The 115,436-nt window shown below is 50.0% G+C and overlaps 3 protein-coding genes across 5 annotated transcripts; all 3 read right to left on the reverse strand.

Annotated features, from left to right (window-relative positions):
• Positions 1-21,989: 21,989 nt before the first annotated feature.
• On the reverse strand, positions 21,990-38,078 carry TBX21 (T-box transcription factor 21). 3 transcript variants are annotated; one of them, XM_032591084.1, is made up of 9 exons: positions 38,017-38,078; positions 35,938-36,028; positions 35,239-35,423; positions 32,560-35,098; positions 24,885-25,039; positions 24,412-24,533; positions 23,709-23,867; positions 23,510-23,571; positions 21,990-23,264 (listed from the first exon to the last, which is right to left on the reverse strand). In XM_032591084.1, exons 4-9 carry the CDS (start codon positions 33,048-33,050, stop codon positions 22,646-22,648), a joined length of 1,608 nt encoding a protein of 535 aa, XP_032446975.1. In that variant the 5' UTR covers positions 33,051-35,098; positions 35,239-35,423; positions 35,938-36,028; positions 38,017-38,078; the 3' UTR covers positions 21,990-22,645. The 3 variants fall into 3 exon arrangements, with proteins under 3 accessions (XP_032446975.1, XP_030151476.1, XP_030151474.1); XM_030295616.1 differs by lacking the exon at positions 35,239-35,423; XM_030295614.1 differs by lacking the exon at positions 35,239-35,423 and having other exon boundaries at positions 35,770-36,028.
• Positions 38,079-53,958: 15,880 nt separating this feature from the next.
• Positions 53,959-70,050, reverse strand: TBKBP1 (TBK1 binding protein 1). The gene is given in 16 exon segments (XM_030294602.1): positions 53,959-55,537; positions 56,473-56,484; positions 56,486-56,589; positions 56,592-56,741; positions 56,744-56,812; positions 56,815-57,005; positions 57,007-57,110; positions 57,112-57,173; positions 57,434-57,455; positions 57,457-57,550; positions 66,380-66,441; positions 66,606-66,781; positions 67,366-67,546; positions 68,556-68,660; positions 68,943-69,065; positions 69,422-70,050. Coding segments are annotated over 16 exon segments (1,896 nt in total). The 5' UTR covers positions 69,734-70,050; the 3' UTR covers positions 53,959-55,408.
• An 8,645-nt stretch (positions 70,051-78,695) lies between these two features.
• KPNB1 (karyopherin subunit beta 1) lies at positions 78,696-107,477 on the reverse strand. The gene is made up of 22 exons (XM_030295839.2): positions 107,091-107,477; positions 106,929-106,987; positions 104,580-104,762; positions 101,238-101,438; positions 100,143-100,295; positions 98,225-98,284; positions 97,296-97,385; positions 96,832-96,942; positions 95,928-96,029; positions 93,903-94,127; positions 92,572-92,763; positions 91,671-91,801; positions 89,520-89,667; positions 88,888-88,959; positions 87,541-87,685; positions 86,249-86,331; positions 85,645-85,752; positions 84,901-85,044; positions 84,684-84,789; positions 83,928-84,042; positions 82,766-82,927; positions 78,696-81,855 (listed from the first exon to the last, which is right to left on the reverse strand). Coding segments are annotated over exons 1-22 (2,631 nt in total). The 5' UTR covers positions 107,131-107,477; the 3' UTR covers positions 78,696-81,854.
• Between the last annotated feature and the right edge of the window lie 7,959 nt (positions 107,478-115,436).

A 115,436-nucleotide genomic window follows, 5' to 3' on the forward strand; every position in this document is an offset into this window, starting at 1 on the left:
TGCCGTCTCTGCAGGGGGGTGGGGGGTGCAGGCTGGGGGGCAGGGTCCCGGGTGCCCGTGCTGGGGAGGTGACCCGCCTTGGTGTGCGCAGATGACTCCGGCCCCCTCGGTCCCGCCCCGGAGCCCGGGCTCCCCGCGCCCTCGCGTCCCGCGTCCCGCGTCCCAGGCGGGCTCCCCCGCGGCGGGGCCACGGGATCTGGGGACGCGTCCCGAGCCCGGCAGCGCAGCTCGGGGCAGAGGCGACCGAGGACGCGGCGCGCTGGCTCCCACCCCGCGGCCGAGGCCCCGCGCACGCGCGTCTCCGGTCCTCGGGCTCCGCCCCGCGGCCACCGGGCCCGCTGCAGCCGATCGCCGGGCTGGGCCGTGCGACTCTGGTCCCCGGGCCCCAGAGGCCCGACGCTCCTTAACAAGAGAGGGGATCCGTCAGCTCACAGAAGGACGCTGGGTTCTGTCTCAGGGACTGATGGTAAGGGGACCACAGAGATGAGGGACCCGGTCTTTTGAGAGGGAACTTAGGTTTGCACTCTCGGCTCTGTTCCCGCCCCAACTACACTGTTAGGTCGTTTTAGGAACTCTTTCCATTCCCACCTATGGCTGGCAGGATCCCTGTTCTTCTCAACCTTCCAAGCGCGGTTCCATCTCCTGCAGGAACCAGTCTGCCACTGCGTTGCCCGCCCGAGCTGGGTGGCATCGTGATCCCCACCGTACAGATGAGGGAACAGGTCAGGGAGATGCCTATGCCAGGCATAGAACCCGGGTCTCTTCTAGAGCCCAGGGGTTTGTTCCCTCCGTGTGGGGGAATCCTGCCCGGCAGGGGGCGGGAGTGATTCTGCCCTCTCTGTGCGGGAGGGCTGCGTGCTCACATCGCTGCGGGAAAGGTGGCCTTGGGTCTGGATGGTGGGGAGGAAGGGAGAGGAGAGAGAGTTTGTGCGACTTCCCGTCCCTGTCCTCCGCCTTTCTTACCCGTTACTAGGGCGACCCAGGGGCAGTGATGTCTCTGCTCTACAGAAGCAGGCGCTGGGCATGTTCTTGTCTCCCCGCCCCAGCTGTCACCCTCTCAGCTGGCAGAGGGAAGTCTCTGGTCCCACTACCTCCCCAGCTCCCTTACAGTTCCCTCTGAAAAGCCATAGATGAGGATCAGAGCTAGACTCAAGCGACCAGCCTAAACTCTGGTCAGGCTGGGGTAGCTAGGGGAGCGGTTGGAGAGGGATCCACCATGGTGTGAGTGTTGGTACCATTTGAGGGCCCAGTGGGTGATGCTAGTGTGTGTTGGGGGGGGCAGGGGGTCTGGCTCCCAGGGGTGGAGATTGGGGTGAGCAGACGAGTGTATCTAGGCACAGAAGCACCTGACCCTCCTTTTCCTGAATATCCAGACAGTCCTCAGAATAGCAGATGCAGGGACAGCGCAAAAGGCTGGGGATATCTGGGTCTCTGAGGAGGAAGAGGTGGTGTTTACTGGGGCACACACAGCCTGAATTTGGAGATGTTTCCATATGAGTCATTCATCATTACTGGCCAGCACTGTCAGCCATTATTACCACATTTGTGGTCTGGGTCTGACTGACCTGTTTTGGTACAGATCCTCAAACCCATGCTAGGCTCTCCATCATGAAGTGGGTTCTTTTGCACCATTGGGTGCCCTCTTGTGGATACTTGAGAAATTTCACTGTGTCTTTTCCACACACCCGCCCCCTCCCCCAGCTGCTTCTGTGACCATTTCCACCACCGCTGCCTTCACTCCACCCACAGGGGTCTCTTTATGAAGGGGGAAAAAAAAGTGTTCTGGGATCCCAAAGTTGGATTGCATTGCATGAAATTCTACTATATTCTAAATACGCTTGGACACAGCACTTATCTACTTTACAAATATCAGCTCATTTATTCCTCACAGCTACCCTATATCATCTCTACTTTCCGGATGAGGAAGTTGTGGCCCAGAGAAGTTAAGTGACTTACCTAAGGTCACACAGCTGCTCTGGATTCTAGACCCTCGTCATGTTGCCCCTCACTGGTGTGGGAAGCCTCATGCAGCAACACAAAGGCACACTCAGAGGACGTGTGTGTGTACAACAGGGAGAATTTCCCCAGGCTTCTTCTCCAACTCCCCCAAAGCTCACCGCGCACTTCCTGGGGATGAGTCTGCCCCACCATGGGAATAGAGGGTTGGGAGATTTCCAAGAACCCCCCCCTTTTTTTTTAACCTTATTGGTTCTAACACTACTGGGAGATGGAACATGAGGGAGGAGACAGGGCTGCTCAAAACTCAGAATCTCGCAGAGCATCAGAGTTCTCTAAAACAATACAGCCCTATCACTAACTGAACCAGAAGCCAGTGTAGACGCAGGCCACACTGCCTTCCCACTCTCCACCCTCTTAGCGTGGAGTGGGTCCTGTGAATGGTCATAGGACTTGCCTCTCTTCCGAAACCTGAAACATGGGGGTGTGTGGGGTCAGAAGAACTCTCTTTCTAGCATTTACAGAGAAGGAAATGAAGCCTCGTCCTAAGACCTTCACTCACTCACCACATGTTAGCTGACAATCCACCGTGGGTAGGGGGAGACGGGGCTACAGAAGTGGGTGAATAGCAGCCCTCTGCCCTTAAGGAACTCTGTCTAGCAGGGGAAGGAGAGATGAGGAAATGATCATTACAGGCAGTGTGCTGGTGTATAAGGTGCTGACTGCTACAGCAAGTGAGGCTGGAATCTGCCTCGGTGGGCCAGGGAGGCTGGAAAGGAGGTGCCCCTTGAGGTTGGTCTTGGAGGGTGGATTGGGATTCACGGAGGGTAACGAGAGCAGTCCACGTTGGGGCTCATACATAGATGCAGCAGTCTGAAACGACAGGGCATGTGCAGACAGTGGTGAGCGAGCATTTCGCTGGCACAGAGCCTGCTGGGGAGGAGGGCAGGACGTTGGCTAGGAGTTGGGGTCAGCTTGCAAAGGTCTCACTTTCCAGGCTAAGGAGTTTCAACTTGACACCCTAAGTTCAGGCCAAGGGTGGTATGGCCCTCTCCAAAGAACATAGAGGAGGAGGCGTCTTGACATGCTCAGAGGGAGTGAAGGTCAGGGAGAGGGGCACTGGGGATGGCCCGCTTTGTTTATTGGGGTTTTCATTAAACCGCTACAGAGTTCTCCATTAGTCAGAACTAAGGTACTGTGAGAGCCTAAAGGAGTGAGGGAACAAGCACAGAAGCCAACAGAGCTGGAACTCGGGACTCAAGGCCACCAGAACTTCATCCCTGCCCTTGTCTTTTCTCCACTCATCTCTGCCTGGCTCTGTTCCGCAGAGACTCTCTTCATGTAGAGGGAAGGTGGCCACCCACAGCCCCGGGCCTGTTTCACCTCAACTAGCAATCCCAGCATGAAGGGGACCTCCTTCCCCTGTCTGTATATTAACCCCAAGGAAGGGTCTGATTGGCCCTGCTCAGGTCAATGCTACCTGTTGCCAGGGATGTGGGAGACTGTGATTGACTCTGCCCGGGCCACACATCCACCTCTAGTGAGGAGGCAGAAGCAGGATGGAGCAGCCCAGCTTATAGCTCCTCAGGAACATGTGGAGTAAAGGAGGGAGTTCCCCCAAAGGAAAAGGGGTACAGTTATGAGGAAGTATGTGGGAAACGAGCCAGACAGCATAAAATGGAAGATACCACTTCTGTGTGCCAAATGCTCTACTAAATGCTGGGGATTCAGAAACAAGATCTTGTCTTTGCAGTCAGATGACTCACAATCCAGACGAAGGTTTGGATAATTCGAAAGCATCACGATGATGATGGGATACAAGGACTCTCCAGATACTCTGGGAACCCAAGAAAGGGGCACCCCCCAGAGACTGAGGAAGAAAGAACCCAAAACGTGTCCCTCAACCTAGTTATGTAAGATGAATGGGAATTAGCCAAGGGAAGAAAGGAAAGAGGAAATTCAAGAAGAGGGAGGGACATATAGAGGCATAGACCACACAAAAGTGGCAGGTTTCTATCATGGGTGAAAGGGCAAAGTGTTGTGCAGTTCCTCGAAAGAGGGACACAGAAGGACGTTCCATGCAGTGAGAGGAAGTGGTGAGTTTAGATTGGCACGTGGGGGTGGGGGTGGCTGTGGGTCACTCATATCCGTAGATGATTAGATTGTTTTGGATCCAGAGGTTGAAGAAAAAGATTAAGCTATGGGGATAATTGGGATTCATCCCAACTGGTGGTAGCCAGAGCCACAGGAGGGCACCGTCACCCTGGGAGAATGAGAGGGAGACTACAGACACAAAGCTGGCAAACACCCACATCGGCTGAGTGGGTGAACACAGAGGGCACAGGAAGGAAGGCATCTGATAAAAGAACAGTGCAGGTTAGCAGCAAATGATTTGTCCTCTGCATATGTAATTCTCTCTCATTTGAAACCACCCAGGGGGAAAGAACAGACTCCCTTCAAAGGAATGAAAATCAGATTGTCATCAGATATCTCATCAGCAACCCCGTTGCAAAACCTGCAGACGGCGAAGGGAATGGCAAGACTACTCTTTGTCTCCAGCATCCGTTCCCCCAGAGGATGGGGAACAGGAGGGCACACAGCCACTGCAACATACATGTACCTCTTCCTCAGTAATAGAACCTTGGGATTTTAGCTGGGCACATAGCTAGCCAGAATCAATGTTGCATTTCCAGCATCCCTTGAAGCTAAGTGTGTCCGTGTGATTAACTTCTGGCTGTCGCTTCGTTCTTTGCACCTTCCTCCATCCATCCTGCTGCTGGAAAGCCAATATGAGCCCATCAGTTTGGACGTGAGGACAAGGACCATATCTTACATGTAGCAGAGTAGAAAACTGGGAGGAGCCTAGTTCCCAGAAGTCTTTTACATGAGGGAAAAAAAAACCACTTCAATTTGTTTGAGCCACTACTATTTTGGGTCTCTTATTTATAGTTAAACTTAATCCTAACTGATATTAGGGAGAAATCATACCCAGCTAAAATATCAATCAAGTATGAGAATAAAATAGAGTCATTTTTATGCATGTAACAATCCAAAGAAGTTGGGAAATAAACGTTTAAATATATTATTAAATTCCTAAAAGTAGGGGTACATGCACTCCGATGTTTATAACAGCATTATCAACACTAACCAAACTACGGAAAGAGCCCATCAGCCCATTGACTGATGAATGGATAAAGATGTGGTATATATATATATATATATATACACACACATACACACACACACACACACACACACACAATGGAATATTACCCAGCCATCAAAAAGAATGAAATCTTGCCATTTACAATGACAGGGATGGAGCTAGAGTGTATTATGCTAAGCCAAATAAGTCAGTCAGAGAAAGACAAATACCATATGATTTCACTCATATGTGGAATTTAAGCAACAAAACAGATAAACATATGGAAGAGGGAAGAAAGAGAGAGGGAAACAAACCACAAGAGACTCATAATGATGGAGAACAAACTAAGGGTTGATGGAGAGAGGTGGGTGGGGGATGGGCTAGATGGGTGATGGGTATTAGGAGGGCATTTGTTATGGTGAGCACGGGGTGTTATACATACATGATGAATCACTGAATTCTACTCCTGAAACCAATGTTGCACTGTATGTTAACTAACTAGAATTTAAATAAAAATTAAAAAGAAAAAAAAAGCCCTAGAGGTAAATGGTAGAAGAAGTAAATAAATATGTGACTGGCAAGGATTAGGGAAAGAAGGGAAACAGTGGAAGCAAGCTAAATTCATCACCTTTCATTGCAGTGAGTCAGGACATGCTGTTTACATTGGATGAATTAGGCACAGAGATATTAACATATGTTCTGGCATTATGGAAATACTATCAGAAGGTTAAAGAGAGAAGTGGTTGAAAATGATTCCTTCTGAGGAATGGGAGGGAGGGAGATAGAGGGAGACCTTAATTTTTCAATTTTACTCTCGTGTGCAGTTTAGGTGTATGTTTGTACTTGTATGTATGTAGGATAACCTCTGAAGGACACATACCTAACTCTTTAATGGATTAACCTTCTGAGAGTAGGAGTAGACCCAATGGGGGTGGGTCTGGGAAACAGACAAAGGTCTCACTTAATCTTTTGTTTATTTTATTTGGTGTTATAAAAGTGAGCACTTGATATTTTTGTAAGAAAAATTTTTAACATATTTTTTAAAGAGAATGAGGAAAGGAAAATAACAGAGGTCTACAGTCTAGAAAATACCACAGGCAGAAGGACAGGACCTGCAAGGACTCACTTCCTTGGCAGTGAAATAGGGTGTCTCTCAGCATGTCTGATTGCCCCTAATTTTGGCCGCTGCCTGGATATACCTCATCCGTTGTCCTTCATGGCCAGACCTGAGAGGAGTTTAAAGAGAATTCCCCTCTCGGGAGGTGTCCTGCTCAAGTGCCCCACTTCCTGCTGGCATAGTTAGAGTTGGAATTATCTCAGGGCTGAGCAATCAGAGGCCCCCATTTGCCAGGCTTGGGATTTCTCTAGTGATACAACTCCCTTAAATCCTAGTTGGCTGTCTGCCATTTCAATTCCTAGGGATGCCATGTGCACAAGTCACCAATGCCAGAAATCCTGCCCAGTCATGAAACTTGATTCTGAGCCTGTCTCTTGTGGTTTGTCTCTTAGCAACGGGCTCTGACCGTCCATCTAGGCCTTTTAAGATTCTTCCTTAGTGTGTGGACTTCTGGGGTTCACTATCCAGCATCCATTCTGGACTGAGACCTTGAATTTCGTTTGGGAAACATCTTCCTCCCCCAACCATTCTTTGCCAAGAGATTTAATCTTGGATTGCTTTCTACTCTCATAGCTAGGTGTGCCAATCGGTATGTTCTAATTTACCTAGTGGAAATGATTGCTCAGGGAGGGGCACATGATCTATAGCATCCCAATCAGAGTGACTCACAGGACTTTTGCTGAAAATCCTGGGACATTGTCTTGCTCTTTCTTGATGATATTGAACAAGGAAGGTTGTAGCACCAGGAGTGGCTATCAGCCAAGAGAGCTGTCGGGACTATGAGGGGAGTTACCCAACACTGAGGTAGCAGAAGAGAAAGATGGGAAAGATGGGGGGAAAAAACAATCAGATTACAGTTATAAAGTATTGTTTTCTCTGGTTCCTCCTAACTTTAGCATAGAAAATAAAATTCAGGGGCACCTGCGTGGCTCAGTCAGTTAATCATCAACCGACTCAGGTCATGATCTCACAGTTCATGAGTTTGAGCCCTGCACTGGGCTCTGTGCTGACAGCCTAGAGCATACTTCGGATTCTGTGTCTCCCTACCTCTCTGCCCCTCCCCTAATCATGCTCTGCCCCTCTCTCTCTCTCTCTCTCTCTTAAATATAAACATTAAAAACATTTTTTTTAAGAAAAGAAAATTCAGCTTTTGCAATTACATGTAGCACAGAACTCTCAGTGGTCTTAGGTCATTGGTCACAAAGACACTAGATCTTTCTTTTTTTTTTAAAAAAATTTTTTTAACATTTATTTATTTTTAAGACAGAGAGAGACAGATTATGAACAGGGGAGGGGCAGAGAGAGAGGGAGACACAGAATCTGAAACAGGCTCCAGGCTCTGAGCTGTCAGCACGGAGCCCGACGCGGGGCTCGAACTCACGGACCGTGAGATCATGACCTGAGCCGAAGTCGGACGCTCAACCGACCAAGCCACCCAGGCGCCCCTAGATCTTTCTTAACAAAGCTAATTATCCAACTTCCTCCGATGGGCCAGTTTAAAAGAAAGATTTTTCAAAGGATATAGGAGTGTTGTTTCAAAGGGGCACATGCACCCCAATGTTTATAGCAGCACTATCAACAATAGCCAAACTATGGAAAGACCCCAAATGTCCATTGACTGATGAATGGATAAAGAAGATGTAGTATATATATGTGCAATGGAATATTACTTGGCAATCAAGAAGAATGATCTTGGTATTTGCAACTACGTGGATGGAACTAGAGGGTATTATGCTAAGCGAAATAAGTCAGTCAGAGAAAGAAAAATATCATATGATTTCACTCATGTGGAATTTAAGATACAAAACAGATGGACATAAGAGAAGGGAAGCAAAAATAACATAAAAACAGAGGTAGACAAACTATAAGAGACTATTACATACAGAGAACAAACTGAGGGTTGCTGGAGGGGTATTGGGTGGAAGGATGGGCTAAATGGGCAAGGGGCATTAAGGAAGACACCTGCTGGGATGAGCACTGGGTGTTGTAAGTAAGTGGTAAATCAGTAAACCCTTATTACACCATATATTAACTAACTCAGATTTAAATTAAAAATAAATAAATAAATAAATAAATAAAATAAAAGAAATATTTTTATCTTGTAACACCATACTGAAGACCACCAGTAGTATATCACATTCAATATCTAATGTTTTTCTATCAAATCCCCAATGACTTCAATACCATTTGGCACATAGTCTGAGCCCTAAAGTACAACAGGAGATTAAACTAGCTGATCCAGGAGGATGTGTCTGGTTCAGTCAGTAGAGCATGTAACTCTTGATCTCAGGGCTGTGAGTTTGAGCCCCACATTGGGATTACTTAAAAATAAAAAATCTTAGGGGTGCCTGGGTGGCTCAATCGGTTAAGCATCCGACTTCAGCTCAGGTTATGATCTCGCGATTGGTGAGTTCAGCCCCACGTCAGGCTCTTTGTTAGCAGCTTGGAATCTCCTTGGAATTCTGTCTCTCCTTCTCTCTGCCCCTTCCCTTCTCTCTCTCTCTCTCAAAATAAATAAACTTTAAAAACAACAACAACAAAACCAAAGTAATTTAAAAAAGAGGGGGCTTATTGGCTCATGGGATAGGAATGACAAGGGTATATTGGAAACAAACACAAACACTGCTCTCTCTCTCCGTCTCTCTCTCTCTCTTTCACTCAATTGTCTTAGTTTCATACTCTGTTTCAGTTTCATTGTCTTCCAGATTAGAATAGCTTTTCTATGCAATTAGAGAACATCAGCTACTAGTGGCATCCACAATTGTATCTGATAACTCCATGATCAGAGAAGAAACAAACCTCTTCCCTGTCAACTAGAGCCAAAAACTCCCAGAAAGGGTCTTGATTGGCTATACAAGCCTTTCATCCAGGAACATGAGCATGTTGTGATTGACTTGTAGCAGATTACATATGCACTTTAGAAGTCACTCAAAGAAATGAGGTGGGGAGTTACCTGAAGAAATGTGGGAGAGGGGATGCTTGGTAGAAGAAAAAGACAATAGTCAATGAAAGAATTAAAGAAGAGTATAAATAAATACATAAATAAATAAAAGGAAAAAAGGAAAAGATGAGGGGCGCCTGGGTAGCTCAGTTGATTAAGCGTCCGACTTCAGCTCAGGTCATGATCTCACGGTCCGTGAGTTCGAGCCCCACGTCAGGCTCTGTGCTGACCGCTCAGAGCCTGGAGCCTGTTTCAGATTCTGTGTCTCCCTCTCTCTCTGACCCTCTCCCATTCATGCTCTGTCTCTCTCTGTCTCAAAAATAAATAAACGTCAAAAAAATTTAAAAATATACTTAAAAGAAAAGATGAGTACAGTGGCCAGATATAAGATAAATGTACAGAAACTGATGACTCTATAAACACTAACACTTAACAAAGTGCTAGTTAATATGCCATTTACAATTTTAAAAAACCTGTGTAACTATGTAAGAATAAATCTAACAAGAATTGTACAAGAAAACTATGAATTTTCAATGAGGGACATGAAGCATGAATAAAAGTAGAGATCTTGGTCTTAGTTGGAATGACTCAATATTCTAATGTATTACATACTTCCCTCCAATAATCTATAAATTAACATAATCCCAATCAAAATCCCAATGGGATTTAAAAAATTTTTTTTAAATTTTTTTTTCTTTTTTTTTTTTTAGAGAGAGAGAGAGAGAGACAGAGTGCAAGCAGGGTAGGGGCAGAGAGACAGGGAGACACAGAATCTGAAGCAAGCTCCAGGCTCTGATCTGTCAGCACAGAGCCTGATGAGGGGCTTGAACTCACAGACCATGAGATCATGACCTGAGCTGAAGTTGGACGCTTAACCCACTGAGCCACCCAGGCACCCCACGATGGGATTTTTAAGAGGGAATGTGAAGTGCTGAGTCTAAAGTTAATCTGGCAAATATGTGCATGAGTATAACCAAGATAATTTAAAAAGGAAAGGAAAGGAAAGGGAATGGAAGGGAGGGGAAGGGAAGGGAAGGAAAAAAGGGAGGAGTTGCTACCATATGTCAAAACATAATATAAAATACTGCAATTAAAAGTATGTTATTGGGGATGGTTCCATTTCCAGGTAGATGGAGACATACTTTTCTTTATTCCTCCCACTAAATACAGCAAAAAAACGCTGGATCTTATATATAAAACATACATTAAAAGGCTCTGAAAGATGGAAAGAAGAAGGCAGACTAGCATAGGGATATTGTGACCTGAAAAATGACACAGGGGTGAGGTCTCTGGGTTTTCTTTTTGTTCCATATATCCCAGACTAGGTGCTGGAGAAGCCAGCAACCTGAAATGGAAACACCAAGAGACACAAACAAACCCTGTGAAAGCCTGTTCTCTTCAATGAAACGCTATCAGGAAAAGGATAATTTAGCAATGCAGATAGTTGTGGGCAAATAGTCACTTTGCTAGAGCCAAACAGTACAGTAAAAAGTGTGGCCTAATTCCCACACATACCAGCAAAGACCAAATGGGAAGTCTAGACTTCTAACCTTGCCAGGCTGTAAAGAGGTGACTGACTCTCGCTTCCTCCAACCCATTGGATTGGTGTCAAGGCAAGGCTAGATATAGAGGCAGAAACTTCATCCCCACTGATGGCAGTCCCACCACCCACCCCAACACACAGTGTCAATGGAAATGACAACCTGGACTTTCACCTCCATCTGGAAATAAGGAAGGGATGCCACCTCTTTCCTTGCCTGAGCAGTGTTAGAAGAAACCAGATAGAACAAAAAGTTTAAATAAGATCCAGAGTATCACAACATGATGCCCAAATGTAGGAATTTCAGGGATGTCCGGGTGGCTCAGTCAACCGTCCTCTTGATTTTGGCTCAGGTCACAATTGCATGATTTATGAGTTTGAGTCCCATGGGGCTCTGCACTGAGAGTACAGAGCCTGCTTGGAATTCTGTCTCCCTCTCTCTCTGCTCCTCTCCTGCTTGTGCACCTGGTCTCTCTCTCTCTCTCTCTCTCTCTCTCTCTCAAGAATAAATAAATAAACATTAAAAAAAGAAATTACAATACAAAGTCACTTGTCATATCAAGAACCAGGAGGTTGTCAAATTTAATAGAAAAGGAAAATCAATAATGGCAACACAGATGACAGGCATGTTAACATCATCTGACAAAGATTTTAAAGTGGTCATAGCAAAAATGGTTCAACAAGTACACTTGAAATACATGAAAAAAATAGAAACCCTCATTAAAGAAATAGAAAGTTTTAGCAAGAAATAGAAGACATGAAAAAGAACCAAATGGAAATTTTAGAACTGAGAAATATAATAGAAATTCTAAAAACTCAATGGATGCATTCAATAGTAAAATGGAAGGAGTAGAGGAAAAATCAGTGAACTGGAAGATAGAAAAATAAAAATTATCCAACTGTACAACAGAGATAAAATAGACTGAAAACAAAAAAAACAAACAGAACCTCAGGGACCTGTGGGACTATAACAAAAGAGCTAATGCTCCTGTCATCACAGTCTCACAAAAAGAGGAAAAAAAGGACAGGGATGAAAAAGTACACAAAAAAATAACAGCAAAAATGTCCCAAATTTGTCAAAAGCCTTAAACCTACAAATTCAAGAAGCTGAGTGAACTTTGAATAGGAAAACTCAAATGCACAGCAAGACACATCACAGTCAATCTTCTGAAAACTAGACAAAGAAAATCTCGAAAGCAGTGCGAACGAAATGACATCTTTACTACAGGGGGAAAACAACGCAAATAGCAGTGGATTTCCCATCAGGAACCATAAAGTCCAGAAGGAGGCGGTATATTTTCTAAGTGCTGAAAGAAAAGAACTGTCAGCCTAGAAACTTATTAGCAAAAATATCCTTCAGGAATAAGGAAGAAATCAAAACATTCTCAGATAAAGAAAAACTAAGAGAATTTGTTACCAGCATATCTGCCCTAAAAAAAGAAAGAAAGAAAGTTCTTTAAACAGAAAGGAAACTAAAAAAGAAGGAATTTTGGAACATCAAGAGGGAAGGAAGAACACAATAAGCAAAAATATGAGTAATTCAGTAATCTTTCCTTCTCTGCATGAATTTTCTAAATTATGTTTGATGGCTGAAGCAAAAATTATAACACGATCTGATGTGGTTCTAAATATACATAGAGGAAATCTTTAAGACACTTATACTAAAAATGGGAAGAGTAAAGGGAAGTAAGTTTTCTAGATTTCATTCTTTTTTTTTAAATTTTTTAACGTTTATTTATTATTGAGAGACACACACACACACACACACACACACACACAGAGCATGAACGGGGAAGGGGCAGAGAGAGAGGGAGACACAGAATCTGAAGCAGGCTCCAGGCTCTGAGCTGTCAGCACAGAGCCCGATGCGGGGCTCAAACTCACAAACTATAAGATCATGACCTGAGCCAAAGTCGGTTGCTCAGCCAATCGAGCCACCCAGGCGCCTCTAGATTTCATTCTAACTGGTAAAATAACACCAGAAGACTGTTACAAGGCATACATAATATATAAGGTAATAATTAGAGCAACTACTAAAATCAAATTTATAAAGAGATATGATATAGACAGCATAGATCAATCAAAATGGAATTCTAAAAATATATTCAAGTAACTCAGGAAATTAGAAAAAAGAAAGCAGAGAAATGAAAAAAGAGAGAATAATCCTACAGCAAAAAATAAAATGGCAGATTTAATTCACAACATATCAGTAATTACATTAAGTATAAATGGTATAAATACACCAATTAAAGGGCAAAGATTGGCACGGTGGGTGAAAAAATATGACTCAACCATATACTCATATGAAACCTGCATTTTAATAACACTTTAGTAATGCCTAGGAATGACAGGATCAACCTTCTCATGGATCATAAAATAATTTTCACAGGGGCAAAATGAGGATGTGGTCTCTCTCCCCCCACCCTAACCCACTCCTACACCTTTTCACCTTTTTTCCTAATCATCTGATATTACTTTGGAGTGAGCTGGATACACATCCTCCTACTGTAGGAACTGAATGTGCCGCATTTCTTCATCCTCTTACTCACAATGACGTGATTTGCCTATTATAATTGGAAATGGATGTCTTAATCAAAGCTCTCTTAGTAGTCCCAGACTCCCACTCCAAACTAGATGGAAACTATCATTAACACATGGGTGTGGCTCAGAGGAGAAAGAGAGGAAGTTTAGTAGGAACTTAAGAGGAACTAGAACTAGGAAGTTCTTCCTCACTCTCACTTTGGCTCTTGCTATCACTCACTCCCTCTCTCATATTTTATTACTTTATCTCTTCACACATCTGCTCCTGTCCTCCCAAAACTGCATTCTCTGAATCTTCATATACTTGGCTGCCCCACTGCACCACAGTTTATACAACCCAAACTTAAGCAATATCCCAAACTTAAGAATCCCAAATGATTCTTCAACCCAATTCCTTCATATATCAACCTTCTTCCAATCAGCTATGATGAGGTATGAAGCAGAGCAGGGCCACATTGTATAAACATGGTCTTCAGGGATTGAGCCCTGGAAAGAAGAGGGTGTGGGTAGAGTTTTCATAAAGAAGAGTATGGTCTAAAGACACAATATCTATTATTCTACCCCCAAAGTATTATAGTTCAACTATTCATTTAACTGATTTATAGCTAATAATCCCAATTAGTAAATTGCTTCACACAATTACCTTGCCATTTCAAGATCCAAAAGAAAACTCCAGGGAACTTTTCAGCATCCTCAAAGAAATAAGAAATCTGTTAAGAGAGAATTGAGATACAATAATATAGGCCAAGATGAAGGGGAGATAGATGAGATAACATGAAATTGAAAAGAAAACTAAAATCCAATGGCAGAATTTAAACTCTCAAGGAAGGTTCTAAAGAGCACAATTGAATTGAAGGAAAACCAAGTTAGTGTTGTGAAAGATCAATCTGATTTGGTGTGTTAGGATATGATTCAGCCACATATCTATGCCACAATTTCTCCTTCATCACATAAAGATACTTATCATAGGGTGCACCTGGCTGGTTCAGTTGGAAGAGCATGCAACTCTTGATCTCAGGGTCATGAGTTTGAGCCCCATACTGGGTGTAGAGATTATTTAAATAAATAAAACTTTTTTTTTTTTTAAATAAAAGGGTACTTGTCATATAAGGATATAAGCATAGGCAGTTGTGTGTGTGTGTGTGTTTAGATATTTCCTGAAATAATTCCTGTGTTCCTCTTCCCTACTTGGAGAAACCATTGGTAATTTAAGTATGAGTAACACAAATAAGCTGGGTTTTGCTGAGTCTGAGAAAAGATTAAACTTGTGCTTAATCAAAATTCACATCTTAACCCCAACAGTTACTTTCAAACCCAGCTATTTGTAACTCTTGTCATTATTAGCTCTTATAAAACAACATATAAGACATAACTGTAGCCATAGACTCTCGCAAAGCATCCATGTAAATCATAAGTACAAGTATTTAAACTTCTGGATCACTGTCTCCTTAGAAATTAGTCTTCAATCATCCCCAAGTTAATATTCCATTACTAAGATAAATTTGAAAAATTTTCCCAGAGCACATAATATATGTTTTTAAAAGATAAAAATAGGAAGAGAACAAAGGATAGAGACAAAGCCAAAGAATTACACACATCCTAGAAAAATAAATACTAACTGAAGGTAATCAGAGATAAACTTAAATAAAAATTTTCCTAAAATGAGAAGAAAGGGTAGTGCCTGGGTGACTCGGTTAAATGTCTGACTCTTGATTTCAGCTCAGTCATGATTTCACGGTTCATGAGTTCAAGCCCTGCCTCCAGCTCTGTGCTGACAGTAAGGAGCCTGCTTGAGATTCTCTCTCCCCATCTCTCTCTGCCCCTCCCCTGCTTACTCTCTCTCTCTCTCAAAATAAATAAATAAACTTTAAAAAATAAAATAAAATGGGGAGGGAGGGAGGCCAGCTTATGATGACTAAAAGATTTACAAGTTTTCATTCAAAATCAATGAAGAGTATTTAGTTTAAATATGTATATTAGTTATTAACATGATAATATAGAGATTTTCTTGGGGCACCTGGGTGGTTCAGTCGGTTGAGCGGCCGACTTTGGCTCAGGTCATGATCTCACGGTTTGTGAGTTTGAGCCCCGCGACGGGCTCTGTGCTGACAGCTCGGAGTCTGGAGCCTGCTTCGGATTCTCTGTCTCCTTCTCTCTCTGCCCCTCCCCCACTTGTGCTCTGTCTCTCTATGTCTCTCAAAAAATAAATAAATGTAAAAAAATTAGAGGTTCTCTTAATCCATAGAACCACAGAAGCAAAGAGAATAGCAGAGGAAAAGGCAGACAACACATTTCAACAATTTTTTGGGATATAGGAAGCAGAAGGAGGAGGAGTATCTGATTAAGTAAGATGCAATGACAACCTAAAATGCAGCTGTACCCTGAAATGCCTACAAACAGGATTAGCAATAGGTGAGCTGATTTACCACCAAATAACCTAAAATAGACTCAGGTGTTAGGAGTATCAAACACAATGGCAGGTGGCATTGAGGCATGGTGTTGAAAATTGGTGGATTGGCTACAAATCTGAAATCATGGGTATTGAGCTTCCCCTGACTGCTTCCTACCCTGAGCAGTCACATATGTCCTGAAAGAACACTGTTGTGGGGTGCCTGGCTGGCTCATTCAGAAGAGTGTATGACTCTTGATCTCAGGGTCATGAGTTTGAGCCCCATGTGGGATGTAGAGATTACTTCAATGAATAATAAAAAAAAAAAAACTTAAAAAAAAAAAGAACAGTGTTATTCTCTGAAGAAAATGAGAATAGACATGGGACTTGGGTATGTCACAGACAGTGGCTAAGAAAGGTGAGGCAAAATTAAAGGCAGAGAGCGTGTAAAAGAAAAAATTGGACCCCCAATTTCTCTTTTCATATCCCATTCTTAGAATGCTGTCAGCCAGGGAGAAATTTGAAAGGAGAACTTAAGAGAACTGAATAATATCCTAGGAGAGAAGACCTCTCTAACTCCTCTCAGATTTCATTGTGAGTGCCCCAACTTAATAAACCAGCTTCCAGTGGTGTGGCAATGAAGGTTTAACAAATAGCAATCTGGGAAGAAGTGCGCCCTCACTTGTGGCACTTGCCGTATCCGTTGAAATGTCCCATGGACAATTTCAATCTACCAACATGATGGTGAAGGGAAAAAATCCTAGAATGATGGTTAGGCAGTACATGCCCTATCATCCAACTGAAAAATTATTCCCCCTCTCATTATATATGGGCTGGCCTTGACCAATAGAATGTAGTAGAGTGATGCTCTAAAGGGTAGGCCTGGAAGCTTCTGTCTCACTCTTTTGGAGCCCTGAGCCAAGAAATGTGACTACATTGCTAGAGGGAAAAGTCCAGCCATAATTTGGTGTTCCCCATCTGTTGAATCAGAGGCAACATCTGTGGAAGAAATTTTCCCCAAGTTAATCTTACAGGACATCCATGGGTTAAAAATCAAACATGACCTTACAAAGACACCCACGTGTGCAAGAAGGCAAATCCATTGCGAGTGATAATCAGAAGAATCAACATGTTTAGACAACACTACCACCACACCCCCCACAAACAACCTCCAGTATTATCTGGAATTGTCAAATACAAAACACAGAATGGTTGTGTGTAGAATGTTTACAGAAATAAAGAATGTAGTTATAAGGGAAAACATACAATAGGAAATTATCAGGATTGTACAATTTGGAAAAAAAAATAGAACTTATAGAAATGCAAAGCATGAGGTGCTTGGCTGACCCAGTCAGAAAAGCATGAGACTCTTGATCTCAGGATCATGAATTTCAACCCCACATTGAGTGTAGAGATTACTAAAAATAAAAATAAAAATAAAGAAATGCAAAGCATAATATTAAAAAAACTTAACAGAGATGCACAAAATAACTATGAAAAGTACTTTGTAAACTGTGAAAAAAAATTTTCAGTGAGTAGGCTAATCAGCATTTTAGATTCTGTTGAAAGTAGAATTAAACTAAAAGATATATCTCAAGAATTTATACAGAAAGCAGCAAAGTGAGACAAAGAGAAAAAACATAATAAAGAGTTGAGAGACGTGAATAATAATAGAATGAAAATCTCTGACATCTATCTGATTAGAGTCCCAAAGGGCGAAATTGGAAAGAATTAATGTTTAAAGAGATAATAATTAAGAAATTTCAGAATTGATGAAAACCATGGATACACAGTTTCAGGAAGTACAGTATATCCCAAATATGATCAAGAAAAATAAATTCATACCTTGTCACATCATAATAAATCTGCTACACACCAAATATAACTAGAAGATCTGGAAAGCAGAAAGAGAAAGACAGATGACCTACAAAAGAATGATAATTAGCTGGGGCACCTGGGTGGCTCAGTTGGTTGAGCCTCTGACTTTGGCTCAGGTCATGATCTCATGGTTCAAGCCCCACATAGGGCTCTCCACTGTCAGCGCAGAACCCCCTTCAGATCCTCTGTCCCCCTCTCTCTGCCCCTCCCCTGCTTGCTCTCTCTCAAAAATAAATAAACATTTTTTTTTAAAGAATGATAATTACACTAGTAGCAGATTTCACAACAATAGAAGCCAAAAGATGACGGAATAGCTTCTATAAAATAAGAAAAAATTACTATCCACTTAAAATTGTTTACTCGGCAAAAAAACCATCCAACAACAAGGAGAAAAATAATAATCTTTGTAAGAAACAAGCTTTTAAGGAATTTACAAAGATACCTGTTTAAAAGAAGTTGTAAAGGATTTAGTTGAAGAAAAAAAAAAAGAGGCAGAAAAGCAAAGAGGAAAAGTGAGCAAGAGAATGGTGACATAAAATTAAGCCCAAGCAAGTATTATCTCAACAAAGTAATACAGGAGTATCATCTGTGTGGATGAAAAAAGAACTGAAGGGGCACCTGGCTGGCTCAGTCAGTAGAGAATGGGACTGTTGATCTCAGGGTTGTGAGTTAGAGCCCCACACTGGGTGTAGAGTTTACTTAAAAATATATATGTGTGAAAAAACAAAACCAACCCCCCCCAAATAGATATGTGTGTATATGTATTTGGAAGTGTTCAAAATCAGTAAATTAGGAGAGAAAACAATAGTAAATCAAGAGGGGGGGAAATGAGAGCTAATCTAAAATTGTTTTATTGAACAGAACACAGGGTAAAATATCATTCAACATTAGGATTTTATTAGGTTAAAGGTACATTTTTTTCAATTTTTTTTAACGTTTATTTATTTTTGAGACAGAGAGAGACAGAGCATGAATGGGGGAGGGTCAGAGAGAGAGGGAGACACAGAATCTGAAACAGGCTCCAGGCTCTGAGCGGTCAGCACAGAGCCCAACGCGGGGCTCGAACTCACAGACCGCGAGATCATGACCTGAGCCGAAGTCGGCCGCTTAACCGACTGAGCCACCCAGGTGCCCCTAAAGGTACATATTAAGATGTATGAAGTAGCCACTAAAATAATAGAAATGTCAAACCAATATGAGGGAAAAAGTGGAATAAATAGGAGGGAACGAATCCCCCAAAAGGCAAGAAACTAGCACTTGAAGTTCTAGCAGGTGCAATAAGCTAAGAAAAAGAAATTCAAAGTATAATGATTAGAAAGGAAGAAATAAAACTGTCATTATTTGAAATAATCCAATTGGCCATAAAGAAAGTAATGAATTTATAGCAAATCACTAAAAAATAATGAGAGTTTAGTAAAATGGCTGGATCTTGGGGCGCCTGGGTGGCGCAGTCAGTTAAGCGTCCGACTTCAGCCAGGTCACCATCTCGCGGTCCGTGAGTTCGAGCTCCGCGTCGGGCTCTAGGCTGATGGCTCAGAGCCTGGAGCCTGTTTCGGATTCTGTGTCTCCCTCTCTCTCTGCCCCTCCCCCGTTCATGCTCTGTCTCTCTCTGTCCCAAAAATAAACGTTGAAAAAAAAAATTAAAAAAAAAAATGGCTGGATCTTACGATTGGCATACAAAAATCAATTATAATTAGCAATTAGAAAATACGTATTTTTATTTTTTTTAATGTTTATTTATTAGAGAGAGAGAGGGCATGAGCAGGGGACGGGCAGAGAGAGGGAGACAGGGGATCCTGAAGCGGCCTTTGCACTGACAGCAGAGAGCCTGATGCAGGGCTCGAACTCACGAGCCCTGAGATCATGACCTGAGCTGAAGTCGGATGCTTAACTGACTGAGCCACCCAGGCACCCTGAAAATATGTATTTTTTAAAAATGCCCTGTATAGAGAAAAAAAACCTTAATACTTAAGAATAAATATAAGATATACAAAGCTATACCTGTAAACTATAAAACTTTACTGAGGACCTTAAGAATGACCTAAAGAGGGGCACCGGGGTGGCTCAGTCAGTTAAGCGTCTGACTTCGGCTCAGGTCATGATATCACAGTTCGTGAGTTCAAGCCCCGCGTCGGGCTCTGTGCTGACAGCTCAGAGCCTGGAGCCTGCTTCGGATTCTCTGTCTCCCTCTCTCTCTGCCCCTGCCCTGCTTACGCTCTGTCTCTCCCTCTCTCTCAAAAATAAATAAACATTAAAAAAATTAAAAAAAAAAAGAATGACCTAAATAAATGAAGAAATATCCCGTGTTCATGCATAGAAAGATGTATTTTAGTATTTTCAGTATTTTTTCTTTTCAGTAAAAGGTACATTTAGTAGAGAAGGAATAGTAGTAATGAACCTTTATGAGTCAAATAAAAAAGCATCAAAACATACGCCCCCACACTTTTGGAAAAAGATAATAGAGGGTGTAAATATATCTAATGAAGTGAACAAAACCATTTAAAAACAGTGGGGGATGGGGCGCCTGGCTGGCTCAGTGGGAAGAGCATGCGACTCAGGGTGGTGAGTTGGAGCCCCGGGTTGGGTGTAGAGATTACTAAAAATAAATAAACTTAAATAAAAATAAAAACAGTGGGGGAGAAGAGTACTGTAATTACTGACAACAGTTCCCAGAAAAGGAAATAGGCCTAATTTTACACCAACACTTAATAACTCCAGGGAGTGATAGCCTAAGGGGTGGGAGGAATAATTTGCACTCAGCGCAGGATGACAGAACCGCTCAGGTCATTTACAAAATTATGAGCTTCCAAATCCAAGGAGGATGGATTTGTATCTTTTCCTTCTTCTAACTAGGAGGTGATGAAAATGGCCTCTGGATAGAGACCAGGAAAGGAGGGGATGTGAACTGTGACAGAAACGGAGATTTCCAAGCTCCAACAGAAGTGAGAGAACACCCAAGGGCCCATGGTGACACCCGCCTCCCCCATCGGAGTGGGGGATATCCTGGACTGGGACTAGGCAAATGGAGTAATTCTAACTTCTGGACATTTCCCATAAGCTCCTTTCTTTTTCTTTTTCTTTTTTCTTAAGTTTATTTATTTTCAGAAAGAGAGAGAGAGCGTGAGTGGGGACGGGGCAGAGAGAGGGAGACATAGAATCGGAAGCAGGCTCCAGGCTCTGAGCTGTCAGCACAGAGCCCGACGTGGGGCTCGAACTCACGGACCGTGAGGTCATGACCTGAACCGAAGTCGGACGCTCAACCGACTGAGCCACCCAGGCGCCCCAATTTTGTTTTTAAAAAAGCATTTTCAGTATGATTCCAACGTTATAAAAATATACTTCTGTCTATCTATCTAACCCAGTTAGCATTTAATGATAATTATTGATGGGTGGTAAGATTTGGGATAATTTAGTGCTTTTTACTTTTATGCATTGCTTACATTCTTTAAAAGAAGCGGGTGTTATTTTACAAATACAATTCAGTATGTGTATAAAGAGAGAGGGAAAGAGAGAAACAGAGCTAGAGAATTATAACAATAATTTACAGATTGAGTGCTGTTTATCAGATACTGTTCTAAACCCTTTACATGTGCTAGTTCAAATCGTATGAAATTGCCATATTTAGCTGTTCTTGACCTACAAAAACAGCAATTTCGTGTGGTTCAATTTATATTTACTCCTTTCACCTTTGAATAACCCTAAGAGGACGATGGAGAACCAAAGCTGCTAAAACTGCAGAGGTGCCCCTGGGTGGCTCAGTTGGTTGAGTGTTCAGGTTAAGCTCAGGTCATGATCTCGCAGTTTGTGAGTTCGAGCCCCACATCAGGCTCTGTGCTGACGGCTGGGAGCCTGGAGCCTGCTTCGAGGTTTTATGTCTAACCTGTCTCTCTCAAAACTAAATAAACATTAAAAAAATTTTTTTTTAGGGGACGCCTGGGTGGCTCAGTTGGTTAAGCCTCTGACTTCGGCTCAGGTCATGATCTCATCGTTCGTGAGTTCGAGCCTCTAGTCGGACTCTGTGCTGACAGCTCAGAGCCTGGAGCCTGCTTCAGATTCTATGTCTCCCTCTCTCTCTCTGCCTCTTCCTCGCTCGCACTCTATCAAAAATAAATAAACATTTAAAAAAATTTTTTTTAATTTTTAAAAAAATGCAAAGAGAAATCAAGGCTTCTCCCCACAGAGCTCCCAGCCCCCACCCAGCCCTGTCCTGGGGTCTCGCCCTCCCACCCCTCGTCCGCAGGTCAGGCAGAGGAACCATTCTCTGTCCCAAGGTGTCTTACAAGGTGGAATCAACCATCAACCTTCAGGACATGTGGTCTTGCTCTGTTGATCCCCTGAGTGAAGCCACTCTGGGTTTCTAGAAGAAGGCACAGGTCCTTGGGAACTGCAGCTGCTGTTGGAGAGCTTTGGTGCACCTGCAAATCCCAGCGGGGTGAGTCCCCATCCACGTCCCCCTCCAGGGACCTGAAGCAGGACACATTCTCCAGTTTCATGTTTATTTGCAGAAAGTGATGAAGACAAAAGAAATATATCCAGACACCACTCTCTGTACAATAAATAGCCTCCCCATTCCAAAAAGGAAAAAGAAAAAAGCGTGCGTGCCCCCATAATCACCACCCCCAAAGACTTCGCTTCTTGAGGTGTGCACCAACCCCCCCTTCCCCGCCCTTCCTTGGGACCCCACTGTCTCTGCGCAGGGGGGGTCCGGGCCAGCCGCCCAAAGTCATCGGCGCAAACGAAACTGCGCAAAGTTAGTTCTATAAAGGAAGACGGTCTCCAGTTCCCAGCCAGCCCCACCGGACCCCTACCCAGTCCCAGAGAAGAGCGGAAAGCTCCTTTGTGGCCAAGACCCTCTTGTTCTCCGTTCTCTGTTCTCCAGCTGGGAACCCACAGCCAGAAGCAGCACCAGGGAAATGATTGTAGTTAGGGCCGAGGAAGGGGCAGGGGACACTCCTCTCAGGTTTCATCGTGGGCCGGAAGCAGCAAGTGAACCCCAGAACCCCCTCTTCCTCAACCAACTACAAAAGGAGAAGAGACAGAGGGAGCTGGGTCCTCTCAGTCCTGAGTCTGTCGTCTGCATTAGTTGGTGTCCTCCAACCTGATAACACTGTTTCTGTGCCTTTCCCCATGTCATCCCCTCAGTTGGGAAAATAGCTATAAAACTGGCCTTCGGTTTCCTTATCAAAAGGAGAAGGGGCCCCAGCAGGAGAGGAGCTATCGCCGCTGGAAGGATAGGGGGACACACGCCTCCTCTTAGAGTCTCCTTCACCCAGTCCTGAGTCACTGGACTCCGGCCGCAGCGGGGTGATCTCAGTCCACACGGAGGGGGAGCCCTGGTCCTCCGGGCCCCGTCCCTCTGAAGCTCCGGGACCGGGTTCCATGGGCACAGTCCGCATGGGGCGGAACCAGCTGCCTGGGCCCATCTTGGGAGGGTACTGGGGGGCCACAGGCCAGCCAGCTCCAGGCGTCAGGACCTCTTGGCCTCGGTAGTAGGACACGGTGGGTCCAGGGGCGGAGGGCAGGAATGCAGGCTTCATGCTGACCGCTCGAAACTCGGCCTCATAGCTGTGGTCCCGGGGGGGCCCCAGCCAGTAAGGCTGGGAAACCACATCCTTGGCTTGCCCGGGAAGGTCGGAGTAGAAGCGACTGGGAACGGGATACTGGTTGGGTAGGAGAGGAGAGTAGTGGTCTCCCCCAAGCAACTGACAGTTGGGTCCAGGCGGGGAGGGGACGCTGCTGTCAACAGATGCATACATGCTAAAAAAAAAAAAAAAAAAAAAAAGGAGGCAAGAAAAGCGGTCACAAACAGAACCACTGACCTGTAAGCCTGCCTACTGCACGTCCCTCCCTGGACCCTCTTGCCCTGCCGGCCCTCCAGCATCCACCCCACCCCTGCCCACCCCCAGGGAAGGAGACGTGCTCAGCACCAGTCTGGAGTCGAGTCCCAGGAGGAACCAAGAGGAGGCCCTCTGCAAAGGTGAGCTGAACCCAGTGGCACTTACGACTCAAAGTTCTCCCGGAATCCTTTGGCAAAAGGGTTATTATCAATTTTCAGCTGAGTGATCTAGAGAGAGGGGAAATAGAGGCACCTGAGTCCTGAGTCTGGTGCCAGAGAACTTCCGAATTCCCCACCAAGGAAGCCTGTGGGCCTCCCTCTCCCCTCCTGTCCCTCGAGGCTCAGCCCCGCCCGGCAGCCCTCACCTCTGCATTCTGGTAGGCGGTCACGGCAATGAACTGGGTCTCTTGGAAGGTGAAGACATGTGTGTTGGAGGCGTTGCAGGCCGCCTCCGGCTCCCCATCGTTCACCTCGACGATGTGTAGCCGAGGCTGGTACTTATGGAGAGACTGGAGCACGATCATCTGAGAGAGAGCCAGATGCTTGTGGGGGTCTACGGGTCCTCTACCCCCACCCACGGCTGGTCCTGTGGCCAGGCTAGAAGGGACCCTGAGGTCATAGCGTCCATTCCCCTGCCCTGCTACCACGTAGCTTCCCCCAGGCCTTCTAACTCTGGTGCCCAGCCTCTCCAGGGCACCACTTCTGCCCTCTTGCCCTGTTTCCTACCCACAGATGTCCGTTGTGACCAAGGTATTAGCACAAGCAAGGCTTCTCAAGGCTCTGTTCAACTTAGACTCCGCGTCCATTTCCTGAGGCCGCGGGCACCAACCCTATGCCCAGCATGGCACACGAGTGATGGCGGCCTCAGGTTTGATGAAGAAAGCCCCAGGGCCAGCTTGGCCCATGTCATCCTGAATGCAACCCCGTGTCTGCCCCTGAGACTCAGCTTCCTCCCACCTCATCTTCCCCGCACGGTGCATGGAAAAGAACCAGAGTCAGAGAGGAAGAAAAGGGACTTTCACAGAACAGAATCAGCCAGGAGGGGTGGGGGGTGGCGAGGAATCCCACCTGGGTCACATTGTTAGAGGCCCCTTTGTTGTTCGTGAGCTTTAGTTTCCCGAACGAAACTTCCTGGCGCATCCAATGGGCTCCAGTATTGGGGGAATCTGGGTGGACGTACAGGCGGTTTCCTGTGGACAGTTAACCTCTTTGGCATGCAGCCCCCGGGGGACCAGAGCCCTGGTGAGATGGGGCTTCTTTGCCTGTTCGGAGGGGGATGTCGAAAAGGCTGCAGGGGCAGGACTAGATGGGTCAGGGCAAGGGGAGGTGGGCACAGAGGACTAAGCAGAAGACAGGCTAAGGCAGAAGAGAGAAGAGAGGACAAACAGAACGGGGGTGAGAAGTGGGAGGGGACAAGGGTGGGATGGGGAGTTAAGGCTTAGGTGTAGCGGGCAGTGGCTCGCGGGTTCCTCCTGGGTCCACCAGGGGGCGCTCAGTCTCGGCGAAAAAGAGCATCCAGGGTTCTCCAGGGGGCTTCCTACCTGGCATGTTGCCCTCAGCCTTGCCACACTGCACCCACTTGCCGCTCTGATACCGCCAGTGGTGCTGGTCCACCAAGACCACGTCCACGAACATCCGGTAATGGCTGGTGGGCTCCAGCCCCGCCACAGTAAATGACAAGAACGGGAACATCCGCCTAGGGAGAACAGAAAGACCCACCAACATCCGTCAGCCCCCCAACGTCGCAGACAGCCACCCCTGTGCCAAGGCTTTCAGCGATGTGCTGGAGTCAGCTTCCACCCCTCAAGAGAGCCAAGCGGGGGGCGCCTGGGTGGCGCAGTCGGTTAAGCGTCCGACTTCAGCCAGGTCACGATCTCGCGGTCCGTGAGTTCGAGCCCCGCGTCGGGCTCTGGGCTGACGGCTCAGAGCCTGGAGCCTGCTTCCGATTCTGTGTCTCCCTCTCTCTCTGCCCCTCCCCCGTTCATGCTCTGTCTCTCTCTGTCCCAAAAATAAATAAACGTTGAAAAAAAAAAAATTAAAAAAAAAAAAAGAGAGCCAAGCGGAAATGCCAGCCAGTCGCTAAACAATGCCATAACTAAAACTGAAATTATATCAACTTACAATTAAATACATTATCGGCCGAGGTGATAAATACGCAAAACTCGTCGCTTCTCAGTTCGTTTACTACATTTTCCTGTTATCTCTGCTCGTGAGGTTACTTTTTTTCTTTTTTCAATTTTTTAATGTTTATTTATTTTTGAGAGACAGAGAGCCAGCGGGGGAGGGGCAGAGAGAGCCGGCGACACAGAATCCCAACGCACACTCCCGGGTTCCGAGCGGTCCGCACAGAGCCCGACATGGGGCTCGAACTCACCAGCCGTGAGATCGTGACCTGAGCTGAAGCCAGACGCTTAGCTGACTGAACCACCCAGGCGCCCCATCTTGAGGTTACTTACATCTCTTGTTCCCACCTGGCGGAAAATACTAGATAACCGTGCTACGGCACGTCTCTTCCCAACTCTGCATCCAGGGATACCACAAGCGTAGCTTGAAATCAGCCACCATAGAGCACGGAAATCAGCAAACACTATGAATCAGGGCTTTTTCGCTGTTCTTCTTTCAGAGGGTCAGTTGATGGACTCGGTCTCGAATCTTAGTTTGCTTCCTAGCCGGGAGCAAAGCCACAAGCCGGGCCCCAGAGGCACTTCCCCATAGGCCCTCGTGCCTCAGTCTCCCAAGCCCTCGTCTGGTCTCAGTCCCCGCCCCATCCTCTCCACTGTGGTCCTCGCGGTGCCATGATGCTCCCAGCCCTGTGGCACCCAGGCTCCCCCTGCCCCCAGCCCCCCCGGGACCAGATGTCTGTGGATGGCCTGCCCCAGGCCTCAGCCATCAGAGAAGTAGCTAAAATCCTAGGTGGAACTTCCCAGCCACCTGGAAGAGGACTCTGTTGAGCACAGTCCCCACTCTCAAAGGCCTGGCTCGCAGGAAAAGTGGAGGGAGTCGAGGCTGGGATGCTGTATTATCCTCTATCGCGCCAGAGCAAGAGAGCCGGAGAAGGAAGCACTTTCATACCACACCCATCTCGCCACTTCCACCATCACCGATCCTGATGGCTTGGCTTTTCTTTTCCAACCCAAGCAGGAAGAGCAGATTTTGCAGGATGGCAGAATCTCACCCTCATCAGAATTACGTTTCATTCCCACACACCTCTCTCCTCCTCCTACAAGAAGTCATGCAGGGTGGGAAGAAAGACACCAGTCCCTGAGTCAGGAGACCTGGGGGAGGGAGAGTGCCAGAGACCTAGGAACACTTTTGGGGGGCATCCTAGTCCTTAGGCATTCCCAGAACGACACCCTTAAGAACCTTGGGAAGGTCTCCCGACATTCCTGTCTTCTCCGGACTCTCCTATGCTGAGAAAAAAAAAAAGAGGCTTACTGGCCCTATGACCTTAGATAAGTTAATTCCCAAACCAAACCTCAGTTTCTTCACCTGTAAGTGGGGACAGTAACTCCTGTTCATTTTTCCTCTGAGAGCTGTTAAGAAGTTTGAAAGATGCGAAACTCAGCTCATCCGGTCCCTCCTCCACCCCACCCTCTCCCAGGCCCCGAGCTATCAAAGCCCTCAGGCCCTCAGGGCTGAAGGACCCCAAGCAAGCGTCCAGAGTTCTGGAGCCCAGGGGCTCAGCAGGCCAGCTGACTTGAGAAATCAAAGGTGACAGATGAGGCCTTGAACAATTAAGGTTGGGGCAATATTTTAACTCGCCTCTACCACCGACTCCTTCTATGACGCAGTCGGGTCGCACACATTTTTTGTATCATAACCAGCTCCCCTTCAAACTTGTAGGAATAAAGGAAGAGAAGGAACGTATTCATTGTGTCTCTACTTAGCAGTAGCCAGTCCTTTGAAAGGTAATAAAAAAAAAAGTCTGTTTTTTATTAGTTATTTTTGAGAGAGGGAGAGCGTGAGCAGGGGAAGGGCAGAGAGAGAGGGACACAGAGGATCCGAAGCGAGCCCGACACAGACAGCCAAGAGCCCGCTGCAGGGCTCAAACTCACAAACCGTGAGATCACGACCTGAGCCAAAGTCGGATGCTTAATCCACTGGGCCACCCAGGAGCCCCTGAAATGTACAATGTTACTTCCAAGTTTATACTTGAAGCAGCCAAGGACTGGAGACCCGTGTTGACGGATCCTTGGTGGGAGAACAGTGTCGGGGGCTCCTGACTGCAGCATACATGCCCTGGGGGCCATCTCTCTACCCTGCTTAGCTCTGGTAGAGGGAAATGCAGGAGAAGCGGGAAGAGAATGGGGGAAAGGGGGAAGAGAAGGGAGGTCTCATTTCACCCTAAAAGTCTAGAATCACCACCAGCTGGAATCCCAAAATAGCCCCTGATTTACATGACACTTTGCTGGGAAGGAACAGGGTCTGATGCCAAAGGAAGCCCTTCAAAAAGACCACTTACCGGGTGCCTGGGGGGGTCTCAGTCGGTTAAGCATCCGACTTCGGCTCAGGTCAAGATCTCACGGTTCGTGGGTTCGAGCCCCACGTCAGGCTCTGTGCTGACAACTCAGAGCCTGGGGCCTGCTTCGCATTCTGTGTCTCCCTCTCTCTCTGCCCCTGCCCCGCTCGCGCTCTGTCTCTCTCTCAAAAATAAAGTAAACGTTAAAAAAAATAAAAAAAATAAAAAACCAAAAAGACCACTTACCATCGTGCCCTCAGAGGACAGGGCCCGAGACTCTAAATTCCTGAGCTAGGGACTTCAGGACTATCCCATCTTGAAACGATTCGCAGGGTCACCACACCCTCCACCCCATCCTGAACGCCTCTGATAAGTTCCAATTCACCGTCATTACGTACAGATTAAAAGGAGGTGATTTTTCGTCAGTCATGTTGGCAAAGTGGTTCACAACTGATATCCAACGCTGCTGAGTCTGTGGGGAAAGGGGTCCTCTCACACACTACTGGTGCGGGTGTAGATTAGTATCACCTTTTAGGAGGATATCCCAGCACTACCTTGTACCTATCGAAATGCAAAATGTGCTCAGGCATCAAAGGATCTCCCCTACCCCCCCCCATCAACCTCAGATCCAACTTCATGGAAATTAGATAGTCACTAGCAAACAGCCGATGGAAAACAAAGCTGTTTTCACCTGCCCCAAGAGAAATTAAGCCAGTGAGTCCAAATTAAAGAGGCTTAGAACTAAAAAAAAAAAAAAAAAAAAAAAATTGTCTTAGGGGCACCTGAGTGGCTCAGTTGGTTAAGCATTGGACTCTTGGTTTCAGCTCAGGTCATGATCTCACGGTTCGTGAGTTCGAACCCCGCGTCTGGCTCTATGCCGACAGCTCAGAGCCTGGAGCCTGCTTCGGATTCTGGGTCTCCCTCTCGCTCTGCCCCTCCCCTGCTCACGCTCTCTCTCTCTCTCTCTCTCTCTCAAAAATAAATAAAACATTAAAAAAAATTTTTTTTAGTTGTTTTAAAGATCTAAGAAGTTCTCCGAGTCGGGAACGTGGAGAAGGGAAAACCACCATGGCTAGGAGGCCAGTGATCCAGGATCGGTTAGCACTGAAATTGTTTTATCAACCCCTAAATTCACACATACATACACAAATGCGAACTGAGCTCCTTAACAACAGAACTACCCAAAGTTATCTTAATTATAATAATCAACTAATCACACCCAGAAAAGTGGGGATTGCCAGCAATGAATGCACACCCACACACCCACACACGCAGACACCCGCCTCTCTCTTCCTCTACTGAGAATGTCTACCATCAACTATTCTCTGCACACCAACACATTCACAGCACACACACGCGCTGCCACACAGAAACACAGCGCAAGTCTGGTGTAGGCACCCCGAAACTTCACAAACACACAAACTTCAACTCCAACGTCTCCACTTGGTCGGTCCAACATTTTATCTCACTTTCCCCTCCCAGTCCCACCCGAGAGGCCTGGGTCAGTCTCTGGCGCTGGGAACTGCCATCCCCACCCCCACTGCCGCTCCCCACCTTGCTGCTACTGCCCATGGAGGAGAGAGTGACTGTCGCTTGTCCATAGTGAGGGATGGGTCTAGGGTGGGTGGGAGAGGAAGGATCTGGGAGGGAGTGAGTCAGCCCAAGGCAAAAGGCTGTGGGGTTGTGGGTGGGCCTGGGCTGGAAGGATTTTTCAAAAAGGAAGAAGGCCGTGGGTGATGCGGTGGTGACTGGCAGGTCACTGGAACCCACGGGGGGACAGGCCAGCTCTCCAAAGCAGGGTAGGAAGGGTGCCGTTCTCTGAGCCCAAGGCTTACTTTTCAGACGTCAGTAGCACAAGGAAATGGCCGCCGACTTCCCAGATCTCTGGAGCCCAAGTTCAGGTACGGGGCTGAGTTGGGGCCAGTGGGACTGAACTGGAGATGGTATGTTCTCTGTCCCTTCCACCCCATCATGGGACCCCTGAGGCCTGCTCCAAGGGAGGCATCAAAGGAGATGGTGAGGTCCCCTTCTAACAGGAACCTCAGAGTGTCCGAAGCTGTCCCTCAGGATGGATCGAAAGCGTGAGGATTGTGACACAGTCACACACAATTACAAAATGATCTGGGAAATTTGATGCTATTTATGAATTTCTTCTCAGGTTTGCTAATAGTATCGTGCTCGCTTTTATTTTATTTTTTATTTTTTTTTTAACATTTATTTATTTTTGAAAGAGAGAGACACACAGAGCATGAGTGGGGGAGGGACAGAGAAAGAGAGAGACAGAGAATCCGAAACAGGCTCCAGGCTCTGAGCTGTCAGCACAGAGCCCGATGCAGGGCTTGAACTCACAAACGGTGAGATCATGACCCGAGCCGAAGTCTGACGCTCAGCCGACTGAGCCACCCGGGCGCCCCGTGTTTACTTTTCAAAAGCCATTTTTAGACGCGCATCGAGAAATTTGAAGGATGAAAACTCTTTCATAGTGTCTAGGATTTACTTACTAAATCCTTAACATCATCACCGATAAAGCTGCAGACTGGGGAGTGGAAGTGAGTGAGTGAGAATAAAGAAGAAACAAGATTGGACCAGGGGTGACTACTGCCGAAGCTGGTGATGGGTAGGTGGAGGCCTGTAAGGTTTTTCTCTTTGCTTTTGTATATTTTGGAACTTTTCGTAATAAAAGAAAGTAGGTGTATGGATCTCAAAGGGAGACAACAAAACTCATCAAGAGAGAATTATTCAGCAAGAACACGAAGGAAAGAAGGAGGCCACAGGGTAGCGATGGTGACCCGCAGAGACACATCCCTGTGAGACACCTCCCTCGCCAGGCCACGGGCAGCCCGCCGCCAGTCCGGCGCCCATTGGGTCCCTGACGTTCTGGCCAATGCTCCGTCTACCCCACCCCTCAAGGCTGGAAGGGCCAATTGTAGGGAGGCCAGGGCCTTCCCCCAGGGTGGGAAGGGCTTCCTGACCATCTGAGGAGAGCGGAGGCCTGAGTTCAGGTCTGCTGGGTGACAGAGTGCGAGCCACTCGGTCCCTAGGCTTCAGCACCCCTACCTATAAATGGGGAGACGGCTTGACCTACGTAGCATACTGTAAAATAATGGAAGTGAAAGCACTCTGAATGCATCAATGCCTTTGGACAGTATAGGCTGCTGTTTTTACTCCTGGCCGTGAGGGGCTGGAGAAAGAAAGCCAGGCGGGTACCGTCTGGATTCTGGTGCCAGTTCTGCCAGTGACGGCTATGCTGTGCAACCTCAGAAGAGTCTCTTAGTGTCTCTGAGCCCGCTTCCCTGTCTGTGCAGGGAGGGGACTGGACAGGATCTTCTGGGTCCCCTCCAATTCAAACTTGATGGGACTAGAAGCCTGGGCTGTGCCTGGGAGCACTCCCAGCGGGCCGGGGTTGGGGGGGCACAGAGAGGAACCATCAGAAGGTTTAGGGGATGAAGGCCAATGCCATAATAAAAGACAATGCCAACTTCCCTGGGTTCATCCCAGAGAAAGAGAAACAACTCAGCAACTTGAAGCTGTTTGTGATTGGTGGACAGGTCCCTCAATCCCAGGCCACCCCACAGAAATCACTGGGAGGGAAGACTATCCCAGCAATGTCTACATTGAATGCCAACCCCCCAACCCTGGCCCAGCGTGGTGGCCTCTCCCTTCTCCCTCCCCAGCCCCCACACCGGGTATCTGCCCTTCAACACCTCCCGGGCGCACTGATGACACAGCCCCTCCACACAGAGGTCCTCCTTGGTCCCCTGCCCACACAGGCCCCCACTGGGAAGGGTGGGTGCATACTCTCACATGCCAGACACAGGCCGGGCCCACTCGGTGTTGCTTACTAAACAAATAACGCACTAACAGCAAGTTTCTCTTTCTTTCCTCATGCAGGAGGTTCTCTCCGGAAGCAGCACCCTCAGCCCCAAACCCTACCCCGCATGCTCTGGGCTCATAGGACACTAAGCCGTGGAGCCAGGGGTTCCCCAGGCTGGATGGTAGACTGGAAAGTATCTGGACAGGGATGAGGCAGACTTTCAGGGGACAGACCTCACGGGGAGCAGAGTGGGACTGGTGGCCAACTGGGACCTGGGGGCTCAGCGTCACCTGCTCAGGCCCATGGGTATGTGTGCTTTCCGTCAGGGCCTGCGCCTGGAAGGGATCTGTGCCCCCCACACACTTTACCACATCCCCCCCCCAAACACACTCACACCAGACATATGATCTCAAAGTACTACCGGAAGGGAAACTTGGCGACTGCTTCCCCGTGTCACCAAATCCCAGTCTTACCCACCTCCCAAAACTGACCTGTGCACAACACTGGCAAAAGGGCTGGGAGTGGGTAGGGAGCAGGGGGGGATAGGAGGGGTTGGGTACAGGAAGACCCTGCCCTCTCTTCCATTTCCCCACACATAGGCGCTAAGAGGGGTCCTGCCCTGTCAAACCCAACACACATGTCCCCCTCTGCCCACCGTGACCCCCACTGAGGCAGAGAGTGATCCCAAGGGCGCACCTCAATTCTGGGTGAAACCATAGGTACCCTCCCCCCTAACCCAGGACAACTTCTCATTGCACCCACTCTCCATCTCCCTTCTGAGTTCTATGTCTTAGGAGAAAACAACACTCAGACCTTTCCTGTCCCCACTACAACTCCCTCCCTGCTACCCCCAAAGTCTAAGCCGAACTGTGAAGGGCTCCGACACGAGAAGGATAAAACAAAACAAAACAGAACACTTGTTCCGGGCGCGCGTCTCACTCACCGTCCCTGCTTGGTGATGATCATCTCCGTCTGGTGCTGATTAAACTTGGACCACAACAGGTGGTTGTTGAGCGCGACTCTCAGCTTCCCGGACACCTCCAGCCCCGCCGGCAGTGCGTAGTCCTCGCGCGGCCCCGGGTAGAGAACCGAGCGCGGGTCCGGGGCCCCATAGCCGTCCCCAGGCTGGTAGCCCTCGGCACTCGCCGTCGGCGGGAAGGGCTCGCCCACCCCGGGGAAGCCGGCGGCCTGGGGCCGGGGCGGGTAGGCGTAGGCTCCGAGGAAGCGGCCCGGCGGAGCGGGCACCAGGGCGCCCCCGGGGTACGGCGCCCCCAGGCTGGCGCCCCCGCGACGGTCGGCCGCGTCCTGCGCGCCGGGCTCCGGGTAGAAGTAGCGGTTCTGCGGGTCGGCGCCGGGCGCCCGGCCCTCGTCGCTCGCCGGCATCGGCTCGGTGCCCGTCAGCATGTCTCCGCAGCCCGGCTCCACGATGCCCATCCGGGGCGGGCTGGCACCTTCCCGCAGCCGTCGGGGACCGGCCGCTCTCCGCGCGGGGGCAGGCGTGGGGGTCTTGAGAGTAGGGGCGGGGCCCCGGGGGCGGGGGCGGGGGCGGGGGGGGGCCCCACCGGAGCCCGGGCTCGGACGCCTGGGTCCTGCGCCCGCGTTTGGCGGGCGCGCAGCTGCTCCCGGGCTCCCTCTCCAGCGGGCCGCTGTCACTAGCGTCGCGGCGCCTTTGCTGTGGCTTTATGAAGCTCTCTGGGCTCCCCCCCACCCCCCCCCACCTCGGCCCCGCCCCGCCTCACCCCGCCCCCTCGTGGCTAATACTCGGCAAATTCGAAGCAGCCGCCGAGGACCGGAGGCCCCCACGGCGTGGCGGGTCCCCGCGCGCCGCCAAGTTCGCGCGTAAAGACTGCCTTCTGGAAAAGTCCACCGGTCCACCCGAAACGCCAGCCTGTTTCTCTCCTCTGGAGCCTCGTGGAAATTCCACCCATCCTTCCAGGCTCAGCTCAAAGGTCCCCTCCTACAGGAAGCCTTCGGTGATGGCCCAGATGAGACTCACAGGGCCTTGCGGCCGCACTCGCCGCTCGGCGCAGCAGCGGGGTCTGCACCCAGTACGAACTGCTTAGACCGCGAACATTCAGCAGATCACTGATGCCCACTGTGTGCCCAGGCTCTGTGCTAGGTGGCTGTGCCTGAAGTGTTTGCGCTCTTCCTGGGGGGGGGGGGCGGGCAGAGACCCAGCTGGGCTGTGTCCCATGCATCTCGTTCCAACAGCCCCAAGGCGGAGCTGGAAGCTGGGGGCAGCGGGAAGAGCTCCTTGAAAGGGATTGCACCCGCTGCAGCTTCAGGTTTGCAGGGCCGGCGGGGGCGGCCAGGGCACTGGAAGCAGCCCTGGGCTGCCCGTGCTCAGAGTCTCCTCCCTGGCTCTGCCTGTCACTCAGGTATGTGTGACCTGGGCAAGTCACTTCCCTTGCCTGAAAGGCAGCCTCCCAACCACACAATGGGGGAAATAAGCTGATTTCCTTTTCAGAGGGGCTGCGAGCCTTACCCTAGAGGGTGGACCTGTGCAGCACTTTCCAGTCTATTCTTCCCTCCGCTCGGAAGGCTGCTGGGAACAGGTTCAGAGCCCGCTGACGGGGCAGGACGCCCCCCACCCCACAACTTGTTCCGCAGGACTGCCTGCGAGATAGGACCACTACTAGGGCTTTTCTTTCTCTAGTTTGTTTTTCTGTTGAGTAACAGAGTCGTCTTAGGATGAAAACAATCCTTTCCCCCCAGTTGAAAACAGCATCATTGGGAGTTTTCTTGCACATACGGATAAAGCACACTCCTAGAAAATGTAAGCAGTAAAAATGGGACTGTTACAATAAACCACCCCAAACTCCATCCCGCAGAGGCAAACAGGATTCGCATTTTGGTGAGCACCTTTCCAGACGTCACTCCCTGCACACAGCCTTTCTGTCTTATGCGCGAACACACACACACACACACACACACACACACACACACACACACACACATTTTATATAAACACCACACGTGCTGCTTTGTAATGTGTTTTTTTTTTCACTCAATAAGGTGTCATGGAATTTTTTGCATGTCAATATATAGATAAAGATTTACATTTTAAAGAGGGTTTTGAAAAATACTTTCATATTTTCATCATGTTAAAGGTTAACCTCTCCTCTCCCCGCACCCTCCCAGCCCTCCTCACTTCTCCCCTGGGGGCTGGCCCCATCTCTATATCGCTGTCCCAGCCCAACAGGGCTCCACCCTTAGGGCTCCATGGGGACTCTCTGCTCCCAACTAGAGCTGAACCGAGAGGCAGGTTGGCAGGTGAAGGAGAAGCTGGGGACCCCAGGAGGCGGGCATGACCCAGGAAGGGTGGAGGGAGGGAGAATCAGCACATTCCCTGAAAATGGAGACCCGATACAAGACAGCACCAGAACTGGGGACTGGCCCCTCCCACCCTTTTACCCACCATTTCCCCATGCTTCAGGGAGGCGGGAAGTTTCTGCCTGCTGTTCCGAGTGGGGCAGCATTGCCTGAAAGAGATGGTGACCTTGGGACCCCTGGCTACTTTTTGAGAAACACGACACATTTCAGTAACACTTCCCTGAATGACTAATTTCCCCAGGAGACTTGAATGCTGACATCTCTTTTGGGGGACGTTTTTGCTAAGTACCTGACTGTGGAAGGCCAAATGGAGTTTTGTTCTTCCTTCTCTCTCTCCCTCCTCTCTTCCATGCCAATCCTCAGGTCAAGAGATCCATCCCCCTGCCTCTGAACAGGATGACCTGAGCTCCCGCCCCGGTTTCCAGGGCAGAAGGGATTATGAATCTCAGAGTCAGGTGGACCTGGGGACAGTCCCTAGAGGAAGAAGGTGATTGGAGGCAGTCTCTCTGTAACTTGATGGGCTGTTAGGGGGTCATCAACCCCAGATTCCTCACCCCCTCACTCCAATTTCTTCCAAAAAAGAAAGTGCTTGTGAAAAGCGGGGGCCGAGTGGCCCTGGCGTCACCACCGCCAGTCCCGCCCCTCTGCCAGCTTGGGTGAGAACCCTGGCAGTGACACCTCCTCCTCCTGTTGCCACCTCACCCTCTTCCCAGGCCCTGAGGCTGGAGGCGTGGGAAAGGGGGTTCAGGACACCAGGTCCCCTGGGATCCCCTCACTTCCCCATCACCGCCCCTCCCAGTTCCTCCCCCATCCCATGCACCTGCTGAGCATCCAGAAGGCTGGCCCTGGGGGGGGGGGGGTGGAGGCAGAGCAAAGACACACAGGGTCTGTGTCCAGGATTTGAGAGTCATGGTCTCCAACAAAGATCCCATGTTAGGAGACAAGCTGGGTGGTGACTGTGGGAAACTGAATGGCCCGCCAAACTCACACATCCCGTTGGCGGCCAAGCCAGGGCTGCAGCCCTGGTGTCTTGACTCCTGGTCCAGTGTCCTTCCCACAAGAGTGTCTGCCTTCCCATTCTGAGACAGAACAAGAACAACAAATGAAAAGTCCGTGCAATCGCACTGGAAAACAGAAAAGAAAATTGCCCCTAACCCGCCAGCTTGGACACTAGTTTTCTTCACCCTGTTGTTCCCCGCATGTATTCAAGGTTCCTTGTCAGGCCGTTTCAAGACTCGCCACACCTGTGGGTCAGGAACTGTGCCAGAAGGCTGTTACAGTGTGGGTTCCCGGGACCTGCCTCCGGAGATTCTGATTCCCAGACCTGTGGCCGGTCCCCAGAATCCGTGCGTTCAAGAAGGACTACGAGTGACACTGGGCTCCAGAAAGTCTGTACATCCCACTCTCAGCTCCCGTCCCACCCCACTCTTCCACCCCCAAGCCCAGGGCCACAGAAAGACCTTCAGTGTGCCTTGACCTTGCTGGGCGTGTGCGCCTGGCTGCAGTGGATGGAAGAGGGTTCAAGGACTGAGTTATGGCTGCCACAGACGTGGAGAAGGTGTTCTGACTGAAGCTTCAGGACCGGATAATTCGTCCCTCACCCCAGAATCTAACAGCCACCCAGGGCTGTCTCCTTAAAATGTGTGGATCGCTGAGCTCCCCCAGGATCCAGAAGGCTCCCGGATGTGGTCACACTGCACGGGGCACAGGGCAGGGAGGGCTGGGTGGCCAGCTCGGGGAAGCTGGGAGAGGGTGGCTGTTCGTGGAGACTCAGAGGCATCAGGACCCAGGATGTCTCCCTTCCACCCTCCCAGGCCCAGCCTGAGAGACCGTGAGAAGGTGGCTAGGTGACAGAGAAGGGGACAGCATGTTGGGGATGAGGCAAGAAAGGAAAGAGAGCCAGTGCCGGGCCTGGGCTGTTCTGAAAGGCATTTAGAGATGGAGAGGGGCAGGGACCATGAAGTCCACACGTGCCCCACTGAGGAAATCTCAAGTCGGGGTCGGGGGGCGTGCAAGACAGAAGAGAGGGCAAGGGGCGAGTGAGAGGGAGGTCTACAAAGGCAGAGCTGCCTGTGGGTGCTGGGGGTGGGGCAGAGGGAAATGGAAACCCCGATTCCAACCCTTGCTGGCTGTGTGGCCTGTTGGAGCAGCTTAACCTCTCTGGTTTCCTTGTCAGCAAAAAGAGCCAGTAGACCTTCTCCAAGGACAAGCTGGGTGAACTGCATCTCCAGGGAGTTGTGAGGTAATGTAAAGGGGAGGGGTTTGCCCGCCCCGAGGCAGGCACAGATCTGAGGCACCTCTCTTCCTCTCTTCCAAGCTGTCCTCTCCCCCCTGTGGTATCCGTGGGTCCCTCACAAAGGGTCCTCAAATCCAGCCTCCAGCCTTCCACTAAGGGCCCTGCCTGGGCCTAATGAGAACCTCTCCGTAAGACTCCAGCTCAGAGATGACAGGTTTCCCCTCCTGAAATGCCCAGTCACCATTCCCTGGAGACTCATGTCTCTGAGATGGGCCAGACCCCAGGGATCCTGGGGTCCCAGAGATCAATTAGGCTCAGCCACTGCCCCTGAAGAGCTCCTAGCAACGTGATCCCAGGGCCAGAGTTCTCGAGCCCCTCATCCCACTTGCCCCTCGCAGCCCAGCAGCCTCTGTGCACATACATGACCCATGTGTGCGCCCACACACAGCACACAGGGCCATGCTGGACAAACCCTGTGACAGTCCCCACAGCCACACCTCTTCTCTTGTCCCACGTCCAGCCTCTCTGGGCTCCTTGGGTATCTGCCTCTGCTCACCCCTCACCCGCCCTGAATGCCCTCCCCCTTCGGCCCAGATTGCCAGTCCTTCAGAGAGCACAGCCGGAACCATCGGATTAACAGCCAGGGAGGGCAGAAGGGGAGCACCTGTAGAACCCCTCCCCCCATGACAGCTGCAGGAGTTCTGTGTCCCCGGCACCCAGCACCCAGGGGTCAGTGTGGGCTCATCTCAAGGTCAAAGGCTCTGGGTTCTTACCCCCAGGCTGGCTCACCCTTCCCTGCCCCACACCCCCTCAAGGCTGGACAGCCCTTACCATTTGGCTCCAGGCCATGCCTGGGTCTTTCTCCATTTCAGTCCTTCACCCTCTATGGGCACCTATCAGGGACCATCTCTTTTGGTCGCTAACTGTTCTCACCCCCGCCCCAGCTCTTCACACAATACCCACACCCCACACACCCCACCCCCACTGCTGTGCCTCCATACAGCACCCCCGCCCCCACTGTGTTCCAAGGCCTGGGCTCCTGTGTCTTTCTGAAGGGACGCTAAGATGTTGGGTACTTGAGCAACTCTGTAATCACGGGGGGGGGGGGGGGCAGGCCAGGTTATGGATGGGCAAGCCCAAGCTTCAGGGAGGCCCCGGGGAGAGGCTGTGTCACCCCCCCCCCTTCCTGGGGGAATCTCAGCAGACAGGCCCTTAATCTCAGGCAGGAAGCAGGGTCCGGTTACCAGGAGGGGAGGGGAATACCCTGGGCTAAGGGTAAAGGGAGCTTGGGGGGGGGGGCACCGCCACAGGGAGGAGAGGGAAGAAAAAGAAGGGTGAGTGGGATCTAATCAAGTTAACCCCTTCACAGCCAGGCTCCCCTCTTGTCATCCTGCGCTCTTTGGGACAACTCCTGGTCATGGGCTCTGCTGGGTGAGGTGCCTCTCATATAAGGCCACCCCCAGGGCCTCTGACCATAGGACAGCAGACTCCCTGCTGGGCCAGGCTCTCTCCAAGGCCCTCTTAAGACTGGCTTCCTGTGAGCCCTAGCTAGGCATCCTTGTTTGTCCCACGACTCTCTTTGTCTTTAGGGCTTCTGGTCTCTGTTGCTCTGGTATGTTTGCCTGATTCTGGGCCCCTCGGGGTCCCTGTGTCTCTGCCTGCGTTGCGGTGGGTCTTCCTTACATCCACCTCTGTCTCCAGGATCTGTCAAACCTCTGTGTGCTTGTCCTGAGTGCAGGCTCCACATCTACCTCATCTGCTCTCTTTGGGCCTCTGAGTCTGTCTGTCTCTGTTTCTCTACATCTATCAGGGTCTTGAGATCTATCTCGATCTCAGTGCGCCTGCTACACGTCTCTCTGTCTGTCTGTCTGTCTGGGACCGGGCCTCCATCTGTGAGTCTGCTCTGGGCCTGTCATCTCCGGCCTGAGTCCTTTGGCTTGTCCCTCTGCTTAACATCGTAGGGTGGAGATGAGCTGGGGCAGGCTGATGGGCTGGACCAGGGATGGACGAAAGAGGAAGGGAAAAGGGGACGTGGGTGGAAGTGGGGGTCAGAGATGAGGGGACAAGTCCCATTCTTAAATGGTGCCGAAAGCAAGCTGGATAGCCCTGAAACACCAGATGCAGCTCTGCCAGGCCACGGCAAGGGACGTGGCAGGGGACACACCTGGTCAGGGGTAGGGGCAGAGTTGCACAGAAACTGAAACAGGCATCAATGGAGAGGACCCAGAGGCAAATAGAAAGACAGATGGGGAGCTCTGGGTTCTGATCCGGGCTCCACCACTAGTCCCCAGTGACCTCTCTGTGGGGCGGGAGCAGGGGTGGGGTGGGGAGCACAGAGGAAGATTTCCCTAAACCCGGCACAGGAAACTGCTCGGCCCTTTCGGTCCCTCAAGGGGTATCCCAAAGTCCCATCCGTTACCAGCACCCTCTGTGTCTGTGATTGGGCTAGGGGCAGGTCAGAGGGAAGAATGGAGGTTAGACAGACGGAAGGACTTCCTGTTGCGCAGCAGGAGGGTGAGGAGGCCCAGATTCTCCTCCCAGCGGTCCTGGGCCCCTGTGTTGGGGCTGGGACTGGAGGGGCAGGGGGGTAGGGGCTCAGCAGCTGGGTAATTAGCCATCGCTCTCAAGCCCTGGGGGAGGGGCCGGCTGGACTGAAAAACCAACGCAAAGTGACAGGGGCAGTTTTGACACGCCGTGGAGCTGACGGGCCCAGGGGGCCAGGGCTTTGGGTTGGGGGGGGTGGGGTGAAATCCCATCAGATGATTAAAAAATAGGTCAGAGGGAAGAAGCTGCAGCCGGCACTGGGTCCGCGGTGAGAACGCCATGTAGCTTCCCCCGGGGGGCTTTGGGCCAAAATGGGGTGGGGGAGCTGGGGAACATTTGCAGGGGCGGGTGAGCTAGGAGTGAGGACAAGAAGGCTTCGGGCCCAGCAGCTGGCCCTCTGTCTCCCTCAGCGCTGTTTCATGGGGACACTTTGGGACCCTACCTGCAGTCTGCCTTCTGGCCTTCCTGGCCTTCCTGTTGAACCATCTTCTTCCTCGAAGGCAGGAAGATGCAGCCTCTGTCCACCCCACCCCGCCCGCGACATATATACACATTCTATTCTAGAAACCGAGACTGTGGCCCCCTCGGGAAGCTGTTCTTACCTTCTGGCCTCAAGCCCTCCTGCTACAAAGGCAGCCTGCTGACTTATCCCATGTCTCTTGCCCGGCTGAACAAATTCACCTACCCCTGCATCCTGCTTGGGGTCCACTTGGCCCTCCAGCCTGTTCTCAGAGCTTCCGTTTCCCTCTTTCTGTCCTTTTCCTCTTTCCCAACTCCTGCCATGAAGCCTCACCGTGTCCCAGGAAAGGCACAAGACAAAGAAAGGGCAAGGAGGAGTGAGGTAGGGGACCCAGGAGCCCGGGACAGGTTGATGATCTCCAAGCACTTAATGGATGGAAGATCGGTGACTGCCTGTATCAGACAGAACTCGGAAACACCACTGAAGTGTGTTCATTCCATGGAAGCAGCTTACAGCCACCTCCCACTCCATCTGCTTACGGTTGGGAAGTTCTTTCAGTTGTCTTCCCACAGCCCCTCGGATTGCAGCTCAGTCCCATTTCCTTTTCTGAGATCCCTCCAACCTATGGAGACGGTAGCCCTGCACTGTGGGAGTGGAATGGTGGCTCCCCGTGCCCTGCTCTGTTCCTCGGAAACCCCGGGCACAGGCGGGAGCCGGCCAGGAACCGGTGTCCGAGCGGAGGGACAAATCAGGCATCAGCAGGGCCATCCTCAGCTCAGTGGACACCTGGGTCCCTCCCACGGCAACGGAGGACACCCGAGGCCATGTTGGCATGAAAATGGATTTGGCTGGGTCTGACCTTGAGTTTAACCCCACTTACCACCCCAGACAAAGATCCGCTGTGACACGCAAGTCTGAGATTTCCCCGGGAGCCTGTCGTCTGCTGCCCACCCCCCTCAGTTACCCAGAAAGTGTCACAAGGCGTCCTGCCAACCTTCTTCCACTAGGGCCATGGGCAGCTGGCACTCTGTGCGGGGCCCTGAGACAGCCCCTGGACCCGCATCTCCAGCCACAGGGGGCACGAAGCTGGTGTGGCCGCCCATCACTGCCCCCCTCCCATGCCTGCTTCCATTTCTTTCCAATCACTGGACCGGAGCCTGACGTGTTCTGTGGGTTGGGGAGGGATGGCTATGGTCAGGCAAGTCCTTAGTAACTGGACAAGAGGCTGTGAATCGAGACACTGGGTCCACTGTTTTCACCTCTCCCTCTCTGTCTGTCTGTCTGTCTCTCTCTCTCTCTCACACACACACACACACACACACACACTGACCTAAGGCCACCACCCAAGGCTCAGGGCCCCAGGAATGAGCTGTGTACCAGGGTTCCCGGGCTCCCACTACCCAAGACATTGTGCTGAGTCCAGCTTATACCTTGTCCCATCCCTGAACTTCCAGTGAGTTTGGAAAGTGGAAAAACCTGAGTCCTTCCTGATTATCCCACTCTCCACACTGCTGCTTGGGGCGGGGAGGATGAGACAAGGGAACACCCCAAGCAATTCATGCGTTTGATTTCTTTAGCCGTCACAATGCTATGAGGTCAGCTGGGCAGGGATCATTGTCCTTGTTCTGCAGAGAAGGAAACTGAAGTAGAAATTAAGTACCTTGTCAAGGTCACACAGCTAGTGACCCGACCGCCTCTGCAAAGAGGATACTGTTGTTCTGCCCATTTTACAGATGAGGAAAACCGATGCTTAATTTCCCCCAGGCTCTCCGTTGTTTTGATTCCTTATCCTTCTGTTCTCCCAAGGTATCCTACCCAGCCCACTTGTGGCTCAGAGTCCTTTCCCTTTCTCTGGAGAAGGGCGAGACCCTAAGGATTCCCCAGTCACCTGGTGGGCGCTCCCCTGTACTTTGGGAAGTCAGTCCTTGTGTCCTTTTCTGTCCGATGACCCTGCAGAAATGAACCCCGTTCCTCAGCAAATCCCATCCCACTTAGGTTCAGAAGGGGTGGGAAGCAAGACTTAGGAACTGAAAGGGGCAGGGACAGGCTCAGATGCCCAGCCAAGGCCGGGTTGGGCCTGGCAGCAGTGGAGGAAAATGGAAAACGGGTCCAGACAGGAAGAATCCAGGAGTCCTGGTTTCCAGGTGCAGGATTGGGGAGCAGGGGCATGCTTCACTTCTCTGAACTCCCTGCCCCTGGCAACCGGGCCCACTGCCAGACATCCAAGCTGTTAGGTGTTTCTGTCTGAGTTGGGAGGGGACCTGGGCAGCTCTTAGAAATGACGGGAGGAGGCCACTGCGCACGCTCCCTGCCAGGCAGTGCTGTCTCCCGCTCTCTGCCGGCTCCGGCTCCGAAGTTCGTCACACCTTCAGCTCTGCCCTTCTGCTAACAGAACCCGCACTCACTCTCCCTCCTGCTCTCACCTTGGGACCTGTGAGCCAGTGGCTGAGAGGGGGCAGCAGAGCCAGCTGGAGCTACCAGCTGCCCCGCTCCTCCTACGTCACCCCGACTGTCTATGGTTCTAGAGAGCTCTGCCACAGCCTCGGCAGTAGCTCTGAAGACAGTGAGTGTGACTTAAGAACTCCTGTTCTGGGGAGCCTGGGTGGCTCAGTCGGTTGAGCCTCTGACTTTGGCTCAGGTCATGATCTCAGGGTTCCTGGGTTCGAGCCCCTCCTCCGGCTCTGTGCTGACAGCTCAGAGCCTGGAGCCTGCTTTGGACTCTGTGTCTCCCTGTCTCTCTGCCCCTCCCCTGCTTGCACTCTGTTCCTCTCTCTATAAAATAAAAACATAAAAAAAAAAAAAAAAAAAAGAACTCCTGTTCTAGGCTGAGAGTGAGGAGCGGGCTTTCTCTGACAACTTATTTGGGGAAATCGAGGGTCCCATCCTCTGGCCCCAGCTCTTCTCAAGAGCTAAACCGCCCTGAACCTGCCACCATCCTTCTTTAACAAGCCCAGGGAAGATTTCCCAAAAGATAATCTGAGGCAGAGTCTCTTCCTTGCCTACACTCTTCTTCGAGTCTAACCTTGGTCCCTTGCAGAGGGGTGGAAGGGGACAGAGATGAATCGCAGTTTCTTATAAACCTGGTGGCTTCTTGTTCCCCGACGACAATATAGCAGAGGAGCTCTGTGGTTCTGGCTCTGAGTCAGGACCCACCGCCTGGGCGTCCCCAGTGCCATATCCCTCCGCCCCGCCCCAGACTGGAAAATCAGGCTCATGCCTCTGCCCGAGTCAGTGCTTCCCCTGCTTCCCCTCACGATCTCGCTTTCCCCTAAAGGGAGGTATTTCCTCGAAGCTGGGAAAAGTCAAGGGGGCAGAGACCTTGCCAGCTATGGGGAGATGGGGAGGCGGGGAGGCGGACGGTGGGCATGGGGCATGGGGTGGGGGGTGGAGCTAGCCTGCCCTCCCTGCCCTGCCCCTCCCCCACTCAGCCCAGCTCCCCGGTCCCGCTCCTCTAGCTCAGGATGTGTGCTCCAGAGCACAGAGCGTGCGCGCGTGCGTGTGTGTGTGTGTGTGTGTGTGTTCACACACTCAACACACGTCTATGGCTGTTTCTGGGGGTTGGCTCCCCGCTAACCTCCAAGGGTGAGGATGGGGTGGAGGAGGACACATGTCATGCTTCTGGCGTGTCTATGCGTGACACGCATTTTTTTCCGTGCATCTCCTTCCTATGTTTCTTGTCCACATGCACTCTGCATCCCTCCCAGAATCACACGTCGGTAGCCTAGGTCAGGAAACAAATCCCCTCCCCCTCCTAAAGTGAGAAGAAGCCCCCCCCACCTTGGACCTCCCCAGAGGTTGGGGGATTCAGGAATCAGTGAGGAGGTAGGCACTTCCCATTTCAGAAAACTGACTTGCCTTCCGCTCACCAGGGGACCCCCAGCCCTCAGCCAGTGGGGAGTGGGGGGAGGGGGTCGGTTCCCAGACAGGTTGTGCAGACCCTCCACCTTCCCACCTGCATAAAGGCTCAAAGGGACAAGAACCGGGGTCGTGATGACCCGGTTCCCAGACCCTAGGTGAGGACAGGGGAGTTTGGGGAAAGCGAATCCTGGGGAGTGTGGTTAGAATGGCCTGAGTCAGCAATCTAGAACTCACGTGTGCCCACCCCCAGCCTAGGGCAGGCGAGGGGAATGCAGGCACCGAAACAGAAAGAGAGAGATGGGGAGGCAGAGTGAAAGCAGGAGACAGAGAGAGACTGAGACAATGGCCAGTCAGAAAGAGAGTGAGGGCCAGGACGGGGGGACGGGGCTGGGCACTGGGGGCTACGAGGACCCAGGTGATGGGGTGAGGGCAGAAGGGTCAAGGGTACAGGTACAGTTGCCCTTTCTCTTTCTTCACTGGCATCACAGAAGTGCAAAGGGTCAGCACTGAAAGGATCCAAGCCTTTCATCTCAAGAAGAAGAAATCAAGTCTTAATGAGAAAGTCACCAAAAAAAGAAAAAAGAGCCGGGGTAGGACCCACCCGCCTGCCTCCAGTTACTTGACTCCTTTTCTAAGCCTGGAACCGGAATCTGGAATCGGGAGGACCAGGCAGCTGGGATACTCGTCTCACCCTTCCTCCGTAGGTGAGGCTGAGGGTGGCATGGGGTTGGGGGGAGGGGCCTGGATACTTGTCTTGTATTTGCATGGCAAGTGCACTTCTTCCTTTGGGATGTTACAGATCAATAAAAATAGCAAAACTTTCTAAAGGATGCTTTAACCCCACTTTGCATAACATTGAGATGAAGGGATGCCACTTCCTCCCTTGTGGATGCACAGAAAGGAGGAGGGAGGAAAGGGGGCCAAGAGTTTTAATATCCAAAAGCAGGAGCACCTGGGTGGCTCAGTCGGTTAAGCATCAGACTTTGGCTCTGGTCATGATCTCAAGGCTGTGAGTTCAAGCCTCTGTGCTGGCAGCTCAGAGCCTGGAGCCTGCTTCAGTTTCTGTCTTCCTCCCCCTCTGCCCCTCCCCTGCTTGCTCTCTCTCTCTCAAAAATAAAAAAAAATTACAAAAATTAATATCCAGCTCTTACCTGCCCTACCTCCACCTGGAACCCAGGATCACCTGGGTTCTCTCTCCCTGACTCTGGGAAGGATGGAGAGGTCAGACCCTGTCCAACTCCAGAACTATCTGTCTACATGACACTGACTGCGGGCCCGGGGCTGGGCGTTTCCCTTCTCAGCCTGGCCTCTCCCATCTCTACCACCCTGCCTGAAAGACCCTCAGCAGAACTTGGCCCAGAGAGCAGAGGGGACTGTTTCCAGGTCACATGGCCACCTGGGGGTGGGGGCAGGGAGGGGAAATTCCAACTGAGCACTCTGGTCCCTGGCCCAGGCACCACCTGGGCCGCCAGGCTGATACCCAGGCCCTGCCCAGAGGACCACTGTGCTCTGTCCCGCCCTCAGCAGCAGCTTGGCTCCTGGCTCCCTTGAGAATTGGAGCTGGAAGACGCAGATTGAGAGGACACCCTTAGGGGCCCTGAGTGTCCTCATCCTCAGCCCCTCCCTGCTCCAAGCAGTTGGACGAAGCGGCCCAGGAATTAATAATGTTACCTCCTACCTTGGTGACCACCCCCCCCCCCCCCCCGCAAACCCCAGGGCCCACAGACATGCTGGGACACAGTGCCTACAGCCCTGCCATGCGGAAGCTCGGATCCCAGCAGAAGTTTCCAACACAAACCACATTTCCATCTCTGCCTCTGACTCCTCTGAAGATTTGGGGGGCTATTAAGGTGGGCTTCCAACCCCTTTAGTCATCCTAGGAAGCCAAGCTGAATAGCCGTGACTGATATTCACCCAACCACAAGCCAATTTTGTGGTTTGAGTTGTTTTCAGAGGAGCAGCACTGCAGGGGCAGGAGGCCCCGGGCACAGGGAGGGGGTGCCTCCTGGACCCCTGCCCCTGCCCCTGCCCAGGGCACTGACAGCCCAGCTCAGGAGGGCCTGGCACTGCCCCCACTTCACAGATGCACATGGAAGCCTTTGTCAACCATCAGGAACACCTCTCCTGTCACCTTCATGCCCACCTGGCAACTTCACTGGTTAGGTTGACTGCTTCCCTGGATCCTGAACACTTTTTTTTTTTTTTCCTCTTCCCTTTTCATTTTGTTTCATTTCATGTTTTTTCTCCTTTCCCTTCCCTTCCCTTCCCTTCCCTTCCCTTCCCTTCCCTTCCCTTTTTTTCTTCCCTCCCTCCCTCCCTTCCTCCTCCCTTCCCCCTCCCACACCGTTTCCTCACCCCATTTCCTCTTATATATTCCTCTTCCTCAGGAATAATTTAGGAGCTGTAGCAAAGGCAGCAGAGCCTGCTGGAAGCTTCCCCAAATGTACATGGCTTGCCCAGCCCCAAACCCAAACCTACAGACACCCAGGCCCAGTCTCCAGCTCCTTCGGCTGTGGTACCCACTGTCCCCCGATCCCGAACCACACCTCTTCTCTTCCCTCATGAGCTGGGAAAAGATCAGGATTAGCAATAAGGGATACTTCCCACAGAACGGATTTTAGAAGACTGTCAGAAATACAGAATGCCAAAATGTCAGAGCCAAGAAGGAAATTAAAACCACCTGGTCCAGACCCTTCCTTTTTTTTTTTTTTTTTTTTTTTTCCTTCTCAAATTGAGAAACGGAAGCTCTGAGGAGTGATTCAATGTTCCCAGAGCACGGTTAGATGCGGAGGTCCTCACTCTCAGAACACTCTCGGAGGAGAGGCTCTCCCCACCTCCCCTCACAGGCCCGCAGTTGGGCAGGTGGTGGTGTAGGTGTGGGTGTGTCGATCAGACCCTTTGTCCTGATGACAAGGGAGAAGAATAAGTCAAAGGGGGGCAGGCCAGGCGCAAGGAGGCAGAGAGGTTTGTGTTTTTCTGGAAACACAGGGCATCTCCTTGTCCTCCTCCTGGAAGCCTGCCTGAATTAGCTATGGGCCTGTCCCCCTCCACATCTGGTGGCCACTGCCACGGGAGGGAGAGGGGGGAGCAAGGGTGAAAGTTGTGTGCCTGAGTGCCAAACACAGCCCACAGCCCCGGGTGACAGAGAAAGAGGACAAGTGAGGGGACAGGAAGTGGAATGTGGACAGGAGTGGAGGGGGTGGGAGAAGGGAGGGAAAGGAGGCACCCCCATGGGGAAAGCATCTGCCCCAGGGTGAGTCAGTGCAGCTCAGGTGCAGGCCTCCTGGGGGGCTGCCCATTTGTGGTTAAGCTTTATCATGTGATTTCTATGAAGGATAACAGGGTGGTGGGCCTGTGCTGGCTCTGGCTCGAGCCAGCTTGAAAGAGCAGATTATGTTCACCCCTCCCCAGGGCTCAGGGCCGGCACAACGGTAGCTTGGACTGGAGAGCCGGTTGTTAAACACGGACCAGCACACCACGGGGTAATGGGGTCAGCTTGGAAACCAGGAGCGTGCGTGTTGGACCTCACGCGTGTGCTGGTGTGCACCATTCCCAGGGGCCACGTAGGTCATATGTGAATGCGAGGCAGTGTGTGACTGTGTCCCTGTGGCACCTGGGACATACCCGTGTGACACTGTGTTCCTGGTTGTGTGAGATTCTGTGTGTGTATGCCATGTGTGTTGGGAGAAGTGCGTCTCTGCAGGTGGGTGTCGCTGGGGGCCTGGGAAGTGAGGAAGGGTGTGTGTGTGTGTGTGTGTGTGTGTGTGTGTAACTGGGACGGTCATGTCCTTTGTGCACCTGGAGCTAAGTGTGACAGGCTGAGTCTGCTGGCTGCTGGGGAGGAGACCCACATGTGCTCACTGCAGGGGATTCGGACAGTGCCCGAGACCAGAGACACATAAATCCCAGAGTTCTGAGGGCTCAGGGGGGGTGGTGGCTGAGAACCCCTCTGCCAAGTCCCACTCGGCCCTCTGCCCCTTCCAGTCCCCGCCTACAGGGAGTGGGATGCCAAGGCAGGCAAGGGGCTCTTTGACCCCAGGGGGAAACTGTCCTCTTCCCTGCCCCTCACCCGTGCTTCTGGGTGAACTATCCCCTTCACACCACCTCCCCGTCCTCCCTGTCACCTCCCAGCCACGGTTTGCTTTTGCTGTCTGGGGAGCAGGAGAGCTCAGCGCCTGCACTACCCACAAGGCCCAGGGTCCCAGGAAGGGGGAGGGACACGATCGATGGGCACACGATCAGCCCCATCCACCTACTTCCCTTCGGGTGGGGAAGACTGGGCTGGGTGTCCCTCTGGAGCAGGGGGCTCTGGCTGGGCTCTCTGCCTCCCCCTGCCCCTCTGCTGAACACCTCTACCCCGGGGGAGTTTCACTCCACCACCCCCTCCCCCTGCAGGCCTCCGGGCGCCTGCAGGGGGATGGGGCCAGTGCCCCTTCACCACAGCCACTCTCTGTCCTCCTGTCCCTCCCTGGTCTGAGGTCAGAAGGAGAAAAGCGACACAGGACAGGGTGGAGGAGGACTGAGGGGAGAGACAGGTTTTCTCACCTGTGGCTCTCTAACTCAAATCCCATACCAGTCTGGCTTGAGGACATATGTCTTCTGCCCCTGAACTCACCCTCATCCCTGGAGCCTTCAGACCCCCACCACCTACAGTGGCTGATGGCTCATCTCCTGCCTCTGGCCTGCACTGCCCAATGCCAGCCCCAGCTCCCAGGCTCAGAGGGAGGGCGGCATCTACCGTGGAAAACATCTAAGGGACCAGATCCCTGGGTTCACCTGGGAAATGTGGTTCAGTGTCTTCACACGGAGTTCTTCCTAAAGTCTAACCTAACGTTCCCTCTCTTGTGCCCTCACTGTGCACCTCACTGGCTACAAGTCGGGCCTTCCTCCCGTCTCAGCCAGCCTTGCCCCTTCAGGTGAGGCTGGACTGTCAGGCAGAAAAAGAGCCAGGCTCCAAAAACGAAAACAAAAGTCTCCGCTGCTCGCCAGGCTCGCCTGCTCTGTGCACCCTGTCCGCCCCCTGCCCCCAGCCACCACAGAAACCCACAGGGCATTGGAGCCTTCATCCCAAAATGAGTCAAGGCCCCTCAGAGGGGTTGAACCGGGGCGCAGGAATTTCCCTTCATGTCGAGCAAGGGCTCCACTTGACATCAACCTCTGTCCGGCCTTCTTGGCCCAGAAGGGGCAAGACTGGCTCCCGCACTTGGAGGGGTCCGCTCTCTTATGGGCAAAGCCAGCTGCTGGTCGTGGAAGCGCCTTCTGCCCTGGTCTCTTTTAACACCAAGTTCGCTCCCTAAGTGTGAGGTTAAGGGGGGGTGGGGATCCATGCAGAATGCCTAAGTAGGGGCTTGGGGGAAAGAAATGCTGAGGCCCACGAGCTATACTGGTCCCCTGCTTCACAGTACCCTCCACATTTTCTTTCCAAGGAAGGACTGGAAATAGAAGCTTCTCCCTAGGTCTGAGGCCTCAGGAGACCCTCAAAGGGGTACCAAGGGGCCAGCTGCTAATCTCCTAGCTGCTGCTGCTTTCTCTTGTGTTCAAGAGAGCAAGAAGACTTTTCCGATGGGGAGGGAAGTGCTTGGAGGCGGGGACGGGTTCCAGGGCCAGTGGAGACAGCTGGCAGGAGAGTGGAGGCAGCAGGTGGTCTGGCTGACCCTCGTGGAAGCCAGCAGACTCCCCCTGCCTTGCCCCCTGCACTGCATATATATTCTCTCCCTCCAAAATAGCATCTCTGGAGGGGGGGAAGCGGGGGGAGTTCTCAGTTCACCGTTCGCTCCTTCCCACATCGTGTTCACAGCTCTCTGGGCTGTCTCTCGCGACCTGGTTTCCCTGCCAGGCCCTTCTGCTCTGCCGCCACCCTCACCACTTGGCTCTTCCAGGTCCAGGACCCCTCTGGCCGAGAGGGAGCCTCCTTTCCTAGCTCGGCCCGTCTCCCACCTTCAGGCTGTGGCTGCCACGCGGCATTCCCTATCCTGTTTGGGACAGAAGTGAATTCAATGCGCATCAATGAGCACCAAATGCGCTTGTGTGGGGGGGGGCGGGGGCGGGGGGGGAGCGTTTACGCAGTACTCGCTGAGGTGGGTGAGAAATATGTCTAGATGCCACAGTCCTGGTCCTCTTCTCCAAGGAACTCACAAAGGAGAGGTCTGGCACGGAAGCTCCCTCCAGGTAAAAGTGGACCACAGGCCTCTCACAGAGCTGGGGGTCCCCGCTCCCTCCCACCCAACAGCCCTCGCACTGGACCCTGGTCCACCTCCGGCCACTGCTAGAATCTACTCACAAGCCCCCCTGCTATTGTTGGGACTATCTGTCATGCAGAATGTTCCCTTGAGCAGTTCCCAGGATAGGCCTGCCCTGGGAAATGCCCAATCTGACAGGGTAGCAGGACGCAGACTGAAGAGAACAATGAGGGCAGAGCTCGGCTCACGTTGTCTTTGAGAAGGGCCCCCAGGGAGAGGGTTCCTGGAGGAGGGAAGGGTGAGTGGACTATGCTCCAAAGAAGGACTGAGGCAGGGCTGGGTGTCTGGGGCATCTGGGGTGTCTGGGCCGAAGGAAGTGGGAGGTCAGAATGGGGTGTCTGCCCACTCTGAGGAGGAAGGAGTGACAGTGGGTGCACTACCCCCACCCCCAACAGGGGCCAGCTGTGGGCCTGGAAAAGGCCTGACCTCCTGCCTCCCTCCCTGCACTGTGGGAGTGTTGGAGGCAAGGAAAGGGAACCTCAAAGAGCCCCCCAGGGAACTACCTCCCCCCCCCTTGTTATTTCTAGCTCCATTTTCTTGGTCAAGAAGGGTGTCAGTGGTAATGCAAATTAGGAGGTGTTGGCCAACACCCATCCTGTCCCCACTCCCAGCCTCTCCCCTCCCTCCCCCCATGCCCACACTCTCACAGCCAACTGGAACATCTGTGAGGCACGCCTGGTGCCCTTGCCTTTGGCAGAATTGGCATGGACGGGGTGGGGGGGGGGCGCGGGTGAAGCTGTGGCTTCTCAGGGGCTTCTGCCTCTGCCACAGGGACAGGGCAGCCAGCTGATGCCCGGGGCCTCCCCCCTGCCCCAGCCCCCTCTTGCCCTCCGCCTGGCCAGGCCTCCCTGGGTCATTAACATCTGTATAGACAGTCAGTGCCCCAGACCAAAGCCTCCTCTCCAGGCTGCCTTGGGAGGGGGCGCTGCAGGCTGGAACCTCCTCAAGGCCCTGCAGACACAGCTGGACCTTAAAGGCACACGGGCAACTAGGGGCCACAGCCCCGAGAGCCAAGAATTTCTCTGGAATCCACCCAGAGAAATTGGAGGAAGGGCAGGAACAGGGGCAGGGTGCTGGAAGATCCCTCAGTTTTCCCAAGAGCTGGCCTCTGCTCCCAGACACCCTGTCCCACCCCGTCCCAGTGAGAGAGCCCTCCTTGTCTTCATCCTCGTGTCTGACCTCAATTCTTCCTGCAGAAGCCAAGGTTGCTCTGCTCCTGTCCTTGCTGAGGGAGAAACGGGACTGCGGGAGCTGGCCTGTTCACCCCTACCCTATAAAGATGTCATTGAGTGAGACCCCCACCCTCTCTGTTCTGCATTAGTCCTAATCAGCAGGGTGAGTCGTTTCTCATTAACACGGCTGACTCACCCACACACCCCTCCTCTTTGTCAGCGATCAGCTTCTCCCCTGACACACACACACACACACACACACACACACACACGCACCCACACATTCCCGCACATGCACATGCGTGCACGCACACACACCACCAGCTTCTGAAAGGAGCTGTTTCATTCCTCAGGGGATCACCTGACAGCCTCCACGGGGACCCCGAAGAGGGACAGGGGTCTCCATGGCCTGGAAGGTCTGGCTAAGGAAATCCTGGTGGGGGAGGGGCAGGACTGCAGGGTCCCCAAAGACGAGGCAGGTCGTGGGTGAAGGAGGGACTGAGGGCAGAGCAGCTGGAGCTGGAGAGAATGTTGTTGGGCGCTGGACCTTCACTGGGCAGTTGGAGACAGACCCACGGCAGCTTGGTTTCTGTGAAGTCCTCCTGACCCCTACCACATCTGGCTCTGGGTCTGTGCTGGCGAGAGCGAGCGGGTCCCTTGGGCGTCTTCTCCAGACGCGGCGGGGTCTTCCCTCCACTTTGCCCCTATGAAAGTTGTGTCATCCTCCCTCACTTTTCCAGAAGCCTGGTGATCTGGATCCCTTGCCCCCACACTCTCTCAGCCCCTCAAAGCCCCCCGCATTACTCCCACAGAGCCACAGGTAGCCAGAGCAGCCAGGGTCCTGTCTGATCACCATCCCACTTGGGAGGAGAGCGATGAGTGTTCTGGGCAGGGCTTCTCAGTCCTCCTTCAGCACCCCCCCCCCCACCTCTCACGTCCTCTCCTGTGGGGGGGGGGGGTCATTAAATGAAGCCTGCAGTTCTGAAGGACCCCGGGCTGGGGACACTAGCTTTCCCCCCTTCCCTACCCAGCCCGTAGCAACTTTCTGCCCTGTAACTGAGCCAGCCCCTTCCCAAGTCCCTAAAAATCAAGGAGACAAACTGCCAGAAATGCAACCCTCTGTCCCCATGCGCCCTTCACCCCAGTGACCCGGAAGATGTCTAGGTGTGGGATACCTGGGTTCCCTCGCGCCTTTAGACATGCCAAGGACCGGAAGTGGCTACCTAGGTCATGCCCCTACCTGTAGCTCATTCCGGGTCATCCTTTCCCCCTTTCCTCAATGAATGGGATTTCTCTTTGCCTCGTGTCCCTGTACCACCCCTAACTCACTCATGCCCTTCTAGCAAATGTTTCCAGAGATCCAAAGAGGACCCAGACCCAGAAACCTGGGTGCTGCCTTCTTCCACAGGAGCTGACCGAGGATGGAGGAGACCCAAGTTGCACTGAGTGCCTATGTTCCACAAGGCTCCAGAACCTTCTTTCCCATGGCTTATGAAGCCATGTCCCATAGGGATGGCTATTCTCACCTTTCCTGGCACTCAGGATTTGGCTGCAGATGGAATCAAGGCTGGAAGAACTTTTAGAAGCCAGCTGTAGTCGTTAACTGCAACAGAGGAGCAGGGGAAGCTGGGCCATCTCCCCACTGGGGTCTGGACCTTGGTGCTGAATGGGGAGGAATCCTGCATCTGGAGCTGAACCTTGGGACTTCGATGAGCAACTGTTCCAGCCTTTTAAGTGAATCCTGGGCCTGAAAGGGCCACATGGAAATGAAAGGCACCCAGAGTTGGTGAATACAGCTGAGGCCTTTCCTGCACACAGAGGGCACCGCCCCGTCTGGGGCAGAAGTCACAGGTTCATGGCCTGGCTTTGACCTCCCAGTCTGTGGGGCTTTCAAGGCAGCTGCTGAGCCTGGGGTCCAATCCCTCTCCTGCTCTCAGAACCACGAGGACATGGAACACGGATGTTCTTTCTCTTAGAGACCCAGCTTGGTTCCTGGCATGCAAAAATCATTTGATGAAGAAACAGCTGCTGCTGAAGCCCCAAGGCTTCAGAACCTCTACCTGCCAGACCTGCTGGGAGGGAAAATTCGAGTCCCAGACAGCTGCTCAGGGCTGGCTGGCTGGCTGCATTGTCACAAAGACACCCTCTACTGCTCCGGATCTCTTTTAAATACACTCCATGTCAGGGTGCCTGGGTGGTTCAGCCAGTTGAGTGGCTGATTCCTGATTTCAGCTCAGGTCATGATCTCCTGGTCTGTGAGTTCGAGCCCCGAGGCAGGCTCGGCACTACATGGAGCCTGTTTGAATTCTCTCTCTCTCTCTCTCTCTCTCTCTCTGCCCCTCCCTTGCTCTTCACTCTCTCTCAAAATAAAAAACCATCAAAATAAAGAAAACATGGCCCACCCTGCCAATAGTTGTGGTTCCTTGGGTTTTGCCAGACCTCCCGCTACCAAGGTTTTCTCCCACCCCAGCCACGGAGGGCACAGACCAAGAGCAGATGGAACAGGTAAGTTTTATTTGGACTTTAAACTTGTTCAGAGAGCTCAGGGGCCCCACCTCCCCTCTCCAGGCCCCTTCTCATTTCCCCGCCCTGGGGGAACACTCAAGGTACAATGCCATGTCTCTGGAGTCCTTGGCCCCTTCCTGCCTGATACACCTCTTCACTCCCCTGCACTGAGGAGGAGGGGAGGGGTGTGAGGAGGCGGGGGTGCCTGGAAGTGTTGGATCAGAATGGTACATGCACTGACGGTAGCGCCCACTGCCACCAGCCCGGGGCTGAGACCTGGGAGAGGCTCGCAGTGGGGGGGTTGGATTCATCGTGGGGCAGCAGGCTCTTGCCATAGGAAGCTCCCCACCTCAGCCCTGGGGACCCCCTGGCCTCCTGCTACCCATCCTTCTGAGGGTACGACTCTGAGGTAGATTTCACAGAGGGAATGTGGGTCGCTGGGGTGTGGGAAGGGGGTTAGCTCTTTTGAAGTTGATCTCCAACAGCACCCTGGGCCCATCCACAGGTTCTGGCCTGGGAGGCAGGGATGATGACACCCACCCAGCTATCAGAGGCCGAGTCACACACGGGCTCCAGGGCACCTGTGGTGTCAGGGACTCGAGAGGGGTAAGGGTGAAGGGGAGCATCTGTCTTAACAATCTGCGTCTTGGTGCTAGGGGCTCCGGGGTGAGGCAGGGGCCTGGGAGGCTAGCACAGATACTCCCCTGGCCTGAGGGTCAAGTTGCAGGATGGCCCCCGCCTCTCATCCCCACCCTCAGGGCAGCCTCTTTAGGCTGAATCCCTCCAGTCCTCCAGGGTCCTCCCTCTCCTCTCCCACCCTCCTTATTCCCCAGGGGAGCAGAGGAGAACAAGACCGGCCTGCAGGGAATGGCAAGAAACAAGATGCCTCCTTCCCCCAAGGGGGAGGGGCCCATGCCAAGAGCCCAGAGCTGGCCATGGGATGGAGGAACTGGCATCAGTGTGCAAGGCAGGCTCTGGGACCCCACAGGGAGGCGCTCCCTGGACAGAGCACAGCCTGAGAAAGATGGACATCCGGGGAGTGGCTAGGGGAGCTCCTGGAGTCCTCTGATACCCTCCCCCTCCCCCAGGCCCAAGCAGCGGGCAGGCGGGCGGGTTGGCGACGGATCCAACCCTGTCTGAGAACAGAAAGGCAGAGAGAGAGGCTGGGTGGGGTACGCCCCTCCCCATCTCAGCCCAGATCCTCACCTCCCCAGTGGAAGCCAGGGAGCTGGGGACAGCCTCGGCTGGCCTTCCAGGAAGAGCCAGGGCTGAGTGGTGCCTGGACCAGGGAAGACGGCACACACGTTGACTCGGTAGCTAGTGGAGGTATCTGGGGTCGCAAGGGGCAAGGGCCCCCCACGAGATTCATGCAGCATTCAAAGTGAGTGAATGAGTGGGGGTGATGAGAGAAGACGGAGAAACAGCCAGGGGGTGGGGGAGGCACCCTAGATCTTGCTGTTCTCCAGGTGGGAGTCAATGTGTTTGATGAGGGCATCATCCGGGTACCCAACAGGGAAACCTAGCTGGCAGAGGGGGCAGCTGCGGATGTCAGAGCCCACTGTCTCCATCAGCAGCTGTGGAGAGAGAGGGGAGTCACCTATGGTCCCCAGCCCTCCCTCACGGTCCCCACAGCCCAGCCTGCCCTTTCCCGAGACCCAGGGCAGGGAGGGTTGCAGCATGCAGAAAGGGTCTGGTCACCCTCTGTCCAGCACCACTCCTCCTTCTCCCCATTCCCTGCCCACCTCCCACCAGCTCAGCATCCACTCCCCCAACCCAGGGCCTACGGCCCCAGGAGGTGCGTGTGCTCAGCCTGCCAGGTCATCTACGGTAATGAGGGAGGCCAAGACCCAGACATGCCCCCAGAGTGACTAAGACACAGCTCCAGATAACTCAAAGCAATGGATAATCCCAAACAATGTACAACCCAAAAATAATTTTCTGTCTGGCTTTAGAATATATTTTGGTCCTTCCAGGTGGCAAGGGTTGGCTCGACATTCGGGAAACTCATTATTTCAGTGAAATGATAGAGCCCTGAGATAGGCTGTCTTCTAGGACAGCCGGAAAAGAGCAGGGGCTCTGAGACCAGATGGAGGGAACTGGATGAGCAGGCCTGGCCCTGTGTGGGCCCCAGACCTGTGGCAGTCAGCATGGCCTCCATCACCAGTCTAACAGGAGAGGGCTTCAGGCTCACTGCTCCCTGTTAGGAACCCTCCAATGGAATTAGATCACATAATCACTGCCCTCATTTTGCGATACGACAACTGAGGATAAGGTGGGATAAGGACCTGTCGAGGGTCCCACAGCTGCTACGCGGTGAAGTCCGGAATCAAAGCTGGGGCTGTCACTCTGAAGCCCATGCCCTTAACCGCCGCCCTGAGAGAGAGGTAAACGGTTGCAGGCCCACCTACGCAAGCAAAGGCCCGGAGAGAGAAGTAATGGGCCTAGGCTGCCCCTGAGAGGCGAGGGGCCTGAGGCCGGCCAGCAGGTGACAAGCGGGCGCCCCACTCACGTTGATGGACGGACCAGGGACTTGAGCTGTGCTCCGGAGTGGGCGGTAGGCGGGTGGCGGCCGGCGACTCTGGGATGGGGAAGCCCGCGCAGAACGAGGCGCAGCGGATGGTGCCGCCTCGGGGCTGGGCGGGCTGGTGGGCACGGCCCACTCCTCCTCTCGGAGGGTGCTTCTCGAAGCGCAGCGGATGCCCTCGAAGGGCGCGCGGGCTGGCGGCCGGCCGGGAGTAGAGCTCGCAGCAGTAGGCACCGGCTTGGGCAGCGTGGCGAATCGGCCTGCAGCCAGGGCGGGGAGGCCCGCGTAGCCCAGCCGCCCTCCGCCATCTCCGAGTAGCTGCGCGGCCCTGGAAGCCGGCCTTCACGTGGTGGCTGGGCGGCTTGCGTAGGCGCGCTCGGCCGGGTCCTCTCGCCGGCGGCGGGCGGCGGCGGGGGCCGGGCTGCGGGGCGGGGCAGGTGGGGGGCACGGGGCCACGGGGAGCGGGGGGCTGGGAGACTGGCAAGGACGGCGGCACAACCGGAGAGCGGCGCTGGGGACGGGCGACGGGAAGGAGGGCGAGGAGGCGAGCGGCGCTGCTGGGGCGAGGGGCACGGGGGCCAGGGGAGACGGCGCTGGGGGGCGGGGGACTGGCACGGGGGGCACCGGTGGGGGCGCCGCTCGGGCGGGCGGGGACGGGGAGGGGCACTGCGACAGAGGCGAGGCCTCTGGCATGGAAGAGAAGCAAGCCGAGGGGGAAGGGGCAGTGGTGGGAGAGAAGGAGTCAGCACTGGGGAGCCATGGGCGTGCCGTGCGCCCGACGCCCACTCTACCCTCTCTCCTCGGAACGGCGAGCGGGTGAAAACGACCCGGCAGGGAAAGGAAGGCAGGGGTGGCCCCAGGACGCGAGATGGTAGCCACAGTTACCCCCCCCTCCCCCCCTTGGGACCCAGCTCCGGGCGCCCCTTCCAGGCCCCCTCTCACCCGCCACTCCGGGCCTGCTCCTGCAAGAAGAGTCCTCAAGATCCTCCCCTGCAGGGAACTCAACTCCCGAAGCGGCCCCAGCTCGCTGTCAGCTCCGTGGTAAGCCAGCGCCAAATTCACCCTGAAGGAACCCCAGCCCCCCGCCCAGTCAAGGCTGGACGCCAGCCTGCCCCGACCCTGAGGTCAGAAGGCAGCGGGTGAAGAAGAGGAGAGGGAAGTGGGCTTACTGTCACCGCGTGGAGGGAGAACTGGCTGTGCCTGAGCAGCTGGCTCTCCCTTCCCTCCAGAGCTCTCCTACCCCAGCTGCAGAATTCCCTTTGGCCTAAGTTCTACCTCCAACCACTACCTCTTCCAGGGAGCCTCCCTCTCTTCCCAGTGAACCTCACCTGGGGCTAGGGCAGTGGCTCCCAGACTATAAGGCTGAGGCTGGGGAGCTCAGTTGATTCCAGGGGGGTCCCTGAATCCATGTGTTCATCAAGCATAGTTATGCCTGAGCACATCTGATCAGGGATGTGTGAACGTTTTTTCTAATCTGTCCAGAAGCTGTGGTGACGAATAAAACACAGATTCATCAAAAAAAACTGCGCCGAATTATAGTAGCTTTAGTTACTGTGAATTTTCTCAAAGAGCAACCAGTAAAAGTGTAAGTGCAATCTGTGTTGTTGGGGGCAGGGGATCCATGAGGAGTCCTCACCTTGGAAAGACGGGGGGACCAGTGTCGTACAGCCTAAGAGGAGCCCCCGTTCCATAAGTGAAGACACAGCCTTCTGGTTTGGCAGAGGAACCAACTGGTAAACTTGAACCCAAGTCAGCCAAGTTTCAGGTCCACTGCCCTTGCTTTCACCTCAGAGCTGCCTCTGAGTGTTCAGTCTTGCACCTCCAGGGCCTCCAGGGAGCCCTTTAGGTGGAGATCTTTGTGAACAGTTGCCGTGTACTGCACACTCCAGAGGGCGCCACCCACAATAAGCACTTACAGAAGTTGTCTTGTTCTGGAACTGCCCTGGGAGTTCTTCGAAAGGGAGCATTATGTGGCTGTATTTATATTCCCAGCGCCTTGCCCAGGCCTGGTACCCAGTAGATGTTCAGGAAGTGAAGAATGAATGAACCTCCCAATCCATGTGCCTTTCTGCTTCCCTTTCTTCCTCCCACTTCCTCCTGGGCACCCACCTGCATGGAGCTGGAACAGACTCTGAACTTAGCCAAGACTTAACCCACTTCCTTTCTCTTCCTTTCTCTGTGGGTCACTCTGACCAGAACTACGAAGGTAATCTCTCTCTGCACTGCCCCTCCCCTCTCCCAGCCTGGGCTGCATACCTCCAGGGAGCCCTTCCAGACCTCACAGGCAGCTCTGCATCGCCTTGGGTCACTGCTTTCATCTCTGTTCAGGGCTTGGGACAGAGCCTGGGAGACAGGGGTTTTTGTTTTCCTCTGATGTCTCCACCCCCTTACCAAGTCCAGAAGGGACTCCAGAGCTTTGTGGAAGTTGGAGCTGAGCTGGAGGGGAGTGGCAGGCAGAGACTCAGCCACTCTAGATGGATCTCCTCCCAGGGGAGGCGCTCCTGCTCTTGGAGCTGTAGGGTGCTGGGCATGAATGGAGGGGCAGGTGTCCAGACCCTGTGGGCCCTGTCCCCATCCTGAGGTAATGGTCATGGGAGAGAGAGATGCATGTGGACAGGAGGAGTGAAGGTAAGAGCGAGGCCAGTATGAGTGTGACGAACAGTGTGCTAGAGGGTGAGAGAGACAGAGAGAGACACAGAGGGGGAGAGAGCGAGAGAGAGAGGTGTGTGTGTGTGTGTGTGAGAGAGAGAGAGAGAGAGAGGAGAGAGAGAGACCCTGGAGGAGAGCAGGGAAGTCATGAGGTTAGGGCTTCAGAGGGCAGGAAAAGCCGAGGTGCAGAGGGTAGATAATGACCGAGCTCCCTTGCTCTGCGCTCTGCTCACTGGCTGATTCTTGCTAATCCTGGGGTGAGTTGGGTGATGGGGGAGACAACAGCCCCTCCCACAACAAAACTTTAACTCATTTGGGCCAAAGCCAAATTACTGCAAAGAGGCTGGGATTCTGGGGGGCAAGCCCACTTCCTAGGGAGAGGGAGCACTCATTACCCATCTGAGGGTGCACAGGGATGGACAGGAGCAGAGAGGAAGGAGTCCCTCGGGGGACGAACTCTGGCCAAGACGCTGCAGCCCTCAATCCCATCACATCTCAGCCCTTGTGTTACATGTCCTGTGTTCCCCGACTTTGATCTCATGTGTCTGTGGAAGAAGAAACGGCATCTTCCCATCAGACAGGAGGATCTAGCCTGTGTGTCCACATTAAACTGGGGACTCTCCAATGACAGGCTCCCCGCTTCAGACTGAGTGCAGGAGCTATGTCTCCCCTATCAGACTGGGGGCTTGAGAGCATCATACTGACCCCTGAGAGGTGGGAGCAGGAGGGGCTCTTAGGGCACTGATGGGGCGCCCTCTCTGGCCAAGCAGCTGCAAGTTTCTCTCCCCATCCGCCTTCACTGCTGTATCTCAGGTGACAGATACAGGTCGTCGCCTTCACACCCAGCCTTAGAGATCTCACCTGCCACACTCAGTTCCCAGGCCCCTATCTCCCCTACATGCCTTCCTCCCCTTGTCAGGAGTACCCCAGTTTCTACCGCCCTGCTCCTGGCACCTCCTATGGAAAAAACAGGACAGCAGGAAATGGAAGGAAGAAGCCCTGGCCCAGACCGCCCAGACCTTCCCCCAGCTTTGACCAGGTGTGGGGCAGGGGGAGTGGGATGGGGGAGGGCAAATGACTGTTGTCCTCCTGGAGCCCCAGGCAGCCTCACAAAGACCCCTAGGACCCTGGGCCAGGTGGTGGGGCCCCTCAGGACCTCCCCCCTTCATCAGGCGCCTCTTCCCACCTCAAGATGCTCAGGCCCAGGGTGCTAAATACACTAACGACCTGAATGACTCACATTAGAAAACACTGCCAATTCGATGGAAAAAATCTCAACTGCACTACACAACCAAGGGTTGCGCGCATGCACCTGAACACACATTCCATTTCCTGGTTTCCTGGCCCACACCTGAATGCTATTTTCCACCATCGAGACTGTCTGGGAAGGGTCAGGTGAACGGCAGCAGACGGCTAAATCTGGGCACTTCTCGATTGCTTACATCATGAGAGAAAGTTCTGAGTCTCTCAGAACCTGGGAGAGACCTGGAGAGAAAAGAACGGTAGATAGCCTTTATGAGCGCTTACCATAGGCCAGGCATTATGCTAAAGAACTTTACTGAATCTTCTCAACAACCCTACAGTGTTGCCACTGTGATCTCCATTTTCTAGATAAGAGACCTGATGCTTGCAAAGTCATAAAGCCTAGCAGCAGGGAGTTGCTGAAACTGGGCCCTGGCCTCCTGGACGGTAAAGTCCAGGCTACTGACCATTAGGCTATATGCTGCCTTCCAAGATGATCAGGAAAGGGAGGAAGGAGAGACAGGAAGGTAGCAGCAGAAGGGAAAGATGAGGAGGAGGAGGAGGACGAGGAGGAGGAACGGGAGGAGCGGGAGGAGGGACAGGAGGAGGGGGAGGAGGAGGGGCAGGAGGAGAGGGAGCTGGGGAGCTTTACAGTAGCCTGGGCATCACCACCCTTGCCTTGGGAGGGGAGAGGAAGGTGCCAGACATATGTGGGGGATCGGAGCTGTTAAGAAGCTGGCTCAAGGTCACAGAGCGGAGATTCAAACCTGCTTTTGGCACCTCAGCCTGCTGAGCTGGCACCTTCGGAGGAGCCAGAGTGCAAATGGCAGAGCTGGCAGGAAGGAAGGCTCCCTCCACTGCAAGTCTTTCCACCCTTCATTGACTTATCCTTTCATTCATTCTTTCCATGAATAATTCGGGGATCTCAAGTTTTCATCTAGAAACAATAATCTTCACTGTGATTGATAAAGCAACTGAGCTGAGGAAGGTTAGAGACCGAAGCACCCTGCTCTGAAAGGGGCTCTTTCTACCCCCGAACCAGCTGTGAGGCACACAGGACCCTGTGGCATCTTCCCAGGGAAGTTCACTGGGTGCCTGTGCTGGGCTGGGCCACAGTGAGGGCCAGTGGTTGGGCCGCGGGATTAGAACTAGGGATGGCCTTGAGGTCAGGATCGAGGCTGGGGTCAGGGTCAGATGAGGGCTGGGGTTGGTAGTTCATTTTCTGTCAGGATTGTGGACACTGCTTGGGACAGGATGAGGGGCAGGGTTCAAGTCTCGGGGGTGGGATCGGCATTAGGGTTAGGATTGGGGTCAGCATCCGAGCTGGTCATGTGGTCAGAATCACCAGCTGACTCAGAATCAGGAGGAAAACAGAAATCCAGCATTCCCGGCTCTTCCCTCTTTGCCATTGCCGTCCCAGCCCCCAGCTGTCCCCGGCCACCTCACTCTCGTGGGGAATTTAGGGACCAAACTTTCCACCACCCACGGGCACACCCAGCAGCAGCCTTCCCGCCCGACCCTCGGGGATGGGAACCACAGGCACCGGGCCGTGGAGCGGACTGAGGTTGCGGGCCAGTGGAGGAGGAAGTCACTCTGCAACAACCCACTGCTGTACCACTTCCTTTTAGGCGCCTTGAGCCCCTCCACTCTCCTCGACCAGCTATGACTTGCGGTCCCCAGAGCCCGGCTCTTCATGGCAGCCCCTGCCATGCTCCCAGCACAGCTAAAAGTTCACAGTGTCAAGAAAGCCTCCCCAGACACAGCCAAGCTGAGCAGCTCACAGTGGGACTGGGAACCAAGGTTGGGGGGCCGGGGGGTGGGAGGCAGGCATCCCAACTTGCCCCGGACCGTCCTGGCTCCCACTAGCGGCCCTGGCAGAATTACTAAGATGCTGACATTTTAACATACTGAAATTTCCACTTTCAAAATTGAGCAGGTTGGGCCAGTAATTCACTGGTCACCCCTCCCAGAAGGGCCCTCCTACCTGAGGAAGAACCTGAACCAGAGAAACACCACAGAGGGTACTATCGCCCCATCTGCTGAGGGCCTGCGGGGTATTCGCACTTAACTTCACGCTGAACTTCTCCAAGTACTTCACTTCTTTGTACCTCAGTTTGTCTCAGCACTAAAAGGGACAGAACTGTCACCACATCTTCTGTGAGAAGGAAATGAGATGGTGTAGGTAAACCGCCTTCCGTGGTGTCTGGCATATGGACGAAGAGTTGGGAATATGCCCAAGAGAAAGAAAGAAACCCGCCTTGATCCTTCTTTGGAGACGCCAACCAGCTCAATGGCTTTGGTTTAAGAACGAGGAGGAGAGGATGTGCAGTTTCCCTTCTAGGGAGACAGTGTGGGTAAGAGCTGCTCTCTGCCTTCCTAGCAAAGGAAGAGGCAGAGGCCGATTCAAAGCCCACCAATCCTCAGACCACAATCAGGTGGAGTGGGGGGCCTCACCTTCCGAGCCCCTCCCCACCCTCGGGGAGTCCCAAGGCTGCAAGTGCTCAGGGGTTAATTCCTGTGAGCACCCCTGCCTTGGCTGAAGGAAATTTGAAAGAAAGGAAGTAGGAGGGTGAGAAGCGGGTGAAGGGGGAGGCCCTGGGTCTGCTGGTTCTGGGGCATGAAGTTAAGTTCAGGGTACACGGGGGGTCTCCGACTTCCGTCCTGACCCACCCCACACTGCCCTTGACCTCTGTGCAGAGTTTCCATCCTCTCTCTCCGAGTTCACACTTCTCCCCCCACCACTAACCGCAGCCCACGCAGAGCTTGTGGGCGGAGAGAGGGTGGGGGGGGTGGCGGAAAAGGGGCCAGGGCTGCAACACTGAGCCCCCCACGTTGGGGAAAAAAAGCAAGTCCTATCGTTCTCTCCCTCATCACTCATACTAAGCCCCCGTCTTCTCACAGGGGGGCTCCCCTCCTTCACTGGGCCCTCACCCCCTTCACTGAGTCAGCCCGCCTGAGCCCTCAGCCCCCTTAAGGAACCCCCTCTCCACAATTTCCCCTCCACCGTCAGCACTAGCCACACCCTCAGAAAGGCCACACTCAGGACCTGTGACTCTGAGCTGGGCTCAGAGGGGAGGGGGCCGTGGGTTCTGCACCCCCCCGCCTCGGCTGAGACCCCCCCAGGGTCCTTACTTCCCTACACATCCTAAGGAGCAGGCTGGTCTCCACTGCCTCTCCTCCCCCATCCTTGCTTTTGGCCCCTGACTGGCCTCCAGCAGCTCTTCTTCTGGGACAATCTGTCCCCTGGGCACCAGCCACCAGGTGCTGGGCTGAGCAAACAGCAGGGCAATCTTGCCCAGAGGTCAGCCATGGAAGGTGGCAGAGTGGCCTGGTCGGGGTGCCCACTTTCGGAGGAACACGGATGACTGGAGCTGGTGGGCTGGGGGCTGGGGGCTGGGATGGAAGGGACTGGAATCCTTGGGGCCAGGGCTGCCTCCCAGGCCTGTCCACTTAGTACCAGTAGGACCACTGTGCGGTGGGTGGGGGATTAAACAGGGGCAAGGGCACTACGAGGGGGGGCCTTGAACAGCTAGGACTCCCACAATAAAACTGGCTGCCCTGGAGGTGTCCAGACTGAGACAGGTAAGCACTTTCAGGAACACACACGACTCCCACATAGGGGTGGCCTGGATTCAGGAATTTCTCTGACCCCCTCTTCAGCTTTCTTACCCGATCTGGATAACCCAGCCCTGCATTCCTCTCCTGGGAAAGCCCACAGGTAAATTCCCACTCGCCTGGAGGGTCTGGACCAAGTCGAAGAAAGAGGAGGGGCTGGTGGGGGAAAGTGAGCTGAGAGCAGGTGACTGAGGCCTCAGTGGGAGGACGGGGAGGGAACACTCGGGACGCAATTACCAAAGGAGCTGAGTTTATAAGAAAATAAAACTGCCGGGGGAGTGAGGACTTCCTCTGAGAATTAACTCTTTGCCAAGCTGGGGCTGTCCAGAGATGCTCCGCCTGAAAAGTGTGAGGCGGGGCAGGCAGAGCCTGACTGGCACCGGGGGAGAGAGGTCCAGGAGGCACCCATTGCAGAGTCCCAACGGTGAGGACGGAGGGGAGGAGCTGGAGGTCACCTCTGGTAAGAGTGGTCTGGCCAGCCCCTGGGCAAAGCCACTGTGGCCAAAGGAACTGGGTAGAGCAGGTGCCTTGGGGGTGGGAAGGGAAAGAGGCTGTTCTGGCCCCAATGGCAGCGTGGATGATCCAACCTCCAAAGGCACCTCATGGGAGTTCTCCTTCACTCACTCACATACAGCTTTGGTCCCTTGGGGTCCTCCACTCCTTCTCTGGCCCCCCACCCCCTACGCTTTCCTCTCACACCCTCTCAATTAATGACTGACCTCTGAGCCCCTGAAGGATACCTGGGGCCACAGAGGTGAAGTCATTAAAGCAAAGCCAGTCTGCATCCCTGAAGGATTCAAAGTCTGGCTGTTCAGATTCCCGCCTGCCAAAAAAGTCCTCTCTTCTGGGTTCAAACCGGTTGGAGGGAGCCTTCCACTGCCAGTCTGCTAAGAGGGTGCTGGACTCAGGGGACCCATAAAGAGCTCCTACAGTATAACTTCTGAGGCAAACTAGGGTTCTAGAATGTGTGTGGTGGTGTGTGTGTGTGTGTGTGTGTTGTGTGTGTGTGGTTCTGGGTCTGGCAATGGGCTAGGATGGGCTCCAAGCCTCAGCCACGAGCTAAGGCAGACCCTCTCCACAGGAGCCCTCAACCTCCCCAGCAGCCTAGCTGAGGGTATCCCACCCACCACTCCCACAAACTGGTTCTCACCGCCCCCCAACCCAACTATCACAGCTCCACCCAGGCCCTCACCCCAGGGTGCAGAGGGAGGTGAGGGGTATCCCCAAGTAGCCAGAAGCTGGGAGGAAGGTGAGAAGGAAGCCCGCTGGAAGGAGGACCCTGGGGTCCCATAGCTGGGTATACTGTGTGACACAGGGTTAGTTCCTGTCCCTCTCTGGGCCTCATGCTTCCCCTCCAACGAAAGTAGGGAGTCTGTGCCACACAACTGGTCTCAGGGGAGAGGGCTTAGGCGGAAGGAGGTTTGCTCTCTATTTCTCAGAAAGTGGGAGAGGAGGAGTTCAGGGTGCGGATGTGAAAAGCATCAGGCTCACTGATGTCAGGCTGCCGCTCACCCTCTCCCTTGCTGCCCAGTGCTGCCCCAGAGGCCACTGCCATTAGACTCCCCACTGACATAGCTCCCTCCCTCCTTCCTGCTGCCCTTCTTTCTCAGCAAGATTCTACAGGGGCCACCCAGTGGAGCCTGTCCTAACCCCCCTCTCGGCTGCTGTAGAACTCAGGTAAGCCCCTCTTCTCGGCCTCAGCTTTCTCCTGAGGTGGGAAACAAAGCACAGACCCTGAAAGACGCCACCTCCTTCCTCCTCATCAGTGAGGGGGCAGTTAACCCAACTAACTGGCCTTGTTACTGGCACAGAAAAAATGGGGCTTCAGAGAGGCCCAGAAACTCACCAGGGGACCCAGAACATAGCAGCAAAGCAGCTGAGGAAATGCCTCAACCCCTGACACCTCAAGGAGACACGAGCTTGGGTGTCAGAAGAAAGCGGGGGTCACATCCCAGAAACCTCGCCTCCTTCCTGTGAAGGATGAAGAGCCACACAAGCAAGCCAAACCCACAGGCCTGATGCTGGAAGAGGGGCCCTCCAAACACAGAGGGGAGAACTGACCCCAAAACGGGGACCTGGGAAATGCCACCCTCAGGGCACAGAGGTTAAGATGGAGAGGATTTCAGGGGCGCCTGGGTGGCGCAGTCGGTTAAGCGTCCGACTTCAGCCAGGTCACGATCTCGCGGTCCGGGAGTTCGAGCCCCACGTCAGGCTCTGGGCTCATGGCTCAGAGCCTGGAGCCTGTTTTCCGATTCTGTGTCTCCCTCTCTCTCTGCCCCTCCCCCGTTCATGCTCTGTCTCTCTCTGTCCCAAAAATAAATAAAAACGTTGAAAAAAAAAATTAAAAAAAAAAAAAAAGATGGAGAGGATTTCAGATGTGACTTACTGATCATCCCCGACTCTTTTCACCCACGCCATGTCCCGCTCTGACTGGTTGGAGGCGAGATCCTAGGGAGGAAGACCGGGAGGTCAGACGCCAATGTCACCTTGCCCAGACCCCCCTCTTTACCATTCCCACAGCCAGTCGAAACCCAGGAAGGACGTCCTGGGACTCTAACGGCTATTTCCAGCAGCTCTCAGACCTCCGGGGAATGCTGGGCGGGGTCCTTTACCTGGGCCCGGCTCTCCTGCAGCTGCTTCAGCTCTCCCTGCAGCCGCTCGCACTCGGCCTGGAGCTGCTCTTCCCGAAGCTGAGCCCCCCGGGCCTCACCCTGGGCAGCCTCCAGAGCCTCTTCCAAACGCCGTCGCTCCAGCTCACTCACACTGGGTGTGGGGCCCGGCCAGCCTACTGGCAGGAGAGAGGATAATGTCAGGTTGGGTCCAGCTGCTGGCACCCTCCACCGACTCCCAGGTCAGCAAAGACTGAAACCGGTGAGGACCGCCCCATCAGAGATCCAGAAGATAGCCAGAGGACAAATACCCCCGGGGGAGGCCTCTACTGAGGGCAGTGTGGGAGGATGGCCTGAGCTGCTTTTTTCTCATCTTCTAGGAGACCAAGGACAAAATAAGATGGCCTCCTGAAAGGGATTCCCTGGCCACATTCAAATCTCCAAGCACCCTCTGGCCTCCGCTAATCACCACTGTAAGGACCGGGCTGGGGGACTCTGAGTGGAGGTGCCCTCTGCTGACACACATAGGAATGCATGGGGGTAGCCAGAGAAAGCAGGTGGTAGAGGGGGGTGTCAGTGGGAGAAACTGCGTAAGAGTAGATGAAGTGAGGGAAGGGTGGCAAAGAGGTTATAGGGTAATTATGGGAGAAATTTAATAAGACATTATAATGGGGTGCTCACCATCAATTCCAGAGTAGTACTGAAATGGGGGTTAGTCTAGGGGACTCTGGGGGAGGGATATCAGGGGTCGTGGAGATCTCACCGTGACTCAAGCCAGATCCCCCTCTCAGTGCCAAGTAGTGCAGGTCCAGATCAGTACAAGGTGGGGCAGGGGCAGGTGGGGGGCTCGGGCTGGGGAAGGCTGCGTCCCGGAGGCCTTGCTGCTGCCGTAGCTGCTGTTCCAAACCACAGATTTGCCGCAAGTGGGTCTCCACCAGGGCCCGCTGCAGGGTGAGACAAAGGGGTAGGGTCTGCACAGGACCAGGGTACCCCTGTGGGCCCCCCAAAGCCAGGACTTCCCCATGTCTGGGAAGCCATCACCCCTAAACGGAGCAGAGGCCCCAGGTCACACATCCCAACTGCACTCTCAAGTGGCTATGAGTGTGAGGTCTCCTCTCCCAGCAACTGCAATGCAGATGTTTCTAGCTATTGCCCCTTGCAAGGTCAGAGTTAACGCCTCTTCCTTGCGGGACACTTCTAAGAACACACAGCCCCTCAGTCCAGACATAGCTACGCCCTCAGAAGCATAATAAGTTCTATTTGCACATGTGACAACCACTCTGGGCTTCACCTACCTCATCTATAACACGGGGATAACCACACTTATCTCTTAGGTTTGTTGCAAGGATTAAAATGAGTAAATATATCTAAAGAGATAACAACAGTGCCTGGCACATAGTTAAGTGCTATGTTAAGTGTTTATGATTATTAAGGCGAAGCATTCTTACACAAACGTCCCAACTCAGACGTCACAAACAACAACTCAGCAGTATTGTTATCATTTGCCCTTTTCAGAGGAGGGACAGAGGCTAAGAGACTCGACCCAACTCACAGGTAGGAGCTGGCAGAGACCACGTGTCCTGATTCTGACACCTGCTCACGCGCGTGGCCATACCCCTACTCAGAATCACACACATGCCAGGACCAGTCCCAGCAGCCACAGAGACCTGATTACCTCTACCCTCACCCACACAGCCTTCCAGACGCAGCGTATAGGCACAGACTCGACCCAGCACGAGACACAAACATTCACCCGGAGACACGCTGTCACCGCGTGGCCAGGGTGTCCTGAGGGTCACTCACAACTTGTATGACACACTCAGCCCCCCTCACAAGGGCAAACGGGCACTCAAACCCACTGGGGTCCACACCACAAACACACACACATGGGGTCACACACAATCACACAACAAAGGTCCCAGCCACAAGCACCCCCGGCTCCCTGGGCCTCACCATCTCCCCCAGCTCTGTCTCCAGGTCGCTCTTCTCCACGCAAAGTTTCTCATAAGCCTGGATCATCTCCCCAAGCTGTTCTTCCTGCTCCTTATTCTTCTGCAACTGAATGGGGCCCAGAGGGGATGGAAAGCACACCGTGGTCAGGCCCATCCTTGACTTGGGGGCCAAGCAGCTCCCCACACCTCCCACCCACACATCCAGCACCCAATGGAAGAGGGGTGGGAGAGGCTGCAACCCATTCTAGGGAAGACTAGGGCCATCGCTGACCAAGGAGACAGAGGCTGGCGGGGGGGGTGGTGGTAGAGAGAGGGGACTGTCAGAAATACACTGGAGCAAGGGGTCCAGGGAACCCAGTCTGGGCTGGGAGGCCAGCGAGGGACTCACCTCATGCTGGAACTGGTTGAGCCGTTGCTGCAGGCTGACCTTCTCCATCTCCAGCAGGGAGCCATCCTTGATTTCATACAGAGAGAAGCCATGCTCCTCTCCAAAGTCATTGATCAGCGGGTACTGTGGGCAGGCAGGTCCTCAGGAGAGCTGGTGCCCGGCTCCCTGCCCAGGCTTCAGCCTCGATTGGGCTCCCACCTCACAACCTGCCTTGAAGTCCTCACCTCTCCCTCCCCTTGCTCAAGTGGGATCCACACGGCCTGGAGGCATCTCCGCCAACCAGATCTTTTTTAGATGCAAGGTCCCACCCTTTGGCTCAGGATCCTTTCCTGACCCTTCCCATCCAAAGCAGCCACATCCCTCACGGGGGACCCTCAGGTTCCCAAGAGTGTGCATCCTGATCCCTCTTTGCGATTCCTGGGATCCCCAACCCCCACAACACACACACAACCAGACCCCCATCTTCTCCAAGTTCTGACCTTGATCTCGTAGACTTTGAGACGGCGGCGGAGGGTGGCATTCTCCCTCTCCAGGCCCCCCAGCCGCTCCTTGATGTCCCCATAGGCTGTGATGAGGGCAAAGTGGGAGGCAGAGCACATGTCCCCTCCCAGTGAGGGGTCTCCTGGGGCATCCAGCCACACCTCACTGGGCCCCAGTGCCTCCTGGGTCAGGATGCTGATGTCATCTTCAAACATGGACTCCATGGCAAGGGCCTGGGCCTCGGCCCCCACTGGGCCTCCTGGGAGAGCAGGAGCAACAGTGGAGAGGGCAGCCTGGAGGTTGTCTCCCATACCCCTCAAGCTGGCCCAAGGAATGCTATGACCAGCTGAGAGGAAGCTTGGAAGCTCCCACCCCTGCCTACCCGCAGACTACTCAGCCCTGTTTTCTCTTCTCTGCTGCCTTTGGGGGAAGGGGCTGTAACTACATGAAGACTTCTGGCAGGGAGGGCCTGACAAGTAGGGACAAGTAAACCAGGCCAGCAGCAGAGAAGAGTTCCTTCCAGAGCCCAGGGAGACCTGTGGACAGGAAAGGACTGCCTTCCCAGGCTAGGGCCCAGACGGGGCTGCCTTGATTCACTCCTCAGCCCCTCTCCACCCCAGGCCTTGCTTCCCCAAATACCTCTCTGCCACGCTCCTCATCCCCGGCCTCTGGCACCCCTGGCTCCTCACTAAGGCCCAGTGCTTCTGGGAGAGTCAGCCCCACCACTGTCAGCACGTCCTCTGTGGGGGCCCCCGCCCAACTTCCCAGCTTCTTCCTGCAGGATCCCAGAGTTCAGGAAAAGGAAGTGCCTCCCCCACTCAGACCAGGGTTGTGGCAACCCTCCAGGCCCTCCCGGCCCCTGATCTGGGACCCAGAGGAAGTCCTCACAGAGCGTCAGAGGGAACACACAGAGGGTGGGGGGCCCTGGAAAGGGTCCACCGAAGAATTCCCCAGCCCGCCAATGTGCCTGCACACAGGGAAGTGAGGAGCCCTGAGAGGGGGCAGGAATGACTCAGGGCTCCGAAAGAGTACGCGCGAGAGGGTGCGTGTGTACTTCTGGCCCTGTTTATGAATGTGTGTCTGTGGTTGGCATGTGTGGGGGGAGTGTGTGTGTCTGTGAATGAGTGTAGGTGTGTCACAGTCAATGAGTGCCTTCGCAGGGCTGCGCTGGGGGTGGCTGGGGGTCGGGAATGGAGTTGGAAAGTGGCCAGGAAGCCGTGTGTGTTTGTGTGTGCGCGTGTGTGCACGCGTGCGTGAGCGTGTGTGAAGGGTGGGCACGTTCGGGGCCGTGTGTCACGTGAGGCACTATGGGAATGTCCGAGGTGTGTGCGCGCGCGCCGGAGCGTGTGTGCGCGTAGGAGAGGGGGCTCGGCGTGAGGTCTGAGTTGAGACAGCGGGGTCCGCGACCTCCCAAAGCCGGGCAGCAGGAGCCTGGAGTGAAGGGGGCTCAAGCCCGGGCCCCAGCACCCCCCCCCAAACCTCCCCCATTAAGTGCCAGGGAGACGCGTGTGACCTGGTCTGAGTAAGGAGTGTGTGCGCGTGTTTGTAGGGCTGGCCCCACCTTTAACCCCTTCCTCTCCAGGCGCATCCCCTCCCCCCAACTCCGCCCGCCAGCGCTCACCACACCCCCCCAGACCCCCAGCCCGCCACCTCGGGCCCAGCCCCACTGGCGGGGGCTCTGTCCCCTGGGCCGCCCGGACAGACGCTCCCTTCCTCCGCATTCCCCCCCGGCCCGGCGGCCCCGGGTGAGAGCCGCGGAGGGCGGATGGGGAGGGGGTGCCTCCTCCGCCCCGGGCCCCTACTGCGGCCCCTTTAAGAGCCGCCCTTTAAACCCCTTTAGCTCGGCGGACAGAAATTGTCGCCCCTCCCCTCTCGGGGGCCGAGACCACGCAGCCCCCTCCCCCACCGCTGGCCAAGCCCCGGGCCCCCAGTCGGCGGTCCCCGGGCCGGGGAAGGGGCTCCCGAGGCGGTGCGGCCTGAGCAGCGGCGGCGGAGGGGGAAAAGGGGGAACGCGGCAGGCCGGCGCCGGACCCTTCCCCTCCCGGCCCGCCAGGGCCAACTGCCCGCCAACCTCCCGTCGCCTCCTCCGGCCCCACCCTGCGACCCCGGCCGGCCCCGGGCGCCGCTCCCCTCCCCCCCCCCCCCCGCCCCAGCCCCGCCGGGGACTCACAGCTGCTGCCGGTTCCTGCTTGTAATCGCAGCTTACCCCCTCCGCCTGCTCCCTCCCCAGACGGGCACCGGTGCCCCCACCCCCCTGGCACCGCGCTCCGCTCTCGCCCTGTCGCCGCCGCCGGGTCCCTCCCCACCCCCCACCCCCCCCCCAGCCCCCCTCCCTCCCGCCCGCCCCGCTCCTCCTCCGCCGCCGCCGCCGCCGCCTCCTCCTCCTCCCCGGCTGCTCCGGGTTTCTCCAGCTGGGAAGGCGCCCGGGACCCCGCCGCTGCCACCACCACGTGGCGAGGGGCGGCCAGCCCCCGCGGTGCGGCGCGGCCTGGCAGCGCGCCCGGCGCCCCCTGGCTCCCCGCCGCTCCCGGCCCGCGCTCCGCGCCCCCTCCCCGACGCCTCCCTAACGCAGTGTGGCGTGGTGTGGCGCGTGTCGGGGCGCCTGCGGGCCGCGCAAGGGCTCAGGTGGCACTTTGGGGTTTGCTTGGGGGCTGTGTCTTTGGGGGGAAAGTGAAGCTATTTATTTGGATTTGGATTTGGGTTTTGGTTTTGGTCTTTGCTCTCAAGAAGGAAAATACTCGAGTTACTCTTCCTTGCTCTTGGGGATGGGGGCATTGCTCTGATAACAGAGACACGGACCATAGGGTCTAGTCGGAGAGATTAGAGTTAAATTTGGTAACTTCTTCGGAAGTGAGAGTGAACTAAGGAGGTCAGAGGTTCGTTTAAGAAGGGAAGCGGCTTTCCTCCCCCTGACACAATCCCCTCACCCACAGGCCAGTGAAATGAAGGAATAACAACACATTTCACCCTTTCCACAAAGATGATTTGAGCACTTGCCAAACTGCTGGGCAGGAGGCACAAGTTTTTGTGTGTGTTTCCTTTCGTTTTGTTTTGCCACTTTCCCACCGTGTGACCTTGGGCAAATTACTTAACCTCTCTAAATAAAGTTGGAGATCTTTTCCAACCCAGGCACCCCTGGGGGAAGAATGGGGAATCAGAACTAAAGGTGCTGGGTGGATCCTCAGGAGGTGTTCATGAGTCATTTTGATTATTCCTTGGTGGATTAAACACCGTGGGCAGAGGCATGGTCAGCCTTGGCTGCAGGTAGTGAATGATGAGAGGAAACTCTGAAGGACTCTGGCTAACTTCTGACAGGCCAACCAGGGAAGCAGGTTTATAGGCTTAGGGTAGGCTCAGCATTTAGCTGTAAAGCCTCCATCTGGAGGGACGGTTCAGGCTGCTGGGAACTGGAGCCTACTTTTCTGGCCCCTGGGTTGATTCTGGAAGGGGGAGAGGAGGAAAGAAAAGGCGTTTTCCTTGTTGTGAGCTTTGAGAAGCAGCAACAGCAGCCATCTTGCCCCCCTGTAGCGAGAAGATGGATTTAGGGGTGAGCTTCCCCTCCCCCGAGAGCCTGCAGGGACTGTGAACTCTCTTCAAAGAAGGGGATCCTCAACTGGCTTCCTTCCTCCTCTTCCTGATGGGTTCCTTCCTAGTCCAGAACAGGAAGGCAGGTCAGCCACTTGCTCTCTGAGGTCACAAGCTTTCTCAGAGCCATGTGGGACAAACCCACCTGTCCTCTAGATATGAAGGCTACCGGGCTAGGACATCCATCACCCCACTAATCCCCGGGGGTAGACAGGTTTCACCTTCCTTACTGCTGCACAAGTTCTCTTCTAAAGCAGAAGGCCAGGCAAAAGATCAGAGGCTAGGCTGCAAGGTGTGGGGTTGTCTCTGGGGACTGGATGGGCATGAGCTTGACTGTGAAATGGGCACAGCCTCCCTCACTGGAAAGGGTAATGGTTCCAGGTACCCATCTGAGCACTCACTCTACAGAATAAGTTTTCCGCCCTTGCTTCTTCTGGGCCACTCAGGGTACAGGCCTAAGTGACAGCCAAAAGGTTTATCCTGGGCTCTAGATGGCTGGTGGCAAAAGCCCAGCAGAGACTAGGCCTGGTTTAGGTGACCCTAAAATACACCCTCCCACCCGCCCACTCCCGCCAATCAGGACCTGATCTCCTTGCATTCTCCCTGTTTCCGATTCTGTTATTCCAAACAGTTCTGAGAGCAAGGACTGTATCCCATCCATCTTCATATCACAAATGCCCCGATGGTGATGGTACTTGCCCACCATACATTTATTCATCAAAGACTTCTTGGACACCTGTCAAGTGCTGGGTACTGAGACTAGTGATGAGCAAGGCTCTGAGTGACAAACATGTCTTTCTTGCCTTCACAGAACTTATATTCTAGTGGGAGAATCAGACCAAAGAAATAACTTAAAAATTATGAGTCATGATAAAGGGTAAAAAGGCACAAGGGGGGAGCAACGGAGAAAAATGGGAGTCGGATCTGCTTTAGGTAAAATAGAGGTCTCCGGTGAGGTGACGTTTAAGCTAAATCTTGTTTTTTTCTTTTTGAAGCTCCACCCTGCATATAAACCTCATAATGGCCTATCTTTTCTTTACGATGCACAGTTTCTATTTTTATTTTTATTTTTTTAAATTCCAGTGTAGTTCACATACAGTGCTATACTAGTTTCAGGGGTACACTATAGTGATCCAACCGTTCCATACATCACTCCATGCTCATCATGACAAGTGCACTCCTAACCCCTTCACCTGTTTCATCCATCCCCCCCCCACCCACCTCCCCACTGGGAACCATCTGTTGTCTATAGTTAAGAGTCTGTTGTTTGAAGATTTTACTTTTAAGTAATCTCTATACCTGATGGGGCAGACGGGTTTTTTTTCCCCAACTTACAACTCCGAGCTCCAGAGTCACATGCTCCACTGGACTGAGCCAGCCGGGCACCCCGAGTCTTGTTTTTTTGGTTTGCCTCTCTCCCCTTTTTCCCCCCTTTGTTCATTTGGTTTTTTTTGTTTCTTAAATTCCAATATGAGTGCAATCGTATGGTATTTGTGTTTTTCTGGTTTATTTCACTTAGCATTATACTCCTTAGGTCCATCCGTGTTGTTAATAAGTGGCAAAATTCCATTCTTTTTTAATGGCTGAATAATATTCCATTGTGCGTGTGTATGTTTATCTATATATACACATATATATACATATATATGTATGTATATGCATGTATATGTGTGTATATATATATATATATATATATATATATATATATCACATTTTCTTTATCCATTCATCTATCAATGGACACCTGGACTGTTAAGCTACATCTTTAAGGGTAAGAAGGCGTGTGCTTGGTTGAATGAATAAATGAATGAGGCAGTGACTTTGGATTAATTAGCTCACCTCTCCAGGCCAGTTTCTTCATCTGAGAAAGCTAGAGATTGGTCTGAATGATCAGGGCTCATCATAACAGAGACAGGAAAAGGTAAAAACCTTTGGTGAAAGGGGAAGTGAGGTGGGAGAAGGAGAGAAGAGGGTGTGGTGGTCAGGCAGGAGTGGTAAAACATTTCTACAGGGCATTCACAGGCCCAGCAGGAAAGGACCACAAAAGCAGGGCCGAGTCGCCCTTACATGTTTCCTCCATGGAAACCATCAGGGAGAGCCTGTCTCCCATTCCCAGGACTCTTGCTCTGGAGAAAAACTTTGTCATTCCTGTCCCAACCTTGCCTGAAAAGAGTAGGAGGAGGTGGCATTAACAGCCGGCAAAGAGAGTGAATCAAAATAAAACCCAGATGACTCAAATAGAAGCAGGCAGGCAGGAAAATTGATTAGACACACGTGACAGACAGTGCAGGGTCTGGGTGCCACCTTAGCCCTCAGGTTCTAAACCTCAGAAAATGAGGGTTTGCTGCAGAACCATCCAGGGACTGGTCTGCCATCAAATCAGAGGTTTGGGCAGTGATGGAAAGACTCATTCCTCTGGGGCACCTGCCTGGCTCAGTTGGAGCATGTGACTCTCGATCTCTGGGGGGTTGTGGGTTCAAGCCCCATGCTGCGGGTGGAGATTACTTTAAATTAAAAAAAAAAAAAAAAGACTCATTCCTTCAACAAATTCCCAAATTCCTGTGGCAGTAACACACGTCCTGTAATCAAATTAAGCAAGACTTGAGTGGAAATAGTTGTGTGTGTGTGTGTGTGTGTGTGTGTGTGTGTGTTTTTAATGGCTTCATATTCTCCAAGACCATGTTCATGTGTGCTCTTTCCTAAACAGAACTTTTTTTTAGAATTTTTAAAATTATTATATTGAATTTTTGAATACTTAATATTTGTCGCTATTCATTAGACCGTGAGCCCATCAGAAGGAGATGGGGCTCCTTATTTGCTTCCTTCACTGTTGCATCCCCAGTGCCTTGAACAGTGCCTGGCACATAATAATAGCTGTTGATCAATTAATTAGTGCATGGTAAGTCACTGTGCTAAGAACTTTATATGAGCTACCTTTCACTGGGATCTCTATCTTACAAATGACAAAACTGAGGGGTGCCTGCGTGGCTTGAGCGTCCAACTTTGACTCAGGTCATGATCTTGCAGTTCGTGGGTCCCAGCCCTACGATCGGCTTGCTGCTCTTAAGGTATAGTCTGCTTTGTATCTTCTGTCCCCCTTTCTGTCCCTCCCCTGCTCACACTGTCTCAAGAAAAAAAAGAAAAAGAAAAAGAAAAATGACAAAACCTGAGGCTCAGGGAAGTTGAAGAATTTGCCCACGGTCATACTCAAAAGACTGTACAATATTTTGAAGGGCAAAGCTCAGAAAATAACAGGGAGAGATTATTCATACAGTCATTTCTTCATTCTCTTTCCCTCAGGATGGTGACAGGCTGCCCCCCTGCATCCCGAGCTCAGTCCGGGTGCCAGAGCTGAGATGTACTTTCAGCTGAGGTCCTTTTCACGTGGAGGAGAGCTCAGCTCAGGAACTTACGGCCTAGGGGCTCCTGGGAGAGGGAACAGCTCTGGCTGTGCTGCCCAGGATCAGCTGACAGCACCCGAGTAATTCAGATGTAGAGCTTACTCAGCAGCCCTGTGGCCTTTCTGGCCACCAGGCACCTCTAACACCCTTCCCCCAACCCTGGTTCCCAAAAATCTTCTGGCTCAGTGGGAAGACGGGTAAGTACGAGGAGACGGTTCAAACTCCCAATTGGGAGGAAAGTTGATTTTAGGAGAAAATGCCACCCCTGACCCCTAAATTAAGACTTTGACCACCGTCAAAAGGTCAACAGCGCACCTCATTATTGAATCAAGGCAACGCGGCTTTGCTGTTTAATTCCAAGAACGCTTCATCCAGGGATCTCCCTGCTCGCACGGTGTAAGCTCGCTGGGAGCAGAGGCTCCACTGCATCCCACGTGGTTTGCAGCCGCCCAGTGGGACAAGCACCGCCTTAGCCCACGTGACTTGCGGCAAGGTTCTTAGCTCCTCCCCTGTGCTTGTTTCTTCATCTATAAAATGGGACTAAGTTGGTACCTTGGTTACAGCGTTGATGAGGATTACTTCTACCACCCTACATAAGATGCTTATTATAAGCCTGGCACTGGGTAAGTGCATGAAACAGACACCATATAACGACTACTGACTAATCTTGTTCCCATTCCTCCAGCTAATTCAAGGCTAAGAGGCTAGCCTGAAGTCATCCAGCAAATGAGGAGGGGGAAGAACTGGGAGCCCAGGTATCCCGAGGCCCTCCTTTCTCAGGTTTCTGGATACCGCTAGGTGATGCCATTTCCGGCAACTCCCCGAACTGTACTGACAAGTATTTATTGAAGGTCCGCTATATGTCAGGCACTGCTCTAGGCTGGGGATACAGTGGTAAGGAAGACAGCCAAGGTCACTGCATCAGGGAGCTTACATTATGATCCGGAAAACCGGCAATAAAACATTTAAAATAGACTTTTAGATAGTGCTGCGAAGGAAATGCATGGCACATTACAAATATGGACAGCACAGACCCTCGTTTTTTATCGCTAAGGCACTGACAGCATCTGTCTAGGGCAAATGTGAGACAAGCTTGGGTGTTGGTATCTGAGACGCCTGGCTTTGAATTCGAGCCCCACGTGGTCTGATGAATGTCTTCCTGCGCCTCTTTTCTCATCAGGAAAATGAGAACAGTGATTGCTAAAGTTGGTGTGAAAATTGATACAACGGGACACATAACATTTTCTCAGTGTTTAGTGTTTTTCACCTCCGGCAGGTCGGAGCTGGAACCCTTAGTGAGACCAGGTGGAACCGTAGCCTCGTACTGTGTGCGCTTCTTGAGTGTTTGTCGGGGAGGGGTATGTGGGAACGGGGAATTACCTGGAGAACTCCTGAAAAGGAAGAAAAAAATTCCTGGGAGAAGCAGCCCCTCCCTGCGCCACGAACCGGTATCATTCTTTTTCTCTCGGTGCATGTTCCCTGGAGAAATGTCCTTGGTTGACTGCCATTGCCCAGGATTTAATGTCTTAGAAGAATTAGAAGTTACCCTTTATAACCCAGTAATCTCCAAAATTGGGCATAGAAATAAAATATTAGAACTTCTATTTATGTATTTTTCATATAATCGCTTTTTAATATCTATTTTTGTGTCTTATGTTACACAATATAGGGGTACAGTAGTACAGGTATATAATTTATAAACACATGGGGGTATGCATGATCAAAACTTTCTGACGGGGGTGCAATCAGAAAAGTGGAAGGCCACATGGAGGCTAAGGGAGGAAAATTATGGTCAGCCCTCAGTTCACTTGCCCAACATAAACCCAGAAAGTAGCCTGCAGGCATCACTACGCTAATAAGCAACAGTGAAGAACGTACCTAATCTCTTAAATCCCAAGTTAGTGTTCTTCCCTCTACAAATTTCGGGGGGGGGGGGGGGGCGGGATGTGGAAGTAGAAATTAAATACACACTGCAAGCCATGTAAAAAGCCAATTTTGGAGGAGCCATTAAACCAACCAGATTCGCCTGAAAAATATGCACAAGACAGAGACCATCTCCTGCGGGTTCAGAAGCACTCGGAACAAAAACCTCCTCCCCACCGCTTTGTAGGCCAGTTATTTTCACTCATTTCCCATCACACTACGCAGTGTCTGTTTTTAAGACCGATGTGTCCTTCCTTTCCCCAACTCACACGCACATCACCACCACACGTTCCAGCTTCTTTCAAACCATTCATTTCGCCTCCAAGGTGACACCATGTGGAACCAAAAATGAAGCAGCAAAATGTTGAAAATAAAAATAAAGCGGACTTTATTTAGAAGATAAAGATGGTGGTATCAGTTTTGGTTAATAAAGTTGGGCTCAAGTGTTTTAACAGGTCTTTAATGCCATCACAGACTGGCATGCCAAGGGCATTCTGAATGCCAATTACAGACTGAAGTTGTTTCAAAACCGAGATGCTATCAAAAGCTGATGGAGTTGAGATTTCTCATAGAAGTCGGACTAACACACTTCTTAAATATCAGAGGGACTAGATTACTTGGTTCTGAAAGTGAAACCACTGCACTGAGCATTTCCCCTCCCTTTCTCCACAAGTCCCTAAGGCAAGATTACAGTTGCCTCTGACAGTCCGAAGTTCAACATTTCAACAGAGGGGAGCTGAGGGGAACCAGGAAAATGAAAAGCAAAATTAATAAGTGTAATCGTAATTGATACAGGCAGCTGCCACTTACGGCAAACCAAAGCCTAGTCCGATGCCCATTTGCTTCACATTTGCACTGACATCTTCCCAAGCAGACGGTAACTACATTCTTGGAGGAATGTGCCAAGACTAGGGTGGGGAAGGCCCGGACAGTGAGTGGACTGAATACATCTTGCACCCAGTTACCTTAGGTGGTACAATCGATTCAGGGTAAGAGCCCAGACTCTGGAAAACCCACTAGCCAAAAGTAACTAGGAAAGAGGATTAAATGCATAACCAGTGTAGAACGCCTGCAAGGCACCAAGACCACAGTCCAACCAGCCCATTTTCCTCCTCTCCATCACTGAATGGATCTGGGAGAAAGCGTTAATAACAGCACTTGTCAACTGCTTCCCTGGAACAAAACATGACAAAACACACGGAAGGTTTTGTTTCCATTATGGTTCTCGGTGTACTTTATTCTCCTGCTGTCTAGCTAAGCAGCCCACACAGGACAGAAATGGGTAGCACTGAGGAATGATCAGATTTTTTTTCTCCCCAACATTCCTGCCCCCTCCCTAAGCCCTGACCAACCCCTATCTATCAGGAATGGTTAGTGTATCACCCTCTCCTCAAGGGACAACTAACATTGAAACGGGATTAGAGGGTCAGGTCTCTTCTTAGTAGGGCTTAGCAGGTGGTACAAACTCTTTATTCACAACGGAGTCTTTCCTTCAAACACCTGTTTTTTGTGTTTTGTGTGTGTGTTGTTTTTTTTTTTTTTTGTACACTGGTTCATAGATCGGCACTTGACTTTGAACCTGGCACCAAAAGGCACAATATCTGATACCCTGTACAAGAGCGATTAGAGATGCTGCCATATGGATGAGCAAAACCGAGCCAATCCCACTTATGAATGGAAGGCTTGGATGGGGAGGGGAAAATGGCAAAGAGAAAAATGTAAGCCCACATTTCTTTTGCTAGAATGGAAATGAAAGTGGGAATTTAAGGTCTTGTTTTTTAATCCTCCAAACACCAGGAAGCAATTAAAGATCTTCCTTGGTGTTTTTGAAAGCAGCATATTCAAAATGCCAGCAAAAAACTACTAGTAACTGCAAAAACCAAAAGGGGGTCAAAGCTCACCGACATCCCTCCTTATTGCTGAAAGATTCTAAACCCAAAATTCCGGGTGCCCTGTTCCCTTGTAAAAGGGAAAATAGCGAAGTCTGCTTTATGGTTCTCATAGCACATCACACTTTTAAAAAAATATTAAAGTGTGTGACCAGGGGAATGTCTGACACCATTTTATTAATCTTCAACTTCAGTGGAAAAATAAAACCTTTTTCAAGTGCCATTTTCATCACAAGAGTCCTAGTATATATATATGTATGTATATATATACTTTCGTTTTTTAAGTTTTATCTTGTTGATTAGTTGGTTTTGAAGTGCAGCAAGAGACCAATACCGCATTGTAGTCAATCAAATAAAAGAGAACAGAAGGCCAAGCAGTTTCCAAATGGTTATTTTATCAGATTGTTTGAACATTAAATTTATCCTCGTTTGCAATCCAAAATAGTTACCTGAAGTTTGCTGTGTGTGTGTGTGTGTGTGTGTGTGTGTGTGTGTGTGTGTTTACTTTTATTGTGTATTTGTTTTTAAACTCTTTGGCACAATTTTCTGGGGGTGTTCAGACTGCCACCATACATGTCAGGAGAGACCTTTTCTTTTGTGCTGCTACTTCTGAGCATCTAAATTTTGGTTTGTTTGGGTTGTGGCTTTCTTTTGTTTTGAAGTCTGCATTCTTTATTTGTAACAATTGTATTTTAATTTTTTCTAGATCCTCTAACTCCAGAGTTTTCTTTTTCTCCCCCCCTCCCCCCCACTTCTACATTCACAGTTGAACCATATTATTAGGAAAGGCGCCTTGATGAAAAGATCAGGATACGGGAGCTCTGACCATTCGTCAGTGTTTTCCCTAGAAGGTAATTAAAAAAACAAAACAAAAAACAAAACCTAAAGAGCGTCTTTCTTTTTTTTTTTCCTTTTTTTTTTTTTTTTTTTTTTTTTTTTTTTTTACACATCTCTTGTGCTGCATCAGTAGACAGGACTTCGGTTAGTTTTATGAAATGCAACATCTAACCCCTTTTTTTCTGGGAAAAAGAAACTGCAATGACTTGAAGTTGAGAATGTGGATACCGCCTCACTCACACACACTCATTCTCAGACCGTAAAGAATCCCTCACCCTCCTTTTAGCCGGCACGCGTACAGTACCGTGTGGCAATGGTACACCAAAGGTGGGCTTGAGACCCAGGCTCCATCTTTCTTGTCAGTAGCAAAGGCCAGACTGCCTTTTACAACAAAGCACCACAGCTGAACCCAGTCCCTCCTCCTCTCCCAAACCAGTCACTCCACTCGGCACCGGCCAAAAGACAGAAAAGCTAGCTCTAGCCTGTCCTGGGAAGAGAGAACTTCCTTTTTTTTTTTTTCCTAAGCAATTACATCCATCGTTTTTCTCTTTTCCAAGATGGCCGACGTTATGGTTTTCTACGAAGTCAGTGCTTACTTAGCTCACTAACAGCGCTGCTGTTGGCGGCTGCGGCTGCTGCTGTGGCAGGATTTTCAATGTGGTGTGTTTTCAAGCCTCACTCACTCATCCTCTCATTCCCAAACATTCAGCATCCGTGCACACTCCTCACTTCCGGGTTTTTCAAAAGATTGGAGATTTCCAGTGGGGGTCTCAGGTTATCATCCCAATGGTAACAGATCTAAAAACAGACGGAAAACAAGTCAACTTTGAGATCACATACAGTTGGAAGAGTCAAACGCTTCTGATTCCCACAATTAAGTGCTCACCAGCCTGAAATGAATTGGTCTAGTTTGTCCTAATAAAAGGACTAATTGTTTTTCTTGTCTTCCCATGTGCCAGCTACCTGCTCTCATTAGCACCTATATTAAGAGGGTAGGAGGGAAGCTAACAAGATAAAACTCAAAAGAGCCAATTTTATCGAGATCTTTGGAGTAAGACAATGAGTATGTTGAGAGCTGAAAAAATAAGGACTACATCTGAAAGCAAGGGTCAGGGGTGCCTGGGTGTCCGACTCTTGATTTCAGCTCAGGTCACGATATCACAGTTAGCGAGCCCCTCTATGCTGACAATGCGGAGCCTGCTTGGGATTCTCCCTCCCTGCCTCTCCCCTCCCCTCTCTCAAAAATAAATAAAAAATTAAAAAAAAAAAAGCAAGCGTCGCACAACTCTTGACTTTGGATATCTTCTGCAGAGCTATGCAATGTCTAAAAGCGCTGCAGTAAAAAAAAAGTATAAAGAGCAGGAGGAAGGGAATAGCAAGTAGAAAAGAAAATTCTGGGAAAATGCCATTACCGATGACTTTATTAGGACCCAAAATCATGTGGGGCCTTCACTGAATTCCAGTTACATAAGTTCTGCTCTTCATCACCACAAGGAATCAAGTATTTGGCTCAAGGAAAGATTGAGGATGCCCGACCCTTCCACTAGTACAAGCCTGAGGAACAAAGGCTTGGCTCAAAAGCACTTATATGGGAAGGGATACAAAACAAAATGCCATGAGACAGGCAGCCCTTGTCGGAACAGTCTGAAGAAACTGTGCCTCCTCCCCAAGAGAGTAGAAGAAGAGGGCAATGGAGATGAGCTCTTACCAAGCTTGGTTCTTCAGTTTTCTCAGTTCTTTTGTTGCCCATGTAGCAAGGGTTTTTGCTTTGTTAGTCTTCGATCTCCGTCCTTCAGTTAACAGTTCATGGATCATTGGCCTAGCTTCTACTAATTTCAGTACGTCCTTCCCAAATGCTGTACACAAGTCCCTGTGCAGAACAAACACACCTGACAATGAGCTCCTTGGCCCGACACTGCTATCATATCATTTTGAGCCTTCCAAACCAGTGCTAAGCTAGTTGTGGGTTTCTTCATATTTACCTGCTTTTTAATGTTTATTTATTTTGAGAGAGAGAGAGTGAACGCGAGCAGGGGAGAGGCAGAGAGAGGGAGACAGAATCCCAAACAGGCTCCAAGCTGCCAGCAGAGAGCCTGACGCAGGGGTCAAACTCCCGAACCGTGAGGTCACGACCTGAGCCGAAATCAAGAGTCGGACACTCAACCAACTGAGCCTCCCAGGTGCCCCTGTATTCACTTACTTTTTAAAGCTGGAAGAAATTTTAGGGATAAGTTGAGCACCTACCCTCAACAGATGCACAAAATGAACTCTAAAGAGAGAGGATGACTACTGCAGGTTCCACAACTAACTCATGGTTCTCTCTTCTAATGATGCCTCAGAAACTCTCAACAGAGGAGGCTAAACATAGGCAATCTGTTGACCAGCCTCAGAATATGGGAATGACACAGATCTGATGCTGCTCCTATACCTCTGAGAACTCACTTCATAGTTTAGCGAAAAGAAATTAGAAACCTGGAGTCTGGAATAAGACCCAAGCTAAGGTCTGTAGTAAATTCTCACCTGTGAGAACTCCTAACAGGACACCATGGGTTCTATTAAAGAAATACCAGGACGCCTGGGTGGCTCAGTAGGTTAAGCGTCCCACTCTTTATTTCAGCTCTGATCACGATCTCATGGTTCATGGGATTGAGCCCCATGTTGGGCTCTATGCTGACAGGGCAGAGCCTGCTCAGGACTGTTTCTCTCTCCCCCTTCTCCCTCCCTCTCAAAATAAACAGACATTAAAAAAAGAAGTATCCATGTCAAAGAAGTACACAATCACCATCCAGGCTACCCTCAAAATTCTTTACCACATGTCTTCGGATTTTCCAAAAGTTCTATTTAGCTACTGGAAATAGGATATAACCTACCCTATCAGTCCAGCAGCACAAGCTACTACTCCATCTGTATGATCCTCATCTCCAGCAATGTGGTCAATGAAAGACAGAATAAATTCTACTCTGGGTTGTACCAGCATCACATCCGCTATAAAAGAAAGAAAAAGTCTGATGAAACTATCCCACCGTGGCAGGACTGTACCCCCCATTTCAAAGTTTCCAAATACACTATCCCCCTCACAAGGCTGGCTTCAGGTGGGAGAATTAGCTGCATATAGTTATACCGAACTGGCCTTTCGCAGATTAAGATGTCATTCTTCACATCCACACGAGGCAGACAGTCCTTTTATTACAAGCAGAAATAATATAGAAGAAACTAATGGGACCTTTCCTCTAAGCCCATGGTATCAAAAGAGGTAAAGGACAAATACTTCCCTAGTCAGTAACAGAAATATCAGGTGACAGAGGAAATCTGATCTCCCAGCCCGTTAATTCAATTGCACTAGGGGTGTGTATGTGCTCACAGTTGCCACTCGGGGTTGGTGTAGATGCCAACCAGCACCACAGCCTTGCTGGATCCCATCCCTTACAATGCCCAAGAAAGGGGAGACAAAGCAGCAGAGGAAGAGGGAACAGAAATACGAAAGGCCATATTCTCTCCCAAAGCAACTCTCTTCATCAGGGCGCTTCCTTCTCCCCTTCCTTTCCATTCACAAGTGACAGAACTAGAGGCACAGCCCCTTTGGCTAAGTGAACTCTGGACTGAGTCAATTGGGTTGTATACTCAACGGTGCACGTTCTCCTGGTCTCCCTTCAGTCCCTGGACAATGCCGGTATAGGCTTCCAAGCAGCCTTCCCTTAGCTCATTCAGGTAATCCACCATGTCATAGTCTGACTGTAAGAGACAAAACAGAACGTCCATCATTCCAAGACCCTTTAGTTGTACAACTGTCAAAAATCCCCCTCATCCAATCAGGGCTGGACTTAAAGATAGCTCTAAGCCTACCTTGTCCACCTGGGCTTGGGAGGCCTGCTGAAGAGTATTCAAGACGACCTCTAGATATTTTTTAAACTCTCCACCAATAGCAAGGGCAATATCACCAAACACTGACAGAATCTGTGGCTTCACAGACCTGTGGACATTTTCATTCTGATAGAGAGAGAAAAGCAAATGAATAAAAGTCACGTGTCCCGTCCAAAGGCTGTAACAAACAACTACTAATATGCTGTGTACAGACCACATAATCTCTGAAAAGAGGGATTATGTATGCACTTTACTGGCTTCCCTGCACCACCCCCACCCCTCCCCCCATTCCATGCAGCGAGCACATGCATTCCTTTAACTTTACAACCTTACTTTATAGAATGACTTTGTGAAAACGAACAATTCCTTTCTTCATAAGCCTACAGCCAACATTCCAGCAACTTAAAGAGTTCCCTCTCACTGAGTTTTTTTTTTTTTTTTTCAACGTTTATTTATTTTTGGGACAGAGAGAGACAGAGCATGAACGGGGGAGGGGCAGAGAGAGAGGGAGACACAGAATCGGAAACAGGCTCCAGGCTCCGAGCCGTCAGCCCAGAGCCCGACGCGGGGCTCGAACTCACGGACCGCGAGATCGTGACCTGGCTGAAGTCGGACGCTCAACCGACTGCGCCACCCAGGCGCCCCTCTCACTGAGTTTTTAACCATGTTTCCAATTGACGATTTCTTCAGATCCTAGTAGACTGGCTTGTGCGTGCAGACACTCACCCCCAGGTTCTCCAGGAGGAGCTGCATCACCTCGTCACAGAAAGGTAAGATGTTGGACTGCAGGGCACGGCATAAGTCTCCCACTAAGCCCACAGCTGCCAAACAAACCTGCAAAGAATCCAGGAAATGATCTTCCGAGCAGAAAAGGCCAACTGCGGGGTAAGGCATTATTTTTACTTAGCTGCTGCTCCTTTTATCACCTGAGCCTAGAGTGCAAGAAGAAAACATCCTCCCCTCTCTGAGATCAGTTCACTTTAACAACCAGTACCTCAGGAAAAAAACTAAGGCCGTCCAAGGTTATCATTAAGAAAGGACAGAAATGACAGTATTCCCCAGGAACGATGGTGGCAAGAGCCAGGTGGTTAAAAAAAAAAAAAGAGAAGGAAAAAACCCGGCTCTTAGGGCGCCATGCTGGTGCAGCTAATATCTTGGTTTTTTTCACGGACTACTTCTGGGGAGTTGCCCTGAGTTCAGACACTCAGGGCAACAGAATAAGTAGTTCACACCCAGGGCCAATGCACCGAGACTGTCTGGACTTTGTACCACAATGACTGTCCAGTATAAGCGAGAATATAAATGTGTTCTATTGAAAAGCATGGACTACCTGGTACTCAGCATAGTTTTTCAATCCAATGCCCAGGAAGGGTTTAAAGGCCTCCATGTACTTTAGGAACTCACCACCCAACACTGCAAAGAAGCAAACTGTTAGCACCACAGGATATCACAGAAGTGAGCAAAAATAACCATCCTGGCTCTCCCAAAATGTATTCGCTCCACACAACAGGTTGGGTGGAGCGTGCATTAATTACCAATTCTCCAATGAAGATGTTAAGGCTGTCTCAGACAAGTCAAATTCCTAACTGCTGGAAGGGCCTAACTCTTATGCCCCAAAGATAATGCCAAATCTCCACGGAGCGGGATTTCACTTTGGCTGAAAAAAACCCAAGTGGTTTTTTTCACGGAACGTCAGGGTTAATTTTGAATTGGATGAGCTAACAATGCTGCCTCTTGGCCACCTCTTCACCTGGTTATAACGTCTTCTCTGGCAGCCAGGTTTAAAACAGGGTCCATCCCTGGGCAATCCCATCAAGGACTTATTTAACAAGCCAGTCAGGGAAAGCAGACTAGGCTTCTTTCCGAATTCACCACTCCGGGAGCCATAATGAACTGCCGGGTCCTGTCAGGGTGGTTACATGTGGCCAGATCAGTTGAACATATGCTTCTTATGCTAGAAATAGGTCTGCTCCTCGGAGCAGTAGTCCTCTGGTAATGGCCTTGGTAATACACTTTACAGGCCATCCCTGAAGAAGCATTCCAGGTTTCTGAAGTGCTCTTTAATGTGCTTTTAAATGGCCCTTCGAAGAGTCTTAAGCAGACGTGGCTCCCCCAAAGCAATTTTGTATAGTCAGACATATAACAACCAGAAAACCAATTAATTCCTAGAACTCTCAATGTTTTACTCCATCCCATACGAGGGACCATGCATGATGTGTCAACCTGGAGTCTGAAGCATTACAACCTGAACCAGAAGGTAGCAAGTTCCAGCAAAGAAAACAGAAACCTTTCCTTCCTCCATCCTTGAAAGGAACCAAACTTCAATAAAGCAAGTAGACTTTCAGGGTTAAAAGGAACCTGACGAACATGGGGTAGATGATAATAGTTTTTTCCCCAGAACAGTTGCCAATCTGAGATGCAAACTGGCCACCCATTTATTTCAGTGAGAGTGGCAAAGCAGTTATACACAAAGTTATGCTTATATTCAACCCAACTTTGCACTCCAGTCATGCCCCAGTAAATGAGAAGACAGGACTATGCTTTCTCTGGTCAAAAATTTCCCATGGCCATTGAAACTCCCATACCCTAAAGACACTCCCTGCCCAATTTTGGCTCACTGACCTTCCACCAGTGTGCTAACTGCCATTAGGGCATCCTCTTGCACTCCCCCAGACCCAGCTGTGCTTTGGAACATCCTTAACAGGGAGGCCATGACCACATCAGAGATCTGCAAAGCATCTTGATGTTGTACTTTCCGGAGAACATTCTATGAAATGAACAAGAAAGAGTTCAGGATCTGTTGATTCTAAACCTTCCAATCAGAACACTAAACATACCTTCCTAAAAAAAAAAACCAAAACAAAAAAAAAACCAAACAACAACAACAAAAAAATCAATTAAATTCCTTGACTTTCTAGCTTTTTTTTTTTTTTGGAAATGCCAAATACACTTTTTGTAATAAAAAGCTTTCACAGTGTAAATCACCTGCAAGAAAACATGCATTTTAAGATCCCTTCTATTCCCCAATTCAGAATGAACACAAGATAATCTTCCATGGTACATAAACTTATTTCTTCTGCATTTCATTTATGTCTGATAAACCCATCAGTAGCCTCCATATTCCAATCTTCCTGGAATGGCACTTGAATTTACTTCAGCTTTAAAGAAGAACAGGTTATATTATAGTTCCTACTCATCAAACAAAAAAGCAATCCTTCCTATATCCTAACCTATTTACAGATGATAGGAAAGAAATAGCTTTGATAAAATAAAGCCAACTGAATTATCCTAATTCAATATTCCTCAAACCTCCCTCCTTAGCCTTTAATTTGTTTCAACTAATGTTACCAGATCATTCCTGCATTTGTCGGATAACTAAAGAAAGACCTTAACAGTCAAGCTTAAAAAAAAAAAATTAAGTTTGGCTAAGAAAGAAAAGAGAGTTCACAGGGAAGATGACCTAGTTAGCATCACTCAATACTAAAACCTAGTACCTATGTAAGCATTAGACAATTTCCAGGGTTTTCCTACCTTTGGTTAAAAAAGGGAATAGCACCTCAGGCACTCCATGAGTCCAGTCATGAATGGGTGACGTTTGATTTAAAGATTCCCGGTCTCCCCTCAAAAGACTACTCTGAATAACAGGTACTATAAATGACATAAATTATAATAAAGCTTCCAATAGGAACTGTTGTTTCAAAAGACGATGGCAGAAAAACTCAAGGCTTCATTTTTTTAGCTGAGTGAACCACAGCTGGGAGCCAAATCTGGCTGGGCTACATTTGGACAACCCAATAAAAAACCCAAGACTGGAAGCTGCCAACACAACATAGCTGTACAACATCATAAAACGAGCAGTTTCCTCCCCTAAACTGGGCAAAAGACAAATTCTGTCTTTACGGACAGAGAAGAAAAGAGAACACTTTCTGATCGGCCTCAGAACTGGTAAGCGATAAAGCACCACTGTACCTGAAGAGTTGCGCAGAGCAAAGACTGAAGGTCATTGAACTGGATCCTATCCGATGTGCTCTGGATATGTGACTACAAAGAAAAGAAGATCATCATATTCTGAATAAACACCTTCTAAAAGAGCGCTGAACTTCCTCAATGCTTCCATTTTTGCTGGGTTTAGCAAGACCATTAAATAATCTTTTTTTTTTTTTTTTTCAACGTTTATTTATTTTTGGGACAGAGAGAGACAGAGCATGAACGGGGGAGGGGCAGAGAGAGAGGGAGACACAGAATCGGAAACAGGCTCCAGGCTCCGAGCCATCAGCCCAGAGCCTGACACGGGGCTCGAACTCACGGACCGCGAGATCGTGACCTGGCTGAAGTCGGACGCTTAACCGACTGCGCCACCCAGGCGCCCCAACCATTAAATAATCTTTACTGATTCTAACGTAGGAAATAAAAAACTCACAGATGTATATGATGTGATGTGTCTAAGTAACTGGGATGAGCAATGCAGATTTAAACAGACAACGTTTTTTGTATAAACCTTACATCGTTCTGAGAAAATATATATTTACACGTAAATATAAACACCAAGAAGAGAGGACGGGCCTCCCACCTCCGACCAAGCCAGGAAAGCCCAGTCTCACCTCCATCTGGAGCACCTGCTGCAGTCGCTCCATGATAACCAGAGTAGTCTTCTGAACCGCAGGGTAACAATCCTTGGCACTGTTTTTCACAATTTCCATCAGAGATTCATATGCAGAACTCCTCAGGTTGTTCTGGTGTCCATCAGGTCTGTAAGGAAGACACAACAACAATCTTAAAGTCTCACCTGAGAAAAAGAATAGAGTTGTTATGACATAGACCTTGTTGCAAAGAAGATAAGGATCCTATGGGGCGCCTGGGGGGTGGCTCAGTCAGTTAAGCATCTGACTTCAGCTCAGGTCATGATCTCATGGTTCGTGAGTCTGAGCCCAGAGCTGTCAGCACAGAGCCTGGAGCCTGCTTCAGATTGTTTCCCTCTCTGCCCCTCCCCCACTTACACTGTCTCAAAAATAACGTTTAAAAAAAAACAAAAAGGGAAGAAAATAAGGATCCTAGAACTGGTACGGTTGCAAAGGTGGTTTGAGTTTGACAACACAATACAACCAGGAAATAAATTTTCAACTGTGAAGCCAACGGCTATCTTCATTATGGGTCTCCAGAGCTGGTTAAACTTTAGAATAACTCTTTGGAAATGGGCTGACATTATAGAGAAACAAATTAGTTTAAAATGCTCAGGGGTGCCTGGGTGGCTCAGCCAGCTAAGCATCCAACTTTGGCTCAGGTCATGATCTCGCCGTTTGTGGGCTTGAGCCCCGTGAGCTGTGCTGTCTGTGCTGACAGCTTAGAGCCTGGTTTAGATTCTGTGTCTCCCCCTCTCTCTCTCAAAAATAAACATTAAAAGAAAAAAAAAAGAATTTAGGTTTATGGGGGGGAGGGGATAAAATGCAGACGAAAGCATGTGGACAAATGAAGACGTTGCCTCAATAGCTAAGAAAAAGATAATCTTCTTCATTCATCTGTGAAAGATGGTATTATATATACTCTTGATCAGAGAAGTAAAGATAAACTAAGGAAGCATGGAAGAGTTTAAACCCAGCCTTCTTCCTAATGGTTTCTTTTGAGCATGGCTTTAGGTATAGCTCACATACAACCAAAATTAAAGGTCGTTCCAACTTAAAACCCCTTAGAACTACATCTCACGGGCGCATGGCTGGCTCAGGTGGTGGAGCATGTCACTCTTGTTCTTGGGGTTGTTAAGTTCGAGCTGCATATTGGGGGTAGAGATTACTTAAAAACAAATCTTTATTTTTTTAAATATTTTCTTTTAATTTTTAATGTTCATTTACTCTTGAGAGAGACAGAGCACAAGTGGGGGAGGGGCAGAGAGAGGAGACACAGAATCTGAAGCAGGCTCTGGGCTCCGAACTGTCAGCACAGAGCCTGACATGGGGCTCGAACCCATGAACCACAAGATCATGACCTGAGCTGAAGTCGGACACTTAACCGACTAAGCCACCCAGACGACCCTAAAAATAAATCTTTAAAAAATATTTTTCCAAAGCTCACTTCTAAAACAACTGCATTTTAATGCCAAGTTCTTCACCTATTTTCAAAAGTAGTAATTAATGATCTGGTGTGGCAATTAAATCCATAATAAGAGCTACGATTTCCTTTATACCATAATCAAAGGCTCCTGTTACAAGTAGACACTGAAAAACGAAGGGGCCTCTCTAGACCAATTCCTCTTTATATGAGACTATTTTCTGACTTCACTTGTAACCTCAACATTCTAAGGTAGACATAGTCTGTATTTTCTTCTTTTTTTAAATGTTTATTTTTGAGAGAGAGAGGGAAACAGAGTGTGAGTGGGGGAGGGGCACAGAGCCCAACGCGGGGCACAGAGCCCAACGCGGGGCTCAAACCCACAAACTGTGAGATCGTGACCTGAGTCGAAGTCAGACGTTTAACCGACTGAGCCACCAGGGCGCCCATGTATTTTCTTCTCTTATTTTTTAGCCCCAACATGGGGCTCAAACTCATGACCCTGAAATCAAGAGTTGCATGCTCTCACGACGGAGCCAGCCAGGTGTCCCTTTCTCTTATTTAAACAAATAGTGTACCAGAAGACTCTTTTAATGCTTCCTGTTACTATGTTCCCATGATTAGGTTATACAGAGGCGCCCCCCCCACCACACACAAGGCAAAAGGATTTGGATGCAAAGATACCACCCACTTCTGTATATATCAGTCACCTGTCTGTAGTTTCTAGAAGCTTCTGAACTATGAGTTCAAAAGAAGAAGATAAGCAATAGGTAGCTGGTTCTTCCTGATCATCAGCCACATCTGCAGCTTCATAAGCAGCTTCAGCCAGACTGGAGAAAGCCTTAAACAGAGACAGTCAACATTAGTCCTGAAAAGAACCCCTCCCCAGGACAACCTCATTTCTCCTTAACATACTATGGGCAGTGTTCGTTTCCAACTGACCTAAGAATAAATCAATGCTAGTGAATCCTCAACTTTTCCTGTCAAAGTCCTAAGACAATCACTTAACAAGAGGTATCCTTAAAATTAAATATTTATGTATTTATTTATATTGTTTGTCCCACCCCAAACTCTCTCAGCAGCAGAGTTCTTTCATCTACCACAAATACCTGCCACTACGTCATTTCTTTTTCCACTTACAGAAAGGCTTTTTAGCCCCACTCCTTCCTTGTCTGAACTTCCTCCCCCACACCCCCAAAGGTCCCTAATGAACTACCTTCAGCCTGCACTGACTCAGCATTTGGGCCGCCTACCTTCCTTCTCTTTTGCCCCCTTCTCAGCAATGGTACTTTTTGTAGCTAGCAACTCTCTACCTTAATCAAAATTTCTTGTTCCCCAAGCAACTGAAGAAAGAAAACCAGGTCCAGATAGTTTTCCCACCGGGTTAGCATGACTGTTCTAAATGGTTTGGGAACCAGTTCACCATGAGTCAACAGCTCCCACTGGCTCATGCAATTGGCATCCCCCACATTTTAATTGAAGAAATGAGAAAGGAGATGCTATTCAGAAAAGGCCTTCCAGTGAGGTAGACCCATTTCTCTCCCACACCTCCTACCTCCTTGCCCATGGCTCAGCCCAGCTCCATATCTCCGTGGAAAGAAGAGCCCTTACCCAGCACACATTTGAAGCCACTCTGGGTTCAGCACTGAGGCCCTCAATCAGACACTGCAGCAGGGGAGTTAAGTAGACATCATTGATGGCAGCTTCAGGGAGCAGTTCACAAATTCGGCCCACAGTCCACGCGGTTGTATCTCGAACAACTACACTGGGGTCTTTCATTAATTCTATTAGGGTGGGCATAGCCTGCAAATATAGCAATTAGCAAAGCGAAGCAAAGATTAAGATTCATGTCGACTGACACCTCAGAGGAGGAAATGCCGATGGTTGGGATTTTTCCTTAAAAATTTTTTTTCAGGGGCGCCTGGGTGGCGCAGTCGGTTAAGCGTCCGACTTCAGCCAGGTCACGATCTCGCAGTCCGTGAGTTCGAGCCCCGCGTCAGGCTCTGGGCTGATGGCTCAGAGCCTGGAGCCTGTTTCAGATTCTGTGTCTCCCTCTCTCTGCCCCTCCCCCGTTCATGCTCTGTCTCTCTCTGTCCCAAAAATAAATAAACGTTGAAAAAAAAAATATTTAAAAAAAAAAATTTTTTTCAGTACTCTCTACACCCGACATGGGGTTCCAACTCACGACTCCAAGACCAAGAGTCACCCGGTCTTCTGACTGAGCTACCCAGTGCCCCCTGATGGTTGGGTTTTAACCCAAAGCATCAAGACAGTGTGTCATTTTAGAAGATACGTCTGTCCTGTATCCAACAGTATGATAAAAACAAAAGGAAAAGTGAAACAGTCCTCTCTTCACCAAATCCCAGCAGAGAGTTTTATTAGAAGTCTAGCAAGAAAAAGCTTCCAGCAGACTTCCGCCGAATCTCTCAGGTGGTGCACCTCTGTGCAGTGGCGATGGCGTGTGGCTCCACTGGGAGAGGCCGAGTTCCACCGCACTGCACTCCGTTCCAATGGGCTCTCGCAGCGCTTTGTAATAGTAAAATAAACACCCCGTTTCCACAAGACTTTTCGTTACACAGCTATCTTTGTGTCCCAAGGACAGAATCATCACATAAAAATTACGGGGAAGGTTTATGACACAGCAGGTAAGTGAAAACACAAGTCCTGAGACTGCTGCACAGGAAGATGCCCATCCTGTCGCACACACATATGTGCACACAGAAGACAGTGACACAGATCAACGCTAAGAGTTAACAATGTTATCCTTCAGCACGTGATTAAAGGGGACTTTTTCTGCCTTTCTGTCAAGTCCTGAGTTTTGTTAACAGTCCAGAAATTACCTTTGTGGAGGACTACGTACAGTTTTGTTTTTAAAATAAAGGCACACTCTCAAGTAAAAAGCTCAAGTAATAAATATCCCATTTAAAAGCCCCCAGCCTCACCTGTATAACTAGTGGTTTGAGCTGATTGGGCTCTGGTCCTTCCAAGATACAGCCAAAAGCCATTACTGCTGCATCCCGGTACCGCCAATCCGGGTTCTTGATGTGTTCTTTAATGAAGGGGAGGACATGTGGGACGATGTCATCTTCACAGCAGGTGGCCAGAAGCATGAGGCACACGCCTGCTGCTTTGCAGGGGTTCCAGTCGTCGTCGTCGTCATTTTCGTCCTGATGAAGAGAATGTGGCACTAGTTCAGTTTTTGTTCAAAGAATTACTTCAACTCAAAAAAAAAAAAAAAAATCACTACCTCCAAAGGTCTTCTGACTACTCCCAGATGTCACTGGAACTTAAGTTTTGCGGATGTAAATAAAATATAAAACCTTTACACGTACGAACGTATATATACGTATATACAATATTAAAGTTTACTTATTTATTCTGAGAGAGCACACAGGCACGTGAGAAGGGGAGGAACAGAGCGAGAATCCCCCATAGGCTCCATGCTGTCGGCATGGAGCCCAACGCAGAGCTCGATCTCATGAGCCAGGAGATCGTGACTGGAGCCAAAATCAAGAGTTGGACACTCAACCGACTGAGCCACCCCATGAAAACCTTTATGTTTGAATCTCTTCCATAAAGACTCATCGCAGCATAGCCTGTGATGCAGACAGAGGGAAGTCCTACTTCATACTACACAAGGACACAGACGACTCCCGCTACATGCAACAAGAAGGATGAAACTGGGACACACAGCAAGTGAAAGGCAGAACAAGAGTATATGCCGTATGATTCTAGTTATGTAAAGGCCAAAATCAGTCAAAACTAATTTACGGTAGTAAAGGTGAGGGAGTGAATGACTCGGAAGAAGCCGTGAGGCGGCTTCTGGTGTGCTAATAATTATTACAGTTCAATGAAAAGTTAAACCAAAACCAACGTCAAAACCAAAATTCCATTCGCATTTCTCCGGAAACTAGAATTCAAGGTCTAGCTTTCTTACTGTGGCTACTCACACCACACAATCAATTTAAGGTAGGCTGCCTTAGGCACCTTCGGGATATTACACACCTAAAGAATGATTTGTTCCCAAATGCGAAAAACACAACAAAAATATACAAAAGCGAAGACACTAACGTCAAAAGATAAAAAGTGGCTGTAAAACTCAAAGATGAGATGAAAATTTGAGAGAACCCAGTCCACTTCAAACCAAATACGTCTCTACTTATCTTTTGAGATTGTTGTATTGAAAGTCATGTACTTTCCTAAAACCAAGTAACCTCCCTGTTTCCAAGGAAATTCTGCAGTGCTCAAAGTGACAACAAGGTTTCCTCAGAGCACTCCCAGCCCTCTGGTAATATTTTACATGTATCAGGAGGGAGGAGATACACAATCTTTCCAAACACACCAAGAAAAACTGTCATGCCCCAAATCAAAAGGGAATGATGCCAAGATACACTTCTTATAAAATAAACTTCTATATATATCCATTATACCCCCATCTTTATGAAGTCATTACTTTTCCTTTGTCCTGAATCTTACGGATGTTAATAATCATGAAGGATCAGAAATTTCTTCCACGGGTTGACGTCCTTCACTGGGATGTGAATAATTCTTAGCCAACCTCACCAACATTTGAAAAGCGTACACACGTACTGTGAACTCATGAAAACAATCCAGATGTTAGCAGATAAATTAAGTGGCCCAAACTAGTACATCTCTCTCGCTAACCTTCACTGCAACTTTCGTAGCGTAGGTCCCCCCCGCACGCCTTTGGACAAGGCTCAAATCAGAGTGGCAGCGGATGTAGCTCGTCTGCCATCAAGACCGAAACGGTCAGACCCAGTGCTCCCTCACAAACAACTCAGAGTCCAGAGGATCTTAGAGATCTGTTTGGCTGTTCCCGAGTCAAGCGTAACAGAACACCAACCGGCTGAAGAGTTGCCGAGTTCCCTCACGGAAACTGTTCCACAGCAAATCAATCCTCAACAAGGTTTCACAGCTTCCCCGGCTAGATCTGTGAGGTAACTCACCTGTTTGGTTAGTGTCTGTGTGAGGATGGGAACCAGGTACTGGAGTGCTCCCTTGGCATAAAACTTGCTGGTGTGCTCAGGAGGTCGTCCTTGTTCGGCTGCCTGAGGAAAAACATAAAAGCAAATTCTGGACGGCGGCAAACAGGCGGATACTAGAGGCATACAATAAGAGGTGCCCAGGGGTCTGTACAGAAATACACCTAGCAAATGTAACATTTGCTGTGATCTCTGGAGGCGCTCACTTTTTGGTCTACTTCAATGGGATTCTTTTAGGCCATACATATAAATCCACCTTAAAGGGCCAAGGCAATCGTAAGAACTACATTCCTTTTTCACAAGCTCAATTCATATTAACAAGATGTCATCTAACTAACCTTTGGATCAAGAGATGTACTAAGTTTACGTAATGATGCCAAAAATAAAACTGTTTCTTAGTGTGCAAGACAGTGAAGGCTGGAAACAAAGCTTGAGTTCAAAGACTGCAAAGTGCAGAACTAACCCCTCTGTCTAGATCAAATTCCTTCACCAGAGTTAGTAAACTAGCAATTATGCATCCCATGCTTGCATAAGGACTTCCAAAAGGAAATAATTCGGCGTCAGACATCACCTCATTAAATGGTGACTGCCAGCTGCCCCCTTGTGTTCATGGTACTAATACCAACATTTATAATAAATCCTGTCTGGCTGATCGGTAAAAGCATGACATGCCTCACTAAGGGTCTGTCTCCCTCCTGAGAAGCTTTGGCTAGCAGAGAAAGCAAAATCTCTACAAGTGGAGACGCCCTCTAAGCCGAGTCAAAACAAGGCCTTCCCAGAGGAGACTAATGCCCATAAAGGAGCTATGTCCCAAAGCCCAAAGGGAAACAGCCCTCTCCCCCTGGCACCGACTTTCTCCCAGGCTCACCTCAGAAGCCTCAATGGCCAAGTCCATTTCCTCATCACACACATTGGACCAGAATTCTATCCCTTGTAGGGCCACCTCATCAATGTCACTTTTCATTGCTTCAATCGTGATCTTAAGAGGAAAAAAAAAATGACACCGCAGACCCTGATAAGTGCTAGTTCAAGTTAGACCCCTGCTTCTAACCACAGACACTCCAGTGTCAAAAATGTAGATTTATGAACGCTACGTCTGGAAGGAAAGGTAGAAACAGGAAACTGATTTAAAAATACACTCTTTACCAGCACAAAGATAGTACAAGTCTGCTTAGTACATTAGTGATGAGCGTCAACATTAACACTCAGGACTCCAGGAGTTTTCTTGATTTCAGAACATTAAGTAAAAAAATTATAGAAATAACAAGACAGCAAAAACGATGGGCTTTGCAACTAGCTACATGCTGAAATACATAGAACAGAAATACTTACAGCAAAAAGAGCAGGACCCATATACGTCTCCATGTACTGATAATATAAGGACATTATCTTTACCAGATTTTGTAAGGCAGCCACTCGTACCTTTTAAGAAGAAAAGATTACTTTGCTATTTAGCTTAACAATGTAGTCTGACAAAGATATAGAACTACTTCACACAAATGGGACAGTAACCTAAAGGGTCAGTTGAGGTATATTTGGGTAATGTCATCATTTCCCAAAAATCAATCTCTTCCCTTAGTTTTTTTCACTAGCCCTATTTATTTTTCCTCTTTCCTTTTTCCTCTTTCTTTCAAGTTTAAAGGTGCCTGTGGAACCTATGGTGGGACTAAAGTCACAAATGCCACTGAGACTGGATGTTACTCCCACCTGTCTCGAGGGTCAAGGTTTAGGTTACAGCAACAGCAAAAGCTGTTTCAATGGCTACAATGAAAAACAATCACTTGTGTAATTACAGCAATTAAGTACCAAGGGGGACGAAAAACCATTTCTTCCTTAAACCTTTTATAAGACCATAGCAACTTACATTATGTTAACTTTCCAAGTACTGTTTTTCCCTCTTTTACTAAAAACAAGGTTAGATATTAGCCAAACCTTATTTCTGAAATCACCTGATTCCCAACATCTATTTATTTTTTATTTTTTAATGTTTATTCATTTATTTTGAGAGGGAGAGAGAGAGTACAAGCAGGGGAGGGGCAGAGAGAGAATCCCAAGCAGGTTCTGTGCTGTCAGCACAGAGCCTGACGTGGGGCTCAAACTCACGATCCATGAGATCATGACCTGAGCTGAAACCAAGAGTCAGACGCTTAACCAACTGAGTCACCCAGGTGCCCCTGATTTCCAACATTTCAAACTACTATGCTAGAGATGGCATTTCCTAGGAAAGATGGAAGACAGATACTATCTGACCTCATACTTACCCTTGTATCTGGACACTGTGTGGCTTCACAGACCACCTGCATAATAAAGTGCCTCTCGGACTGTAGGAAGAATAAAAAGAAGAGAATAAGATTCTTCACATATATGAAGATCCTAGACTACCTCTTCAGGGAAAACCTAGCACTCCCATAACCCTGGACCAATTAAGCAGCTTTGCCCTGACATAGTAATGGCACTGTGAAAGCTATAAAAGAGTTTGCCCCCAGTGTCTATTATATGACCTGCCCTCTAAAGAGGTCCTAATCTTTTAATCCCCAAAATGACCTTCACTAACAAGACTCCAAGGAGGAAGTAGAAAGGAAAATGTAGGTCACAGAGTTTAAATAAAAATGGTTACAAACAAAAATCCCTACATTAGGAAAATCCATTTCTTTATATTTAAAATTTGAGAATTCAAAACATCTGCTTTACTTAGGGGACAAATTTGTTTTCCGGGAGGTGGCAAATCCCCATCAAATGTGGTAAGATACCAGAGAACAGAGCAATGAACTTATTTGCTACTATGCTAAGTCTTCTGAAATGTGAAAGGAAAAAGCCTATTTTCTAAACAATTAGAATTACAATTTGCTTTGTCTTCTTGGACCTCCCTACTTTGTCCACAAGACCAAGAAATGGCAAAAGCACAGCTGAAGTGTCAACACACATAGATACAAAAAAACTTTCAGATCATATAATCCAGCAATTCCACTTGAGTATATATGTCCCAGAGAACTGAAACCAGGGCCTCAAAGACCTAGCTGTATACCCATGCCCATAGCAGCAGTATTCACAACAGCCAGAAGATGAAAGGAAGCAACCCAAATGTCCATCGACAGATGAATAAACAAAACATGATGTATACCCACAACAGAATATTATTCAGCCTAAGAAAGGAATTTCCGACACATGCTGCAACATGTATGAACCCAAGACACCATGTTAAATGAAATAAGCCGGTCACCAAAAGGCAAATCAAATGCTGTATGATTGATTACACTTAAATAAGGTATCTAGTGTAATCAAATTCATAGAAACAGAAAGTGAAAGAGTGGTTGCCAGGGCCTGGGAAGGGGAAAACAGAGAGTTGTTTAATGCATACAGTTGCAGTTTTGCAAGATGAAAAAGTTCTGGAGACTGGTTGCAAAACAACGGGAATATGTTTAACACTACTGAATTGTACACTTACAATGGTTAAGACGTAAATGTTAGGTTACTATAGATTTTAACAGAACTTAAGTAATAGAGGGAAATACTTTCAGGCAAGATAAACTTTATATATTAATTTTCAAAAGCACCTTTCTAAGGAGGTGTGAAATAGTTCAACTTCTATAATTTTTTTTTCAAGTACATTCTATGGCCAACATGGGGCTCAAGCATGTGACCTCAAGATCAAGAGTTAAATGCTCTACCAGCTGAGCCAGCCAGTTACCCCCCAGCCCCCTGCTTTCTTTACAGAGAAAGAGAGCGAGAGAGTTTTAAACAGGCTCCACGCTCAGCACAGAGACGCCACAGGACTCTATCCTACGACCTGGGATCATGACCAGAGCTGAAATTAAGTCAGATGCTCAACCCACTGAGCCACCCAGGTGCCCCCCGCCCTTTTGAAGTAAGCTCTACAACTTCTGTCGTATTTTTAAAATCTCAGAGCACATCCACATTTTGATCTGCAGAAGGAAAAACCTAAGCTTAGAAACACTTCAGATCACATTTTCCCCAAAGCCTCATGAAAAAAGGCAAACACCTACTCCAAGACCATTTCTTACATAACACAAATCTTGAATGGAAATGAGTGCACCTAGTAGTGCACTAAATCACAAAACTTAAAACAAAACAAAACAAAACAAAAAGCCCTTTCATTTAATTGTTACTCCGCACCTTCTAAACCACACCTTCTAAACCTTTTTGTCGAAAGAGACTCACCTCTTTGTCAAAGTTTGCTTTGGTGAACTCCAATGAGTTCAGGAGTGCATTAGTAGCCGCCAGCTTCACATTATTACTGGGCTCCTCTTTCCTCATCCCCTGGATTATGGCAGTCAGAATCTCATTGGATTTATCCTGTAGCTGCTCTGGGTCCTGAAACGAGCAGAGAAGCGCAGTGAGTAAAATAATGAGCTCATGACTAATCAGCAGTCCTTTTAACTGTGAAATCACTCGAGTGAGTATCATGACTTTCTCTGATCTCTTTCCACACATTTCCATTTAGGGACAAATCACCTGCAAAATATCCCAAGGTCTAGTCGTCCAAAATCAATCTGAAACAAGTTAAACTCATCAACTTCATCTGATTTCTTAGCACGATGACTCTGGACATGAGGTAATCCTGACTTTTTCTTCCCCCTCTTGTGAAAGGGAAATGGCAGGCTGGTGTTTTTTCTAGTCTATCTGTACCGACTGAAGTAAAGCTTCTGAGGACCAAGGATCAATACCTAGGCACACCATCTAGGCAGTCTAAGTCCAGGTAAAGTGCTGTGGATGTCTTTGCTTCATCAAGTCTGTATATGAAAACAGACACCAAGGGTGGTAACCTCAGCAGCAGCCAGAGTCCCAGGAGGGCTGCATTTCACAAACTATGCTGTGCCTATGGTGGCTAAGCCAACTACAGCAAGGATTGGCACACTGTTTCTGTAAAAAAAAAATAAATGAAGAAAAATAACACAGCATCCTTGGTACACTGAGGATCTTGAGAAAGGGATCCAGGTCAGGGATGTTCTAAGGCAGAGAATATCCTCCTTTAAGAGTCTAGAATCTATGCCTCTCCAAGCATACAGATTTCTACTTTTGAGTTTGCAACCCTCAAGTCTCTTTACGTTAGGGCATGATTAGCAGTATGAGGATAAATAAGCCAGCTATCCAAATATAAAAGTCTAGATTACAAAAAAGCAGTCCTACTTGCAAAAGCACTCTGTAGTAGCTTGGTTTCCTCCATCGTATGATAAAGAACAATCGTAGTACCATGCATGGGACAACTAGGGGGAATCAGAGCTATGTATGTTAGATACAGAAGGCAGTACTTACTATATCTTGGCAAATGTAACCAATAGCTTCCAATGTCGACTCTTTCATGTGCTCTGTGCTGTTGGGGTTTGTGACATTGGCCACCAGCTGAGGAATGAGCTCTGGCCACTGGTTCACTGGGATCTCCGCACAAGCAATACCAGCCACACATTGTGAGGCAGAACTAGGCCGGTAAGTTTCTGTGCCCAAAGTCTGCAAAACCTACACACACACACAAAACAAGATGAAAGATATCAATTTCTAATAATATTTGAACACATTTTGCCTACCGCCAAACCTCTTATATCAGTCTCAATTTTCTGCAACATGCGAAAGTAGAAAAGGCCTAAATGGTATAGTCAGCTGTCAAAAAACAAAAACAAAACCAGCCTCAGTACTAATACCTGCATAATCAACATTGTCCCAGAGCCTAGAAACAAAACTAACCACCCCCTGCTTCTAAATGGAATTCTCCAAAGCCAGATACCTCACGTCAACGTTCAATGCAATGTAAGAAAACAACAGTCAGAAGGGAGACAACGTTAGAAGGCAAGGGATGACAAAATTCACCTTCCAGGCTCCTTGTTGGTGGTACAATGGGAGGATGCTCACAGCCTTATTTTGTGGACAGAAAATGGGGGGTTTTAGAATGAGGCTAACTCTGGGGCATTCAAATGGGTCTGATTCATGGTCTAGCCTGATTCAGGGAAGAGATCTTCCCACTCATGAAACATGGAACATAGCCTCTTCCCTCTGGTCATTGACAATTTAGCACCCGGGATGACTTTCATAGAAAGGCCTTGGTCAGGGAACATCACTAAGTGCAGACACAAAGTTAATGACGTTACCAACACCTAAGAATGAATCCTTCTTTAACTTCCAATCTAGAAGGATTTGTTTTGTTTGCCCAAGAATCAGAGAACTCTTCTCTCCGCTTTCAACAGATACCAAGAACTAGTTAGATACGCCAATTAAAAGGAGATCTGCTTATCATTAAACTGGTCTTCTTTGAAATGATAATCATACAAGGATTTATGTAAAGGGTAAAGGCACAGGTACAGATAAAGGATGAAGCCACAACTGACCCAGAGTTAATCATTACCACAATCAGCTAATTCAGTCAATGAACTCACTAAGAATCACCAGTGCACTCAAAAGGCAAACAGTTAACTGTTCCTGGCATGAACACAGGACAAAGACTAGCTGCCAGATATTCAGGCCAGCTCTGCTGACTGGGTCAGGTCACTTAGTATCCTGCTTTGTAGCTAATAATAATGAACTCCCCATCCTTCCCCTATACAGTATATCATCCCCTATCCCCACTGCCAACAGCTCTGCCCAGTAACAAACTGTTCTGATTGATTCTAAAGGAAGGCTTTGCTCTCTAGGGTTACCAGAGCTAGAATGGTACACCGACAAACTGCACACCGAAGACATGGAGTGGGCAAGTGGGGATGAGATGACCGGTCCAAAACAGCAGGGGCCGAACAGGTATCAACCCAAGTCCGACTAAGAGTTCCAGTTCAAGGTGCCTTTCCACTATGCCACACCGTCTCCTAGTACAGATGCAGAGAGCACCGAATCCCATTGTAACTTTATCTTTTCTCCTTTAAATTGCTTCTGGAAAACTCTTCATTAATATTACTTGAGGTGATTTAGGGGTCACAAATGTCCAACTCCTAAGTACAGAAAAAAAATTTTTTTTTTGACCTGGGGTAATCCTAATGATTATATTCATTATCAGAAATAAGAATAATGAAGTAGCTCTCAACTGTGTCCAAGACCCACATCTCAAAAAAGAAATAACCATCAACACTGAGAAAGTACTAATTACCAGAGGTGCTACGAAAGGGAAAAAAGGCCATATCAGCTGGTCTTTTTTTTCCATGCAGAAGGGTTCAACAACGCATATACAAAATTCACCCAAATTTAAAAAAGTGTTAAAAGAGTGATGTGCCAAAAAGAGTCAATTACAGTTCTAATCAGGTCTCCTCTCATTTACTACTGCGTAATTCAAGGAAGAAGAGAAACTGAATGGGCACTACACGCACCAAGATTTCCAGTGACTGATGAATGAGCTTCATTTGTATCAAATTACTGAAGGGAAGATTATAATGTTATTACATAAGCAGACCCAATGTGGATAGAAATAGCTCTACATATTCCAAAAAAGATTCAAAATAAATTGGCTTTCATAATCTAGTTCCCAGTCATAAGTACCTTCGTGTAAGACTGGAGAGGGAAGGGATATATAACTTGAAAGAGAGCTTACTGCCTCAAGGGGCACATATTTACCTAATGCTGACACCTAAAACCAGGAAACAGTAAATATGATGTGTAGAACCATGACATGTACAAGTACACATTTAGGAATCCCACCTCCCCGCCCCCCACCGGTTTCCCCCTAAATACCAAGGACCAACTGCTTGACTTACCGTTTTTGGTGCCTTATCCACATTAAGACAGACCACTAAGAACCTCATTAAGTAGGGTGGGTGGGGAGGACATCTGGCCGTATATTTTGAATGTTTCGCTGCAGCTAGAATTATGGATTTTAATTCAACAACAAAGTCACAAGAACTCCATGATGCAAGGGACATCCTACTTTCCTCAAACCTCATCAGTCCACTCTTTGAACGCCCTGATTAAAGGCCAGATGTTTCTTAAGGAAGTTTTCCTAATTTGCTAAGTAGATAAAAGCATCATTAACATCATACTCTATTTTGCCAATTCTTTGGGCTTGAAAGGCCCAGGACACCATTTAGTTCCCCTTTGAACCCCACACTGTGCCATGCCTTATATCACCAAACAATGAGAATTATCTACAGCAGAACTTCAACAAGAGCAGGGGCTGGCTGTGAAAAAAAAATCATGTTGGAAGACAGGAATATTTACAAAATACTCAAGCCTAACTCCAAAACAGAATCTCTGGAGGGAGCTTGGAAATATACTACTGTTATACATTCCTAAGTGATTCGGATAGTTCAAGTTTAGGAACCACCAATTCATATACTATGTCAATTCACAGATTCTACAAGTTGTGGCATCTAATGCAAGTTCCCCAAACCGCTACAGTTTACCTTAGTTCTGAAAAAAATTCCAATGCATTCATTAATGGGAAATCATGGCACAGTACAGACAAGCTGAACTGAGAAAGGGAATTTTAATCACATACAATTTTTATCTTTAAGTGAGGCTTAGATCTCAGAAACCTATTACACTGTCAGCTCCATCCTATGTAAACGACAGAACTGATCAAGATGTTTCTTGCAGGGGGTCCAGGAGGAAAGGATGGGGTGGGGGTGAAGGGATGTTTCTTGTTCCCGAGGGCTAACACGACCAAAAGGAAATGAAGTTACTTACGTAATTCTTGACTTCCCGTCGAGCATTAGCATCAATTGCAAGCCACCTCTGCTGATATTGTGCCTTGATATCTGGATCTTTAGATGTCAAAGAGTTCTTGATTTGTAGACCAGCTGCAACTCTGGCAACCTGACTGTTTCCTGGATTTGCCAGCACTCTGGACAGTTCCACAAGGAAAGTGGGCTATTAAGAGAAGATGCATTTGTGAATGAAAATCTCTTTCGGGAATTTCACCGATTGAGGATAGCTTCCAGAGCACCACAATGCTGGGGGAAACTTAAGTTTTTCAGGACATATCACGTCTCAGAAAATGCTACAATACTACTTCAAGATTTCTATAAAAATGTTACAGGGTACACAAGGAAGTCATCCATCTCCCCTTGCAGACTCAGCACTTAACAAGGAAGAGTACAGATTTTCCTACCAACATAATTCTTAGTGCCTGAATCTTCCTATTAGGTCTCCCAGAAAAAAATAAGTTTGACAGTCTAGTAGTCAAAGGATTCTTCTAGGTAATAATGCCTGATACTCAATAAACACTTATCAAATGAACCAATATGTTAGGACAGAGTAGAAACTAAAATTGCCTAAGTCAAAAAAAAAAAATCTTAGTCCAAGATGAATATTCAGGGTGGCTTTTGATCTCACATAGGCAGGTAATCTTGTATAACAGAGGTAAATACTTAAAAACCTAAAACACAGATTTAGAAGGCTAGTCCTCTGTTTTAGCTTGAAGTGCTCAGCAAGAGGGGAACAATGAAAAAAGACAACTTGGAAAATCTTGTAATATTTGGAAACAGGAGAAAACTGAAAGATAAAAATGTCAAGGCAAATTTGCCAAGAAAAATGATTTTATGTTTAAGAGTCAACAGTTAACACAGGAAAGGCTCCTATATATTTTGGACTTGAGCTGTCCACCAAACATACTGCATTTCGAAAAGTGTACTCAATCTTCTGTAACGCATAGGACCCCTAAACTACTCCCTGGTTACAAATTTTAAGATACACTCCTCTTCCCTACAGAGAGCTCTGTCCAATAGGAAAAACCAAAGCAGACAATTTCTTACCACTAACAAGTTCTGCAGTCACAGCAGAAGATAATTCTTAAAGGTTTTATTAATTATATACCACTAAAAAATATTAGGAATGTCGGAAATAAAATGTTAGGAATAAGACAAAACGCTTATCAATTAGCAGAGGCAGAAACAGGAACATACCCCAAATGGACGTATTATTACTGGTCTTGACTACTGAAAAAAACCCTTTCTGTGAAAAATTTAAGGATAAAAAGAGTAGTAAAAACTAGCACATAAGGGGGGGGGGGATTTAAGGCAGTTTGTATAAAATAAGCCTTGTCACTTTTTTTGCTTATATTTTGTCTGAACAACAAAGGAACACATTTGGTTATGGAGTTATTTAGGCTTATTTTCTATTACCTTTAAAAGATGTCAAGTATCAACTACCTTTCCACCTGCTCCCCATCCCCCCCAGTAAGAGGGACCTCAAAGAGAATCGTTACTGCCACAGAGGCTGTTTCAACCCCATCCATCACACATTTTTTTATGCAGAGATCCGGTCTAGTGGACTCATCTTCATTTTTTCTATACCCCTTAAACTTGAAAATATTAAAATGAGGAACTTTCCTCTGTGATTTCATCTGGAAACAGGCCCGATCAAGGATGAGCCTCAGCCCGCTGTATGGATACAGATCAGTCTCTACCCATCGAAGTAAAACCAAAAAAAACCCAAAAACCCCAACCCCCTCCGAACCCAAAACTAAATAACCCATGGAGGAATAACCAGGCAGAAAAGGGAGAAACATTGCCGGAATGGGTTAGGAGGTATTCGGGTACCAGGCCTGGCCATGAGCACACAACCAAGGGACATAGGAAAGGGTAGACTCTGGGAAGTAGGTGGAGAGAATCATAGGGGGCACGGGACTGGAAGGAGAAGCCGGCCCGGGTCAGAGCAGGGCGGGCAGCTGGGCTCCGATCTTCCACATGGCCCCTAGGCCCGGCTCCCCCACCCCCACCCTTGCTGAACACGCAGCGCCGCGCAACCTAACTTCCCTTCCCTCCCTCTTTCTCCCTCCCGCTGCACCGCCGCCCTCAGGCCGCGCGGCGATTGGGCGGCAGTCACCCCGGCGCGCCGCGCCATTGGCCAGCTGCCGGGGCCCGGGGCGGGACACACCCACCGGCTTCCCGACGGCGGGGTTAGGTTGGACGGGGGGGGAGGGGGACGGAATGGGGCGGGGTGGGTTCCCGAGGCCTGGGCCTCCGGGAGGGCGGGAAGGCCCGCACGCAGGGGATGGGTGGACGGCGGGATGGGGGACGGCGGGGTGGCACGCACCAGGTTTTCCACGGCCGCACGCTCCAAGAACTTCTGCGCCGCTTCCAGTTCCAGCCGATCTGGGGGGGAAGGAAAGCGGGAAGGGGACAGGGTCAGAGGGGCCAGGGTTTCCCCTCCCCCCACCCGGTCACCTCAGCCCGACCCCCGGCCCCCGCGTCCTACCGGGAGACACGGTCTTCTCGAGGATGGTGATCAGCTCCATGGCGGAGGTGGTGGCGGGGATTCCTCCTAAGATGACGGTCCGGCCTCTCGGGCGGCGGCTCTAACTGGGGATGGGGGTTGGGGGTCGGGTGGGAAGGGAGGGTGGGGTGGGGGGCGGGGGTCACCACAAGCCCATTCACCGGCTCCCTCTTGGTAGTCGCCCCGGCTCCCTTTCCTTCCTCCTTTCCTTCCTTCCTCCCTCCTAATTTGCTGCTGGCGGCGGCGGCAGCTGCTCCTCTGGCGGCGGGGGAGGGACCCCGGGGGTAGCTCAGAGCGCGGCTGGTGCTCGGGTGGCGGAGGGAGAAAGAAGGAAGGGAGGCAGTAAGTGAACGGCGGCTCGCAGGGAGGGAGAGAGAGGGAGGGAGGAAGGCGGAGGGATATTCGGGCCGGACCTCTCCGCGGCGGCACCGCGCTCCATGTTGATTGGCTGCCCTCCTGGCCACGCGGAATCCCCAATTGGCCAGGCGGTCAGCGTTGAAGGGCCGCCCTGCGCCCATTCGCCTGCTGGTTTCAAGACCCGGGTTGGCTGGGCGGGCAGCGGAACGAGGCGCGCGGGTTGGCTGAAGAGAGGGAAATTGGGGTGGGGCAGGCGAGAGCCAGCCGCTGATTGGGTTGGCCTGGTAAAGGCCTTGAGCTCAGACCGGCGGGGCGCTGGGAGGAGGGTGGACCAAAGGCGAGACTCTTGGCCCGCGTGATTGGCTGGGACACGAGACGTTGATAGGCTAGGGCGCCCGGGAGAACTGGGGAGAGGAGTTCGGGGTCGGGGCCGCGGAAAGGCGGGAGGCGCCCCGCTGCTTTAGGAGCCCGGCGCGGGGCACGATGGGACGCCCCCGGGAAGGGGCGGAGCCATGTTCGGGCTGCGGTTGGGAAAGCGCCGTCACTCCAAGGGGCGTGTCGAGGAGGGTTTCGCGGGCCCTAGCGGGGGAGGCGGGGGGGACCGTTAAAGCCCTGCACCGCGCCCACAGGAAGCTGCTTTCTTGGCCAGGCCTACTTGGTACCAGGCTCTCAGCTGGGAAGGACCTTGAAGACCATGCAGCTCAACTTCCAGTTTGCAGATGTGGAAACTGAAGCCCAGAGAGGGTATGCAACGTGTCCAAGATTACGCAGCCGGTTAGTGGCCTGCTTGGGGACTGACCATAAGCGCTCCTGACTGCCCTTGGCCTTACACGCAGCCTCCCCTTCCAGGAGGTGAATGCTAATCCAGTTCCCTTAGCCTTATTTATAGGTTTTGAGGCCTAACTAAGGTGGGGTGGGCATTTGGATGCCCTTATCCTTAGCTACCAGGTGTTTCAACCTGGGAAGGTACCCCTATAAACGCACACTCTTGAACCAGAAAGAATGTGTTCGCAGGCATAAAGGATTGTAGTTCTTAGCCTTTTTTAGTTCAAATCCTGCAAGAAACTAATGAAAGTCTTTCTGTAGCAAAATGCACATAAAGAAAACGTGCATACACTGACTTCCTCTTAGATTGGTACATAGGCTCCTGGTGAAGAATTTCCTGAATTACTACATTTTCACCATATTGAGTTAGGGTTCATTGGATGTAGCTAGTTTGTGGAGCTCTTTAGCATATAGCTTGAGCTTGCAGAATAATTACCCTACTCTAGCCAAACTGGGAAAACCTAGGAGGAACTCTATCCTTCCTGAGAGGTTCCACTCTAGAATTAGGGAAGGTTGGTTAGCTACCTTTAATCCCTAAAAGAAGAAGAGGTCTTTCTCTGCTAGAGCTATCTTTGCAGTTCAGAAGCTGAAAGTGTGAAACCAACCAGTCACCCCATCCTGTGACTGGTTGGTTTCCTATGGCTTAGCAGCCCACCTAGCCCCAGCCTTTGCTTTATCTGTTAACTGAAGGAGAACTGTACTGTGTGCATAACTTTATTAGGAGACAGTGGAGGTTAAGTAAGACAACGTGCAGGAAAATCCTTTGAGTTGTCCTTATGTGGATTATCCATACTGCAAATGATCCACAGTTTTGCCTCACTCCAATCCAACTTTCTCCTGCCCTCCAGCAGTTTGCTCAATATGATAATACCAGTGAGGGCAAACACATTTTTAAAGTAGCTGGAATAAAATGCTGGGAAGATACACGTTTCGCCGCAAAGTTCCAGTCGTTTGGTAAGATCCTTACCAAAACCCAAGTGAAATAATTTTTTTAATTGAACTGAGGTTACTGATGGCGCTGTCTAGTCCCTATCAAAAGCACTCCACACTATCCTGCATTCAGCAAATGCTAGTGAGGCACCATAACATGAGAGTTTAGCACACAGACTCCAGAAACTTCCTGCTGCGTTCATATTCCCAGCAGTGCCACATTTTCGCCTATGTGACTTACTTTGCTTATATGTAAAATGGGGCTAATCATTGTACCTACTTCATATAGGTTTTTTGGGAGATCTTAAGTGAGTTAATACATGCGAAATGCTAGGAACACTGCTTGGCCTGTTATATATGTTATATATGCATTGATTATTACCTATTAAGCATTATTTTGTATTAAGCAAGTGGTTCTTGGTCTTTGGCTTATTAGGAAAGAAAGGCTTTAATTAATGAATCTCATAAACAAATGTAAAGTTGGAAGAGTGATCCAGTCAGAGGCTCAGGGAAAGCTTACCTGAGAAAGGGAAGAGTTATTCAGATGGAGAAGGGAGGAACAGCATGTGCAAAGGCCCTGTGAAAGGAAGGAGCACGGGCATTATAAGGAACTGAAAGAAGGCCAATACCCCCAGAGCACAGAGAGCAAGGGATTGAGATAAAGTTGGGAGTGTTGAGTAAAGGAAAAAGCATATGAGACATTGTGTGCCATGCGTATGATTTTGTCTGTATTCTAAGAGCAAAAGCAGCTGTTTTAAGGTCTTAAAATCAGTGGTTATAATGTGGAGATTAGACTGGAAGGAGGGGAGAGGAGATGCAGGGAGACCAGTTAGGAGGCCATCGCCATAATCCAGATAAGAGATGATATATGTAGAAGCGAGAAAGGGAGGTTATAGTGGAAATAGGAATAGATATCAAGATTAATTGAACTTGGTAATTGATTGGAAGAAGAGGGAGGGAGCACTGGTGCCTACTTGACTTCTGGCTTACACTAGGGAATGGATGATGATGTGATGACATCTGCAGTGTTTCCCAAGTAGGAGAAATTGGAGGCCATGTGGTCTGGTAGAATGGAGAGGTACACAGGGGCTTCAAGTTTCCTTCCTTCCTTCCTTCCTTCGTTCTTCCTTCCTTTTTAATGTTTATTTATTTTTGAGAGAGACAGAGACAGAGCATGAGTTGGGGAGGGGCAGAGGGAGACGCAGACACAGAATCCGAAGCGGGCTCCGTGTTCTGAGCTGTCAGCACAGCGCCCGGCGCAAGGCTCGAACTCACAGATTGCAAGATCGTGACCTGAGCCAAAGTCAGATGCTTAACTGACTGAGCCACCCAAGCACCCCATTCGAGTTGTATTTCTTGAGCTGCACTTGGTGTCCGCAGGTTTTAATGTTATTCTGTGTAACTTCTTGAACGTCAGGAATATTCACGTCCGATGGACAAATTCTGAAATTAAAGAGAACTGGGTTTTCGTCTTACTCTGCCACTTCCTGCCGTGCGCTCTTGAACACGTTACTTAACCTCTTGGATCCGTGAAATGGGGGGAATCTGTGCGATTTTGAACATAAATGGGAACCTCTCCTCAAAGTGCTCGTTGCAAGTGTCTTGTGCCAGGAGACGCTCACCGGCATCTTTGAAGCAAGTGTGTTCGTGAAGGGACAGACCTGCTGGCATGTCCCCACCCAGTCACGCAGCCCACGGTGCCTGTGGGTGAGAAGACTGGCTGCAGGGAGAGAAGCCGTCAGGCTGTGGCCTGATGCCCTTTCCTCCAGAGCAAAGCTCACTGACCTCAGAGGGGTCAAACTGTGGCTTCCTCAGCACTGAGAAAGAACGGAGGTGAATACAACCCCTGGAGAACTGAGTGCCCCCTGCTTAGTAATGGGGCAAGATATTATTGCCATCTTCCTGACTTGCCACATCACACTTCTTCAAGTAATTTAGAAAAGAGATCATTTGCACGGAAAAGCAGGGCAGAAATACTATTATCATAAAACACCTCTCTTGTTTCCTGTGGCCAGGCCCTTTGCTCACTAGGCTCTAGCCTTCTTGTGGTTCTTTGGACACACCTTGATCTGTGAGTCTCAGGACCTTGGCATTTGCTGTCCCTTCTGCCTGGGTCACTCTCCCCCGGTTGTTCCTTCCCATTCTTCTCAGTTCAGATGTCACTTCTTCAGAGAGGCGTTCCTTGATCACCCCATCTCAGGTAGTTTCCAAGATACTCGTTGTGACAGGACCCTACTTGAATATCTTCAGAACTTCTCGATACCCGGAATGATCCGTTGCTGCTATCTGACCCCACCCCCGCCAGAATGCGTGTTCCACAAGAGCAGGGATCATGTCTGTCTTGTTTGTTGCTTAAAATTGTGTCTCATACCGTGGTAGGTGCTCAAATATTTATGAAATGGATGAAGCATAACTAAGCATGCAACATGTTCTTCTGGCCTGTGAGAAGTGACTGTCTAGTTGTGTTATAACGTGCTTTATAACTTACCTCACCCTCTTTTCCAGTGTTACTCATACTGGACCGCATGCGTTACCTTTGGTCCGATCAAGCCAACCATGTCACTGTATCCTGCAGAAGTAGCTCATCACTGTCCCAGGCCTGTCCCCCACCTGGAATTCCCTCTTCGTCCCTCTCTGTCTTCAAGGTGGTACTCTTGTTAATTTGTTCATTGGACTACATTAATTTTGGTGCTCCCCTCCCCTGGGCATTTCAAGTTTAACATAGGACTATGAAAATGGCCATAAGAACTGTATGGAGCTAAAGTCTCAGAGAAGGAAGAGAGATGTTTCCTGGCTTAGTTATGAGAACGCTTAGTAGACAAGGGAGGATTTGAGCCAAACCTTGGAGGGTTGGAGAGGATTAGAGGGTGCAAGGAAGCCTTCCCTAGCTAAGGTTGCTCTCTCTGCTTAGTGATCTTGGGAATGTTTACTTGAGACCTCTGTGCCTCGGTCTCCTCATCTGTAAAATGGGCCTAAGAGTCTTAGCCGTGGGCATGAGACCTGTACAGTCATACAGGCGCTTAGAACGTCTGGCCCCTCACTTGGTTTAATGCTCTGTTGTCACCATGTGAAATTCTTAATGATTTTTGAACAAGGGGCCCCGCGGGTTGTGTTCTGATCTTGCCTCCTAGAGTTATTAAAAAGTCCTAGGAAGTGGATACGTGTACATTTTTAGAACAGTGAGGGCCTGGCATATAAAGAGGGTTTAGTGAGTGCTAGCTGTTATTATTGTTATTGGTATATTTATTCTCAGAACTCTTGTAACAGTATAGCTCACAGCACACCTCAGGTTAGCATTTAAGCAACCAACAAATACTTTCAGTGCCTGCTCTATTAAGGTACCAGATGGTCACCAAGATAAATAGTGCAGCACTTCCTATCCTGGTTCAAAGAACAAAACATGTATTTTAAACATACTAGTGGGGTCCCTGGCTGGCTCGGCCAGTAGAGCGTGTGACTCTTGATCTTGGGGCCGTGGGTTTGAGCCTTATGTTGGGTGTAGAGATTACTTAAATAAACAAATATTAAAAAAAAAAAATAGGGGTGCCTGGGTGGCTCAGTCGGTTAGTCCTCTGACTTAAGCTCAGGTCACGATCTCACAGTTCGTGAGTTCGAGCCCCGTGTCGGGCTCTGTGCTGACAGCTCAGAGCCTGGAGCGCGCCTCCAGTTCTGTGTCTCCCTCTCTCTCTGCCCCTCCACTGCTCATGCTCTGTCTCTTTCTCTCTTTCTCAAAAATAAATAAACTTAAAAAAAAATAAATATACTAATTAGTAATAAGTAATAAATGATATGTGTCAAATGAAGACTATAAGAATTTTTAAAAATCGAATTTGGGGGCCCTACCTTCAGATAGTATTAGTAGCTCTGGTGTGGGGCCTTAGATTCTGTTCCCCAGGTGATTTTATTTTATTTTATTTTTTAACGTTTATTTTTGAGACAGAGAGAGACAGAGCATGAACAGGGGAGGGTCAGAGAGAGAGAGGGAGGCACAGAATCTGAAACAGCTCAGGCCCCAGGCTCTGAGCTGTCATCACAGAGCCTGACGCGGGGCTCGAACTCACGAGCTGCGAGATCATGACCTGAGCCGAAGTCGGTCGCTTAACCGACTGAGCCACCCAGGTGCCCCTCCCTAGGTGATTTTAATGAACAGGCAAGTTTTGTAAGCACTGGCATGAACTCTAGGGAGGCCTTGTGGAACAGAAGTGAAAGGCTGGCAATGGAATCTATCAGACCGGGGCGGGGGAGGGGTTCAAGTCCTGCCACCTACTAGCTCTCACGTTGTACAAGTTCCTTAGCCTCTCAGTTGCCTCCTCTATAAGCATTAAAACCATACTTTAAAGATTAAATTTTAAAATGCTTGAAAAAGCTGAGTGTACATATACAGTGGATATTTAATTATGGGTTACTTCCTTGAGAGGGGGAGGGGAAATATGGTATCCTAGGAAGGGGCAGTCTTAGAAGGCTTGCTGAAGAAGATAGTTCATCCCTGCAAGCATTGTATTTGGATGGGAACAGGGTTTCTGATTACACACTCCAGCAACAGTCAAGAACAGTCAAGATATTAGGTGGCCCTATTAGAAGAATGCTAAATCCCTAAGTAATTGATGGGATTTAGTGGCTTATTAGATACAGAGGAGAGGAAAGATGGAGGTTGAGTCCTATGTCTCCAGCTTGAGTGAGAGTGGGTCATTTTCAAACCAAGGTCAGGTATAGAAGCTGAGTTGGTGTAGCAAGGTGGGGTAGAGGTTGGAGCAGGGGTCGTGAGTCCAGTTTTTTTTTTAAACACCATTCGTTTTTTAAAAATTTTTTTAATGTTTATTTTTGACAGAGAGAGAGAGAGAGAGAGACAGAGCATGAGCGGGGGAGGGGCAGAGAGAGAGAGGGAGACACAGAATCCGAAGCAGGCTCCAGGCCCTGAGCCATCAGCACAGAGCCTGATGCGGGGCTTGAACTCACAGACCGAGAGATTATGACCTGAGCCGAAGTCGCATGCTGAACCGGCTGAGCCACCCAGGCGCCCCGAGTCCAGTTTTAAAAACATTTAGTTTTTAACATGAGGAGATATCCAAGGGAAACTAGACATTCTTGATTGGGACTTTGGGGAAGGGCTGGTGCTTGGGGTTAGAAGTCAGTAGATCGGAAACAATCATTGAGGTCCTAAGAGTAAATTATGTCTTGAAGGACGTTGCGTAAAGACAAAAACAAAACATTTGGGAAATGGAAATGGGGTTGCAAACTAGTAGTCACTAAAGTAAGAGGGAGAAGAAAAGGAACACCAGAGGTAGGAAAAATGGGTGAGTGGACTGTTGATAGTTGTAGGAGTCTGAATAATGTTCCCCCAACGATGTCCCCATGCTAATCCCTGGAACCCGAGAATGTGTTAATTCATGTGGCAAAAGGGACCTCGTCCATGTGATTAAATGAAAGATTTTGAGATGGGGAGATTTTCCTGGATTATCTGGGTGGACCCCGTTTAATCACAAAGGTCCTTACAGGAGGGAGGCAGGAGGATGAGCCAGGCAAGGTGACGTGATGACAGAAGTAGAAGCTGGCATGATGGGCCATGAGCCAAGGAACGTTGGCAGCTTCAAGAAGCTGCAGGAGGCAAGGAGCAGCTTCCCTCCTAGAGCTTCTAGAAGAAAACAGCCCTGCTGACCCGTTTGAGACTTCTAACTTCCAGAATGGTAAGAAGATACTTTGTGTTGCTTTAAGCCACTGCTTGTAGTAATTTGTTACGGCAGCAATAGGAAACAGATACAAGAATAACAAATAGAAACAACCTACATCTCTAAGAATGATAGATGGATTAAGCAAGCTGCTATATGTTGGTATGATGACCGCTATACTGGTAGTTAGCCATTAAAAACTATGCTGTAGGGGGCGCCTGGGTGGCTCAGTCGGTTAAGCGCCCAACTTCGGTTCAGGTCATGATCTCGCGGTTTGTGAGTTTGAGCCCTGCGTCGGGTCTGTGCTGACAGCTCAGAGCCTGGAGCCTGTTTCAGATTCTGTGTCTCCCTCTCTCTCTGACCCTCCCCTGCTCATGCTCTGTCTCTCTCTGTCTCTAAAAAATAAATAAATGTTAAAAAAAATTTTTTTAATTATGCCATAGAAGACCATCTAATCGTGTAGACAATGTTCACAATAGATTGTCACGTACAGAAAATAAGTTATAGGTATTTATATTAAAAATTCATCAAGCTGTACACTTTTAAGACT

This window comes from Lynx canadensis, chromosome E1, assembly GCF_007474595.2.
Source record: "Lynx canadensis isolate LIC74 chromosome E1, mLynCan4.pri.v2, whole genome shotgun sequence".
NCBI classification, from domain to species: domain Eukaryota; kingdom Metazoa; phylum Chordata; class Mammalia; order Carnivora; family Felidae; genus Lynx; species Lynx canadensis.

What these genes read in the sequence shown, in the direction of transcription:
- TBX21 (XM_030295616.1), bottom strand. Translation starts at nt 33,050, where the DNA reads ATGGGCATCGTGGAGCCGGGCTGCGGAGACATGCTGACGGGCACCGAG. An exon ending in ATCATCACCAAGCAGGGACG is followed by an intron (nt 25,040 to 32,559) that starts GTGAGTGAGACG and finishes TGTTCTCCCTAG; the next exon opens with GCGGATGTTCCCGTTCTTGT. An exon ending in CCGCCTACCAGAATGCAGAG is followed by an intron (nt 23,572 to 23,708) that starts GTGAGGGCTGCC and finishes CCCTCTCTCTAG; the next exon opens with ATCACTCAGCTGAAAATTGA.
- KPNB1 (XM_030295839.2), bottom strand. Translation starts at nt 107,130, where the DNA reads ATGGAGCTGATCACCATCCTCGAGAAGACCGTGTCTCCCG. An exon ending in GTGCGGCCGTGGAAAACCTG is followed by an intron (nt 104,763 to 106,928) that starts GTGCGTGCCACC and finishes TTCTCTTAATAG; the next exon opens with CCCACTTTCCTTGTGGAACT. An exon ending in CCCAAGCCCAGGTGGACAAG is followed by an intron (nt 84,790 to 84,900) that starts GTAGGCTTAGAG and finishes TGTCTCTTACAG; the next exon opens with TCAGACTATGACATGGTGGA.